At 36.1% G+C, this 144,179-nt stretch overlaps 1 protein-coding gene across 1 annotated transcript; it reads left to right on the top strand.

Annotated features, from left to right (window-relative positions):
- The first annotated feature begins 67,487 nt into the window (after nucleotides 1–67,487).
- Nucleotides 67,488–67,979, top strand: LOC141695620 (2-oxoglutarate-dependent dioxygenase 11-like). The gene is made up of 2 exons (XM_074499856.1): nucleotides 67,488–67,627; nucleotides 67,727–67,979. The coding sequence occupies exons 1-2, from the start codon at nucleotides 67,488–67,490 to the stop codon at nucleotides 67,977–67,979; spliced, it is 393 nt and encodes a 130-aa protein (XP_074355957.1).
- Nucleotides 67,980–144,179: the final 76,200 nt, after the last annotated feature.

The following is a 144,179-nucleotide window of genomic DNA, read 5'->3' as shown; positions in this document are numbered from 1 at the left end:
GGTAAATGAAGTTTTGACGACTAATAAATACGAACAGAATCCAAGGAGAAATAGAATATATACCGAGGTAGAAGGACCCTTATATGGGGATTTCTTTAATTAGATATCTCATTAGTGGATTATAAGAATAACGAGTAACTTATATAGTAATGACGACCAAATGTCTGAAATTTTAAAGTTCTAAAACAAGTTTTTGGAAAAAGATTTTCTAACAAAATTTCTAAAAGATATTTACATAAAATGGGTTTTGAAATTTTGGTTGTCAAATTACTACTTGAGTTCTTGTTGTTATAAGTATTAGATTACCTGGAAGAATGCTTGATCGAACTCAGTATTGTTAGTCCAGAGGGCCAAGTAGACCCGCTAATACGGAGAAGTTTAAAATTTTCTCGAAAGAAGAGTGCAAACCTTGTTTAATAATATCTACAATCAAATCAACGTGCGGAAAATTATTTATCAAATTTTTGGAATTATTAAAGTTAAAAATTTGTTCGTTGACCTAAAAGAAACCCGAGGATGATTGAAGAAAATAGAGGAATCTTCCAGACGATTGAAGAAAAATAATATTCCTATCGACGGAGTCGAGGTGTTGCATGATCAATGATTACGCTACGCGGCATAGAAGAAATTAGAAATTATAATTATAAATTTTGTAAGAACGCGATTATGATCAAATTATTAAAGTATCCAACATGGAAGCATGACGCTAAAAATACAAGACTTACATGGCAGGGATGAAGCAAGAAGTTATGATGACAAATCCAACGAGAAGAAAATTATGCTTAGATTGTTAAGATATTAAAGGTATTTCCAGAAGATATTTCGAACCTATCATCTGACGTGGATCTGGAATATGTTACTCGAACGAGCCCTTAAAGTATGCATAAATGAAACATAGATGGTGACCAACGGTGTCATTCTTTTCCACAACTGTATATACTCTTCTTGATTCTTGTATACGTGCGAGCTTCTTCCAGTAATAAATATATGAGACAAGAAGGAATGAAAATTTATTTTATCCCTTTCAAATTATTTCTCTTCTCAGAATATTTCTTTTTGATCGAGACAAGCAGTGTTATAATATGACGCTTTGTCGAAATGACGAAGAGTCTGGTGGGACGCCACCTAATCATGTGATGTATGCCATATAGTATGAAAGACTGGCCATCTTGAGTACAAATATGGTTGTCTCGTTCATATCTAAATCATCATTCATTCTTTCCTCTTCAGTTATGACTTATTAATTTATGGATCCTTCCGATTGTTTCTTTTTACTCTAATTCTTTACAAAAGAGTTTTCTAATCAGAATCATATACACAAATTCTCTTCTTATGTAAAGTCTACTCTTTGAGCGTTCTAAAAGATGTGAAATAACCTTGTGTAGCAGATGGAATTACTTGTTGAGTATAAAGATGATTGCAAGCCAATAAATGGTGGACATATGCAAATCATTATGCCAATAACGCGGTTGTCACGATGACATCAAATCAGAAGTGAAAATCTGTATATGTGATACGCTTCAAGTCTGAGATTTTGGGCATGAATTGGAGTAGTTAGCAAACTGTATGAGGTAAATTAACCATAGAAATAAGAAAGTAAAATTGCGTACATCAGACGAGACAAATGATTGACGGGACAACAGAAGTAGATGAAGGAATTCTTAATAATAACCCGATAGTCGATTAATACACTGTGAAGATGAAGTTTACCTCAATCATGTGGGAGATACTTGTCCTGAAGATTCAAGATCGAAGAAATTCTACTTACAAACAAATTTTGAGCGTGTTCTTCAAGGAATTATTAGGATGTTCTACTCAAGTAAGTGAGTTATGGTAAATTTGGCGCTTATAGCTGAGCCAGCGACGAAGGTTCCGTATATAAAGACATAAGTGGAAATGAAGAAATGGGGATCCAATTGCGAAATTTCTTAAGAAGTGACGCTTTGAAACTAAATGAATTCTCTCATATTATGATAATGTTGGTTGAAACCACGTGTTGGTAATCCGAAGTTAGATAAGTTAACTAATGAGAAAAAGCGTATATTCTCAAGGGTAGAGGTTTTGTTTGATCAGTTGAAAGATGCAGTATAGGTTCTTAAAAGCATCCATATACAGGTATGAGCCGTGGAAAATAAGATTAAAAGATTTCTTTAGAATAGATTTATGAACAAATTATTAATTAGAGAGCTTATTGATGAACTAGAAGAATCTTGGAATAAAGTTTTTGAGAAACAACAAAATAATTTTATATTCACTAGTGAAGTTCCGAGATATTTTGAAGTGACGCTTTGAAACTAAATGAATTCTCTCATATTATGATAATGTTGGTTGAAACCATGTGTTGGTAATCTGAAGTTAGATAAGTTAAATAATGAGAAGAAGCTTATATTCTCAAGGGTAGATGATTTGTTTGATCAGTTGAAAGATGCAGTATAGGTTCTTAAAAGCATCCATATACAGGTATGAGCCGTGGAAAATAAGATTAAAAGATGTCTTTAGAACGTATTTATGAACAAATTGTTAATTAGAGAGCTTAATGATGATCTAGATTAATATTGGAATAAAGTTTTTGAGAAACAACAGAATAATTTTATATTCACAAGTGAAGTTCCGAGATGTTTTGAAGGAATAAATGAAAGGTATGGTTATGTCCCTAATTTTATAAAAAGATGTATGCTATACTAGTCAGTAGTATATGTAGATATCAGTATGATATATTTTGAAGTATGGTGAAATGATGAGTTCATGATGGTGGATTGATTTGGATTGGTTGGTTGTTTGGTTGATTGTTGGTGTCAGCTTGAGTCCGACTGGTAGTCCATAATGTAGAGGAGATGCTGCCCAAATTTTTAGAATTACCCTACTTTTAAAGGCAAAAGTATACTTCCATGTGTTATTAATATTCATGTTGATACTCCAAATGAGTGCGATCTCGGTTCTTGAAAGAAGTGGTTGTAGCCAAATTGACTTTATATAATTGGTCTCTGATGTCATTTAGCTAGTCATCACTTGGTTTGATTGATCAATTAAAAATGTTAATTGATTAATTTTACCAACTTATGGTCAGTTAGATGGAAATCGAATCGAATTAGATTAAGTCAAATTCTGATGTGATTTTCAGATCCGAAGTAGAAGCAATGAGAAATTTGGAGGAAGTAAGGACACCAGTAGAATTTAGAAGTTAAGCGGAATTAGCGCAATGTTACTGTAAGTGTGCGAGGCTTTAATTGGATAAATATGCCTATGCAATAGATAAGAGAATTAAAATGTTATTTGCACATGCGAGTGAGAAGAATGTTTTCAAGAACTCAAGGGTCAAGATAAGAACCAAGAGAAGGAAGGAAGAAAATGAAGAAGAGAGATTGAATAAAGAAGAAATTAGAAACTACGCTAATATGGATGTTGTAGACGATTAAAGAAATTTTATCATCTATAATAAAGTTTTATCAAAGTATTTGGAGGTATATCAATATAGAATGACAATGTAATAAGAATTATTCCAACATACCGGAGAACGCGCGAATACAAGTATTTAATGTATGATATAAGCTGACAAGGTTGGCATGTGAACTAAAGAAGGAGGTGTCTTGATTATGCTGGAAAGACGATGTATAATGGGAATAGACCTCAATAATTTAAAACATATCTTCAATGTGAAGAACCATAGATGTGACAGAGAATAGTTGGAGTGGATTAAAATGAATGTTGTGCGATTAATGATTATGTGAGTAAAGCTAAGGAAATAGCTGTCAATGGATTTTGATAATTCGGTTGACAAGAATTCAAATATTTATAGAAAGCTTTCATTCCAGTGTTAATCACAGAATGGTTTAACTAATGATAAACCAAATCAATACAATTTGAAAGAAGGAATCGCTTATGTTAAGAAGAGACAATAAGTCATGAGAATGGAGAACTTGGCTAGAAAGGAAAGTGGAATCAAAATGATGATAAAGAAATTGTATAAGATTGTTCAGGATATAAGAAAGTTATGAACGACAGGATGCCAGAGATAATGTAAGGCATGGAGTGAGACACCTATATTTGGAGATAGGAAATTCATTCGAAGACTGCAATTAATTATGGAAAGTTAAACGAAGGTATTGATTGATATGGCATAAGAATGGAAATAGACGGACATATAAGTAAATGTCATATTTATTGAAGAATTAAAGCCAGCATCAGAGGGTGAACCTATTACCACAACCTTTTCAAAAATGAGTATAGCTCATTAAGGAGCAATATAGAGAATTACTTGAAAACCAGAGATAAAGTAAGCGTTATTGAAATTATTAAGGATAGGTTAATTAAACCCAACCATTCTTTTGTTAACGAATACTTTACCTGAGGAATAAGTTGATATTTCTACAATGAGATTGTGGTACGCCATCATATTCAAGTATGGATTGGAATTGATCGATAATATTACTTAATCAAATATTGTTCGACAGCAGTAAAGTGAAGAACTTGATAAAATATTTGTTAATTTAGATAGGGAATGCATCCCAGGAATACGATTAAGTACCGAGGGCTAAAAGAAATATCTTGTGACAAGACATGAAGAGAAAATGGAGGAAAGTGTTAGTTGAATCATTATTGATAGGTTATCCTAAACCTAGTCATTCTCTTTTATTAATGAACAGCTTGTCCAATAAGTGGGTTAGTTGTTGCTTGAAGAAATGGTGATACGTCATCAAATCCAGGAATTGATTGTAAATGATCAACACTATTTGATTGAAGATTTTCCATAAATATTTAGAATACGGTGAATTATGTCAAACCAGAGTAGTAAATACCAATCCTAGATGAACAAACATTAAATAAGGCAGAGCTAAAAGAGAGGAACTTGGATAAACATCGTTAACTTAAGGGATTCATATTATTCTAAGAATATGATGCAAGACATAGATGTCAAAGGAGACTTTCTGATAATATAATATAAAGAAAAGAATAGACGTTGTATGTGACCAGACGACAAGGGAGAACATTGCAGTTAGTTTCATATGAGAACTCCTTGGAACCAAAATAAATGATAATATGGGTTGGAATATGCAGGTGATGTCTCCAGGTTAGTAAATTTTCTCTACTCGATTGTGATTCAAGGGAAGTAAGGCATGATGATACGTTTGTGCGTCAATCATATCCAGTCAAGATTTTCTCGTTGATTCTTAATTAGGAAGTAATTTCAAGAATGTTAGAAATCGAATACGCCAAAGTTTCAGTATATCATTCGCAGATGGAAAAGAAGATTAAGGGAATGATGAAAGAACCTTGAATACGATTAGAAGCGATTACGAACGAAGTTAATTGAACAAAAAGACATGTGGGAATGAGATTCAACAATCAGTAAGTATTGGAAACATTCATGAGCATGAATACTAGAATTAGAAAGAAAAGAAAATTTATATGTGTTATGCTGGTCCATTTGAGACAGTAAAATAGGTAGGATAAGTGTAAGTGAGTTAGCTTCATCGCCATATGTATAGCAGAGTCATAGGGTGTTTATATGTATATATCCAGGAAGAGTAATTTGGCTCCATTATATATAAAATGGAGGTTTGGGTTGAGTTATATGAGCAACTAATAGATTATGATGTCAGCAAGAGACTGTTGAGGAATGATCGATATTGTACGATTAAAGTTATAAAAAGGTTGTAAGGTTGAAAAATTCACTTGAGAAAATGAAAGTGAGATACTTGAATGTACCAATATATGATCTTTAGTGTGATTCTGAGGGAAGAATCCTTTTAAGGGGGAAGGATGTAACATCCAGGAAATATCGTGTAATTATTTTTATCAATAAATAACTTTTATGTGAGTATTATGTGATTTTTGGTGAATTATCTTATGATTGGTGTCGATATTTGGATGTTTATATATGATAAAATGTGAGTATGTTAATTTTATGATGCCCATAATAAAATATAGATGATTGTGATATTCTTCTTGTAATTTTTGGAATGTCAAATGATTTTATAATGATTTATGAATTTTATTAAATATTTTCTGAAAATTACGAAACAATTTTATAAAGTCGGGAATCGTCCAACATCAACCGTTTTTACGTTTTTATAACCCGAAACTCTTCCGAAAACTCCTACCTAACCTAATCTGGTAATTCCGGACATTTTCCGTGTTTTAACTTTTTCGATCCGGATTATGGTTTGACCCGTGTGTGACCCGGCACAAAATTTTCGATACGATAATCATTTCAATAAATCAACAAAACCCGTATTCTCAAAAGACGGGATAATATTACATTATTTTTGTATAAAGTATTTTATAAAAAGCCCGGTTTGGATAATTATCCAATACGGGTATCAAATCGGATTGTTTTTGTAGTTACTTAGCGGCTAAGTAACTAATTTATCGATCCAATACAATCCAACACGAACCAATATTTCATAAATATAAATAGCCCTTTTCTAATTTTATTTTATTCGTATAATCATATTAAATCAGTAGAAACTGATAAAATACAGAGAAACCCCTAAAAATAGTGCGTTCTTGAAAATCAAACTCACAAATGAAGGCGTTATCAAACTCCGATTTGGGCTGTAAGCAGTCGAATCGAAGCTTGTAAAAAGTACTTTCAGAATCTACGATCAATTTCACTGCAGATTTAGCATGTATCAAATTATTAAATTTTAAAAATTATAATTATGTGATTTAAAATATGAATTTTTACAGACATGATTATCTGATTGTTTTGATGATTCCATGTTGTAGAGCATGTTTTTCTAGTCAAGTTCATATATTATACTTCAAAAATAGAGTTCAGTAACATATAGTAATTAAGGTTTGATTATCTGAAAATTCGAAATTAGGGTTCTTGGTGTTCTTGAGTTGAAATTTGGGGCTTTTTGATTGAGGAATATTTGGATGTTTGATGATAGATATAGCTTTACTTATTCATTTGCAGTTGATTTATATGATTTTTGTTGTTGTTGTTGTAGTTCGGAAAGTGCTAGGCCGAGTACTTGGTTTTAATCGTTTTTGTGTTTTGAATTTCTGGGTTTATTCTTGAGGATATGGTGTTATAATTATTGTAAATAGATTATACAGATCAGACCCTTTAATTTCATATATAAATCTGCGTATTTGGTCCAAGTTTGATCGGGTTTGTTCTTTGGCTGGAAGCGAGCTCGACGTCGCCGGTTTCCATGGCTTTTTGGCAGGAAATCGCGACACATGGCTTCTGTATAGTGGTCATTTCCGGGTCTGAGTAGCTGAACTAGTTTGCAATCAATTGGTGTCGAAAATACGGGAAAAACTGAAGTTTTGGGGGCTGGCTGATAATTGCCGGAAAACTGGGCTCACCGGCGTCGGGAAAACCCGCTGGAAAGTCTGGAAATTGCCAGACCCGGTCAGAGTTCATCCCGACCCGATGACCCGAGTCTCGACCCGATTTTCTTTAACCCCAACCCAGTTTTGATTTTGATTTTCCCAATTCCAAAAATCAAAATTTATTTTTGCCTTTGTTTATTCAAAATTAAATTTTAAAATTCAAAAATTATTTTTAAATTCCACAATTATTTTACTTAATTATTTTGAATAATTAACTAAATTATTTTCAATTTCAGAAAATTATTATTATTATTTATTATTATTATTTTTTATTATTATTACTTTCAAAAAAATCCAAATTTGATTTAATTATTTAAAATTTATTTTAATTAATTATTTATGGATTTAACTGATTGATTAATATATTTAATTAATTAATTTATCTATAAATAGTTAAATAAAATTTAATTATTTATAATTAAGTCAAATAATGATTTAAAAATCATTTTGAGCTTTTAAAAATTCTTTAGAGGTAATTAAAATTCAATTAATATTATTATTAATTGAATTATTCTTATTTTTTTCATAATAAATCAACTGTTCGTCCGTTTAATACGAAACGAACGCCTCTAGACTCAGAAAAATATTCTGCTTCTATTAAAAATATTTTCGAGACCTAAATTATTTTGTATCAAAAGGGCGTTTGTTTTATAAATCATTTTGAGTTGGTTATCGATCGATAAAATACTCTTTTTGACCCGATTTCAATTCTAAACGTATCGAGACCTATCTTTTGACGATTCAACTTATGTGCTACATGAATTATGTGATTATGTGTTATATGAATAATATGATTACATGCCTTATATGTACATGTTTTTTGAATTATGAGTCCATGTGTCTATTAAACTTTATATGATTAAAGGCGATCCTTATATGTTATTATCGGGCGGGTAGACGATAAGGATAAGCATATAAACTAGACAATTATATATTGTCAGTTAATTGAATGGTATATATTATGATATATACACATAGGGCGAGGCATTCAAAGCCAGGCGGAGATTGTAAAAGTAAAGCATGATTACGTGTAGCAATGAAATGAATGGATTCAGAATAGAGATAAACCTGAAATGGTGAATGATAAGAAATGTCAAGTGATTTGTCAATGGAAATACAGACACATCAGGACTGAGTGATATGGCAGATATTTGAGGATCATAGGATTATCAATTGAGGCAAGTATTCCTAAACTTTCTTCTAAAATACTGCAAATATTTCTTCATTCCTATTCTAAATTCAGAATAGTTAAATGTTTTTATATTTTGCTGCAATTACTCTTATTTATGCATGTGCCTTTTGATCTTGTCCCTTGATTATCGATTGAACTCTTGAGCAAATACCCATGCTTTCGGGTTATTTGCGAACCCTGAATTGGGATATTTTGAAATCAAAATGATTTGACATCAAAATACTCCATGGACTGGATGGTTATAATGAGGGCCAGTGTAACACCCCCAGATCCAGGGTCGAGGATCTGGGTCATCACGGTCTTTCTTTCCACAATATCACTTAACTTGATTAATAATAAATATCCTCATGCTGTGACCCCACACTAACACACACCACAACACGTTATAGTCTCAGAGATGAAATTGAAATAAGTACAAGTCCTTGAATCCATAATTTAAAAGTTATTACAACCCAAAATGATTACTTGATAAGTTTACAGTTAATTGCCATTATCTGCCACAAGTTATAATTATACATAATTGATTCCCAAAAGTAGAATGCCTGATCTACAAATAGATCTACCTCTGCAGCTATAGCAGCTACGATATCAACGGGAAGACGCGGGACGCTTCCCACGCGCTTGCGCTGGGTCTGCTTGAGTCTGGCCATCTTTCCTAACTGTTGTTGTGTGATGAAGAAATGAAGCAAGAGTGAGCATTACAGCTCGCAAGATAATATATAGTGTAAATAATAATGCAAGTATCTAAGTGGATAACTTACTGGAAACCTTTATCAAGTGAAAGGTAATTACTTACTGGATATAAGCTTAAGGGAAGATGAAGTTACCAATTACTTCACTATACTTATATCATTTTAGAAATCTACTTGAACTACCACTGTTCAAGGTATAATAAGTTTTCGAAGGTTCATTATATAAATAAGACTACAATATAAGACTTGACTAGATTCAATATTTGAAATATTGTTTAAAGGAAATGAAGTTACGAGATACTTCATTTGATGGAAACACCATTATAACTGTTTGACCCTGTCAATGCTTCGGCAATCACCCATCCGTAGCCTTTCGATCGAAATGCTCCGGGTAGTGTTACAGAAATATCCAACTGGATGATGAACTCATTACGGGAGTTTTCCGCGCCAGGAAGACCACTTACGATGATCAGTCGCAGTAGTGCAACCCCACCATTTTCTACATGTAGAGGAGAACAGTCGGATTTACTTGTCAACCGAACCCTGGACTCCTAAGGAATCGACCGTCTTAGCGGAACTTCCAGGCCATTTGGGACAATATAATAAGGCTGGGCCGGCGCTACTCGACCACTTACGCCACTCCTAGTTCAGATGAAATCCATGACTCTAAAACGTAAAGCTCGTCCCCCCTTCCCCAAGTAGAAACTTGTTGATACGGCTCCACCAAGAAGTCGTATCTAGTTGGAAAGGAAACTCACCGATATTTCTCAGGCGGTGCCTGTTAATGGATTAACTTGTTCCAAGAATTTTACTTCCCGAGTGTTGGGTAAGTAATCAGAAACTCTTTTATCCAAACAGCAACCTTGTTGCGAATATAAAATACACCACAGAGCCGGATCCCTCAGGTTTTGAGCGAGTATTTAAATCCCCTTCGAAAGGAGGATCTTAAATATAAAAATGATTTTTGGGATCCACCCTAACTTTTAAAATTATTTCGAAGACTCGAAAACATTTTTAAGAATGTCTGGAGTAATGTTGATTTAATGAAATAAATCAGTCCCGATATATTTAGAAAATATCTGAATATTATTATTTAAATAATATTCCATAAAGGATAATCTTTATAAAAATAATTGAAGTAGAAGTTTTTAAAACTCATACTTGAAATGAATTATAAATAACCAAAGATATACTTATATGAAAGTACGATCTTTATTTGAATAATCGAAAATAAGTTTGATTATCGAAACATTATTCTTTAATAAAATAAAGAATATTATTAATAAAAAGAGCGGAGTCATAAGCCCTCGAATGAATATTCAAATAATATTCATTAAATAAAATAAGCGGAGTCATAAGTCCTCGAATGAATATTCAAAATAATATTCATAAAATAAAATAAAGTTATCGAATAAACCTTATTCGATTAATAGTTTTGAAAACTATATCTATATATATATATATAAATATATATATATTATACTCGGGAACATCGACTCCCGGTTTAGAAAATGTTCACCTTTGGGTCCCCTATACTAAGGGTATACGCAACTACTACTTATCTCTAGCATAGGTATTATGCAACTTATAAGCATTGAATCAACAATTAGATATCAAGATTATGAAACAGGCATGCATATATACCATATCAGCATGCTCCAATATATCGCAAGATTTGCTAATAACAATCATGCACTTATCACAAGATAATGCATATACATATATACATCACAACAACAGTATAACGGGTAGAAAACTTGCCTGAGCGACTGGGGGTGATAAAAGGCCTGGGACGAGTCTGGTAACCTATAAACATAATATAAGTTGGAATTAAACCAAAGTCGCTTAAGAATCTATATTTTAACCAATTAGACCCTAACATTCGCTTTTGCGCTTAATGATTCACTTAAGTCGTTCGAGTACCCCCGGCTCCACCATTTTTTGTAAATTACCCATTAAGAGTTTTAAGGCGATTCTTTCGCTAGTACCCTACCAACTACCTAACCCACTTTACATAATTGTTTTATACTCCAATTAGTCATTTAAGGGTCTTAACCAAGGTTTTAAAGTAAGGCGAGGGGTATTGGTTCGTTCGCGAAACGCCATTACTTAAAACGGTCGTTTCTCCTAAACCGTACATCGGATTCAAGTGAACCACATATCAAAACGAAGTTCGTAACATGAACTATCTAATCATGGCAATGGTCAAAACCTAACAGTGAGTTCACGGGTCCTGATGTTAAGAACAAAAGCAGTCTAAGGTAAATCGGGCATTACGACGGCTATGTTTACGCGATTACCAAATTTGTACAACTCCAAATCAATCCACAATCAATCCCACAATCATTACTACAATCAAACTCCATCCATATTCTACTACAACAGCCCCAACATCTCAAGATTTCCAATTTATACTACTCTCAATCATGAACTAAAAGCTTATACTTAAGTTCATTAACTAATAATCAAGATTTACTACTTCAAAAACATTACAAAACCAACCCAACTCTAAAAGCTTCTTGTTGGAAATGCAAAGTCAAACTTCTCAAATTTGATTTTTGTGATATGATTATTGTTGTCTTGGTTGTTTCCTTTTGTTTTGTTTAATTAACCTTTTACCATGGTAAAAATTGTGTGGCTTATAATCAACCAACAATTCCTTCCCATTGTGTCATGCTTATATCATCCTCTTATGTCATCTTCCCACACTTGCCTTCTTCTTGTTGGTGTGATGACATCATCATCACTAACCTCTTTGATTAACTCCTAATTACTTGGCTAATGATCGCTGATTTGTTATACGGTTCACTTAACTTTTATTTTCGTTTATCGTTTGAGGGATCATACCCGGGATCTTATTACTTGGGTTCCCTTAAACTTTCTCAGTACATTATATTCCTTTTATGATCCTCTCTTATAATCCTTGAATTTAAATCCTTTTTATCCTGTTACCTTATACTCAATTCTTTCGGTATCTGGTGGATTTTCAGGAAAAATCAAAGTGTTCGAATTTGGATTCTGACAATCTTTACATACACTTATATACCATATAGAGTACTAATAAGATCTCAGAATAACAATAAAAGAACCTCTACAAAGTGTGGTATGAAAAGTTTTCTTATTCAGCATAATCAGCAAAATTACTATTCATAAGGGTTACAAAAAGTCCAAAATTTTGGGGTTATTACAGCCAGGAATGAGCTGGACCCTAAGGGTCAGAGATGGTTGGACCCTTGATTATTAGGCCATAGTTGCCTGGGTACCCCATATGTTGGTGGATCTATGCAGTTGGGTATAGATATGCACTATATCCTGACTGATCAGCAGATTATAGTGCATATGTTGGTTTCTAGTGTCCAGTCTAATTTATTGTTGATCGCCATTAACGGCATTCCTTCTTGAAAAGTTTATGATTACAAAGAGATAAATCAGTGAAATGTTCACTGTTTTTTTACAGAAAAAGGTGATTTATGATTAAAGGCCAATGAGGGCCGATGTTTTATTCGCTCAACTGTTTTAAATAAATAAAATGTTTTGAAATCTTTCAAAAAATCGTTTCCAAAAGTTTCTTTGATCTAATACTTGGAAACCATTTATGATACTTGCTGGGCATTTTTGGCTCACTCTTGCTTTGTGAAATCCCATTTCTTTCAGTATCAAATAAGGGCAAAAGTGAATAGCTTTCAATAGACTGCAAAAGTGAAGAGATTCCAGCTGAAGGGGATTTGGAGGTGTCAGAGGGATCAATACGAGGAAATTAGTAAAGAGGTAATGGAATTGTATTTTAGATATTGTAATTTTAGAAGGTTAGATTCTTGTTTCATACCATAACCTGTAAGCAATCCATTTTAATGAGGGGTTATCTGTATATTTGTTTTAGTATCCAGGTTTATATTATTTAAAGTTGTTTAGTGACACCCAATCCTGACCCCGAATTTGGGGGGTGTTACATCTTGGATGGATAGAGCACCAGGCTAACAATGCCATTAGCATCAAGCGTTAAGAAAATTTTTCTTCCTTGGTTCATGATGTCTGCTTTAAACTATAAAGTAAATGACATACATATGATAGATGGTGTATATAGATCATTAATAGGCAATTGTAAGAAAGTGTCCAAAATTCTATTTGGATCACTATCTACAAAGAATAAGGTGCGGGTGGGTCTTAAATTAACTACATTCATGTTGGAGAAATTTAGGACTTATCCCTATCCTATGCTTGACATGAGGTCCAGTACAAGTCATTCTAGTTCAGTAATTGTCCCTGAACCTGTGGAAGTATAAACACAGGAACACCAACAGTGACCTTCCAATACTGAGACCCCTTCTTCTATACCAGTAGCTGCTAGGAAGCCAACCACTTCATCCTCTCAAAAGGGTGAAGTGAGTAAAAAGAAGAGAAATTAGGCACCTTTGCCAATTATAAATAAGAGTGGTGAGGAACAAACGTAACCTGAGTCACCCTTGGTCAAAAGAATACCAAAGAAGGCTAAAAACTTATAGCTGGCCACTCAAGCCACCTCTGCATCCTCCCAAAAGGATGTGGTTGTAAAACAGGGACTCAAATAGACTCTAGAGGCATCCTCTCAATAGGGTATCTCTATTGAAAAGAGCACTCTCCCTAGTGCACCATGTAATGAGTCTGCACAACCATCACTTGAACAAATTCAAGTGTATGGAAGGAGAAATAAGGATGGCACATACAAGAAGAGCACATCCCTTAAGCTCCCTCATCTATTCAGGGGGCTGCCAACACTCAATACTGAAATTCAAAATCTTCTATCTAATATTTCTTCTTCCTACAATGAGACACTTGAATCTAATCCTCAAGTGTTGCCAACATCAACTGACTTGGTTCAAGAAACCTTGCTCACCACCCAGACACCAAATTTAGGTGGTGAGAGGCTACTAGCTGGGGTAAACCTTGATGACACCATCACAAACATGGGGAATTCATCAATTTTTACTGAAGACCCCCAGGTGGTTACTAATACACCTTGATGTGCAAATCAGCCTTCACAGGCTATTAGGTTTGAGGGTAGTACTCCTGAGGAGGAGCTATCTAAATCCTCTCCAATTCAATTGGAGGTTCCTGTTATAGGAACAACTCCCCTCAAAATCCTAGTTGAAATTGCACTAACAATTGAAGCTAGGAGTACAATTTCCAATGACCCTGCTATGGGAGAGGAAAAAACATCACATTCATGTGACAGTGCTTTGCAAAGAGCATAAGGGTTTGAGGCTGGTGCACATGATAGTAACTCAGTCAAATCCCCTCCAATTCAACTGGAGGTTCCCACAATAAGTGGAGAACACCCTGTCATAATCACAGAGCAATTAGTGAGTTAAAATGTGACTCATGTCACAGGTGGTTCTATTACCATATCTCTTTCATACCCAACCAATCAACCTTCCACATCTCAACCACAAGAACCTCACCTCATATCTCAATGGCTACAAGAAGCTGCATCTCAACCTTCCACAGTTGATGATCTCTTGGTTGACCAACTTGGTGGCCTTGCTCAAATATCTTAGCAGCTTCTCACATCTAACATGACAAATTAAGACTACCAGGCCATCATACTATCCTACCAGATAGATGTTGAAGAATAACAGGCTAAAATTGTTGATGAAGCTAGTCAAGATGCAAACTGTAATGCATGGCTGGACAAAGAATTTATAATTGAAATGGATGTTGTATTAGCCAAATTCAGGGAGGAGTAGCTAACCATCCTAGGGAGCAATGCTAGATCCTTATCTCCACAGGACGTATATGATACAGTAAATAAAGTATACAAGGCTCAAATCAAAGCTTTCTATAACTTGAGAAAAGCACTTCAAATTACTCTAACTGGGCATCAGGATAAGATTATGAAGATGGTTAGAGAAAAGATGGACCAAATCATTCCCTCACAGACAGAGATCAAGAATAAATTCACCACCTTTGCTGATCAAATGGCTAGGTATGATCTAATTGGAGTGGAATCTAGTGTCAAGAATCTAAGAATCTCATTTATAGCCTTGCACGACCAAGTTCAAAAACATATCACTCACTCCAATGACTCAAGACTGAAGATGGATCAAATGCACTATAGCAGAAACACTCCTCCAGCCTTGCTCATGGAAGAGATTAAGAGGGTTGTGCAGGATACTTTTGGGGTCTCTACTTCCTCCACATCTCAATCCTTATCCAACCTGCAGATTCAAGAACTTCAAAAGCAAGTTTCTTCTCTCCAAACCGTAAATGACTCACTTAGTGCACACGTACATGCTCTCACATCCTTGGTGCAAAGTCAACAAACATACATCAAAACTCTAGTGGACTCTCACAAGCATCTCCAAATGCAGAATTATGTGGCTTTGGGAGCCATCATGGGGAAGCTCAATATACCATTTCCCTCATTGCCTGAAGTTGTAAGGCCAGAACTACCAACTCCCCTACTCATGTCTGTTCCCAAGACTAAGGGGAAGATTGAAGCTAGGATTCAACAATCCAAGGATGATGGTAAATATAAATCTAAGGTACCTATTACATCAACCCAGAAAGGCCAAAGTTCTTCACAAACTCAATAATTCCAAAATGTGGAAAAAGACAAACTCAACAAGGCTGCAGAAGAACCAAATCAAGATCAAGAATTCAGTGAGCTTCTTACAGTCCTGATAATATCTTTTCAAAATAATTACATCACGTACAAAAGAGCATTGGCCAAGAACATCAACTCCATTAGGGCAGTGCTTGTAAAAATTCATAAGTATTTGGAGAAGAGGATTGTTGTGAATTTCAATGATGTTGTTGTGGACAGATGTCTCCAGGTGTCTCTTCTAAATCTCAGAACCTTAAGAGCATCTGAGCTAGATGTAGTGATTGACAAGGTACATGTGGTCATCACAGAGGACACCCAATTGCTTCATAAACTCAAAAAAACTCAAATAGATGCTTTTCCTGAAGCTTATCTATATCCAAGCAATGGGGTGGCCTACATCTGCTCTTAGACCTAGAAATGCAAAATCTTCAATATTCCCAAGAACTGTGTTAGAGGAAACATGAGGCTGATTATGACACTTCAATCTAATCTGAAACGCAAAAAGAACAAGAAAATTGAAGATAAAGAAATGATCGTGATCCTTGAAAGGTACCTTATGAATGCTGACACCATGTTTCCAAACTCACAATTCAATTTAAAGGATGACAAGGATGATGATGAGCAGAAGCAAAATGATCAACCACCTTCTGGCTCAAATCCAAGTCAATCCTCTAGAGCAACTGGTGGCAAAGAAGAGAAAAAGGGAGGAGATGAGAGAAGAAAGAAGAAAAAGAAAGATGGTTCAGGACCACAAAAACAATCCCTACCAATACAAATCAACCAAGATCAACCCATTAAATCTTTTAGCTCAAACACTCAACCATCTCTTACCTCAAAGCCAAAATTCTTATATAAGCCAACTGCATACTCTCTTCTCAAAATCCCAATCACTACCTTCCAGACTAGCCTAAAGAAAATCCCAAACTTACCTTCATTTAAACCACCAACCAAAATTCACTTCAAATATGTTGGGAGAAAAATAAAGAAACTGCAAGTTACTGAGAGATCTCTCTGCCACTAAATTGGTGCCTCACAGATGAAGAATATTTTCAATAGCTTGCTGAAGAAATAGTCAGAGTCTGGGTTGTATCATATAAAGAAATCAGAATCTATTATGATGATGGTTCTTTCACTTTACTTGGCAGTAACCTAATGGACACACTTTCAACCACATAATTCAAAAGACTGATCAGTTTAATGAAGGATAAGGATACAATCACAAGGTTATGGAAAGATGTATGTTGTGTATGGGTGAAATAAAGGGATGAGAAAAATGCAAGGGCAAAGGCGTAAAAGGAAGAAAAAGATAGGAAGTATGCAGAAGAACTTGCAGGAATTGAGAAAAGATCAAATGAGCTTAAAGAAAAAGGGATGTGCAGACTTTCCTAAGATGGACATTTTCTCAACATAAAGGTTGGAAGATACTCCAGATTCAAAGCTGGTTACTTAAATGGTTATTCATTAGATGAGTGGCTCAAGCTTGTGGAAGCTTAAAGAGGAACTGCAATTATAAAAGAAATGGAAGTGTTAGTAACTCTTAAGGATCTCATTAGAAAGGAGCCAGGCTACAAGGATTTCATGTAACGACTGTACTTGTTAAAAATTATGTTAGTCCCTTAACAATGTAACAAGAATTACAGAAGGGGGGTTGAATGGAATTCTTGGAACTTTTTCTTGAATAAAAATGTTCTAACTCAAATATATATATAAGTGTGAATTGATTAGCTATTTACGGAATAGTCACTTGAAATGAATCAAAACACAAGTAATTAAAAACAAGAGTCTTTAAAAACTTTCTGGTGGATTTGAATGATTCCACCAGAGATATTTAATATATATCGAGAGAACTCTGTGTGCAAAAAGATCACAGTTGCTTACAAAATGATAACAACTAAGAATGAAAGAAATGCTGAGAATATAGCTTACAAATGTTTCTCTCTTTCTATCTGAGTTTCTTAGTTCCTTAGTTACTATTCTATTTGCTGCTTCTTGGTTTATATATCACCAAGATTACAAAGTAGTAAGACAGGATAATAAAATAAAAACTATCAAGTCTAATACAATGCTACTTCATTACTCTATTCCAGCATCTTTGAATATCTTCATAATAGCATGGAAATGGCAATGCTTCTTTGTTCTCGAAAACCCAGTTGAATAGGCTACCACATACCATTTGCATACACTCGACGCATGTGACTGTGTTGTCACTGTCAACAGATATTTGAATTTTTTATCCGTCGGGTTCATGATCATCCGTCGAGTTATTGATCATCCGTCGGGTTGTTGATCATCCGTCGAATTTATTGTTGTTTATCCGTCGGGTAGCAATTAGGCACTTGACTTCATTTTATTTATGCAGAATTACAAGACATCACCTATGTACAATTAATCAACCTATTCTGCATATCTAGTTAAAGTCAACATGACTTAAGTACTACTACAGATTCTAAATAATGTGTATGCAGAATTGTGCTACAGACTTATTGTTACATAAGCTACTCACTCGATGGATAATAAATCATCATCCGTCGGGACTATATTGAGTCATCCATCAGGACTATAATACTTATCCGTCGAGTGCTACAATTTCAGTAAGTAAAATCTACCAAGGTGTTTTGTTAATGAAATCATCAAGTTCACAACATATACACAACAATCTCCCCCAATTTATGTCTACTGGAATTGTAGCCATAAATTAAGAGATACTTGATAAAAACAAAATACCCTAAAAATACACCTTTGAAAGTAGATAGATAAAACTACAAAGTGCTTCAATTAACAAAATGTACAAAGTTTAGCTCACAATCATTTTCAAGGTGCTCCTCTAGCATGAGCAGATTTATCTAGTTCCTTGAAGGTCTGGATCTCTTTCCAAGCTTTCTATTATTTTCTTCAATCTAATTTTGGAGCTGCCTGTGGAATTCCAGTTCATCAGATTCTGAGAGATTTAGCTTTTCTTGCATTTCCATGAGAGTCTCATTGCTAGAGATGCTCAATTGGTCTTCTAATCTGAAAAATCTTCTCACTCCTTTGTCATCCATGAACTCCATCAGCCAGTAGGGCCTTAGATGCACTCTTCTCCATGTGTAAGGGATGATTAGAGTCTTTGGGAGTGCATCTTTAGCTCTAACACTCCTTAGTTCTTCAATCTTCTTCAGAACCAATATTCTTGCAGTAACATTGAACCCAAAGTTCTTCTTGAAAGATGAATAAACCTTAATCAGTACAGCTTGGCTTTCTTGAAGGATCCTGTGAAGTGGCCACTGAATCTCCTTTCCTCCCTTTTACTTGAACACTAACCTTTCAGGTAGGTTTCTGTATGCATCAATTCCTCTCACTTCATCTAGTTCATCTAGATAGAGGTTTAGATCAGAAAATTCCTTGATGTCACACAAGTACATATAATCTCCTTTGATGACTTTAGATTGAGCTTTAACTATAGATTTGGATTTAAGAGGTGACAACTTCACTTTCTTGACTGCTCTTGACTTTGTTCTCTTTGGCTTGTTAAGGATTGGCAGATTGAAGTCAGGAATTGGTATGTTCTCCCATTCTATTTGCTCATCCTTAGGCACAATAGGTTCAGCATGAATGTTCCTGTAAGGATCCACTACCTTGATATCTTCAAATACCACAGAGGGTTTTGATGCTTGAGTTGTAGTTGGAGTGGATTCCTTGGGAAACTGATTCTCCAATTCCTTATCAACAATGTCCAGTTTCCTTTTGGTTCTTTTAGCTAATTCCTTGATTCTTGGAGACTTCTTCTGTTGTTCAACTTGCTTCTTTGGATCTTGAGATTCAATGATTTCAGATGGCTGAGCAGGAATTTGTTGTGATGAATTTACAGCATGTAGCTTAGCCAAGATAGCAATTTGCTCTTTCTTTTGTTTAGCCTTTTTAGCATCTAGAGCAGCTTGCTTCTTTTCCTTCTTCAATCAGGCCTTTTCTTCTCTCTTTGCTTCAGCAAATTGAGGGTGTCCAGCCACTACACAAATTTCTTTCCCATTCCTGAAAAATTTAGCAATTCTCTTTTTCAAAGCTGAATCAGTTGGATCTTTGTAGAAGGCAATTGACCTTGACAGAAGCTTCTTTTTTATCAGGCTTAAGTGTCTCATACACAGTATCCAAAGGGTTCTTCAATGATAATTTTGGATAGTTCACCCTTGGTTTCAGAATTATTTCAGCCTTTGGAGATTTGATGCAGGATGACTGTCCCCTTTCCAGATAGTTCATGCTCATCTCATTCACAGAAATTTGCTTGACTTGAGAGTGATGTAAGGCTGACTTTACTGGCTCTTTGACTAGTCCAAACTTCTTTTGTATATCCTCATCAATCTTCTCCCAGTTGATTGGCTTTAACTACTTCATTTGAGCTGCTCTAATGTTGGCTGCTACTGCATTTATCAGATCTATACTGTTTGTAACTGGTGGTTTTGAAATAGTAATTGAAGGCACAATTACTTTACTGATTTGAATTTGAAGCCTCTCCCCCTCACTTGGTCCTTTCTCTCCCTTTTTGTTATCATCAAGTTGAGTAGAGGAGGGGGTTTGAGCAGCCACCAGTTTTTAAAGTAAATCTGTCTGTTGGGCTTGATGAACATGAATGGCTGTTAAAGATGATTTTATGGCTGACATTCTTGTATCCAAGGAATCTATCTTGGTTGCAAGATCAGAATTTTTCCTTAATTGCCTCTTGATGTCAAGCATTGTAGCTTCTGGAAGCTTAGAATCCATCTTGTCTGAAATGGCCTTCTTCATCTCCTCAATATCACCTTTGATGGTGTTTACATCCCTGGCATGTTGGAAGCCTTGAATTTGTTAGAGTTGCAGATAGGCCATATGTGCCTGAAGGAGCTTCTTGGTGCTGACATTTGTAGTGGTCTGAAGAGCAGTATTTTTCTGATTGATTAGTTGGATCAGGGTTGTCTTGAAGTAGTGCTCATCACAGTGCTTTGAAAATGCCCATGATGGTATACCTGATCTTGAACTGGAACCTACTTCTCCCCCTATGTCCATTACTTCATCTTCACTATCCCCACTTTCATCACCAAAGAAATCAGCTAAACCACCAGTCTCATAATCCATATCACCAGCTGTAGAGGGCAAAGCTGTGATGGCATCCTTAGTTCTTATCATAGACTGTGTGGTATGCACCAGATTGAGCATCCTTTCTGCATTATCATTGCCCTGTTCAGCTAGAAGTTGATAAGCTGGAACAGGGTGAGTAAATGCATCAGCATCAAGGGAGGTGGAATCTACAACAGCTTTAGGTTGCTGAGATAGTCCCTCCCTGTCTGCATCCTGGACATTCATTGACTCACTAGCAATGGCATCCATCCTTATAGCTCCAGTACCTGCATTTCTCTCGTTTTCTCTCTTTTGTTGCATCAGGGTCTCACCCTGGCTCCCCACCCTCACACCCTCACCTTCACAATCTAAGGTGGGACTCCTCTCACTCTCTTTTACCAATCCAAAAGAAATGGATTGCATAATTTCACTCATTTCCTATCCTTTTTCCTGGGAGCAATCCAGACTCTCACTCAAAACACTCTTCTCTCTCAATCCTAATAGTGACTGTACAACCACTAATTCTTCTGCACTTGAAATGAGCTTTTATCCTTTTTAAGCACTGCAGTTTGTTGGGAAACTGCAGTGTGGCTAGGCTGGGAACCACTCAACTCTCCATCCTTATCCTTAGGGTTTCTTTTATGTTCACCCCTTCCCCACCTATCTTGCCCACATTCACACTCCCCTCTTTGGTTTTGGTGGATTTTGCAACTGGCATCTTTTGAGAAATACCAGAGGGGGCTTTCTTTGATTTGGGTTTTGAAATTTTTGCAGGTTTTGTAGCTTGGGTAGGCAACTGTTGGGTCATTGCCATACTAGAACTCAAAGAAATTAGTGAGGTTGGAATAGTAGTAGGGATAGATGAACTTACCTCACTTACCTGAGGTGCTTCCATTACAGGGAAATAGAACAATGGCACCTCCTTGTGATGATGGCCCTGTTCAAATCTACAATGAGCCTTCTCTCTTGAACCTAACAATCTAATTTGTTGTTAGGGTTCTCAAGCACAATACCCTCAGAGAGATGTTTAGCTAACATCATAAAGAATCTAGCATAATACACATTCTTACCTCTCTTATTTAACTCTCCTAGTTTGAAAACAAACTCAAACAAAACAAGGTCACTAAAATTATAGAACTTATCTGTAACTAGCATATAGAGCATGTTAAGCATGGAGATATTGACTGAATCAAAATTACTGACTTTACCTGAAAAGACCTTTGTCACTACATCACACATAAAACTCCATTCTTTCTTAAGGCCCAGTCTCCTAATGTTACTTAACTTAGAAGTAGAAAGATCATAGTTCATGGAATTAAGCATATTGATTATGTCAGTGTCAGTGTGTGGTGAGGTCACAGTGTTATCAGGAATCTTGAAACATGCTTTTATAACATCACTATTGATACAGAATTCCTTACCTTTAATGGTGAGTGTGATTGTCTTATCTGATGAGTTGTATGTAGCAGTGGTCCACATCTCTTCAACAACTTCACAAAAGATTGTGGGTGATTCCAGCATGGCATAGCTAAGCTTGCAATTCTTCACAAAGTCCATCATCTTGTGATAGTCACCAAATTGCTGAATACCCTTGTTTACTAGTGCAGTGAAATTTTCTTCTCATAAATAAACCCAGTTTGAGACATAATCTTGACAACTGTTATTCCCAGTGGACTAACAATGAGATTTACAGAAGGGGGGTTGAATGTAAATCTCAAAACTTTTTCAAGTTTTGAGCAGTTTCTAAGGCTAAGTGTTTTAGTGAGTAAATGTGTGTGAATTGCTTGAAGCTGATACAGACAGATATATATTCAAACACAAATGTAAAGAACACAAAGAACTTAAAAACTTTTCTGGTGGATTTGTTGTTCCACCAGAGATGTGTTATTTCAGAAAATCTATGATTCAAAGAATTAAATCACAGCTGCTTCCTAGTACAAACTAGATGATTTTCTCTCTCGATTTTTCTAAACAGCTCTTGAAAATTCACATCTAATTACTAGTTGCTACTTGGTTTATATATCACCAAGTTTACAAGTGAAGACAAAACTGTAAAATACAATTAAAAAGGCTCTTCACATGTTTCTTCTTCATTTCTCTATCCAATGCAATTTGGGTTTAGCTGTTGATCTTTGAATACTCCCTTGTTTGCACCAGAATGGAAATGTTGCATTTTCTTGATTCCTCCTAGAGGCTGCCACATTCCAGTTTGTCTCTGTCAACCCATGTGCCTCTGTCAGCTTATGAATTGTCACTATCAACTGCTATTGAACTAAGCATCCGTTGATGCCTTATCCATTGAGGCTTTATCCGTTGAAGCTTTATCCATTGATGTATTAGCAGTTGAAGTCTTATCCGTTGAAGCACTTATCCGTTGATGGATATTATCCGTTGAAGCTTTAGAGACATCCGTTGAAGCTTTGTTTCTTATCCGTTGAAGGTCTTCAATATCAGTTGATACTTCTTCACTTATACAAATTTACAAGGCATCAAATATTTACAATTAGCCCTCCTATTTGCATATCCACTAGTAGTCAACATGACTGATAATTTCCTACAATATCTAAGAATTACAACTTGAATCCAGAGAATGAAATGTGCTACGATACTAAACTTATTGCTAAGTAAAGCTACTCCTTCGACGGATAGCCAAGATGGTCTTATCCGTTGAGGCTACAAACACTAGATTTCTACTTAAGTGTTTTGTTTAACTTATCATCAAACTAATACACATATTCCTAACAACAACCGGCGCCATTGTTCGAGAATGAGAGCTTGAAGAGAGAGAGTAAGTGCTTTGAAAGAGAAAGAAGTTGGAGCAGTTGATTTGAGAATGATAAAAGAAAAGCAATTGAAATGAAATAATCTTTTATACTATCTCAAAAATAACTGCTAAAAATAATAAAGTAAAATAAAGTAACCAATGAAAATTGCCTAAAATAGTCATTTTAAAAAATAAGCTGTAAAAATTCCACCCATTATCCATCGTGTCATGCTTACAAACTGTAAGTATACTCGATGGATAATGTTCAGGATATTAACGGCTGAGATTAAGATAATTCGACGGATGAGAATAAATTGTTATCCGTCGAGTCATAAAGTATTCCAGAAAAATAATTGATTTTTATTAGCAAATTGTATACCGACGGATGATCAAACTCGATTGATAAGGATCATCCGTCGAGATGTAAATTTTGACTTAGCCAAAATTTTATCCAAGACTGAAAAATCAATTAAATTTCTGGCTGCATTTCAACTTGCAAATTATTTCATATAAATTTAAGAATAATTAAGCATACCTAACTCACTTACCAACCTTGAAAAGGTGGATTCATCCAGTGGCTTGGTAAAAATATCTGCAAGCTACTTCTCACTTGGAACAAAATGAAGTTCCACAGTACTATTCATTACATGTTCCCTTATGAAGTGGTACTTGATGTCTATGTGCTTTGTCCTTGAATGTTGCACTGGATTTTCAGTGATGGCAATTGCACTTGTGTTATCACAGAAAATAGGAATCCTTTCAACTTGCAAACCATAGTCTAGCAATTGATTTTTCATCCATAAAATCTGTGCACAGCAACCGCCAGCAACAATATATTCAGCTTCAGCTGTAGAAGTAGAAACTAAATTTTACTTTTTACTGAACCAGGACACAAGCTTGTTTCCTAGAAATTGACAGGTTCCTGTTGTACTTGTTCTATCAATTCTACAACCTGCATAATCTGCATCTGAATAATCAGTTAGATCAAAACCAGAATCTCTAGGGTACCAAATTCCAAGTTTTAGTGTTCCCTTGAGATATCTGAAAATTCTCTTAATAGCTATTAAGTGAGATTCTCTAGGATCATCCTGAAATCTAGCACATAAACATGTAGCAAACATTATATCTGGCCTACTAGCTGTTAAGTACAGAAGTGATCCAACCATGCCCCTATAACTTGAAATATCCACAAACTTTTCAGTAGTGTTTAATTCAAGCTTAGTTGTAGTAGCCATGGGAGTTTTTGCAGATGTACAATCCATTAGATCAAACTTCTTTAAAAGATCAAAAATATATTTAGTTTGACTAATGAATATTTCATCACTAACTTGCTTAACTTGCAAACCAAGAAAGTAAGTTAGTTCTCCCATCATACTCATTTCATACTTACTTTGCATGAATTTGGCAAACTTTTTGCAAAGTTTCTCATCTGTAGAGCCAAAAATAATGTCATCTACATAAATTTGAACAAGTATACTAGAGCCATTTACATTTCTAAAGAATAAAGTATTATCTACACTACCTCTTGTGAAATGATTTTCCAAAAGGAACTTTGATAAGGTGTCATACCAGGCTCTAGGTGCTTGCTTCAATCCATAAAGTGCTTTCAAAAGATAATAGACATGTTCTGGAAAATTTGGATCTTCAAAATTAGGAGGTTGACTGACATAGACTTCCTCCTCCAAATCTCCATTCAGAAAGGCACTTTTGACATCCATTTGATAGACCTTGAAATTGGCATGGGTTGCATAGGCTAAGAAGATTCTGATGGCTTCAAGTCTTGCAACAGGAGCAAATGTTTCATCAAAATTTATTCCTTCTTGTTGACAATAGCCCTTAGCAACCAATCTAGCTTTGTTCCTGACTACTATGCCATTTTCATCCATCTTGTTTCTGAATACCCATTTGATGTCTATTGGATTCTTTCCTTTAGGCTTGGGCACCAGCTTCCATACATTATTCCTTTCAAATTGGTTTAGCTCCTCCTGCATAGCTAAAATCCAATCAGGATCCAATAAAGCTTCTTCAACCTTCTTTGGTTCTTCCTTGGAAAGAAAGCTGTTGTATAGACATTCTTCTTGAGTTGCTCTCCTAGTTTGAACTCTAGAAGAAACATCACCAATTATGAGCTCAAATGGGTGATCTTTTGTCCATTTCCTTTGTTGAGGTAGATCAGCTCTAGATGAAGAGGCCTCATTGTTGTCTTGATGTGTGATTGAATTTTGATTGTTAGAAACTCCCCCTGAGTTTGTGGATCTTTGATTTGAGAAAGGGGAACTTTCTATAGGTGCTCTATCTTGACTTCCTGCTCCTTTTGATAACCCGACGGATGGTGAATTTTGAGTACCGACGGATGAAGCGGGTTGCCTTCCGACGGATAAGGCAGATTATCTCCTGATAGATGAAGCATTTTGCAATTCGACAGATGTTGAATTTTGTGCTTCATTGGTAGTTGATTTTTCTGCATTGTCCTTTGATACTGTTTCTTGATCACTTTCATCATCACTGTCATCACTAACCATCTCCACATTGTCGAATTTGAGGCTCTCATGATAATCTCCATCTTGAAGTCCTTCAATCTTTTTATCATCAAACACAACATGTATTGATTCCACAATAATGTTGGTTCTTATATTGTAGACTCTATATGCTTTACAAACAGCATATCCAACAAAAATTCCTTCATCTGTTTTAGCATCAAACTTCCCATTTTGATCAGTTTGATTTCTCAGAATATAGCATTTGCAGCCAAAGACATGAAGAAAATTTAGAGTTGGCTTCTTGTTCTTGAACAATTGATAGGGAGTAATGCATCTTGCTTGATTAACCAGGTAAATATTCTGAGTGTAGCATGCAATATTTACAGCTTCAGCCCAGAAATATGTTGGCAGTTTAGATTCTTCAAGCATTGTCCTGGCAGCTTCAATAAGTGATATGTTCTTCCTTTCCACTACTCCATTCTGTTGTGGAGTTCTTGCTGCTGAAAACTCATGCAGAATCCAATTTTCCTCACAAAATGCTCTCATGACAAAATTCTTGAACTCAGTTCCATTGTCACTCCTGATTCTTCTAACCTTGAAATCAGGATGATTATTGACTTGCCTTATGTGATTGATGATGATTTCACTAGCCTCATCTTTAGACTTTAGGAAATATGTCCAAGAGAACTTTGAGAAATCATCTACAATTACTAGGCAAAAAAAATTTTCTTGAGATGAACAACACATTGACTGGTCCAAACAAATCCATGTGTAGCAGTTGCAAAGGTTCTTCAATTATTGAATCAAGTTTCTTCCGGAATGATGCTTTAATCTGCTTCCCTTTTTGGCAGGCATCACACAATCCATCCTTAAAAAACTCCACTAGAGGAATGCCTCTAACCAGTTCTTTCTTTACTAGCTCATTCATGTTCTTGAAGTTTAAATGGGATAGCTTCTTGTGCCATAGCCAACTTTCATCCTGACTTGCTTTACTGAGAAGACAAGTAACAGATTCTGCATTAGATGAGTTGAAATCAGCTAGGTACACATTTCCTTTTCTCACACCAGTGAGAACCACTTTGTTGCTTCTTTTATTAGTCACAACACAGGCTTCTGAGTTGAAGGTTACTGAGTTGCCTTTATCACAAAGCTGGCTGATGCTCAACAAGTTGTGTTTGAGACCATCCACTAAGGCAACCTCCTCAATGATGACATTGTCCTTTGAAATCAAGCCATATCCCACAGTATAACCCTTGTTGTCATCTCCAAAAGTAATACTTAGCCCAGCTCTCTCCTTTAACTCTGTGAGCAGGGTAGAATCACCAGTCATGTGTCTTGAACAACCACTATCCAAGTACCAAAGATTCTTTCTATTTCCCTGCACACATCAAAATCAAATCAAGTTGATTTTGGTACCCAAGTTTCCTTGGGTCCTGCCTTGTTAGCTTTCTTTTTCTGTTTCTTAGGCTTTATCTCATTTGACTTGGGGATATCAGATTCATCCTTAGTCATTTGATTTGGGCCTTTGAAACCATTCATTGCAACAGAATTATCATGCATATTATAATCAACAGGGAATGGCATGCTATTAGTGAACATGTTATTCCAGTAAGGCATGCTAAATGGCATTTGTGGCATACTGAATGCAGCATAATAAGGATTAGGTGCAAATGGTATATTAGCAAACTGTGCATTCATATTCTGTGTAGACATAGCATTCATAGGCATGGGAGGTATGACATTCATGTTGGGAAAGTGAGGTGGCACAGACATGGAAGTAGGCATGGCGGATTTGTAATTAACAGACAAATGATTTACACTACCACACTTGACACAGATTTTTCTAGGAGCAAATTTATCAGGTGTGTAGTTATTGTGTTTGTTAATCCCTACTTTACCATTTCTATTATTTTTCTTTTTAGCCTCTGTTTTCACGTCAATATTTTCAAGTATGTCATTTAACTGTTTGACAGTCATGTGACCAACATTAGCCTTTTTCCCTTTCTTAACTTGACTTGATTCTCCTGGAATAAAGTTCTTGGAAACAGATCCATACTTTTCATTCAACTTAACAAGTTTGGCTTTACTGATAGGCTTGCTTACAGCCGACGGATGAGGATTTTCATCAGTCGACGGATAACCCTTTTTGTTATCCGAAGGATGACCCTCATCATCCGTCGAGTCTACATCTGTTAGCACTCCATCCACCAAATTTGGTTTTAATTTCTCCTTGTTCTTTTTCCAGGCTGCATCACAGAAGGACTCGATTCCTTGAACTTTGGTGATTTGAGCATGGACATCTCTAGATGTTTTCCATGCCTTAATCACCTCCTGTTCACGCTCGAGCTGCTTCTTCAAAATTTCTTCTTTCTTCAAGGACTCAGTTAATTCCTCCTTGGCATTCTTACACTCAATTCTTAATTTTTCAAAATCAATGAACTGAGACTCTAGCACATTATTTCTCTCACTCAAAAACAAATTATTTTCTTTGATTTTAGCATTTTCTTTAGTAAGAGACTTAAGTGTAACACGCAAATGATATAACTATGTCGACATGTCATTTATAGCATCATTACACTCAGCTTTAGATAAATGTGCAAGATTTGTAGTAATTACCTGATTACTTGAAGAACTTGTTTCCGTTTCATCAGACTTGGCCATTAGGGCTAGATTGACATAGCTGACATCTTCATCTTCATCCAGACCATCTGCTGCCCAGTCATTTTCTTGTGTAATGCAAGCCCTTTCCTTTTGTTTGAGCAGCTCAAAGTATTTTTGCTTATAATCCACAGTCTCAAACTTTTTCTTGCTGGAATCTGACTTTCTACACTCACTGGTAAAGTGCCCTGCCAAGCCACATTTGAAACATTTGAATTTAAATTTATCCACCATGTTTCTATTTAGCTTGGCTGCTTCAAAGTTCTTTTTGAACTTAAGCTTGGCAAATATTCTGGAAAGAAATGCTAAATGTTCATCAATGTCATCTTGGCTCAAAGAATCTTCACTTTCTACTGCAAGCCCCTTGCCCTTGTTTTCACAGACCCTTGAAGTTGATTCAACAACTTCCATCTTCATCTCCTTCTCCTTCTCAAACTCAGCAACTAGTGCAATGGACCCTCATTTCTTCTTTCCTCTCTCCATCCTCTCATCTTGCTCTATTTCAAGCTCATATGTTTTCAGGATGCCATACAGTCTCTCCAAAGTAAACTCCTTATAATCTTGTGAGTTTCTCAATGAGACTGTCATTGGTTTCCATTCCTTTGGAAGAGATCTAAGGAATTTCAGATTGGAGTCTTTTGTCTGATAGACCCTTCCATGCAACTTTAGAGCATTTAGCACTTTTTGAAACCTACTAAAAATGTCAGTGAGTGACTCACCTTCTTCATTATGAAAATGCTCATATTGCTGAATCAGTAGCCGCAACTTATTTTCTCTAACTTGCTTAGTGCCATCACAGATGATCTGTATTGTATCCCAAACATCCTTGGCAGTTTTGCATTTGATAATGTTGTCAAACATATCACTATCAACTTCATTAAATAAGATATTCATGGCCATTTTATTCTTCCTGACTTGTTCAATGTCAGGATCAGACCATTCATGCCTTGGCTAGGGAACAGATGGCTCATTTCCAGTTGCAGCTCTCATTGGTACATGAGGGCCTCTTTCTATGCAGTTCATATAGGCCTCATATTGAGAAAGCAAATGAAGATGCATCTTTACCTTCCAATGATGGTAATTATCTTTATCCAGAAAAGGAATCTTGACTCCAACATCCTTCTTGTTCATCTTGTTGTATTATTTTGATCTTTATACTCTTTGTTCTTCAAGAGCTTGCTCTGATACCAATTGTTAGTCCCTTAACAATGTAACAAGAAGTACAGAAGGGGGTTGAATGAAATTCTTGGAACTTTTTCTTGAATAAAAATGTTCTAACTCAAATATATATATAAGTGTGAATTGATTAGCAGAATGCGGAACAGTTACTTGGAATAAATCAAAACACATGTAATTAAAAACAAGAGTCTTTAAAAACTTTCTGGTGGATTTGAAAGATTCCACCAGAGATATATAATATATATCGAGAGAACTATGTGTGCAAAAATCTCACAGCTGCTTACAAAATGATAACAACTAAGAATGAGAGAAATGCTAAGAATACAGCTTACAAATGTTTCTCTCTTTCTATCTGAGTTTCTTAGTTCCTTAGTTACTATTCTATTTGCTGCTTCTTGGTTTATATATCACCAAGATTACAAAGTAATAAGACAGGATAATAAAACAAAAACTATCAAGTCTAATACAATGCTACTTCATTACTCTATTCTAGCATCTTTAAATATCTTCATAATAGCATGGATATGGCAATGCTTCTTTGTTCTCGAAAACCCGGTTGAATAGGCTACCACATTCCATTTGCATACACTCGACGCATGTGACTGTGTTGTCACTGTCAACATATATTTGAATTCTTTATCCGTTGGGTTCATGATCATCCGTCGAGTTATTGATCATCCGTCGGGTTGTTGATCATCCATCGAATTCATTGTTGTTTATCCGTCGGGTAGCAATCAGGGACTTGACTTCATTTTATTTATGCAGAATTACAAGACATCACCTATGTACAATTAATCAACCTATTCTGCATATCTAGTTAAAGTTAACATGACTTAAGTACTACTACAGATTCTAAATAATGTGTATGCAGAAATGTGCTACAGACTTATTGTTACATAAGCTACTCACTCGATGGATAATAAATCATCATCCGTCGGGACTATATTGAGTCATCCGTCGGGACTATAATCCTTATACGTCGAGTGCTACAATTTCACTAAGTAAAATCTACCAAGGTGTTTTGTTAATGAAATCATCAAGTTCACAACATATACACAACAAATTCTATAACCATGCAATGTTAAATGATGTATTTCTGTCAAGTTGTATGTAAAGCTTTAATTGTTCATTATAGCTTGGGGTTGGTCTTGTTATCAGGCATGAATTTGTGATAAACAATCTTCTTAAAAATTGGGGGAGATTGTTGTGCAAGATTTTCCTGTACAATAACAAGGCTAAGTCAAATTGACAGTCCTAAATAAGTTGTATGTTAATCTAAGTTTCCATTTTGTATTATATCACTTAAGTCTGTAAAAGTGTAAATAGATTATACTGGAGTATTTTTCTGTAAATAGTCTCAAGCCTAAGAATAAACTTTGGAAGAAGATCATGAAGATCATGCCTCAGAGACAATGTGAAGAAGCTTGGAGTTGAATAAATCTATTTTGGGAAAAACATTCTAAGCAAGAAATCTACAAGCCACAGATTAAGTCTTATAGAGAAGTCATTCGAAAACTCTAGAATGACTTATTGAGAAGTTAAGAAAAGCTTATAGAGAAGTCTCAGAGATATCGACAAGCCAAATTGAAGACATGAAGATTGGAGATATCGATAAGTCATTTCTTCACTAGAGAACTCTGAGATATCGATAAGTCAAAATATCACTAGAGATCTCTGAGATATCGATAAGTCAAAATATCACTAGAGATCTCTGAGATATCGATAAGTCATTTCTTCACTAAAGAACTCAGAGATATCGATAAGCCAAAATGAAGACATGAAGATTGGAGACCTCGACAAGCCTAATTCTCTTATAGAGAACTCAGATACTTTGATAAGTCAAAACAACTATAGAGTAATAAGAGATCTCGATAAGCCATTATACTTATCAAGATGTTGAGTTCTCTATATAACAAACTGGAGATCTCGATGTAAAACTCAAGTACAGAATGCAGATCAGTTAAATATCCAAGATTATCGATCAACAAACAAATCAATCACTGATTTGAAAAGTCTACAAAAAGCAGCTTGAAGAGTGCAAGATCAAAGGCCAAGATTAACTAACAAAGTAAAGTCACAGACATGCACAATTTGGAAAGATATACTAAGCCGGAAATAGAAAGTTTTAGTTAACTTAAAGTGGGGTTTTATACATGTTATTGCATGCTGTGTAAAACTAGTGTTTACTGTTCTATAGAGTAAACACTGGATGTTATGTTTTAGTTGTAAAAAATTAGATCTAGAAAAATCTTGTAACTCTCAAGAGAGAAGCTGAGTTCTTTATCAACAAAGAACCCATAAATTTGTAGCAAGACATAATAGATTTTAATATAAAATTAAGTGAGTTTTGAAAGATATTGTGTTCTTGTGCATGGTTTATTATTCCTGTTAAAACATATTATCTCTACAAGACATATTACTTTGTTCACCATTCATAACAATTTAAAAATTTGAAAAATAACCTGAAACACATTCACCCCCTGTGTTGTATTTATTACCCAACACTCCGTATTGTAAATGAGTGTATGTAAAGGTCGTCAGAATTCGAATTCGAACACTTTGATTTTTCCCAAATATCCACCAGATACCAAAGGAATTACGTATAAGGTAACATGATTAAAAGAAATTCAATTCAAAGATTTTAACAGAGGATCATTAAAGGAATATACGATATTCAGAAAAGTTCTAGGAAACGCAAGTAATAAGATCTCGGATATGATCCCTCAAATGATCAACGAGAACGAGAGCGAAGCGAATCGTAGAACAAATAAGCAACCAAGAAACAAGCTTGCACAAGAAGCAAGAGGGATTGAATAAGTGGACTAGAATCAAGGTGACCTCATCAAGCCATAGGGAGGAGACAAGTGTCTCCCTAGTGATGTAAGCAAGTGATACATGCATGATTAAGTAGATATTTTGCAAGATTCAACCACAATAAAGTGATTTAATCAACCAATTAACCAAGCTTAAAGCCATAACCAAGTAATTCATCACAATTACCAAGGCAAGCAATAAAGCATTTCATTTCTCCCCCCACCACTTTACTCTCAGCCAAAACAGAGACAACTTAAAACTGCTCTATCTCCTTCGATTCTCACTCAAATATTATGTTATATATCTCTTTGGAAAGGTATTGAGATGGCCTACAACTCCGGTTCAAAAGCCTTGTCCAAATAAGCATGTTAAGACCCTCATTTTTCCATTTCTTTCAAGTGTACTAATAGTAACTCCGAAGGTTCTAACTTATTTCTTGAACTCTTTTGCAAGTTTGAACATGATAAACATATATCAAGGCTTTCTTAAGGATTACAAGCTCTTTTTAGTATGTTTAATGATCCAAGAAAGGTATAATCATCTATCACTCTTAGTTTAGCTTGATTTTTATTATTGGGTTTGATGATAGTTATATTTTAGTACATGTATGCTTAGATCTATTAGCTCGAACCATGATTAAGCATGTTTTAATGGTGGAAACCTTGAGTTCATAAAAATTAAGTATTAGATGATGTTCTTAAGATAGTTTTGAAGATAAACTAGAGTTGATGATTCTTGGGTTGTTATTTGAATGGGTGACAAAGATTGAAAATCTTGGAATCATAGTAAACATAAAGTTATAATGTTTGATTTTTCAATCCCCTGTTTTGTGAGTAACATTCCGACTCAAAACCCCAATTTTTAAATCTTACCACTGCAATTCTTGGCTATATTAAGCTTTAAGCTTCTTTTTGATATATGGATCGCTTTAATCCGATTTACGGTTTAGGAGAAATGACCGTTTTGAGTAACGGCATTTCATGAGCAAACCCCGACCCCTCAAGTAACTTTGTGACAATGTTTAAGGCTCCTAAAAGACTTAACGGAACACGAAACAATTATGTAAAGTCACTTAGGCAGTTATTAAGGTCCTCACAAAGGAGTCTCCTTAAAATTTTTAACGGTCAATTTATTAAAAATAATAGAGCCGAGGGTATGCGAGCGACTTATGTAAATCTTTAAGTGTAGAAGCGAGCGTTAGGGTATAAATGAATAAAGTCCAGTTTCTTAAGTGATTGGGGAGAAATTATCTTGTTGTTCATAGGTTACCGGACCCACTCTAAGCTTAAATCTACCCCAGATCGCTCATGAAAGTTTTCTACCGTATAACTATTGTTGTGATGTTATATATATATATATATGTATGTATTATCTTGATATAAGTGCATGATTAGCAGATCTTACGATATATTGAAGCATGTTGATATGATATATATATGCAGGCCTATTTTGATATCTTGATATTTTATTGTTAATTTAATTGCTTATAAACTGCATAATACATATGCTAGTGTTAGTCCCAACGTATCGTAGAAGGGGGGTTGAATACGATACCTACAATCTTTTTTGATTCATTTACAAGTTCTTCGTTATAAGTACGGAATCAAAATAGACACGAAACAATTCGAGGAATATATTGTTTAATTAATATAATCCTTGAGGTTGCTACAATCTAATCAATGAATTTATTAGCTACAATAAATTTAGCAGCACAACACTATGTTTACAAGCTTAATAAATGAGGTTCTTTAATGGAGCTCCCGTAAACACTTTCTGTTGAAAACTGAAGAAGATAACCAAATGAATACAGATTCATTATGCTGCTTTGTAGTCTTCAAATTCATTTGGACAGGTGGCTTAATTTGGGCCACTTGTTTAATTTGAATTTGCTTCAGTTTAATTCTAAAAATCCTCCAAGTGCTAATTGGCGACTGTCTTCTGTAAGTTGCGACCATATGGTTAACTTGCAACTATATGATTTAATGGATAACATGTGACCACTAAATCAACTTGCGACCATAGATTACCACTGTCACAACTTGCGACTGCAAAACCCTACTTGCTACTTATATCACAACTTGTGACCATACACTCAACTTGCGACCATATGCTTAACTTGCGACCATATGTCCAACTTGCGACCATATGTCCAACTTGCGACAACAGAGAGGTGCTAATTTTCCTTAAGAATATTTTTGTAAAATTCGAACTTGCGACCTTCAAAATATTGAGTTTTGCCTTGATTTATTTTCTAGTCTCAAATAGCTGTAATCAAAGAACCACTTCTTCTGTGTTATTAAATCAAATATTTTATGTGATGTTGATGTTTAGTGCACTGGTCTGGTTCACAAACAACTAACATAAACTGATTTAATTTAATTTCTTTTGAACTGGATAGTTAATACATCTTGGATGGTTATTTCTAGCTTCAACCACTGAACCCCTGATCTTTAAAACTTCAAACCAAACCATGTATCTGATACTAGAAGTCTTTTTATGTCTTATTTTTCATGGATACTTGAACATGTTAATGCACTTCTTCTCATGACTTGAGTGTGGACTTAGAGAGTTATTTGCATCTTTTGAATTTTTGTATGTATCATGTCTTCATCTTTAGGGTTCTTTTGCTTCACAATTTCATACTGTTTATATGTTTCTGTTTCATGTTGAGTTATAATTCCTCGATTACATATATTACATTATACTTTACAATCTCCCTTATTTGTTTGTTAGAGTTCGACAAGCAAATCCTTAAGGATAACTCAACAGACAATAAGAAAAAGTATAACCTCAAAACAGATAAGGATATTAAATACATTCTAGATTACATATTCAATTCCAGATTTCTTAAATTATAAGTTACAAAGAAGCCTGAACAAATTATCTAGGTCTTCTTTGTGTTTATCTTCTTGGGCTTCTTTCCTTGACTGCCTTCTCCTTCTTGAGTGGACTGAGTCTGAACATACTTTCTCTTGGGATCTTTCTTTTTAGATCTTTTGATTTTGTTGATTCTGGGAGAGATAATCCTTTGCTTCTATTCTGAAGGACATCTAGTCTAGCTTGGACCAAATCACGAGCTTCTATTTCTAGTGTATTAACGGGAGGTGGATTATTCAGCTCATTAAGCATCATCTGAAGATATTTGAATTTGGAGCACTTAGGAACAAAAGCAAAGAACATTGTAGATCTTTTTGACATTACGAAGACTGTTATCCTTTTAGGATCTCCTCGTACTCTCTTGGTGTCATTGATTGATTCTTCCTCCATCACCTCATCAAGTATCTTTATGATTGGGATCAAGGCAATCTTGTCCTTCTTATATGTGGAGAGTTTGATGTCCATTAAGGCTTGACGTATTGCTTCTGACCCGCTTGTTCTGAAATCATTGATCTTAATCTTTGCTTGATTAATCTGAAAGACTAGTTCCCTTTCACTGTAAGTGCTGATGATAGGTTCACTATCTTTTAGAAGATTAATTTATGGCTTTCCATTCATTAAAACTATCTCATGATAAGCTCTGTTGAGTTTCTTCATGTCCTTTTTCTGAATCCCTGATCATTTTGTCATTGAGCCTATAAGCATATAGAACTTCAGCAGCTTTAAAGTCTGCTTCTGATCTTTTAACTCCTGGTGCCTCCATTTTTGCTCTTTTGCTCCTAAGTTAACTTTCCAGGAAAGTGAGTTGTAGATATCGAATGGATCTCAGATTTTGATCAGACATAGTGATATTTTGCATCCTACTATCTGCAAATACTTTGATCACAAATGGATGAAGAAATGCTTAAGGATTTACATTGTAATATCCGGGATATATCGTGTAATTATTTTGCTATTAAATAATTATTATGTGTGTTCAGTATCTATTCTGTGAGTTAATTGTTAAATGTTATCTGTACTTGGATATTCAAAAATAATATTAATTGAGTATTTTAATTTTTATATGTCCAAAATAAAACATAGATAATTGTCATATCTTCCTAATTATTTTTATGTTGATTTATGGATTTATAAGGATCATATAAAATTTATAAAATCTTTTTCCGAGTATTTAAAATCTATTTTATAAAAACGGGAACCAATCGACGTCATCCGTTGTTACGTTTTTGGAACCCGAAACTCTTCCGAGAACTCCTTCCTAACCTAATTGTAATATTCTGAGCATATCCCATGTTTCGACTTTTTCGATCCGGCGTACGGTTTGTTTTGCGCGGGTCCCGGCGCAACATTTTCGATACAATATTCGTTTCGGTAAATCAATAAAACCCGTATTTTCGATAAATGGGAGCTTTTTATAAAACTATCCCAATTATCACTTCGTAGTACGTGTAACCAGGCGCTGAGACCAAGACCGCAGTACAAATTGTACTGATTTGGATAATTATCCCGAACACCGATACCGTTTGGATCAGTTTTTATAAATAAACGTACCGTTTTATATCCGGAATGATCTAACGGGAAACTAATTTTCCGTAATTATAAATAGCCTTTTTCCGTATTATATTTCGTATCAAAATCATTTGCAGATAGTTAATTCTATAATTTTCAGAGAAAAACCCAATTACATAAACTGTTCTAAGAATCAAACAGCAAAATGAAGGCGTTACCGATCTCTGTTTTCAAAGCTTGAGTAACCAAAACGAAGGATTTTAAGTGTTCTATCAGATTCTGAGCTTTGTTTCACTGCAGAATCAAAGGTTTATTTTCTGGAAATTTATTTATTTTCGAATTAAATTTATTAAAAATATGAATTTTTGTTCGGATGATTGTTTGTATGATTTGATGATGGCATGTTGTAGAGCTTGTTTTCCTGATGATTTTGATATATTATACGTCTGATTTGGAGTTCAATAACATGTTCAAATTTGAGTTTGATTTTCGAATTTTAAAATTAGGGTTTATAACCCGTATGAATGTTCTTAATTGAAATTTGGGGGTTTATTATTCTGAAATAGATTGATGTTGTGGTATAGTGTATTGTATTCTCTGTGAAATTTGCAATCTAGTCATACAAGTTTCATGAATCAACGAGGTCTGTAGAGAAGGGAGTTGTGTTTTGAAGTTTACGTCGAACCCGCCGGAAACCGGCGAGTTTCTTGATCAAATTCCGGCCAAGTCTGGGGTTATTGATGGATTTTGATTGCAAATATAGGTTCCTGGTGTTGTGTAGTTTAATTCTGGAGGTGATGGTGGTGGGAGGATGTCGGAGGTGAGTTCTCCGGCCACCCCCCGACTTTTCCAGCGACTGGAACTGTAAAATTGCAATTTGGTCCCTGTACTTTTGAAAACGATGAAGTTTGGTCCTCCAGGTTTCCAGACTTTGCAAAATTTGGATTCATGTTTTAAAAATGTTTAAAAATCATATTTCCTATTTATTTTTATTATAAAAATTCGTTTTTAATTTCTGAAAATTCTAAAAATTAGTATTTTAATTCCGAAAATTATTTTTAATTCAGAAATAAATCTGAATTAATTAGTTCATTAATTTCAGTTAATTTTTAATCGATTAATTGGTTAATTAATTTGGAAATTAATTGATTAATTGATTTAATTAATTATTAATTGATTTTAATTAATTATTTAATTAGATATAATTACTTAAAAATGATTTAAAAATTCCGAAAAATAGTTTCGAGCTTTAAAATATTATTCTAAATTATTTCCAAGGCTCAATAATTAGTATAAAATTGTTTCGGAGCTAGAATTGGCCAACCGAACCCTGTTTATTAACCCGAAATTTGATCCAACGACCCGTTTTAATTCCGAAAAATGTTTTAAATATCATTTTAAATACCCGAAAACCTATTTATGACCCCAGACTTCTTTATAAATAATATATCATTGATTACGTGATGTATTATGTGCTATATGTGACTTGTTGATTGACTATAAGTCTATATATTCGGTGTTTACTTGATTATTACATAACTTTCAATCCGTTAATCGGATTTGGGTAAAATGAAGGGTAGATAGAAGTATGTGTTGAATAGAACTCTACGAGTCGATTATTGATAGATGTTTATGATATGTGAGCAGAAGAGGCAAGGCGTAGGAAAGGGAAACAGGTAGTTGAGGAGTAAGACGATTGTGAATAGAAGCGAGTGCAGAATAGTAAGCTAGTACCAGGCAAGTGTTCTGAACTTTCTCGAAATATTGTAGTACTTGATAATCCTGTGATATTGCAAGTGCTTTGAAGCACAGAAACCTAAACCCTGATTCCAGTTATTGATCTTGAGCCGTAACCTGATTCTTTCTAGACCATTGATTGTTGAATACCCAAACACGAACCACGAATCTACGATACTACTCCACAAATACATACAAACTAAATACCAAACGCTGAATTGAATTACTTATATACTCAATCCATGATATCTTATGCTTTGAAAGACCAAATCCTTGAAACCCTGAAACATTGATTCCTTTGTTATCCAATTCTTTCATTACCCAGCATCCAAGCTTTGAAATTACCTTATTGATCCTTACAAGGATTGAAACCCTTTCATTGTTAAACACTCATTATTGTTAATGATTCTGGTTATTGTTTATTATTGCTTATTATGTTATTATGTTAGAATTGGATTGTTTTTATAAAATTGTGGACCGGATTCGTGGTCAGACCATATAATGGTCAAGTTAGGCCAATGTGTGCCTTGGATCCAGTAGTTAGAGCAATGTTGTGTGCCTTGCTCGGGGTTAGTGCGTGACTGATCAGCATCCTAACCTTGGTTTTTAAATTAAAAGTATAATATCCAATTCTAAATCATAATCCATTGCTCACTTGATTTCATAATCATGTTCTATTGATGATCATTATTCTCAGTTTTGTCATTGTGACTTGCTGAGCTAGTTAGCTCATTTGTGCGATGTTGTTTATAATTTTTCCAGTTAAAAAGGAACCAGTTGGTAACGAGGATCCCCAGTCCAGCGCGAGAGCTAGGGGTTCAGGTTGAGAAAGCTGAGCTAGTAGGCTTCTTTTGGAATAATTTAAGTCTGTAAAAGTTTGTAATAAAGTTTAATACTCAGTTTGAGTTTGAATGATTGGGATTTGAACGGTATGTAATATAAGTAGATGTGTGGCTTGTGTGCATACTTTAACCTGTTGTGATCCGTGGTACTTGGTAAATAGGGTCACTGCATATTATTGTTATATTTATTATTGTTATAAGCAGGTTATAAATAAGGTGTGTGTGTGTGTGTGGACCCCAAACTTCTGACCCGGGTTTGGAGGGCGCCACAGGTTTGGTATCAGAGCTACAGGTTATAAGTCACTGACACAAGCCTAGGTTGACGGGAATGGGTAGAGGGTTAGGATTAGAAGTAAGGAATAGAAAGATAGAACGTCGACAGGTTGAGTGCTTCGGTATATCAGGTATTAGTGTAATTCGCGTTATGTGTTGAGATTCTGATATTGCGATATGATTTCTGATAGCAGCGATGGCCGACTCTTTTATTCCCGTATTAGCTGATCACTCAGAGCCTTCAGTTGGAGTGCCGTCTTAGGATCCACGTCTTGTTCTTTCACCAGTGTTGGTTATACTACCTCCACCTGTGTTGCAGCCCGTACCATTGCAGGCTATTCCACCTCCAGGCATGAGGCCACCTGTCAGAGGATCCCCACCTGCTGATTCAGGCTTTACTAGTCATTCAGTCACAGGAGTACCTTTTCAGTTCTCTTCATATCCTGTCCCATATCATCAGTTTGAGGCTTGCCTTATGGAGCAGCGATTCCTACAGGGTCAGATCCAAGAGTTATTGCATATCATGCGTACCAGAGAGATGGGGAGTGGTGAGAGGCGACTTAGGGAGAGGCTCCAGGTGTTTCGTAGAGCAGCTGCTGTGAGGATTGCTGAGGCTACACATGAAGACATCACTCCTGATTTCTTAGTGGAGTGGGCTAAGTGGGTTCTAGAGGAGCTTGGGGAGATTGGAGGTCCAGATTTGCCATGAGCCAGAGATTTAGAGATGGAGATGCTGAGCAGTGTTGTTATGGTTATGTAGTATGTACAGTAGTGTGTAGTGTGTATCAGTAGACTTTTGAGTTATCTTTATAGACTAGCTATGATGACTAGTGAGTAGGTTGTTGTACCCTTTTGCTTTTACTTCTGAAGCGTCTTTACGCTTGTATTACCTAAAACTTTTGATCTATATATATCAGTACCTTTTTCCTTTCCAGCATTGTCATTTACCTTATTGCACCAGTTATACCCCTGTGATACCATGTATGTAAGAACCCTGATTTTTGTAATATTTTAAAACTTCTGTGAATAGTAACTTGAGCTAATTAAGTAATACGTATGGGGATCATCATAAAATGAATAGTGGAATTTTGAGAATCCGAGATCATATTCTTGTTTATCGAGGAAAATAAGTGAATGTAAAAGCCGACGGAATTCGAAGATTCACAATTATACTACGTGTTTTCGTATCCATAAAGAATGGCGTAGAACCGGGAATACTACGTGAAATAAATAATATATCAAGGTGTTTCTATGATCAAGAGAAGGAATGGAATTGGTTATAGGATTATAAGCGATAAAAGAAATCGCTACGAAACAAGTCGTTATACGTGGAAACTATCGGAATGGAACGACGATTGCGTTTACGATAAATAAACGAATGAGAAATTAAATCCCATGCAAGTTGGCCATGCATAACCAAGTCCTAACTAGTAGTTAGGAGTGTAACTAGATGATTAGAAGCTAACTAGAATAGTTAGTAGAATAGTGTTGAATAGTGATGGGAGACAAACAAGTACACAAGCCATACTTCTCCCTTTTCTCACTTCACCACACAATCAAACCAACCCATACCTTTGCCAAATTATTGTCAAATCTGCTGCATACATCCCATATATTCATTATACACTCCCACACTTTAGCCACAAAAGAAAACAACCCCTTTTCCCTCACTTAAAGCTCTCCCATTTTTCATTCCAGCAGTTCGGATTTTCTGAGCAAGGGAGAAAGAAAAATTCATAACTCAAAATATACTCATTCAAATATCATGAAATTTTTACCATATCTTCTCTATATCATGGGTAAGCTTCGTACCAAATTTCAGCCTCAAATTATTTTTTTTCAATTTTATAAAAATGTTTGAATGAGGTGCTGAAATGTAACTCCGAAATTCTAACTTGTTTCTTGGTTTTGTTTCTTAAGGAGCTAGCCCTTCTAAGTGTTTTCTAAGCAAACCAAGCCTCAATAATCCTAGCACTACCTTTTCTAGTGTCCAAGAAGGTATAAGTTTCAACCCTTTAAGGTTTTATGGTTGGATTTAAGAGTTATGTTTGTTGTAGTGTTAAGATCCAAAGGATTGTGTTTGTTTGAGTTTGTATTGATTATGTTCTTGCTAAAGGCTTGAGATGTTGAGTTGTAATCCATGTATGTGGTACTATATAGAGCATATAAGGTGTATGTGGGTGGATCTTGAGAAGTACTTGTGTTTATGATGGTTATAGGTAGTGATTGTGTTAAGATCAAGTAGTAGAAATTGAGTTTGGGCATTCTTGCACTTTATCTGTTTTCTGCAGGACATTCGGCCATGAAAATGGTTAAAATTTGAACACCACTGGCCATAACCAGATAGATCTTGTTTTGTAGTTTCTATACATGTGTAGATCATCATGAGGAGATTTACGGTTTAGGAGTTATGGTCGTTTTAGTGTAAAACATTTCTGCGATTAGCCAACTGCACTTAAGTCCACTTGCATGGTGATTTTGAAGGACTTAAAATAATTTCGAGATTCTGGAAAAATTATAAAAAATGGATATGACAGTAGAGAAGACTTTCCAAAAAGAATTTTGAGAAAATATTAATTTTTCGATTTTATAAAAATATTTTGGTAAAGCGAGCGCAAGCGAGAAACGCATAAAAACCAAGTTTTGACGCGCGTTTTCTCACGTTCGAGCTTAAAACTCGAAATGAATTTTCTAAAGCGAACGATCGATTTCAAAACTCGACCATGTTATAAAGTGAGAATATAAGTGTTGAGAATGTGACGATCGGAGATTCGTTATACTTGAGTAGTTGCGAAAGTTGCTTAATAAAAGCGAGACGTTAATCGCGTACTAACTTAGACTGTTGGTTCTTGTTTATAGATCGCCAACCAAACACTAGATACCATACCACTTCGATTACTCGAGGCAAGTTTTCGAAACCCTATCTCATACTATCCATGCTATATATTTATATACTGTTGTGATATTGATGGCATGATTTACAGTTCAAATATATATGCTTGTCTATGATATCAATGCATACGAATTATGCGATTGTTTACGAAAACAAATTTCGTTTTACACGAGTATGAGAAATTGAAACGTATTTCAAATATAATATAGGATAATGGGAGTCGGAAATATTTTAATAACGATTTAATTCCGGAGAGAGCCGAACGCGAAAGATTTCTATTTCGATAAACAAAGTACGTTCGCGTAATATATATATCAAGCGAACGATTGAGATTTTGACTTAAACTTCGAGAAATATTGGTTTATTCATTTAAGGGACACCCTTACTTGATTGATTATTTTATAAAGCGATACTTAAGGGATTATTAAATATAAAGAAAGTATTTAAAAATATACTGAATAGTTTATAAATCATTTCACGTTATTTAATAAAGATTTAACTATTCAAAGAGCAATTATAGGATACCAAATCCTGTTTTGATTATTTGATTAAGGTGTCTCCATTCGTTGGACCTTATTCAGAAATATTTTGTATTTAAGGTTTTTTATTAATTCATTGAACCTTAATTAGAAATACTTTGTACTTAAGATTTTATCAATTCATTGAACCTTATACAGAGATGTTTTATTTATAAGATTTTATCAATTCATTAAATCCCTCTTAGATTATTATGAGACCTTAGATATTTAATGTCTTCGGACTTCTAAAAACTTATTTAAAAATAGACATATTTCCCAAAGGTACTTTCTAAATTATTCAAAACTCTTGAAAGAGATTAATCATTTGAAACGTATCAAAACCTTAGGGAACTTAGTCTAGAAGCATAAGAGTTTTGCTTCCTCGTTCAATAAAGAACAAGTGAGTAATATATGTGTCACCCTACTACAGATAGGGATTTGAAAATGATTTTAAATTCAAAACTCCGACAACTCCCAAAGATCAATTGAGTTAAAAGTAATGAATAAAACATCTTATTTACAGGTCAACTTTTAACGACCTATTCCTTCGAAAAAGGATTTTGAGCAAAAGATATAAATGTTTTGGGACTGGAATGTGGCCTGCCCGGCACGGAGTGGTATCGGGCAGTGACCAGGCGCGGAGTGGCGCATTATGCAAGCGCGGAGTGGCGCATTGTACGGTTATATGGTCTATGTGACCATTGACTTTCGGACTTGCACGGCAATGGGCAACCACCGTGTAGTGTCTTGATGAGCCCAAAGGCGGCTAGGTTTGTATTCCTTCTACTAGTAGAGAAAATTTCGTATTCGGCTGATCACCGATACGTGGTTTATTCCAGTATAGTCCCTTTCTTCCATTTTGGAAAAACTGTTGTGAAATATACAACAGAGAGCCGATAAGGCTGAGTTTTAAATAAGGATATTGATGAATATATATCAAATCCATTTGAGAAATCTGCCGATAAGACTGAGTTTAAATAAGGATGTTGATGATTATATATCAAATCCATTTGAGAAATCTGCCGATAAGGCTGAGTTTTAAATTGGGATGTTGACGAATATATATCACACCCATATGAGAATCTTGGTTCGAGTAACATCTTGAGATTTTGAAATAAAATGAGTACGAGTATAAAATGATTTTGAGAAGGAGATGAATACAAGTATTCAGTGGATATACTATTGTAGTTGATTTTGAGAATTTTATAAATTTGATAAGCATATAAACTTTCAGAACGCTTTGGAGATACAAAGTATAATTATTGGTTTTATTTATCCTTACATACTTAATTATGGGGATATATACCTTGCTGAGCTTTAATGCTCACCCTTGCTTTTATATATCATATCACAACAGACTACCAGCATGGATCAGACCAGGACTGTTGTCCTTAGGCGGGTAAGGAACGCTCGTGAGTTCCGTAGGCTTTTTGTGCGCCAGCCCCGTCAGGTAGATAAGTGGAAATGATTTATTTAATAATGTTTCCAAGCATATAACCTGTGTGTGTGTGAGTCTGAATAAAAGGTCGAGTAATATTGTGAAAAGAGAATTATTTAATTAATAAGTGATCGTAACAACCCGAATTCACGACCTTGGATTTGGGGGGTGTTACAATGTACCCTATTTTCCATGACTGTTTATATTCTGTAAAGAAGCATGTAATTTACTTAGTTACAACTGTTTTCAAAAAGAGATACCTCTGTTTTACAAAACTTTTCTTTTATACAAAGATTTGATTCAAAAGCTGAATAAGTTGTTTGATTCTTTACAGAAAATGCCTCCCAGAAGAAATACCCGCACCAACACCCAGAATGAAGAAACCAACAACAATAACAACCAAGATGATACAAACCCAAATGTGAACCCAGGACCCATAGACCCAGCAATAGCCCAGATTCTTCAAATCTTGGCCCAACAAACAGTTCACCTGGCTCAACAACAACAAAGGCAGACCAATCCCCAGGTAACTTTCAAAACTTTTCAGGCAGTAAACCCACCAGAATTCAAGGGTTCCTTAGAGCCAATTGAAGCAAATGTGTGGTTAAAGGAAATAGAGAAGGCATTTGCCTTAGTGAAAGTAAAGGAGGAACAGAAGGTTGAGTTTGCAAGTTACTATCTGAAGAATGAAGCCACCTATTGGTGGGAGATGGTGAAGACATTGGAAGGTACAGATGTTATTACTTGGGAAAGGTTTAAGGAATTGTTTTTAGAAAAGAATTTTCCTCAGTTTGTTCAGGATCAAATGGAGCTGAAGTTTTTAGAATTAAAGCAAGGGAACATGTCGGTAACAGATTATGAGGGTAAATTTGAGGAATTGTCAAGGTATGTACCGTCGTATGTGGATACTGACAGGAAGGAGGCTAAAAGATTCCGGCAAGGTTTGAAACCCTGGATCATAGGGAAGGTAGCCATTTTTGAATTGGATACCCATGCAGGAGTAGTACAAAAGGCTATGATTACAGAGACAGAGAGTGAGATGTTCCAGAAGGAGAAAGAAAGCAAGAAAAGGAAAGTTGAGGGAAGTGAGGGTCAGTCACAACCAGGGAAGTTTCCAAATTTTAAGAAGGGCAAGTTTCAGCCAAGGAGAAATTTTTATTTCAGGAAAAAGAATGCAGGAGACGGAGGCCAGAGCAACCGTCCAGTTAATACAAATCAGTCAAATCAGTTGAGACTAACTTTTCCAGATTGTCAAGTATGTGGAAAGAAGCATGTAGGAGTTTGTAATAAGTTGAATGTGGTATGTTTCAAATGCAACCAGAAAGGGCACTATTCGAGGTAGTGCCGAAATCAGCCAGCAAGAGAACCAGCAAGTAAGGATCAGCCTATCCGGAATCCAGCAGTAAAGGTTCCAGTCATTGGATTTACGTGCTTTAAATGTGGAAAGCCAGGACATATGGCCTGGGATTGCAAGACATCAGCCCCAGTCAGTAATGCATTAAGGATTATAGGATCTACCCCAGCAGTGAATGAGACTCCAAGGGCTAGAGTTTTTGACATGTCGGTGAAGGATGCGATCCAAGATACGGATGTCGTGGCAGGTACGCTTAATGTGAATTCTTTATGTGCCAAAGTGTTAATAGATTCGGGAGCAACTCGATCGTTTGTTTCACAAGATTTTGTTAGTAAGTTAAATTGTCCAGTTGAGTGTTTAAATGAAATAATGACTATGGAATTAGCAAATCAAGAACGTGTATCTGTTAATCAAGTTTGTGGGAATTATGAGATTGAGATTTCTGGTAGTAAGTTTTGTGTAGATTTGATACCATTTAAGTTAGGAGAATTTGACGTTATATTAGGGATGGATTGGTTATCTAAGTACGATGCCCAGATAGATTGTCGAAATAAGAAGGTAATGGTGAAGACGCCTGACGAAAGGATAATGTTCAAGGGTCAAAAACAAGTAAAGAAGTTTTTAACGATGATTCAAGCCAAGAAGTTACTACGACAAGGATGTGAGCATTTCATGGCATATGTGATTGACAGAAGTCAAGAACCAACAAAACTTGAAGATATTCCAGTTGTGAATGAATTTCCAGACGTATTTCCCGACGAGTTACCAGGACTTCCTCCAGATAGAGAAATTGAATTTGCGATCGACTTAGCACCTGGAACAGAACCAGTATCCAAGGCCCCGTACAGAATGGGACATGTTGAGATGAAAGAGCTAGCGAAGCAATTGCAAGAGCTGTTAGAGAAAGGAGTAATCAGACCCAGTGTATCCCCGTGGGGAGCCCCGGTATTATTTGTCAAGAAGAAAGATGGAAGCATGAGACTGTGTATTGACTATAGGGAGCTCAACAAGCTGACAATCAAGAACAAGTATTCGTTACCCAGAATTGACGATTTGTTCGACCAGTTGAAGGGAGCCAAGTATTTCTCCAAAATTGATTTAAGATCAGGATATCATCAACTAAAGATCAAGCCGGAAGATATACCAAAGACAGCTTTCAGAACAAGGTATGGACATTACGAGTTTTTAGTGATGTCTTTTGGGTTGACCAATGCCCTGACAGCGTTTATGGACCTGATGAACAGAATTTTCAAGGAGTATTTGGATAAGTTTGTTATTGTGTTTATAGACGATATTTTAATCTCTTCAAAGACGGAAGAGGATCATGCGGAACATGTGAGAACGGCTTTGGAGATTTTAAGGAAAAAGAAGTTATATGCTAAATTCTCGAAGTGTGAGTTTTGGCTACAGGAAGTTCAGTTCTTAGGGCACATAGTTAGTAATGAAGGGATCAAAGTGGACCCGGCAAAGATAGAGGCAATTACGAATTGGGAGAGACCGAAAACACCCACCGAGGTAAGAAGTTTCTTAGGATTGGCGGGATATTATCGTTGATTTGTTCAAAATTTCTCGAGGATTGCCACACCATTAACAAAGCTTACACGAAAAAATGAGAAGTTTATATGGAACGACAAATGCGAGGAAAGTTTTCAGGAGTTGAAGCGACGATTGATCACGACACCTATTTTGTCACTTCCAGATGATCAAGGGAATTTCGTAATTTATAGTGATGCTTCTCACAAAGGATTAGGATGTGTTCTAATGCAGCACGAAAAGGTGATTGCGTATGCGTCAAGGCAATTGAAACCACACGAACAGAAGTATCCTACTCATGATTTGGAGCTAGCAGCCATAGTTTTCGCTTTGAAGATTTGGAGACATTATTTGTATGGAGAAAAGTGCGAGATTTTCACGGATCACAAAAGCTTAAAGTACATATTCACACAGAAGGAACTTAATATGAGACAAAGGAGATGGTTAGAGTTGATCAAAGACTATGATTGCTCGATTAATTATCATCCCGGTAAAGCGAACGTGGTAGCAGATGCATTGAGTCGGAAGGAAAGGTTGAATGTGTTATCAGTACCTGAAGACATATATAAGGAATTTCAGAAATTGGAATTGGAGATTAAAGTTTGCAAGTCTGAGGAAACGAAAGTATACAGTATGACTTTCCAACCAGAATTATTTGAGAAAATAAAGAAATGTCAGGAAGATGTAATGGATCAAGATATAAATCGTTTGGTAGGTGAAGAGTTATGCACGCAAAAGGATGATCAAGGTATTCTGAGGTTTTCATCTAGAATTTGGATTCCACCAGTGACGGAGCTGAAAAATGAAATTTTACAGGAGGCACATAATTCAAGGTATTCCATCCATCCAGGGAGTACCAAAATGTACAGAGATTTAAAAAGAATTATTGGTGGCCAGACATGAAGAGGGAAATTACGGAATGGATTAACAAATGTTATACCTGTCAGAGAGTTAAAGCAGAGCATCAGAGACCAAGTGGATTGTTACAGCCATTGGAGATTCCAGAGTGGAAATGGGAACATATTGCAATGGATTTCATAGTTGGATTACCAAGGACAAGGGCTAATTATGATGCCATTTGGGTTATAGTGGATAGACTTACCAAGTCAGCTCATTTTCTGCCTATAAATGAAAGATTTTCGCTCGACAAGTTGGTCCATATGTACCTGAAGGAAATTGTAGCTCGTCATGGAGTTCCTGTGTCTATTGTATCTGATCGAGATCCAAGGTTTAATTCAAGATTTTGGAAGAGTTTTCAAGAATGTTAGGGAACAAGACTGAATATGAGTACGGCCTATCACCCCCAGACGGATGGCCAAAGTGAAAGAACGATCCAGACAATCGAGGACATATTACGTGTTTATGCTATTGATTTCAAAGGAAGTTGGGACGAGCATTTACCCCTGGTAGAGTTTGCTTATAACAACAGTTATCATGCCAGCATTGGGATGCCACCCTATGAAGCCCTTTATGGAGGCAAATGTAGATCTCCAATATATTGGGATGAAGTAGGAGATCGCAAGATACTTGGACCTGAACTAGTACAGCAGACAAAGGAAATTATTGAAATTATCCATAAGAGATTGATAGCCGCACAAGATCGTCAGAGGAAATATGCAGATCAGTCAAGGAAAGACATGGAAATTGAAGAAGGAAGCTTAGTATTATTGAAAGTATCACCATGGAAAGGACTAACGAGGTTTGGAAAGAAAGGGAAGCTAAGCCCAAGATATGTCGAACCTTTTGAGATTTTAAAGCGTGTTGGCAAAGTAGCTTATGAGTTGGCGTTACCACCGCACATGGAGCACATTCACAATGTTTTTCACGTATCGATGCTCAAGAAATATAATCCAGACTCCAGGCATGTAATAGAATATGAGCCAATAGAGCTTCAGGCAGATTTGTCATATGTAGAGAGTCCGATAGAGATTCTAGAGGAGAGAGAGAAAGTATTGAGAAATAAAGTGGTAAAGTTAGTAAGAGTATTGTGGAGAAACCCAAAGGTTGAAGAGTCAACCTGGGAGTTAGAAAGTGATATGAGAGAAAAGTACCCTCATTTGTTTTCTTAGGAGATTCTGAGGACAGAATCCTTTTAAGGGGGGAAGGATGTAATATCCGGGATATATCGTGTAATTATTTTGCTATTAAATAATTATTATGTGTGTTCAGTATCTATTCTGTGAGTTAATTGTTAAATGTTATTCAACTTTGATATTCAAAAATAATATTAATTGAGTATTTTAATTTTTATATGTCCAAAATAAAACATAGATAATTGTCATATCTTCCTAATTATTTTTATGTTGATTTATAGATTTATAAGGATCATATGAAATTTTTAAAATCTTTTTCCGAGTATTTAAAATCTATTTTATAAAAACGGGAACCAATCAACGTCATCCGTTGTTACGTTTTTGGAACCCGAAACTCTTCTGAGAACTCCTTCCTAACCTAATTGTAATATTTCGAGCATATCCCATGTTTCAACTTTTTCGATCCGGCGTACAATTTGTTCTGCGCGGGTCCCGGCGCAACATTTTCGATACAATATTTGTTTCGGTAAATCAATAAAACCCGTATTTTCGATAAACGGGAGCTTTTTATTAAACTATCCCAATTATCACTTCGTAGTACGTGTAACCAGGCGCTGAGACCAAGACCGCAGTACAAATTGTACTGATTTGGATAATTATCCCGAAAACCGATACCGTTTGGATCAGTTTTTATAAATAAACGTACCGTTTTATATCCGGAATGATCCAACGGGATACTAATTTTCCGTAATTATAAATAGCCTTTTTCCGTATTTTATTTCGTATCAAAATCATTTGCAGATAGTTAATTCTATAATTTTCAGAGAAAAACCCTAATTACATAAACTGTTCTAAGAATCAAACAGCAAAACGAAGGCGTTACCGATCTCTGTTTTCAAAGCTTGAGTAACCAAAATGAAGGATTTGAAGTGTTCTATCAGATTCTGAGCTTTGTTTCACTGCAGAATCAAAGGTTTATTTTCTGGAAATTTATTTATTTTCGAATTAAATTTATTAAAAATATGAATTTTTGTTCGGATGATTGTTTGTATGATTTGATGATGGCATGTTGTAGAGCTTGTTTTCCTGATGATTTTGATATATTATACGTCTGATTTGGAGTTCAATAACATGTTCAAATTTGAGTTTGATTTTCGAATTTTAAAATTAGGGTTTATAACCCGTATGAATGTTCTTAATTGAAATTTGGGGGTTTATTATTCTGAAATAGATTGATGTTGTGGTATAGTGTATTGTATTCTCTGTGAAATTTGCAATCTAGTCGTACAAGTTTCATGAATCAACGAGGTCTATAGAGAAGGGAGTTGTGTTTTGAAGTTTACGTCGAACCCGCCGGAAACCGGCGAGTTTCTTGATCAAATTTCGGCCAAGTCTGGGGTTATTGATGAATTTTGATTGCAGATATAGGTTCCTGGTGTTGTGTAGTTTAATTTTGGAGGTGATGGTGGTGGGAGGATGCCGGAGGTGAGTTCTCCGGCCACCCCCGACTTTTCCGGCGACTGGAACTGCAAAATTGCAGTTTGGTCCCTGTACTTTTGAAAATGATGAAGTTTGGTCCCCCAGGTTTCCAGACTTTGCAAATATTGGATTCATGTTTAAAAAATGTTTAAAAATCATATTTCCTATTTATTTTTATAATAAAAATTCGTTTTTTATTTCTGAAAATTCAAAAAATTAGTATTTTAATTCCGAAAATTATTTTTAATTCAGAAATAAATCTGAATTAATTAGTTAATTAATTTCAGTTAATTTTTAATCGATTAATTGGTCAATTAATTTGGAAATTAATTGATTAATTTATTTAATTAATTATTAATTGATTTTAATTAATTATTTAATTAGATATAATTACTTAAAAATGATTTAAAAATTCCGAAAAATAGTTTTGAGCTTTCAAATAGTATTCTAAATTATTTCCAAGGCTCGATAATTAGTATAAAATTGTTTCGGAGCCAGAATTGGCCAACCGAACCCTGTTTATTAACCCGAAATTTGATCCAACGACCCGTTTTAATTCCGAAAAATGTTTTAAAAATTATTTTAAATACCAGAAAACCTATTTATGACCCGAGACTTCTTTATAAATAATATATCATTGATTACGTGATGTATTATGTGCTATATGTGACTTGTTGATTGACTATCATTCTATATATTCGGTTTTTACTTGATTATTACATAACTTTCAATCCGTTAATCGGATTTGGGTAAAACGAAGGGTAGATAGAAGTATGTGTTGAATAGAACTCTAGGAGTCGATTATTGATAGATGTTTATGATATGTGAGCAGAAGAGGCAAGGCGTAGGAAAGGGAAACAAGTAGTTGAGGAGTAAGACGATTGTGATTGGAAGCGAGTGCAGAATAGTAAGCTAGTACCAGGTAAGTGTCCTGAACTTTCTCGAAATAATGTAGTACTTGATAATCCTGTGATATTGCAAGTGCTTTGAAGCACAGAAACCTAAACCCTGATTCCAGTTATTGATCTTGAGCCGTAACCTGATTCTTTCTAGACCATTGATTGTTGAATATCCAAACACGAACCACAAATCTGCGATACTACTCCACAAATACATACAAACTATATACCAAACGCTGAATTGAATTACTTATATACTCAATCCATGATATCTTATGCTTTGAAAGACCAAATCCTTGAAACCCTGAAACATTGATTCCTTTGTTATCCAATTCTTTCATTACCCAGCATCCAAGCTTTGAAATTACCTTATTGATCCTTACAAGGATTGAAACCCTTTCATTGTTAAACACTCATTGTTGTTAACGATTCTGGTTATTGTTTATTATTGCTTATTCTGTTATTATGTTAGAATTGGATTGTTTTTATAAAATTGTGGACCAGATTCGTGGTAAGACCATATAATGGTCAAGTTAGGCCAATGTGTGCCTTGGATCCAGTAGTTAGAGCAATGTTGTGTGCCTTGCTCGGGGTTAGTGCGTGACTGATCAGCAGCCTAACCTTGGTTTTTAAATTAAAAGTATAATATCCAATTCTAAATCATAATCCATTGCTCACTAAATATCATAATCATGTTCTATTGATGATCATTATTCTCAGTTTTGTCATTGTGACTTGCTGAGCTAGTTAGCACATTTGTGCGATGTTGTTTATATTCTTTTTAGTTAAAAAGGAACCAGTTGGTAACGAGGATCCCCAGTCCAGCGCGAGAGCTAGGGGTTCAGGTTGAGATAGCTGAGCTAGTAGGCTTCTTTTGGAATAATTTAAGTCTGTAAAAGTTTGTAATAAAGTTTAATACTCAGTTTGAGTTTGAATGATTGGGATTTGAACGGTATGTAATATATGTAGATGTGTGGCTTGTGTGCATACTTTAACCTATTGCGATCCGTGGTAGTTGGTAAATAGGGTCACTACATATTATTGTTATCTTTATTATTGTTATAAGCAGGTTATAAATAAGGTGTGTGTGTGTGTGTGGACCCCAAACTTCTGACCCGGGTTTGGAGGGCGCCACATACATCCATCATCATCTTCTGAAGCTTGTCTTTTAAGTATTCATTCTCATTCGATTTCAACCAAGGGATTTTTGATGTTAGGACAAAATATTCAGCTTCTTCAGCATACTAATAGAGATCTTCATTTGGAGTCCATCTCTGTGGTTGACAGTAATCTTCCATCCATTCGTTAGCATATTCACAGTGATGACAGTTATTATCCTATTGAACTAAGAATAGAACTCATGAATATTTGGATAATCCACTCTGTACTTCTCTACAGTGTTTAGAAGATTCCTGTTGCCAGGGTCTAGTTTGTGATAGCTTTCTGGTTTGTCCTATTTCCTTTTGATCTCATACCATTCACTTCATCTCCTGTTAGTTCGAAGATAAGATTCTCCTGCTTCTCTAGCTTCCCTTCTTTGTATTGCTCTCTGTACTATGGCTCTTGATCTCTCAATATCTTCTTGAATTTCTTGATATTATCGATTGAGCTTTTCTGACAATTCATAGTACAAACAGTCATCTGAGAAAGCATCTTCATCTTCAAATTCTCCGTCCTCAGATATGATGTTTCTTTCTTCAGCAATCACTGCTTCAACTCTGGGTTCAAAACCCTCAGGAATATCACTTTCATCTATTTCTCCTTCCTCCATCTCATACTCTGAGAATAGGGGCTTTGGAGCATATATCTCTGATAGAAGATCCCTTTGAGTCGTAATGACTTTGCTTAGGAGATCTTGTTTTAAAGTTAATTGCTCCCCCTGAGTTGAAGAACTTTTCTTAGCAGCATGTCTTGCTTTTAACAACACTCTTTCATCCATCTTTTTTCTTCCTGAACCTCATCTCCAAAATCATCATAACACGAGTCAGCTGTTTGAAAAACATCCTGATTTAAGTTCACAACTTCAGCTACTTTTACTTGCTCCACCCATTTCTCCCCCTCAGTTGTGCTATCCTTCAGATTTGGCATTGATTGACAGGAAAGATCAAGATGGGGATCTCTTAAGAAGATGGTTCTGAAATAGACACTTGCTTGCTGATTGAGGTCTTTGGCCCAGTATTGGTAAGAGCTATTTCAGTGGAGACAGGAATTGGTGCTTGCTTGCTAACGGAGATCTTTGGCTCAGTATTGGCAATTGCCTTTCCCTTTCCAAAATGACAGAGATATTGATCCATGAATTCTCATAAACTAGCAAATGATGCTTGTTGAAGTTCAAGTTGTTCGGAAAGACGGGCAATCTGATGATCCCTTAGAGACAGTTCATTCTTGATATATTGGTCCTTGAGAGCTAGTTGTTCTTTGAGATAGCTATCTTTAAATGCTAACTGCTGTTCAAGGTAAGATTTTGTTACATACTGTGACATGTCTATAGGTGTTGTTTGGGAGGTAGTTGTCTCACAAGCTTCTTGTTAGTCGCTAAACACGCACTAATATTACACGCAAGTATACGAGTTCGCAAGTAGTATAAGATATAAATCAGATTCGATCCCACATAGACTGTATTGGTTAACTATCTAAATTACGCACCTAAGCAACAATGTATGGTTATTATTCAATGCTGAGATGATAACAAATTGAGAGTGTTTATAACTAAGAATTAAGCTAACTATTATAACTACGAGAATAAGCTTGACTGAGTTAATATATATGACAGACATGGGATTCTAACTTCATTAAATACTTCATTCAATAGCCTTATTATTCTAAACCTTAGCATGCAATGGTGATGACACTAATCAGACAACACGAAACTGATAAATGCCAACTTTTGTTGCATGAGTACCAAATCAACTAGACATCCACAAAAGAGATAGAAGCTGAATAGGCACCAATTATATTGAGACCCAATATGTCTATAAAATTTGACAACATAGTGGTTTAAGCACAAGTTATCTATCTTGATTATATAGGGCAAGTAAGTTGGTTAAAATTACCTATGAATCATGCATATAAATACATGAACCTATGTTAGCATGGCAAGTTCTAAATCCTTAAATTTACTTTCACTTCATTAAGAATTAACACACTATCTTATAAGTTCACGACACTCACAAGACGAATACGCACAACCATAACTAGGATATCATACAATCACCACACACTAGGGCATCAAACAATCTAACTAAAGAAATCCATAAATAAATCTGCTAGAACCCCACGATAACGATTAGCCCATAATCGAACTCATCGCCAATGTGGGTTCCAATGAAAACATGATATAGCAAATGTAGTATTTATACGAATAAATAACCAAAGTACAATCAAGAATATAAGTTCAGCAAAACAAGAAACAAGCATCCAAATTACAATTCAAAACAAAGATTCACAAGAATAAACTAGTTCATCTTCGCCTTTGTTAAATTGTGCCAAAAGGTCTCTTGTCGTCTTCTTCCTCCTTGATGTCTTGATATCTCTGAATATCTCCTGAAAAATGACCTAAATTATGTTTATATAGCAGTCCATACATCCTAGGAGTCCAATAATTTGAATTATAAAAGAATCAGGATTTTAATATCCCGACCCAGCGCGGCCGCGCGCTTCACCAGCGCGGGCGCACTGCCTTTCTGTACTCCCGGCACGGCCGCGTGTTGCACGCGGCCGCGCCTTCCTTCTTCCAAAAACTCTTTTTCCTTCTTCTTTATTCCTTACAGCTTCGAGCCAATCTTTCAAGCTTTTATTTCAACACATCCTAAACACCATATTAGCATCAAAACAATGCTAATTCACCTGATTCATGAAATAAAGCCTGAAATGCAAAAACACTTGAAAACACGTTAATATACAAATAACTTGAGTACAAATACACCAACTCAAAGCTTATTATAGCATAAATAAGTGTCATAAATGCCACATAACACTTCTCGCAGTGTATCACTCAATGCTCTATCACTCGGTTTAGGGACTTGTATTTCACTCACCCTCACGGATACACTCCACTTATAGCTTCGAGATCAAAAAGATGTACCTGCAGAATACACTGGAGCCATCCTTGAGGAGGTCAGCAGTGGTGCAATGAGAATTCGTGAGTCCCAATCCTTGTTCAAGATAAGTTACATGTCATCATGAGATGACTGGGCCAGAGCTGGAATCTCTGGAAGGATCACTGAGGCCGTCATATGTGGCATCTATTCCTCAGCTTCCTCTAGTGTCGGTGAAGACACTTTCCCCTTAGGCTCACCAGTTGAATCTGGTTTATAGCCAATGGGTTGCCGATCCGCACCTATATCGGATCCCCTATCCGCAGATGCATCCAGGTTTATTAGTCCTGGGGAGGTAAGTGTTGTGCTAGATTTGGCATTGATTACAGCATTTATCCTAACAGCTGTGAAGGCAGTTGATCCATTGAAGGACCTTGAACAGGATATTATAACCGTAATATGGTTGAATGCCCTATTTCCGTCAATACTTCCTCACCAAATAGAGCTCTTCTAATGGACTCATTTAAAGCTTCAAGAGCTTGAATATTTGAGAGTGTGTTTGACTCATTACAGGATGATGTGGTCGATGGGCGAATTTCAATAGACCCACCTTATTGAGAAGATGGATCCAGTAACTGTTTATGTGCCATTTCAACAATTGTATCCTTTAGGGAAGATACATGGGATGTTACAGTTGTCTCAGTGTGGATATTTATTTGCTTCGTTGGAGATAGAGCTGTGGGTTCACTAAATGTACCTTCCTTATTTGCTGCATCGTGTGCAGTTTCTCCCTCTATATCCATAGGATCCTTATACTCCAGGGTTTTGACTATAAGAGTTTGAGATGTGTGTATTGGCTCTAGAGGGTGGTTATGAATTTACGGGAAAATAAACTCACTGCCTCCTGATAGTAATTGCTCTTGAGCAAGTTGTGTGTGAAATTCAGCAAGATTGAGTGAATCTATATCAATTAAATCATCAAAAGTATTGCTCATGGAAGATTCATTCATACCTACGAAGTCTGGCCTGTAAACATTAGTTTCTGATTTATTTGGCTCAGCTTCTGCTTGATGTTCGGCAGCTTCAGGTTGGGAAACCTTTTCTGGCTGTTCAACAACTATAGGTTCTTGATCAACATTCATTGGTTGAGCATCAGGAGTAGGCTGAGGATCTGCTTCTTCTTCAGCCTCTGCTCCTTCAGCATCCTCATTCACAGCATCAGGGGCTTTATTCTCAGGGACTTGAGCTTCTTCAGACTCAAAGGGAGGTGCTTCAGCAATGGAGTCAAATAATTCTTGCATGAAGTTCATCACATATATGTCGTTGTTGTTAGAATAAGGATTCTTTCTTATCAGGGTAGCCACTAGTTTGAAGGATAACTCTGCAGGGGGTTCCATGTTTTGACTGAGAACGGCTTCTTTTTGAGCTTTTGTGAGCTTAACATTGAGAACAATCTGGAAAAACCTGACATAAAGAATGTGATCTTTATGTTGAGCTTGGTTCTGTAGAATTTCTCTCATGAACATCCGACCAAAATTGATTCGAAGATTACTAGCAACAGCTACGCCAACTTCCCTCATAAATTGGGTAATTCCATGAAATCCACTAGTCTTAAGAGCCAGACAGTATAATAGAATATTAATAAATAAGTGCCAGGGTTTTGTGAGATGGCTCTTGTTGAAGTGTTTGGAAAAATTGTCATTTTGTAGGGTGATGTAGATGTCTCTGAAGAAGGTAAGTATTTCCTCTCTATCTGGTGAAGGATCAAAATTATCCCGAGGAAGTTGTAGATATTTATTAAAGTCATCCTCAGTGATTTGTACTATTTCATCACCAATGAGATAGGAGAATCCAAGCCTGTTGTCATATGTTATAGCTTGAGCTGTACCGTGAACGTGTCTGAGGAGGTCAACATTTAGTTGGACATTAGTAACTAAGGCATAATGCAAAATCGAATGCTCGTTTAGAAAATGTATCTATTTTTCAAAATCACTTAACTGAGTTGGATCACGTTTTATAATCGACACAAAATTTATTTTCATAATTTTAACATTATCTCCCATTTTTTTTAGAAAAAATGAGAAGAAAATTTCGATTACGAAATAAATTGATTGTGCACGAAAATTAAAGCAAATAACTAATATCGAACACACAAGATATTGAGTAATAAAATATTACTAACAAACCCTAGAAATCTAATAACTTAGTTAATCAAGAGATTAAAGAGTAAACCAAACAAAGCCTTAGTCAATATTCGCACAATCGTGGATCTCTCTTTCTAACCGGTGAAAAAGCTAGTTTTTACAATCAATAGAAAGACCAGGAATGGGCAACAATAATCTGTGTTTCAAGTACAATTTGGGAAGAGTTTCGGTACAATTTTAATCAATAAAAATCCGAGTCACTTTCTTTCCTCTTCGAACTGCTGTGTGTATGTGTTCTAACTTGCGAAGAGGATTTATATGTACATACAGACTGTAAAACAACACAAATAAAAACAAAATAAAACTAAACTGCCAACTTGCGACTAAGGGGTAAGGTCGCAAGTTAGAGAGGGGTATATTCCATGATCTAACTTGCGACTAGTAAATAAGGTTGCAAGTTAGAAGAGGGAATATTCCAGCTTTCCAACTTGCGACCAGTAACTAAGTCACAAGTTAGGAGATTAGGGAATTTGTTTCTTGCCAACTTGTGACCAGTAACTACGTTGCAAATTAGGAGATAAGCAAATTTGTTTCTTGCCAACTTGCAACCAGTAAGTACGTCGCAAGTTAGGAGATAATAAAAGTCCTTCTTTCCAACTTGCGACCAACAATCACGTCGCAAGTTAAGAGTTAGATAATTTTAAGATCCACTGTCTTCCCCTTTTTTGTTTTCACAAATAATAATGTTTAATATTCTATTAAAATTCTTCTTTTTAGAAAAGTATTAATAAAATTAAACCAAGAAAAGTTGTGTTGCAATACAAACTATCAACTAAATGAATTCTTTTAAATATATAATTATTTAGAATTTATTTCATTGATCATTCAAAATTTTATTCATAATTATAAAATTGTTATCATTTACTTGATAATCTTGTATTTTATGAAATAAATTATGCTACTATAATTAACTTAATTTCAATGAACCCCTTGAAATATTAAATTATTTAGAGATAACCAAAATCAATAAATCACAAATTTGATTTATTACTTATTGAATCTTTTATCATTAAATTGATAAAGTCTCAGTTATTTAAATCAAAATTATACTGTAATATTTTACTCATAACTTAACAATTAATGATTAAATTATTTTCAAACAATTTATCAATATATGAGTGTGTTAAAATATTTATCAATTAGATACAATCACACAAAAATTTGAAATACAAGAAGTAAATAATAACACATCAATCCACATGTCCTTAGAATATTGACATTTAATAACAAGTGGATTTAGTTGAGACGAATTGTATTTATTGATTCCTAATTTGTTAATTAGAAAGATTTAACATCCCAAGTTCACTAACCAACTTAGAGAGAGTATTTTCATCAAGTTGTTTTGTGAAGATGTCTGCAATTTGATCCTCTGAGGGTACAAAATATAATTCCACAGTGCCATTTGTGACATGCTCTCTAATAAAGTGATACCTGATATCAATGTGCTTAGTTCATGAGTGCTGAACTGGGTTGTTTGAGATTGCTATGGCACTTGTATTGTCACATAATATTGGAATCTTTGATAACAACATACCATAATCCCGGAGTTGGTTCCTCATCCACAAGATTTGAGCTTAATAGCTTTCAGCAGCTATGTATTCAACTTCAGCAGTTGATGTGGATACTGAGTGCTACTTCTTGCTATGCCAGGATACCAACCTTCTTCCAAGAAACTGACAGCTTTCTGAGGTACTTTTTTGGTCAATCTTACAACCTGCAAAATCTGATTCAGTATAGCCAACTAGGTTAAACCATGTACCTTTAGGGTACCAAATACCAAGATTTGGAGTCCCCTTAAGATACCTAAATATCCTCTTAACATCTATAAGATGAGACTCTTTTGGGTCAGCTTGAAATCTAGCACATAAGAATATTGTAAACATAATATCTGGCCTACTTGCTGTAAGATAAAGTAATGAGACTATCATACCTCTGTAGCTTGTGATGTCAACTTTCTTACCAGTTTTGTCCTGATCAAGCTTAGTGGCAGTTGTCATTGGAGTCTTTGCCGGAGTTGAATCTTCCATATTGTACTTCTTGAGAAGTTCTCTGATATACTTGGATTGATAGATGAATATACCATCTTTCCTTTGACTCACTTGTAATATAAGAAAGTAGTTCAACTCTCCTATCATGCTCATTTCATACTTACTCTACATTAGCTTAGAAAATCTCTTGCAAAGATCATCATTTGTAAAACCAAATATAATGTCATCAACATATACTTGAACTAATATCATATCAGATTTATGTATTTTGTGAAACACAGTTTTATCTATAACACCTAGAGTAAAATCATTTTCAAGTAAAATCTCATAGAGAGTGTCATACCATGTCATTGGAGCTTGCTTAGAACCATAGAGAGATTTGAATAGAAAGTATACAAAATTAGCCAGATTTGGATCTTCAAAACCTGGATGTTGTTCCACATACACTTCTTCTTCTAGCTCCCCATTCAGAATGCACTCTTCACATCCATTTGATAAACCTTGAAATCTGAATATGCTGTGAATGCCAGAAACATCCTGATTGCCTCAAGCCTAGCTACTGGTGCATAGATTTCATCGTAATCTATACCCTCTTCTTGAGAGTAACCTTTAGCTACCAGTCTGGACTTGTTTCTCGTTATAGTGCCATCTTCATCTAATTTATTTCTGAATACCCATTTAGTGCCTATTACTGACTTGTCCTTTGGTCGGGGTACCAGCTTCCATACCTTCTACCTCTAAAACTGATTGAGTTCCTCTTGCATGGAAATAACCCAATCTGGATCTTCAAGTGCCTCATCCACTTTCTTAGGTTCCATTTCTGAAAGAAACCCTGAAAAGTGACATTCATTCTGAGTGGCATGTCTAGTTCTCACTCCTGTATCAGGATCACCAATGATCAATTCAAATGGATGGTCTCTGTTCCAAACTCGTTTTCGAGGTAGATAAGATCTTGATGTTTCCCCTTGTTCAGCATGATGTTGAGTGGAACTGTAGATCCTCTTCTTGCTCCCCCCTGAGTTGCTTCCACCATGACTTGATGATTCTGATCTTTGAGTAGTAGTTCTTGAAGGTGTTCCTGTATGATTATCATAAACATTATTTCCACCATTACTACCACCTGATCCAGAATCAGCATTGCCATGTACTGTAGGTATTGCTCTAGCAATCTCAGGTTCTTCTATATCCAAAGGATCATCTGACAGATTCTCAAATTCCAGAGATTCATAATCATTCTCTCTTTGCAGGCTTGCCAACTTGGTGTCATCGAATATTATATTAAGGCTTTCAATTACCTTCTGATCAGTAATAATATAAACCTTGTAAGCTTTAGATTCCAGAGAATAGCCTAGAAATATGCCTTCTTCCGCTTTAGCATCAAACTTTCCCAGATGCTCATTTCCTTCTTATAGCACAAAACATTTAGCTCCAAACACATGAAAGTATTTTAGTGTTGGTTTCTTGTCAGCCATAATCTCATAAGGAGTCTTGTCATGATCTTTATTAATCAGGGTACGATTTTGAGTGTAACATGTTGTGTTGATAGCTTCAGCCCAGAAGTAGGTAGGAAGTCTTGATTCACTTAGTATAGTCCTTGCTGCTTCAACTAAGGTTCGATACTTCCTCTCTACTACTCCATTTTATTGTGGAGTTCTTGGGTCCGAGTACTGTCTCGAAATACCTTTCTTTGTACAGAATTCATTTAGAAATGCATTCTTGAATTATGTCCCATTGTCTAATCTGATTTTTCTGACAGGTAATTTTGCTTCCATCTCAATCTTCTTTATATGATCCACTATTAACTGAGGTGCTTCATCCTTAGATTGTAAAAACAACACCCATGTGTACTTGGAGTAATCATCGACTATCACTAAAGCATATATTTTCCTTGATAGTGACAGCACATCCACTGGTCCAAATAAATCCATATGAATTAACTGAAGAGGTTCAGTTATGTTTATCATTTCCTTGCTTCTGTGTGATGCTTTCTTTGATTTCCCTTTTTCACATGTTTCACAGAGTCCTTCTTGACAGAATTCCATCTATGGTAGTCATCTCACTAATTCTCTCTTAACCAGAGAGTTCATTGTCTTGAAGTTCAAGTGTGTGAGCTTCTTGTGCCATAACCAACTTTGTTTTGATGAAGCTTTGATGTAGAAACATCTCATTACTCCAACACAGGTAGACTTCAAGTCAGCTACGCATAAATTATTTTCCTTACTCCCTATAAAGCAAGCTTCTCATCTTTCCTGTGAGTGATCAAACATCTTTCTGGCCTAAAATCAACATTGTATCATTTGTCACAAAACTGACTGACGGTCAAAAGAATATGCTTCAATCCTTCCATAAGAGAGATGTTTTCAATGATGACATTCCCAATTTCCAAATTGCCATATCCCTTAGTGAATCCTTTGTTGTCATCTAAAAAGGTAACTGTAGGGCCAGCTTTCTCAACCACGCCTGTGAGCAAGGACTTTTCTCCTGTTATGTGCTTAGAACAACCACTGTCCAGAATCCACATGATCTTTTCCTTTCTCACCTTACCCTGCAAACACAGATTGATTAAGAAGACTTTGGTACCCAACCTTTCTTGGGTCCTGAAGGTTTAGGAGTAGAAACAGAATCAACAAATGAAACCTTAACAGGCTTAGCTCTCACTTTGACTGACTCCTTCTCAGTGCTAGTCTCAATAGAGTTGTCAGACTTAGAGATAGAAGGTACTATAGTCTTGGTCTGTATGTGCTCATTACTCATGCTTATCTTAATGTCACTGTAAGTGCTAGCATTTATATAAAAAGCTTTGAAATATTCATACATGGTAACAAATGCACATGGTATACAACCAACTATGCCACAGGGCTTATAAAAACTAGGCACGTTAGGCATGTCAGGCACATTAGAGGTTGCAACAGATTCTACTTTAGCTTTTGTGCATGCACGTGTAAGGTTTGCAGCAGAATTGCAATTATTACATAACTTTCAAGATGCAGATTAGGAAGATGAAAAATCAGATTTCTTATTTACACCTACCTTGCCATTCCTGTGTTTCTTAGCCTTAACCTTAGCACTTTCACTAGTCTTAGAGTTAGCTATTGGGTCTAGTTTGCTAAGTGTGTCAGGTTCTTTCCTATCCACCTTATTACCTAGGTCAGCTATGGATTTATCTTTACTAGCTGGAGCCTTAGGAGTCTTAGGGGATTCCACTACCTTCTCCTTCTCTCCGTCTTCAGCAATCAATTCCTCATTGATTAGTATTAGGATAACGCGCTAAAATTACACGCAAGTATACGCGTTCGGAAGTAATATAGAATACTTTCTAGTTCGTTCCTACAAAGACTGGTTTAGGTTAAATTCAATTTATGCACTTAGGCAACAATGTATGGTTATCGCTCAATGCTAAGATAAATAACAAATTGGGTTTTGATTACACTAAGAGATTATACTAAATAGCATTAACTAAGAGAATTGAGGTTGAATTACTTATATGAGACAAACATGGGATTTTAACTTCATTAAATACTTCATTCAAAGTCATTGTTCTTAACCTTAGTATGCAATGGTGATAACAACTAATCAGATAACACGAAACTAGTAAACGCCAACTTTCATTGTACGAATACCCTACTACCAGACATCCATAAAAGAGATAGAAGCTAAATAGACACCAATTATGTTGAGACCCTATATGTCTATAAAATTTGACAACATAAAGGTTTAATGCACAAGTTATCTATCTTGATTACATGGGGCAAGTAAGATGGTTAAAATTACCTATGAATCATCCATGACAAATACATGAACCTATGCTAGCATGGCAAGTTCTAAATTTCTATCTTCACCGTCACTTCAATAGAGATTAACACGCTATCTTATATGTCCGTGACGCACATAAGATGAATAAGCATAAATACTAGGATATCATACAATCATCACACACTTAGGTATCAAAGCAGTTGACTATAGAAATCCATAAGTAAATCCGTTAGAAGCCCATGATAATAATTAGTTCATAACCGAACTCATCATCACCATGGGTTCCGATGAAAGTATGGTAAATAAACTAAGATAAACGCGGTCTTTAGAAACTGTATAAATATCAAAGTACGTTAACAAGAGTATTAGGTTCAAACAAATAGAGAAAAAAAGCATCCAAGATTACAACTTAAGCAAAGAATCACAATTAAAAACTAGATCTTCTTCTCCTTCGTTGCTTTGTGATATTAGGTCTTCTCCTGCTCTCTCCTTGCTCTTCGTTATGAAAAACATCTTCAAAAAGTCTTTAAATACCATCCCATATGAATCAGAAGCCCATCCATTTAATCTTCTATTAGAAACAGGATTCTTTAAAATTGACCTAGCGCGGCCGCCCTGAGATCCCGTACGGCCGCTCCCAAGTGTAGCGCGGCCGCGCTGAGCTACTGGAAAAACTGGTTCTTTTCTTATTTCTTGACTGCAAATGTTGGTTTCTTTTGTGCACCCCCGGACTTGAATCGATGTTTGTCCTCAAGCATAACAGACTCAAAAATAAGAATTAAAAATGCATGAATGCAACAAACATGAATGCAGTGATCCCCTCGAAATAACTAAACCAACCAATAAGCAACATCCCAATGAATGCAATTATTCGCACAAAGTTCAATCAAATCGCACAAATCAACTCACAAGCCAGAAACGTGCGTGTGTGCAATTGCTTAACCGTTATACTCTTGCAACTAGATCAATAATCATAACTCACCTCTCATCAAGACAATCATAAGGTTATAAACAGAATAAACGATAAACTCAAAATGACTGACACTTCAATTTTATCAGAGTTATACAAGGATTCATGCTTTTATCACTACACCATATATGACCTATTGCAACGCCCTCCCTAAAGAATGTTACCTAATATGTTACCCTAGATATGCTACACATGAGCTAATTTAACATTGTGTTTTTTGTGTTACCTTAGCAAAAAATGTGGTGTTACATTAGGTGAAAAGTGTTGCAGCTTGCAATATTCTTATTAAAATGTTACCTTAGAGTATTCATACATAAATATAATATTTTTAAGAATAAATATTAATTTAAATATAATATTTTTAAGAATCTAAGGTGATATACACGATTTTTTTACATAACAAAATTAAAAAAAAATCATTTAATGATTTTTGAAAGTAAAAAAATTGAAAAGTTTAAATTAGGAATTTTAAGTAATAAAAGTCAAAAGTGTAAAAAAAAATTTGTCTTAATATGAGAACTAATATAAAAATATTTTAAATAAAAAATATTAGAGATGTAATATACGAATTTTTTAAAGTGATAAAGTAAATATTTTTTCCTAAAAAATATTTTAGTTTTATTTTTTTCTAAATAATAAAAAATACTTCAGTGCTACACTCAAACCGGGGAAACTTTTGGGCTACGGCGGGCAAATTTTGGGCTTCAGCCGCCCAAATTTTCAGACAATTTCAAATATTTCGGACCCCTTACTGGAATTTTTCTCACGCAATTCATTCACTCACCCATTTTACCTCTTTGGCTATTCTCTCTGTATAATCTCTTTGGCTAATCTCTCATTAATCTCTCACTACAACTTCCATTCTCTGGCCACCACTTTCAATCTTTAGCACGTTATTATGTATTTTAATTTTTATTTAGGGCTCAATTGATTGGCATCTCATAATTGGGCTCAATCGATTTGATAAGTGGAGACTTTTGTTCTTCAAATTTGGATTACTGTTCTTCATTTTTTATATTTACGTTCCTTTAAACCTCATTTAATCTCTCACTTTTCTCATTTAATTTCAGGTGTTCTTCAATTAAGGCTTCCAATGGATTTAAGGTAATTTTTATTTTAGGGCTTCGTTTTTTTGGTTATGTTCTTCATTTTTATGTTTATTTGGTGGAATTTCTACTATAGCTTTGATTCATTTAGTTTTACATTTTCTTATTTTTATGTTCTTCACTATATGTTTTGTAATTTACTCTGGTTTTGTTTTTTATTATTTAGTATGACATTGTTTTTAATTTAAAATTTAGAGTATAACACTAGTATATAGTTTGTCGCTTGCATCGAAGATGAAGCTTTTTCTTTTTCATGAGAAAATGCTTTGTCAACATTATAGTATTTGTAAATTTTTTTGTCTTTTATATGTGTACTGCAATTGTAATATGAAAATATGGTGTAGTGTGGAATTCCATTTTTTGATTTCTCTCATAATGATGTACGGGATGTAGCAGATTATTGGATAGGGGTTATCATAGCTCACTATGATGTATAGAATAAATACCATTGTTGTTATTGAATGGAAGGAACCATTGTTGTTATTGAATTCCCTGGTCACTAGTAGAGAAAGATACGCCTCTTGCACTTTACAAGTTATTTTCTGGCTTTACTCTTTGTTGATTAGTGATCTAAAGTAACGATACCTAACACAAAGAGAACCGATTAGGGTGCGAGTTTCCATTGGCTTGGTAGCTACTGGAACAACTAGTTAGCCTTCCAATCTATAATTAATAACGATAATTATAGAGTGACTTTATTTGGCGTTATCGATGTATTAATTTATTACATTTCAGCTGATGCAAGGACCGTGGTTCAACAAGCAAGAAATGAAGCTGCTGAATTTTGGCATAAATATGGATATGAGATGCCAGCTGATACACTTGCTAGATGGTACGAAAATATATTACTCGTAGAATGCAGGTTGTAGTTTGTTAATTTGCTCGGGCCTATGGCGCATTTTGTTTTGGATCTTCAATACTTTTGATTTCGTTAGTTTTTAAAAATAACTTGAGTAGCTGTCAATTAAATCTGGCCATGTAATCTAGTGATGATGTCATAACAACTGTTAACTTAGCATTATTGATAAATCTGGATATGCATAAAAGTGTAAATATTTTCTGCAATGAGCCTACAACTTTTCTTTTGCGACTTAAATGTCATGTATTAATAACATATCACTATGATGTATGCTATCTATTCACCAGTGGTGCGACACTAAATTTTAAATATGCATCATGAGATGCTCTTTTGATCTAATTTTATATATACTTTTGAGACGGGTGGAAATATGCATTTGATCTAATTTTATGTATACTTTTGACCTAATATGCATCTTGGTGGTTATGATAGACCTTACCCTGTCACTGAAGATCAGATGGTTGACTGGTCAGATTCACTAATGTTTCGGCTCTTCCCAGTCCTGGCTAGGAAGCTTAAGTTATGGCCAAACAAACCAGCAGAACTCAAGTATGTTCTTGTATCCACCATGCTACTATTTCAACGTTTCCATATTTTCTCTATAATAATAATTTATAATACTTTTAAGTTGAAATGTTATCTGTGCAGAGTGGTTGTTGAAGCATACTCTGTTAAAATTGGAAATGTTAGCAGAAGACTCCTTGGTTCCTTATCCTTGATAATGGGGATGGACAGTAATGATCTTCCTGACCTATACAAGGAAATGCAAATATCTATGCGAGTAAATTACTATCATGTCTGCTGTGAGCCTGAAAAAGTAATGGGAATGAGTCCACACTCTGATGCAACCACCATAACTATACTTTTACAGGATAACAACATTAACTATACTCTTACATGATAAATGTGCCTTAATAATCAGTTTAATAATCTGCAATTTCTGTATCAGCTGCTCCTTTTTTCTTATTGCATATTTTTTATGTTCCACTTCTAGATAGCCAAAGTAGCGTGTAGATGTCGGTGATTTCTGAGTACACCTGTATGATCTTGCTTGAGGCAGAGAAGGGAATTAAAGGCAAGATAAACTCGGCAGAAAAAGGTAAGGGAAAGAAAGGCGCGTCACACTCATCTGAAAAGAAAGAGGTATGTGCTTCATAGTATGAACATAGTTGTATGCATGCATTCAGTAATGTAGCATGTGCACCCGTCTTATATTGGAAATTTAAGTAAGATTAGAAAACACAATAGTTTGAATATAAATGTTTGATTCACAAAACATTAAGATGCATGAAGCCGCATAAATAATCTCATGGTTATACAGCACAGGGATTGGTTTTTATGCAGAGTTCATCCCTTCTCTAGGTAATACTCCAGTACTTAATAATTTCAGGAGCCCAACAAGTTCATAAAACAGGTGTTACTGACCTAACTTCTAATGGCAGAATAAGAGAAAGCTTCTTTGGGTACTTGGACAAATTATGACATGCCTTGATCTTGAAGTCGAGGAGAAAGTGAAGCAAATCCAAGCAGAAGTCCGAGAGCAGTGGCTTGTAGTATTAATTTTTTTATATATAGTTTACATTCTTTCTTTTTTAAAGTTTATAATCTTTAGCAGTTGGTAACCTGTTTAGATTTTGGATGAGCGGATGTTTGATTTGTGTAAATGGAATTATTGTGGTAATGAATTGGTATTTCGGGATTGTATATATTATAATAGAAATTTTTAATTTTTTTTGTCAAAGTGTTACAATAGCTTTATAAAGTGTTACAGTGGCCCCTTGTGGGCCCCAATATGGGTCCCACTTTTTTAAAAACATTTTAGAACTCTAAGGTAACATAAAAAACAAGTTACATCTGATCTCTCTTTTTATTGCATTAGCAAGCTAAGGCAACATATAAACAAGTTAAAAGTACGATGTTGCCTTAGGCACCAAAGATGTTACCTTAGACCCCTAAGGCAACATGGAAAAACCTATGTTTAAGAAAATGTTACCTTAGCTTAAAAGTGGGGCAAGAGCAACATATTTACCCCCTAATGCAACGTTTTTTTGGTGTTACAGTAGGCATTTTATGGTGTAGTGTATTGATAACACATACACAACATAAACATGCTTATTTGTTCGTGCAATGAGTGAGGTCCACAAAAGACTTATGCAATAATACCCATATAACGAGCGTTAGGTTAGCGGATCCCAGACTATAAAAGCCTTAGGTCACTAGGCACAAAGTCCCCTAGAACTTAATAACTCGAGTATTAAAGAGCCCACTTGTGATCATTTATGCACTACACATATTTTTTTCTTTTTCTTTTTTTTTCATTTTTTTTCAATAATTTCTGAACGAGTGTGTTTCGCTCCATCTCGCTCAACCCTAGACTACTCATATAAATATGAGCCGGCTACTAGCCATTTGACGCCTAGCCATAACTAGCATTGATATCCAATATTTTTCTCCAATTTAAAAAAAAATCCATGTTATTTCGTCACTAAGAGAATATCATAAATTCTAGATATAAACAAGTGATTAAACCTCGACAAATAAACAAGTCATGATCATGATCTAGCACTCAAGCAACTTATAAGACTTAGTGAAAATTTTCTTGTTTCTAGCATGCAAGTCAATTCGTTAGGACTTAACATTCCTCTATACGACATCACTACACTTGAATCAACATCACAAATCAACCAGAAAAGCAACCTAAGGGATCATGATATAATGCTAATACAACTATATGCAACATAATATAATGACAATAAATAAATAAAACAAAAAAACTACATGACAAATATGCAAACTATATGAACTAAACTATCATGAATATGCATCTAAATGGACTCACACATAAATATTCCTTAATTACCACCCCCAAACTTAAAAATTTCACTATCCTCAGTGAACGTAATAGCAAGCAATCAAGTCATACATACTCGGAATCAGCATGGTCATCACCCTCCACGGGGGGAGTGTCAGGAGGCGGGTACACAGTATCCTCTCCAAAAATTGGCCATTATATTTCAACCCCCGTGCCTCTAAAAGCTGTACCTAATGCCTGAGTAAGATCGTGCAAATCTTCTCTGAATATCATACATCGCATCCATCCTCCTTGTCAAACGCCTATACTGCGTCGAGCCTAAACCAGCACAGTCCTCTGCCTCCTGATGCTGCTGCTGCTCCTGCTACTGTGAAGAACTGGCCTAACCCATCTGATGTCTCCACGCTGCTCTGCGTGCCTGAGTTGAACCACCAGCATACGTCTGATCGGCTGGCTAACCGGCCCTCCGGCAAATGGTCATATGTGTACCCAAGTTCCTTCTCATCATCCTACTCACCAAACCACTCCTGCATCACTACAATCGTAGAACTGTCGATGGGGGCGCTCGGTAACTAAAGATGCTTGTGTGCGGGCCAATGAACTCCCACCGCAACATAAAGCTTGGTCATAATCGAGGTATAAGAAATAGACCCCGTAGTGCTTCCACGCAAGAACCTCAAAATACCCTGATAAATAATGGAACCGAGATTCACATAATCTCCCTGCAAAATTCTCCATAACAACTTTGCACGATCCACAGTCACATCATGCACATGAGAAGATGGCATGATATTCGCACAAATAAAAGCATTCCAAGCACGGGCGGACCTGTTCATGCAAGAAGTAGGGAAATTGACATACTCGTTTGATCCCCTCTTGAACTTCCAATGTGTATTTGGGATACAAAGTGTAACCACAATCAAGTCTAAATCAAAATCCTCCCCCATCTTATTTACCCAATCCTCCTGAGTTAGCTGTCTCTCGGGTTGGTTGATAACCCTACGAATAGCCTCAGGGCTGTATTCCACCATCAACCCACGCACCACAGTAAACCCATTCTTATCAGCCTTCATATTCGCATAGAACTCACGAACAATACTTATAGGCACAGTAGCGGGTGTCTCACAAAATGAAACCCATCCCATCTCCAAGATCATATCAAGAAGCTTATCATCCTTACCCGAAGGTAGAAAGCCCCTCTCCGTTGCTATCTGCTTAGTCAATAACCTAGTGTACTCCGATTCAGCCTCTGGAGTAACAAATTGTGGTCTAGTACCCCCAATACTCAAAACATCGGTAGTGGTGGGGTTAGTGTTGCTGCTAACTTGAGTACGTGCTCTCTTTGGTGCCATTGGATTTGATAAATTGAGAAAAGAGAGGTGTGTAGAGAGATTTAGGTTTTGAGAATATGTAAAGTGATGGAGATGATTGTATGGAGGTGTAAGTATATATATAAGTAGAATTAGGTTTAGAATAGAAGTGGGATATGATTATGGGTTAGTAGGGATAATGGGTAATATTTAGAATTGATTAGGAGAAGAAATTAGGGTAGTGAAAGGAGGGAAATTTGGCTGGGGTATTATAATTTTTTGAAATTTTCAGATTTTCTCTTCTTCTTTTTTTCTCGAAGGGATCAGCGCGGCCTCCCCGCCTGGGAGTGCGGGCACGCCGTGTTTCTGTTCTTTTAGGTTTCAGCGCGGCCGCCCGTTTCCCAGCGCGGGCATGTCGTGCTTCTGAAAAAAAACCCTGTTTTCTGATTTTCTGATTTTTTTTGTATTTTTCTTCTATTTTTTTCCTCTATTCTTCCTAGTAATTTAAACAAGCTTGGGTTTGCTCCCAAAAAACACTTCGTTTACGTCGCTAGCTTGACGTAGAATTCCGAGATCAAGTGGACAATAAAACGGCACTAACCACCTCACGATTTGCCGTATCTCCATAGTAATGCTTCAAACGCTACCATTTACCTTAAATGCTTGGCATGGATCATTCTCAAAAATTTCCACCGCTCCATGTGGAAACACAGTTTTGACAACAAACGGTCATGACCATCTTGACTTCAGTTTTCCAGGAAAAAGACGGAGACGAGAGTTGAAGAAAAGAACTTGTTGACCCGACACAAATGATTTGAGCACTAGACCCCTATCGTGACACCTCTTGACTTTCTCCTTATACATTTTTTTGTTCTCATACGCTTGAAGTCAAAACTCATCAAGTTCATTCAATTGAAACATCCTTTTATTACCAGCTGCGTCCATATCAAGGTTCAATTTCTTCAAAGCCCAATATGCCTTGTGCTCTAACTCTACAGGCAAATGACATCATTTACCATAAACCAATTGAAATGGTGACATGCCTAGCGGAGTCTTGAATGTCGTTCGATAATCCCAAACAACTTCATCTAGCTTCAAAGACCAATCCTTTCTCGATGGACATACAACTTTCTCCAGAATTCACTAAATCTCTCTGTTAGACACTTCAGCTTGACCATTAGTCTGAGGATGGTAGGCTGTAGCAATGCGATGATTCATATTATATCTCTGCATCATAGCAGTGAACTTGCGATTGCAGAAATGCGATCCCTTGTCACTGATTATGACATTTTGAGTCCCAAATCTTGTGAATATCTGTTTGTGAAGAAAATTGAGCACTACCTTCACATCATTCATTGGAAAAGCCTTAACATCGATCCATTTTGAGACATAATCCACTGCCAACAAGATATACTGATTATTGGAAGATAAGACAAATGGCCCCATGAAGTCAATTCCCCAAACATCGAAGACCTCAACCTTGAGAAGCACATTAAGAGGCATCACATCCTTCTTTGACATATTACCAACACGTTGACAGCGATCACACTTCAAAACGAACTGATGCGTATCCTTAAACAATATAGGCCAGAAGAATCCTGCTTGAAGGATACAAGCTACTATCTTTTCTCCATCATAGTGGCCTCCATAGACAGTTGAATGGCAGTCTCGCAAGATACCCTCCATCTCGCTGTACAGAATACATCTCCTGATGATTTGGTCAGCTCCTTGCCGAAACAAAAATGGCTCATCCCACATGTACCACTTCACCTCGTGAAGAAACTTCTTCCTTTGAGCACTAGATAAGTCCAGAGGCATAATGTTTCTCACAAGGTAGTTCACAATGTCTGCGAACCACGGTTCTTCTTCTTGCACCCCAAATAACTGCTCATCGGGAAAAGACTCATTTATCAAAATCTTATCCTGTTAAGCTGTACTTGGATCTTCTAAATGAGAGAGATGATCAACAACTTGATTCTCAATACCTTTTCTATCCTTGATCTCCAACTCAAACTCCTGAAGTGAAAGGCATATGTCATAGCCTATTTGTTTATTCGAAGATTTAACTCAACTCAAATAAGGATGTAACAAGTAAATAGTGGTTCTATCGTCAAAGAGATCTCACTAAGTAACATATGTCAAAGGATTAAGTAACACTGTTCATCTACAGACTTGAGGACTTAATTCACTGGAAGAAGCTCAAGAAATTGATCAAGCCTCAGTGGTATAAATCAAGATTGTGGATTTAATCAATTGACAGAGATCTCGTCAGGGTATCAAATATTTACAGGGATTTTATCTGAAGAAAATTAAGTTATTAAAGTCAAGACATGAAGATACGTCACGGAAGTTAGTCACTCATGAACCAGACAGTACATCGAGTGTCAACATTGAAGTGTGGAATTGATTCATAATTATCAGAAGATTTTCAGAAGAATAGTTATTGTTCAAGAGTAGTACTAATTCTCTATTAATTAATTAAGTCGTATAATTATTTAAGAAAATAAATTATATCTGCAAAGATTAATTTATTAATTAATTGGATTAATTGATTAATTAATTCTGAATTAATATTATGCATTTTCAGAATTGATTTTGAATTTAAATTCAAAATTAATTCAGCAAGACAATCTTTTGTATTAGTATGACAATCGGTATGACAATCAATAGTCATACCGAAAGTCATGCCAGTTCATTTGATTGTCTTACTGGAAGTTCTACCAGCTGTTGGGATTGTCTTGCTAGTTCATTCATTTGTCATACCGATAGTTCTACCAGCTGTTGGTATTGTCTTGCTAGCTCAACGGATTGTCTTGCCAATTCAGTGAATTTCTGTTGAATGCATATAAAAGGAAAACTCAGACAGAAGCTAATTGATTACAGAACAACAACAACCTGAAGAAAAAAATAGAAGCATTTCATCTCTCAACTGCATTTCGAGCCTATTAATTTCTAGTCATTAATGTTAAATTAAAACCACTAGAAATCATTATCTTGTTGTTGTGTAACTATCTAGCGGATCAAAATCCCTAGAACTTAATCTCAAATTGCTTTTAGCATTTGATCTTTTTATTTCAAAAATAGAAAAAGTTCATGTCAAATTTATTCTAGATATGGAATAAGTTATTTGAGATTAATCCCTTGTAAACGATACCGTTGTTGTAACACCTTCAAGTTTAATAATAGTTTTATTTAACTTGAATTTTGTTTCACTTTTTTATTCCGCATTTTATTTGATTAAACGGTATAGTTTGTATTCAACCCCCCTTCTACAAACATATTGGGACCTAACAATTGGTATCAGAGCCTTCTGATTAACGAACAAATCAAGATCCTAGACTTTTGTGATTCTTCCACTCCTTGAATTTTTATTTACTCAAAAAATTCATAATGACTACACAAAAAGTTGGAACCGTTAAAATTCCACTGTTCGATAAAGAAAATTACATTATGTGGAAGAAGAAGATGCTCTTGTTTTTACAAGTTGCAGATCCCAAATATCTGGACGTGTTAAAGAAGGGTCCAAAAATTCCGATGGTTATTGAACTAGAGGTTATAGAAGATGATGTTGTAATTACCAAAGCTAGAACCTATGTAAAAGATCCTGAGGATTTTTCTCTTGCTGAAAAAGAAGAAGCCTCCTTGGATGCCAGCCTTCAATTAATTTTAGTTGATTCCCTTGATCCCTTGACGAACAGACATGTGATGAACTGTAAAAATTCCAAACACATCTGGGAAACTATTAAAGTGATTAATGAAGGCACAGAGGAAGTTCGGGAGAACAAGTTAGAGATCCTAACCTCTGAGTATGAACATTTTAAATCCAATCCAGGAGAAGGAATCACTGAAGTGTTTGAGAGGTACAATGCATTGATCAACAACCTGAACATAAATGGAAAATATTATTCAATCAGGGAGGTCAACAAAAAGTTCATTTTAACACTGCCAACTCATCTTGAACATAGAATCACTGCCATAAGAGAAGCGAGAGATCTGAATGAGATTTCTTTGGAAAGGCTCTATAGTGTGCTAAAAACCTATGAGTTGGAGCAGATTTAGCAGAAGGAAGTCTACGGGAAAGGAAGAGTGGTCAGCACGTCTACTGCTCTAGTAGCTGAAGAACAACAACAACAACAACAACAACAATCTCAACAGTCAGAGAGAATGGTACAGTCTTCCAAGGCTGAAGAAAATGTGATAGTAGCAGAATTTGATCCTCCTATTACAAATCAATCAGGAGATGATTTTTACTCCTTGGAAGAACTGGAGCAATTGGAAGATGAGTCAATGGCACTGATTATCAAGTGATTCTCCAATGTCAGATTCAAGAGGAACCCCAAGTTCAAGTACAAGTCCAACTACAACAGATTCCAGAAAGGTGGATCTTCATCCTCTAATACCAGTAGTGGTGGATACAAAATAGGGATGGTTGATCGGAGCACTATTCGATGCTTTAACTGCAATGAGTTGGGACACTTTGCCACAGAATGCAGGAAGCCAAAGCAAGTAAGGAAGAACTCTTATGATTCTAATCAGAAGAGTAAATCTGAAAGGGCTTACCTAGCAAAGGGAAGGAGTTGGGATGATACTGACAGTGAAGATGAAGAAGTTAGGAATCTTGCTCTTATGGCTATTGATGCAAACACCTCATCGTCAAGAAAAGAGGTAAAATTTACCGATGCTGAATTAGTTTATCATCTAGGAGGCTCCTTAGATTGTGCTCGTCGTGATAATGAAATGTTAACTCAACAAATCAAAGACCTTGAGAAAGAGGTTAATGAATTAAGACTTGTGCACATTAATCAAGACAAATTAAAAGAACAAGTATCTTTTCTAGAGAATAGAGTTGACTATTATAGACAACTCGAAACTATTCTCAAAGACAAGATCACCGGTCTTGAGATTAAGGTCAAAGCTTACTTTAATTCTTTCTCTAAGGCAAAAGAGTTCTACAATAAGTAAGCTATTAATCAAACATCTGGAGTAGGTTATGATTACAATCTTGCTATTGGAGAATTAGGCATAAACTCCCCTCATCATGTTTGTGCTAAAGGTAGGGAAGTACCACATGTGCTTAAGGGTGTTGATAAACCCCTCTATAAAGAATCAATTTCGGAACCATTTGATAAGACCTCCTTTATTATTCAAGAAGAAATACGTGCTGAAGATCTTGCTAATGAGAAGGTTGTTTCCAAGTCAAGTGTGTCGAAAGTTCCAGTCAAAGTTGTGAAAGCAACTAAGACTAACTCAGACACACCTGATTTGGATAACAAAAATACCATGCATACCATGCATAATTTGCCTGTTGTTAATTCCTCTCATAAAGTATGTGGTGTTTCTAATTGCATGTCTTGTGCTTTTAATTTGATGGTTGCTTATTTTAATGGTAAGCACGTTTCTAGTGATAAGACTACTCCTCGTCAGCATGTGAATAATAAGAAGCATAATAGGTATAAGACTGCTAGTCCTCCTAAAGCTAGAAAGGAGACATTTGTGCCTAAGCCTAAACAGAAATTTGTCAAGGCTGTTTACAAGGTCAAATGTCCAGTCGTTGAGAAAGTTGAGAACATAAAAGTTAAGAATGTTGTTTTTCCTGATAAAGGCCAATTCTACAAGTATGACGGACCCAACCAAGTTTGGGTTCTGAAGCAGGTCTAATCCATTTGTATTGCAGGGCATTAAACAGGTGGAACCGGTAGTGTGGATTCTTGACAGCGGATCGTCGAGACATATGACCGGAGATAGAGCCCTGCTATCAAATGTGGTTGAGAAAGCTGGCCCAGTGGTTACCTTTGGAGATAACAGCAAAGGTCTAACTGAGGGATATGGTTGTTTATAAGCTGGTAATGTTATCATTGAAAATGTGTATGTTGTGCAAGGACTTGAACATAATCTTCTTAGTATTATTCAGTTCTGTGATAACGGCTACAATGTTTTATTCGACAAGCTGAAGTGTCAGATTCTGCACAAGAAAAGTGAAAAACCCTCCTTGATGGGAATCCGGAAAGGAAATCTGTTTGTAGCTGACATGAACTCTGGAAGCAATCCTGAAGTCAATTGTTTCTATACAAAGGCATCTTCAGATGAGAGTTGGCTATGGCACAAGAGACTTTCCCATCTCAATTTCAAATCAATGAATTCTCTTGTCAAGAGAGAACTGGTCAGAGGTCTGCCTCAGCTGGAATTCTCCCCAGAAGGACTGTGTGAGGCTTGCCAGAAAGGAAAGTCAAAGAAAGCAAGTCACAAAGGCACTGATAAATTCTCCATAACTGGTGTTCTTCAATTATTGCATATGGATTTGTTTGGACCAGTTAATGCTCTTTCGATGTCAAAGAAGTGTTACTATCTTGTGATAGTTGATGACTATTCCAAGTATACGTGGGTTTTATTCCTTCACTCTAAGGATGAAACACCACAAGTTGTGATTGATCATATCAAGTTGATCGAGTTAGATTCTAATGTCCCTGTTAGAGCAATAAGGTCAGGTAATGGAACATAATTCAAGAATTCACTTCTCAATGGATTCTGTACAGACAAAGGGATTACCAGACAATTTTCAGCTCCTAGAACCCCTCAGCAAAATGGAGTGGTAGAAAGGAAGAATTGTACATTGATTGAAGCTGCAAGAACTATGTTATGTGAATCAGGTCTTCCAATGTACTTTTGGGCTGAAGCTATCAATACTGCTTGTTATACTCAGAATCGAACTCTAATCAACAAAGACTTCATGAAAACTCCTTATGAGATTATGAATGAATAGAAACCTTCTATCAAATACTTTCATGTATTTGGTGCCAGATGCTTCGTGCTCAAGGATGGAGATGATCGCCGTGGTAAATTCGAGGCAAAGGCATATTAGGGTATTTTTGTTGGATATGGAAGAAGATCATATAGGGTGTATATCATTGATCAACACAAAGTAACTGAAAGTGTCAATGTTACATTTGATGACACTAAACTCCCTAGTATCCAAACTAAAGATCCTTCTGAGAAACTGAAGTTTGATGATATGTCAGATTCAGAATCTAAACATGATCAAGTACCTGAGGTTATTGCTGGTAAAGAACCTGTTAATCATGATGATACTCAAGGTAATGGTGATGGAAACATTGACAACAATGGAGATACCACTACTACTGACGAAGAATCATCAAGTCAACCTAACAACAACTCAGGGGGAGATGCTGAAGGATCAACTAGTAGGACACAACATCCCAATGAATTTCAAGGCGAATCATCAAAATCAAATCTTCCAAGACAGACTGTCTGGAATAAAGCTCATCCTTTTGAATTGATTATTGGTGATCCAGATGTTGGAGTCAGAACTAGACGTGCTACTCAAAATGAATGTTTGTTCTCGGGATTTCTTTCTGAGATGGAACCTAAGAAGATTGAAGAAGCATTGACTGATCCAGATTGGGTGATTGCTATGCAAGATGAACTCAATCAGTTTGAACATCAACAAGTCTGGAAACTGGTACCTAGACCTACACACAAGAAAGCTGTTGGTACTCGGTGGGTATTCAGGAATAAACTAGATAAAGATGGTGTGGTTACAAGAAACAAAGCAAGACTGGTAGCTAAAGGGTATTCTCAAGCTGAAGGCATTGATTATGATGAAACCTATGCTCCAGTAGCTAGACTAGAGGCCATCAGGATATTTCTGGCATTCGCAGCATTCTCGAACTTTAAAGTTTATCAAATGGATGTCAAGAGTGCCTTTCTGAATGGAAAGCTGGATAAAGAGGTGTATGTAGAGCAACCTCCTGGTTTTGAAAATCCAGATCATTTGGATTTTGTCTACTTTCTTTTCAAGTCTATCTATGGTCTCAAACAGTCTCCGAGAAAATGGTATGACACTCTCTCTGAATTTTTTATTGAAAATAGCTTTATTAGTGGTGTCATAGACAAAACTCTCTTTTCTAAAAAGCATAAGAATGATACTATATTAGTCCAAGTCTATGTGGATGATATAATATTTGGATCTACTAATGATAATCTCTGTAAGAGATTTGCTAAGTAAATGCACGGCAAATTTGAAATGAGCATGATGGGAGAGCTGAAGTTCTTTCTTGGATTATAAGTAAATCAAAGGTTAGATGGAACTTTTATTTGTCAATCCAAGTATCTCAAGGAACTCCTCAAAAAGTACAATCTAGAGGATTCTGCATCAGCAAGGACTCCGTCAACTACAGCTATCAAGCTTGGACCAGGTGAAAACTCCATTAAGGTAGATGTCACAAGCTATAGAGGTATGATTGGCTCGTTACTCTATCTTACTGCAAGTAGACCAGATATTATGTATGCTACATTGTTGTGAATATGTTGTGTACTTGATGATCACTTAAACAAAACATCTAAGTAGATTTTACTTAGTGAAATAATGTAGCACTCGACGAATAAGAATTATAGTCCCGACGGATAACTCATTATAGTCCCGACGGATGATTAATTTATTATTCATCGAGTGAGTAGCTTATGTAATAATAAGTTTGTAGCACAGTAATGTATGCACCTTTGTATAGAATCTGTAGTAGTATATAAGTCATATTGACTTTAACTAGATATGCAGAATAGGTTGATTAATTGTACATAAGTAATGTCTTGTAATTCTGTATAAGTGAAATGAAGTCAAGTGCCAAAATAGCTACCGACGGATGATTAACAAAGCCTTTGACGGATGATCAAATGACTATCAACGGATGTATAAAATAGCAGTTGACGGATGATTAATTAAGTCATCGACGGATGATCTGAAAGTCGACGGATGATCATATCAAGAATTCAAACATCAGTTGAACAGTGAAAGCTGACACACAGCCGTCGAGTTGTATGCAAACACATTGTGGAAGCCCATTAACTGGGTAATAGAGGACGAAAAGCAACAAAGATTAAGACTGTTAGATTTTATATTTGTTCAGTCTTTTTGACTTTGTAATCTTGGTATTATATAAACCAAGAGAGTAGCAAATAGAAAAATAACTGAGATAACTAAGAAAAATATAAAAACAGAGAAATCTTTGTAAGCATAATCTTTAGCATTTCCTGTATTCTCAGCAGTTCCATTTGTAAGCAGCTGTGAGCATTTCTGCACACAGAGTCCTCTCAATATATTATATATATCTCTGGTGGAATTGTTTAAATCCACCAGAAAGTTTTTAAAGACTCTTGTTTTTAATTACTTATGTTTTGATTCATTTAAGTTTACATTCCGCATTGTGCTAATCAAAACAAATATATCTATAATCGAGTTAAACATTTTTATTTCAAGAAAAAGGTCCAAGAATTCCATTCAACCCCCCTTCTGTAATTCTTGCTATATTGTTAAGGGACTAACAATTGGTATCAGAGCAAGCTCTTAATCTACAAAGAGTTTAAAGATCAAAACAATTCAGCAAGATGAACAAGAAAGATATTGGAGTCAAGATTTCTTTTCTTGATAAAGATAATTACCATCATTGGAAGGTAAAGATGCATCTTCATATGCTTTCTCAAGATGAGGCCTATGTGGACTGCATAGAAAGAGGCCCTCATGTTCCAATGAGAGCTGCTACAGGAAATGAGCCATTTGTTCCAAAACCAAGGCATGAATGGTCTGATCCTGATATTGAACAAGTCAGGAAAGATAAAAAGGCCATGAACATTCTATTCAATGGTGTTGATGCAGACATATTTGATAACATCATCAACTGCAAAACTGCCAAGGAAGTTTGGGACACAATACAGATAATTTGTGATGGCACTGAGCAAGTTAGAGAAAATAAAATGAAGCTCCTGATTCAGCAATATGAGCATTTTCACAATGAAGAAAGTGAGTCACTCACTGACATTTTTAGTAGATTCCAAAAACTACTAAATGCTCTTAAGTTGCATGGAAGAGTCTATCAGACTAAAGACTCCAATCTGAAATTTCTCAGATCTCTTCCAAAGGAAACCAATGACAGTCTCATTGAGAAACTCACAAGATTATAAGGAGTTTACTTTGGAGAGACTGTATGGCATTCTGAAGACCTATGAGCTTGAGATAGAGCAGGATGAAAGAATGGAGAGAGGAAAGAAGAAAGGAGGATCCATTGCACTAGTTGCTGATCTGGAAAAGGAGAAGGAAGTGAAGATGGAAGCTGTAAAATTAACTTCAAAGGTCTGTGAGAATAAGGGTAAGGGGCTAGCTGCAGAAAGTGAAGAATCATTGAGCCAAGATGACATGGAGGACATTGATGAGCACCTAGCATTTCTTTCAAGGAGATTTGCCAAGCTCAAGTTCAAAAAGAACTTTGGAGCAGCCAAGACAAATAGAAACATGGTGGATAAGTCAAAATTCAAATGTTTCAAATGTGGCTTGGCAGGGCATTTTGCAAATGAGTGTAGAAAGTCAGACTCCAGTAAGAAAAGGTTTGAGTCTGTAGATTACAAGCAAAAATACTTTGATCTACTCAAACAAAAGGAAAGGGCTTTTATTACACAAGAGAATGACTGGGCAGCTGATGGTTTGGATGAAAATGAAGATGTCAGCTATGTCAATCTAGCCCTTATGGCCAAGTCTGATGAAACAGAGACAAGTTCCTCAAGCAATCAGGTAATCACTACAAACCTTGCACATTTATCTAAAGCTGAGTGTAATGATGCATTAAATGACATGTCTACAGAATTGTATCATTTGCGTGTTACACTTAAGTCTCTCACTAAAGAAAATGCTAAAATCAAAGAAAACAACTTGTTTTTAAGTGAAAGGAATAATGTGCTTGAGTCTCAATATGTTGAGTTTGAGAAATTAAAAATTGAGTGTAAGATTGCCAAGGAGGAATTAACTGAGTCCTTGAAAAAGGAAGAAATTTTGAAGAAGCAGCTCGATCATGAACAAGAGGTGATTAAAGCATGGAAAACATCCAGAGATGTTTATGCTCAAATCACTAAGGTTCAAGGAATTGAGTCTTTTTGTGATGAAGCCTGGAAAAAGAATAAGGAGAAACTAGAACCTATTTTGGTAGATGGGTTGCTGACGGATGTAGACTCGACGGATGATGAGGACTATCCGTCGGATAACAAAAAGTGTTATCCGTCGAATGATAAAAATCCTCATCCGTCGGCTGTAAGCAAACCCATTAGCAAAGCCAAATTAATCAAGCTAAATGAAAAGTATGGGTCTGTTTCCAAGAACTTTGTTTCAGGAGAGTCAAGTCAAGCTAAGAAAGGGAAAAAGGCTAATGTTGGTCACATGACTGTCAAACAGTTAAGTGACAGACTTGAGAAGATAGAGGTAAAAATAGAGACTAAAAAGAAAAACAATAGGAATGGTAAAGTAGGGATTAACAAACACAATAACTACACACCTGATAAATATGCCCCCAGAAAAATCTGTGTCAAGTGTGGTAGTGTAAATCATTTGTCTGTCAGTTGCAAATCTGCCATGCCTACTCCCATGTCTGTTCAGCCTCAATTTCCTAACATGAATGTCATGCCTCCCATGCCTGTTAATGCTATGCCTACACAGAATATGAATGCACAGTTTGCTAATATGCCATTTGCACTTAATCCATACTATGCTGCATACAATATGCCTCAAATGCCATTTAGCATGTCTTACTGGAATAACATGTTTACACCAAGCATGCCATTTCCTGTTAGCCATAACATGCATGATAATTCTGTTTCATTTAGTGGTTTCAAAGGTACAACCCAATTGACTAAGGAAGAATCTGAAATTCCTAAGTCAAATGAGATAAGACCTAAGAAACAGAAGAAGAAAGCTAACAAGGCAGGACCCAAGGAAACTTGGGTACCAAAATCAACTTGATTTGATTTTGATGTGTGCAGGGAAACAGAAAGAATCTTTGGTACTTGGATAGTGGTTGTTCAAGACACATGACTGGTGATTCTACCCTGCTCACAGAGTTTAAGGAGAGAGCTGGCCCAAGTATTACTTTTGGAGATGACAGCAAAGGTTATACTATGGGATATGGCTTGATTTCAAAGGACAATGTCATCATTGAAGAGGTTGCCTTAGTGGATGGTCTCAAACATAATCTTTGAGTATCAGCCAGCTTTGTGACAAAGGCAACTCAGTAGCCTTCAACAAAGAAGCCTGTGTTGTGACTAACAATCAAAACAACAAAGTGGTTCTCACTGGTGTGAGAAGAGGAAATGTGTATCTAGCTGACTTCAACTCAACTAAAGCAGAATCTGTAACTTGTCTTCTCAGTAAAGCAAGTCAAGATGAAAGTTGGCTATGGCACAAGAAGTTATCCCATTTAAACATCAAGACCATGAATGAGCTGGTAAAGAAAGAGCTAGTTAGAGGCATTCCTCTAGTGGAGTTTACAAAGGATGGACTGTGTGATGCCTGCAAAAAAGGGAAGCAGATCAAAGCATCATTCAGGAAGAAACTTGATTCAGCAATTGAAGAGCCTCTGCAACTGCTTCACATGGATTTGTTTGGACCAGTCAATGTATTGTCAATTTCAAAGAAAAGATTTTGCCTAGTAATTGTAGATGATTTCTCAAAGTTCTCTTGGACATATTTCCTAAAGTCTAAAGATGAGGCTAGTGAAATCATCATCAATCACATAAGGCAAGTTAACAATCATCCTGATTTCAAAGTAAGAAGAATCAGGAGTGACAATGGAACTGAGTTCAAGAACCATGTCATGAGAGCATTTTGTGAAGAAAATGGGATCTTGCATGAGTTTTCAGCAGCAAGGACTCCACAACAGAATGGAGTAGTGGAAAGAAAGAACAGATCTCTTATTGAAGCTGCAAGGACAATGCTTGAAGAATCAAAATTACCAACATATTTCTGGGCTGAAGCTATAAACACTGCATGCTACACTCAGAACATCTCTCTGATTAATCAAGCAAGATGCATGACTCCTTATCAATTGTTCAAGAACAAGAAGCCAACTCTAAACTTTCTTCATGTCTTTGGCTGTAAATGCTATATTCTGAGAAATCAAACTGATCAAAATGGGAAGTTTGATGCTAAAGCAGATGAAGGAATTTTTGTTGGATATGTTGTTGGTAAAGCATATAGAGTCTATAATCTAAGAACCAACATTGTTGTCAAATCTATACATGTTGTGTTTGATGATAAAAAGATTGAAGGACTAAAAGATGGAGATTACCATGAGAGCCTCAAATTCGACAATGTTGAGATGGTCAGTGATGAAAGTGATGATGAGAGTGATCAAGAAACAGTGTCTAAGGATAATGCAGACAAATCTACCACCAATGAAGCACATAACTCAACATCCATCAAGTTACATAATGCTTCATCCGTCGGAAGGCAATCTGTGTTATCTGTTGGAAGACAACCTGCCTCATCCGTCGGTACTCTAAATTCACCATCCATCGGATTATCTAAAGGAGCAGGAAATCAAGGAAGGTCACCCATAGAAAGTACCCCTTTCTCAAATCAAAGATCCACAAACTCAGGGGGAGTTTCTAGCAATCATAACTCAATCACACATCAAGACAACATTGAGGTCTCTTCATCTAGAGCTAATCTACCTCAACCAAGGAAATGGACAAAAGATCACCCCTTTGAACTGATTATTGGTGATGTTTCTTCTAGAGTTCAAACCAGGAAAACAACTCAAGAAGAATGTTTATACATCAGCTTTCTGTCAAAGGAAGAACCAAAGAAGTTAGAAGAAGCCCTGTTAGATCCTGATTGGATTTTAGCTATGCAGGAGGAGCTAAACCAATTTGAAAGGAATAAAGTCTGGAAGCTGGTACCCAAGCCTAAAGGAAAGAATCCAATAGATACCAACTGGGTATTCAGAAACAGTGTAACACCCCCAAATCCGGGGTCGGGGATCCGGGTTGTCACGAGTTCCATTTCCCTTAATAACACCCAATCTTAATAATTACTCAACTACTCTGTACTGTGACCCCATAATAAACACACACCACACGTTATAGTCTCAGAGATGAACATCCAAAAATAACCACAAGTCATTTATTCCACAATTATCTATCCATACACCTTAAAAGGTTTTCTGAATAAATTTACATTTTCTTTGCCATTATTACAATTCATAAATATACATAAATCTGGTACATCAAAAGTTGAAAGCCTAGCCTATTGGTAGGTCCTACCTCAGCCATGGCGGCATCAACGCTTCTAAAAACTGCGGAACGTCTCCTAATCGCTTGCGAATCGGGAGCTTGGTCCTGTTCATCTTATCTATCTGATGTTGTGTGATGAAAGAAGAAAGCAAGGGTGAGCAGCAAGCCCACCAAAATAATATGTATAATGATTAACAATATATGAGCCTACTCATAATACTCTTGAAAGTCTTGGTCAAAAGAAATGAACCAAGTTGATATCTTAATGCGATGAAGTCGCAAAATATTCAGTATATATATATACATATATACTTTTCAAAATATTGGAAGTCCTCTTCCAAGCATAATATACACAAAGTCCCAGTGTATAACTGTATAAAAATATCGTTGCAAGGTGATCTCATATATCTAACCTTGTCTCAACGTTTTTCTGAAAATCTTTGTCATTCATAAGACAATTATTAACTAGATATAAGTTTAAAAGATGGAGTTACCAAATACTTCACTACACTTATATCATTTATAAAGCTACTTGAACTACCACTGTTCAAAGTATAATGAGCTTTCAACAGTTCATCACATAGATGAGACTACGAGACCAGATTTGAATAGATTCAATCTTTGAAATATTATTAAAGGAAATGAAGTTATGATATACTTCATTAAGTTCTGATATATATATATTCATATATCTCCCATACATTTCCTGAAAACCTCTGTCATGTAAAGTATGAACAGACTTGCAATATCCAATAAATTTGGAAAGGAAAAGAATTTTGGCATAAACCAGATATCTTGCTGATCAGGCAAAGATACCCATAAGTAACCTTTTCTACTAGTAGATGGATGAATTCCCCACTGGTCATCACCCTGGTCGCAATAGGACCTTATGCTGGACTGCCACACAGCCATTTATGCATTTGATGGACTCCCACTAAGCCACTTACACTATCATGGACGCCCACTGAGCCCATGTTGCTTATGCCGACTCAATAGATGGACTTACTTCCCGAACCTTGGGTAAGTAATCAATTCATTAACCAAAACTGCAACCTTGTTGCGAATATAAAATACACCATAGAGCCGGATCCCTTAGATTTTTGAGCGAGTATTCAAGTCCCCTTAAAATAGAAGATCTTAAATATAAAAATGAGTTTTGGGATCCGCTCTAACTTTTAAAATCATTTGAAGACTCGAAAATACTTTAAAGAGGTTTGGAGTAAAGCTGATTTAATGAAGTAAATCAGTCCCCAGAATATTTAGAAAATGTCTGAATATTATTATTTAAATAATATTCCCATAAAGAATAATCTTTATAAAAATAATTGAAGTAGAAGTATTAAAACTTACTTGAAACGAGTATTAAATAAGAAAAGATATACTTATATGAAAGTACTATCTTTATTTGAATAATCGAAAATAAGTTTGATTATTGACACCTTATTCTTTAATAAAATAAAGAATAAACTCAGCAAATAATCGGAGTCATAGATCCTCAAATTAATATTCAAATAATATTCATTAAATAATATAAACTGAGTCATAAACCCTCAAATGAATATTCAAATTAATATTCATTTAATATAAAGGAGTCATAAACCCTCGAATGAATATTCAAAATAATATTCATTTAATATAAAGGAGTCATAAGCCCTCGAATGAATATTCAAATAATATTCAATAAATAATATAAAAGAGTCATAAGCCCTCGAATGAATATTCAAATAATATTCATAAATAATATAAAAGAGTCATAAGCCTTCGAATAATATTCGAAATAATATTCAATAATAAAATAAGGTTAAAGTTATCGAATAAACCTTATTCGATTAATAGTTTTGAAAACTATAACCATATATATAATCGATATATATATATATCCATATATACAAAATGTCTACTCGATCCTCGACTCCCGGTTTTAGAAAATATTTTCCACCTTTGGGTCCCTATATAATGCCGTCTAGCATAGGTTATCAACATCGAATCAACCAGATATATATAGCCAGAATACGGGAACAGGCATGCCAGTATATACCCTAATAACATGCTATATATATCGCAAGAATTTGCTATAACAAATATGCATTTAACCGCAAGATCATGGCAATATACACCAATACATCACAAACAAACGTTAGAACGCATAGAAAACTTGGCTCTGAGCGACTTGGGGGTTACGAATGGCTCTGGACGAGTCTGTGAACCTATAAGCAACAATTAAGTTGGAATTAAACCAAAGTCACTTGTAAATCTATACTTTAACTAACTTAGACTCTAACGCTTGTTTGCGCTTACTGACCTCGCTAAGTCACCGAGTACCCCTCGGCTCCACCATTTTTAATAATTTAACCTTTACGAGTTTTAAAGCGATTCCTTCGCGAGTGTCTACCAACTGCCTAACACACTTACCATAATGTTTCATACATTAATTAACCCTTTTTGGTCTTTAACCTATGTTTCAAAGTAAGGCGAGGGGAAAAGTTTCGTTCGCGAAACGCCGTTACTTGAAACGGTCGTTTCTCCTAAACGTGCATCGGAATCGAACGAACTACATATCAAAACGAAGCTCGTAACACGAGCTATCTAGACATGGCAATGGTCATAATCTAGAAGGGGGTTCTCGGGTCCTAATGTTAGCATAAGAACAGTCTAAAGAAAATCGGACGTTACGAGCGGCTATGTTACGCGATTTCCCAATTTAAAACCATTCAAAACCAACCATTAACCTCAAATCCAACATACAACCAACATCCATCCTTATCACATCATAACAACCCAACCAATTCAATTTTAATATTCATACTTATGCCTAAGCTTGAATTTAACTATACTACATTCTTTTAACCAAAACAACAAGATTTTACCAATTCGATTCAATACCATTTCAATCCCAAACTCTAACTCACAAAACATCAAGCTACAATATCACCCTACTAATCAAAATCATCTATAATACATAGGAATCTAGGGTTTGGAGATGATATATCTTCCTTGAAGAGTGGAGAATCAAGAGAATGGCTTGGAATCACCCTTAAAGTCCTTATCCAAGCTTAATCTAAACAAAACTTCAAGAACACAAATTTATTTCTTGAAAAACACTATTCACCATCTTCTTCCATGATTTATAGAAAAAGATTAGCTTGGAATTAGAAGCTTAAACTTATAGTAAGTATGTAACTATCCATGGGGAAGCTTAGATAAATTACCTTGCTAAATAGTAAGTGGTGGAGCTTGGATCTTCAATTTCTAAGAAAAGAAGCCGAGAGCATGAAGAAGAAGAAGAGAGATTTTTGTGTTTTGCACTTGTTTTGCTTTGGTTGGTTGATTTTTGTTGTTTGATTAGTTATACCTGTTCCCCTTGATTTTGTGTGGTAGAAAGCACCACATCTCCTTCCTTCCCATGTCATGCCATGTCATTGGTGATGTCATCTTTCCCTCCTTGTCCTCTTCTCATTGGTTGGGTGACATCACTCTCTCTAATCTCTTTGATTAACTTCCTAATGTTTGCCTAATGACCGCTGATTGTTATACGGTTCGCTTAACTGTTCGTTTCGTTTATCGTTTGAAGGTCCATACCCGGGATCTTATTACTTAGGTTCCCTAACCTTTTCAATACATTGTATTCCTTTTATGATCCTCTATTATAATCCTTTAATTTAAATCCTTTTTATCCTGCTACCTTATACTCAATTCTTTCCGTATCTATTGGATTTCCGGGAAAAATCAAAGGTGTCGGATTTGATGCTGACGATCTTTACATACACTTATATCCCATATAAAGTACTAATAAAATCTCAGAATATCCATATCAGAACCCCTACATAGTGTGGCATGAAAAGTTTTCTCATTCCGCAAAACACTATTCATAAGGTTTCAAAATTTCCCAAAATTGGGGTTTATACAGTCCTCTCCCCTTACTTAAAGGATTCCGTCCCAGAATCAGATAGAAAATGAATAGGGATACCTCTCTTAGCATTGCACTTTCTAACTCTCAAGTAATTTTCCCCATATTGTGGTTCTGCCACCAAACTCTGGCCTAGTTGATAATCCTTCCCCTAAGCACTTGTTCCTTTTCACTCTATAACCCTTCCTGGTGCTCCATATAGGTTACGTCGGGTTGCATGTCTATGCGATCTATGCCCCTATTGTCTAGCATTCCGAATTACACTTTCTTAACATTGATACGTGAAACCACGCTATGACTTGCTACATGTTCTGGGGTAAGCTAGCTCATATGCTAACTTCCCAATACTTCTTAACTATCCAAGGGGCCGACACCTTGTGGACTTTAGCTTTCCTTTCTTCGCGAATCTCATCCATCCTTCTGAGGGAATACCTATAACAGCACTAGGTCCCTACTTCCCATTCCTTGTCCTTTCGTGTCAAATCAACATACTTTTTATGTCCATCTTGGGCTACTACCAGCCATTCTCTGATTAGATCTGTTATATCCTTGGTCCTTTGGACCACTACTGGTATGAGCATCTTGCGCTCTACAACTTCATCCTAACATAAGGGGATCGACATTGTCTTCCCTCAAGGATCTCATAAGGCGATACCTCAATACTGACATATGATCTATTGTCGTAAGAAACTCAACCCGTGTTAAGTGATCATTCCAAATTCTTTCAAGTCTATTGCACAGACTCTCATTATAGCTTTTAGCATTTGAGCTTTTGCTTCTCAATACCCATTCTTTTCCAGTTCGTAATCGCTACTGCCCTCCGTTCCTAATATTATACTGGTTACACTTTTGCTCACTAGCGTTCTATAACCTTTTAATAACCTCGTCAACCTTAGTATCACGAATGTGTTTCCATTCCGCATACCACCACAACTTTACTACTCCTTTTTCAGCTGCTTCTATCTTCGAAAGCTTAGTCCTTCATGTAGAAGTAAAAGAATTTATTTGAGAGATCACTATGATCATGAACACTTGTTATATCGCATAGTTAGTACAGAAGGTGGCCAGCCTTTAGTACTTGACAAGCAATTAAACAATAGATGGTATCCTACTAGGCTTCTATCACACAGATAGATAGTCATTCGGCAATACCTCCCCTTCTGGAAGGGTTGTTCTTCTCAGCTTACATGAAATGAAAAGAAGAGAAAAGAACGAATTGAAGAGAATTGTATATGTGAAAAAAAATATACTGCCACCAAATATCTGGCTTGGAACCTACCTCTGAACTATAGAGGTTTGATATAGGAGAACAAACATATGTGGTATATATCAACATCAAGTATTATCGCATCGCATTTCACATGCTTAAATATTTTTGCTATCCCGTCCATCATTCTATGGACCCACACTCTTCCTCGAGCTTACACAATCACCTTTGAAACTCCCTCGACATCGAAAATCGAATCTGGGATCTCATTCTATACATCATCGTTACTAGAATTCTATGCTTGCACCGCAACCTTCCTCGTATAATATACGACTCTCTATTGATAAGAAAGAATAATTATTCACTAGGTAGATACTCTACTTAATTAGTCTATCAATGATAACTTATACACTACCACGACCCGATTAGTGGTACTCAATCTCAACACCCATTCCAATACAACTCTCACGGTTGTAATCAGCTCAATACTTGCAGAATCATTGCTGCCTTACTATGGTCCACCACTGACCTATTGTAGTCATTCATTTTCCATGAAGTCTTAATATCCAACCATACGGAGTCCATACATGTCGTATCAAATCCTTCTAAGGAGGTAACATAATCACCATTTCTGATTCATGAAGAACACTCCTGATCCTGACATACATACATGATATGAAGCAGATAAAATTGCAGAAGAGTTTCGCTCAAAGCAACGATAGCAGGTTAATACCATTCTTAATCATATGCCTTCAATAGAAGACTCAACTCAAAGGTTTGTTTAGTCCTTTTTGAAATATGGTCCTGGCTTATCTCAAGATAGGACCTTCTAAGATAGATAGCCCGTTCATGGCGATTACACGAATTAAACCTTTACCAACTACTATTACGGTTGGGTATTGCACATTCATCAGAAGGAATGTCAATCTTCCAAACCATAATACAACCTTCATAGCTTTAACCATCATCACTGTATTTCTTTGGCACAAGCGCCTATAATTATCCTCTTACCTTTAAAGTGTCGGACACCTCTTTGGCCTTTCCTGATAGTAAAATTTCCTTACAGTCAATGTCATTTTAACCACCTTCAAATAAATTTTCTACCTCATTTCAATCACAGCTTATGTGAAGATGTTTTCCTTAAAATATGATGAGTAAAAAAAAAATATCACCATTTTTCCATAAGTTATTGCCTCAGTCTTTAGAGGTTAATCACTGTCACGACTGACTCTCAATCATACTTAGAACATCTTTTATCTTAAGTCCTAATTGCCCTGAACAATTTCAACCATTACTGGTTCGATCCATACTTTCTCGTGGTGTAACACGTGCCCCACTTGGCATCATTATAATTACATCACATTCCTTTTATCAACATTTTTATTCTTGAGGAATTTGAATATTACCTATCTCCATGCAAAACCTCTAAGGTTATCTTTCAATAGTTCCTCATGTATTCCCTAGATACAGGGCATATCGAAATACCATTTACTATTACTAGAACCATTGTCTATATACTTCTGAAAAATTTCTCCACTGATTCTTAAAGGTTGTTATTACCTTAATCCTTTCCAATTCATATTGTCAAAACTCATACTATCCCTATTAAGGGTAAAATGCCAACCTTTATGCATTCCCCTAGGATTCGTTTTAAGTTACTGATGTTTTATCCTTAATTCCACCTTTAAAAAGGTACTTGCATCCTTCCATGGATAAATCAAGTCTTATATCCTTGATAGATTATCTTAATCAATCATTCCCACCTTGATAGTTTATACCAATTTCACGATAGCATCCTTATTCAAACTGAGGTCAACCCAAATGGCCTTCAAAAGATAACAATGGTTACCCGCTTTTCTTGCCTAAATTTGGTAATGATAACAAGGATGTTCTGGAAGATATTGGTCATGTTCAACATGAACTTCTTCTTAATAATTCCTTATTTACTTTTGTTGTTTATCCCAACAGTCATCTCAATGTTGGGATATCTCCCATACCTGGCGTCTCCCTTTCTGGGTATCATGCCACCGGTCTTACACTTCACCTTCTTGAAGGTCACTTCCTTCATTCAATTTTTCCTAATTTCTTACTCCCTTGTCTCCTCAGTCTATCCGCATTTTATTTTTCATCCTTCGAACTATCTCAAGGTTTCCTCGGATCCTTCCAACTTACAGGAAATAAAATATATGTATCTCTTATGCCTTCCACCATCAATTTAACTCATGGTGAATCACCCTCATCCTGACGATTACATACTTTTCTATTTCTATTGCTACGAGTCTTTAGGGTTTCCCTATACCCAACTCCCTTATCATTCCTGAAACTCTATTGCCGTTATATTCCTTTCCACTTCAATTTCTTTTAATTTTCCTTTCTCTTATCATTATTTCATGAACCAACACAACATAAACATTGATTTCAAACATCCCGTCATTCTGGATTCGTGTCCTCTGAACGAATCTTGATAACTTTTACAAATTAGATTCATAATTCATCATACTCGTCTGCCTTTGTTCTGGCTCTAAAGCTTTTACACTATCTCCTTATCTTTGGGAATTACTTTCCCGAAAACAATTGACTGAACTTAAATCAGTTTATTATAATCTCTTGCTTCGTGCCTTCCTTGGCCTTTCACCAGCGGGTGGTCTCTTTCTTAGGAGGGTAAGTGACAAAACAGTCTTTTGTGATTCGTCAATCATTTAGAATCTCAAATGATTCCTCTATTTCCTTTAGCCAGGCTTTTGCCTCGACTGGGTCAGCTTGTTCCTTTGAACTCTGAGAGCTTAGCGACTTAAAGGTCCTGAAAGAATTTCTCACCGCACTATCTCCTCAGGGTGGTGGTTGGGGATAATAGTCTAAGTTCTTTTTAGACAGGTCCATGAATTGCCGTATAGGAGTGCCGTCTCGGGTCTCCTTTCCTTACTCGACTTTCTGTTTCCTTAGTATGAAATGTTTCATCCTTCTCCCATACTTGGGGTTATCTTATACATTTTAAATCCTCATTTTTCCACTTCATTATGTTATGGGTTCATTCTATCTTGATGGCGACCTCCCTGACTATCAGGTTCAGGGTTTGCTCTAAATCTTATTCCTCAACCTAGCTTTCATCTAAGATTTCATCTTTAGGCTCTTGAACATTTGGAATCCAAATTCTGTAGGAATACCTCATTATTCCCTTATCATCTTTCTCGGTATTAATCTTTTATCTAATTGTTGGCTCTCTGCCTTCATTCATAACTTTTTCTGGCATAATATGTTCTTTTCCGATCATTCGGTCTGTATTACAATCTCAAACAGCTTTTCGGTACCGGCTCCGGTTACCTTCACTACTATTTCCATTTTCTCGAAATCTCTTATCAATTCTCCCAAAGACATTATCATCTTGAGTCTCTCCTTTTTACTAAGGGCATCAGCCACCACATTGGCTTTCCCCGAATGATACAGAATCTCCCAATCATAATTCTTGATTAGCTCTGACCGCCTCCTCGGGAGTATGTTGAGCTCTTTCTACGTAAAAATGTACTAGAGCTCCTATGGTTTGTGAATCTCACACTTCTCTCCATACAAGTAGGGCCTCAAATCTTTAGGGCAAAACTATTGCCATGAGCCCAAGCTCATAGGTGGGGATATCGAATTTTATATTCCCTTAATTATCTTGACGCGTACGCGATTACCTTGCTGTGTTATATAAGAAGCACCCTAATTCCTTATGCGAAGCGTCACTTACAAATCATAAAATCTCCTTTTTCCCTCCGGCAACGCCAACATAGGGGTCGTCACCAACCTTTGCTTCAGTTCTTGAAAGCTGTTCTCGCATTTCTCTGTCCATTCGAACTTCTCAGTCTTACGAGTAAGCCACGTTAAAGGGGCTACTATCTTTACAAACTTGAACGAACCTCCGGTAGTGATCGACCAATCCTACCTCTGGTAGTCGACCTAACCATGGTCATCAATTCATCAGTGGTCCTTTATTCATTCTTGTCAGGATCCTCCATGGGATCCTCCTCAACAACTATCCCTTCTAGGACAACATCCTCAACCGCTACATCCTCAATATCAACATCATCCGGTCCTGCATTAGGACACTCTATCGGATCCACAATCCGATCTCCAATTAGTAATAAAACATCATCGCGCTGTTGCTCCTCAACCTCAGGGTTCGGAGTCCCGCTACCATGTACGATAACGAACTACGCTACTATCACGATATTTATAGGGGTTCCCATAAGGGTTTTAACTGTCAGTACTACGTTAGGTAGTCCGACTATGAACTTCGCAAGAGTTCTTATTATCTTAGTGAACTTATTATCTTAACGTCCCATCATCTCTGAGGTTTATAACGCTTAGCTCTGATACCATTTCTGTAACACCCCCAAATCCGGGGTCGGGGATCCGGGTTGTCACGAGTTCCATTTCCCTTAATAACACCCAATCTTAATAATTACTCAACTACTCTGTACTGTGACCCCATAATAAACACACACACCACACGTTATAGTCTCAGAGATGAACATCCAAAAATAACCACAAATCATTTATTCCACAATTATCTGTCCATACACCTTAAAAGGTTTTCTGAATAAATTTACATTTTCTTTGCCATTATTACAATTCATAAATATACATAAATCTGGTACATCAAAAGTTGAAAGCCTAGCCTATTGGTAGCTCCTACCTCAACCATGGCGGCATCAACGCTTCTAGAAAACTGCGGAACGTCTCCTAATCGCTTGCGAATCGGGAGCTTGGTCCTGTTCATCTTATCTATCTGATGTTGTGTGATGAAAGAAGAAAGCAAGGGTGAGCAGCAAGCCCACCAAAATAATATGTATAATGATTAACAATATATGAGCCTACTCATAATACTCTTGAAAGTCTTGGTCAAAAGAAATGAACCAAGTTGATATCTTAATGCGATGAAGTCGCAAAATATTCAGTATATATATATATATACATATATACTTTTCAAAATATTGGAAGTCCTCTTCCATGCATAATATACACAAAGTCCCAGTGTATAACTGTATAAAAATATCGTTGCAAGGTGATCTCATATATCTAACCTTGTCTCAACGTTTTTCTGAAAATCTTTGTCATTCATAAGACAATTATTAACTAGATATAAGTTTAAAAGATGGAGTTACCAAATACTTCACTACACTTATATCATTTATAAAGCTACTTGAACTACCACTGTTCAAAGTATAATGAGCTTTCAACAGTTCATCACATAGATGAGACTACGAGACCAGATTTGAATAGATTCAATCTTTGAAATATTATTAAAGGAAATGAAGTTATGATATACTTCATTAAGTTCTGATATATATATATATATATATATATATATATATATTCATATATATCTCCCATACATTTCCTGAAAACCTCTGTCATGTAAAGTATGAACAGACTTGCAATATCCAATAAATTTGGAAAGGAAAAGAATTTTGGCATAAACCAGATATCTTGCTGATCAGGCAAAGATACCCATAAGTAACCTTTTCTACTAGTAGATGGACGAATTCCCCACTGGTCATCACCCTGGTCGCAATAGGACCTTATGCTGGACTGCCACTCAGCCATTTATGCATTTGATGGACTCCCACTGAACCACTTACACTATCATGGACGCCCACTGAGCCCATGTTGCTTATGCCGACTCAATAGATGGACTTACTTCCCGAACCTTGGGTAAGTAATCAATTCATTAACCAAAACTGCAACCTTGTTGCGAATATAAAATACACCATAGAGCCGGATCCCTTAGATTTTTGAGCGAGTATTCAAGTCCCCTTAAAATGGAAGATCTTAAATATAAAAATGAGTTTTGGGATCCGCTCTAACTTTTAAAAATCATTTTGAAGACTCGAAAACACTTTAAAGAGTGTTTGGAGTAAAGCTGATTTAATGAAGTAAATCAGTCCCCAGAATATTTAGAAAATGTCTGAATATTATTATTTAAATAATATTCCCATAAAGAATAATCTTTATAAAAATAATTGAAGTAGAAGTATTAAAACTTATACTTGAAACGAGTATTAAATAAGCAAAGATATACTTATATGAAAGTACTATCTTTATTTGAATAATCGAAAATAAGTTTGATTATTGACACCTTATTCTTTAATAAAATAAAGAATATAACTCAGCAAATAATCGGAGTCATAGATCCTCAAATTAATATTCAAATAATATTCATTAAATATATAAACTGAGTCATAAACCCTCAAATGAATATTCAAATGAATATTCATTTAATATAAAGGAGTCATAAGCCCTCGAATGAATATTCAAAATAATATTCATTTAATATAAAGGAGTCATAAGCCCTCGAATGAATATTCAAATAATATTCAATAAATAATATAAAAGAGTCATAAGCCCTCGAATGAATATTCAAATAATATTCAATAAATAATATAAAAGAGTCATAAGCCTTCGAATAATATTCGAAATAATATTCAATAATAAAATAAGGTTAAAGTTATCGAATAAACCTTATTCGATTAATAGTTTTGAAAACTATGACCATATATATATATATATAAGTATATATATACATATATATCCATATATACAAAATCTACTCGGGATCCTCGACTCCCGGTTTTAGAAAATATTTTCACCTTTGGGTCCCTATATAATCCTCTAGCATAGGTATTATCAACTGAATCAACAGATATATATAGCCAGAATACGAAACAGGCATGCATATATACCATATAACATGCTACAATATATCGCAAGAATTTGCTATAACAAATATGCATTTAACGCAAGATCATGCATATACACCAATAAATCACAATAACAGTTATAACGGATAGAAAACTTGCCTGAGCGACTTGGGGGTTACGAATGGCTTTGGACGAGTCTGGTAACCTATAAGCAACAAGTAAGTTGGAATTAAACCAAAGTCACTTGTAAATCTATACTTTAACTAACTTAGACTCTAACGCTTGTTTTGCGCTTACTGACTCGCTTAAGTCACTCGAGTACCCTCGGCTCCACCATTTTTAATAATTTAACCTTTACGAGTTTTAAAGCGATTCCTTCGCGAGTGTCTTACAACTGCCTAACACACTTACCATAATGTTTTATACATTAATTAACCCTTTTTGCTCTTTAACCTATGTTTCAAAGTAATGCGAGGGGAAAAGTTTCGTTCGCGAAATGCCGTTACTTGAAACGGTCGTTTCTCCTAAACCGTGCATCAGAATCGAACGAACTACATATCAAAATGAAGCTCGTAACACGAGCTATCTAGACATGGAAATGGTCATAATCTAGCAGGGGGTTCTCGGGTCCTAATGTTATGCACAAAAACAGTCTAAAGAAAATCGGACGTTACGACGGCTATGTTTACGCGATTTCCCAATTTAAAACCATTCAAAACCAACCCAATTCAACCTCAAATCCAACATACAACCAACATCCATCCTTATCACATCATAACAACCGCAACCAATTCAATTTTAACATTCATACTTATGCCTAAGCTTGAATTTAACTATACTACATTCTTTTAACCAAAACAACAAGATTTACCAATTCGATTCAATACCATTTCAATCCCAAACTCTAACTCACAAACATCAAGCTACAATATCACCCTACTAATCAAAATCATCTTATAATACATAGGAATCTAGGGTTTGGAGATGATATACCTTCCTTGAAGAGTGGAGAATCAAGAGAATGGCTTGGAATCACCCTTAAAGTCCTTATCCAAGCTTAATCTAAACAAAACTTCAAGAACACAAATTTTATTTCTTGAAAAACACTATTCACCATCTTCTTCCATGATTTATAGAAAAAGATTGGCTTGGAATTAGAAGCTTAAACTTATAGGAAGTATGTAACTATCCATGGGGAAGCTTAGATAATTACCTTGCTAAATAGTAAGTGGTGGAGCTTGGATCTTCAATTTCTAAGAAAAGAAGCCGAGAGCATGAAGAAGAAGAAGAGAGATTTTTGTGTTTTGCCTTGTTTTGCTTTTGGTTGGTTGATTTTTGTTGTTTGATTTAGTTAATTACCTTGTTGCCCTTGATTTTGTGTGGTTAGAAAGCCACCACATCTCCTTCCTTCCCATGTCATGCCCATGTCATGTGGTGATGTCATCTTTCCCTCCTTGTCCTCTTCTCATTGGTTGGGTGACATCACTCTCTCTAATCCCTTTGATTAACTTCCTAATTGTTTGCCTAATGACCGCTGATCTGTTATACGGTTCGCTTAACTTTCGTTTTCGTTTATCGTTTGAAGGATCATACCCGGGATCTTATTACTTAGGTTCCCTTAACCTTTCTCAATACATTATATTCCTTTTTATGATCCTCTATTATAATCCTTTAATTTAAATCCTTTTTATCCTGCTACCTTATACTCAATTCTTTCCGTATCTATTGGATTTCCGGGAAAAATCAAAGTGTTCGGATTTGGATTCTGACGATCTTTACATACACTTATATCCCATATAAAGTACTAATAAAATCTCAGAATATCCATATCAGAACCCCTACATAGTGTGGCATGAAAAGTTTTCTCATTCAGCAAAAACACTATTCATAAGGGTTTCAAAATTTCCCAAAAATTGGGGTTATTACAAACAGGTTGGATGAAAATGGCATAGTAGTAAGGAACAAAGCCAGATTGGTTGCTAAAGGCTATTGCCAGCAAGAAGGAATAGATTTTGATGAAACATTTGCTCCTGTTGCAAGACTAGAAGCCATCAGAATCTTCTTAGCCTATGTAGCCCATGCCAATTTCAAGGTCTATCAAATGGATGTCAAAAGTGCCTTTCTGAATGGAGATTTGGAGGAAGAAGTGTATGTTAGTCAACCTCCTGGCTTTGAAGATCCAAATTTTCCAGAGTATGTCTATTATCTACTGAAAGCACTTTATGGACTGAAGCAAGCACCTAGAGCCTGGTATGACACTTTATGAAAGTTCCTTTTGGAAAATCACTTCACAAGAGGTACTGTAGATAAAACTTTATTTTTCAGAAATATTAATGGCTCTAGCATACTTGTTCAAATTTATGTAGATGATATTATTTTTGGCTCTACAGATGAGAAACTTTGTAAAAAGTTTGCCAAACTGATGCAAAGTAAGTATGAAATGAGTATGATGGGAGAACTAACTTACTTTCTTGGCTTACAAGTTAAGCAAGTTAGTGATGGAATATTCATTAGTCAAACTAAATATATTTTTGATCTTTTAAAGAAGTTTGATCTAATGGATTGCACATCTGCAAAAACTCCCATGGCCACTGCAACTAAGCTTGAACTAAACACTACTGAAAAGTCTGTGGATATTTCAAGCTATAGAGGCATGGTTGGCTCACTTCTGTACTTAACAGCTAGTAGGCCAGATATAATGTTTGCTACATGTTTATGTGCTAGATTTCAGGCTGATCCTAGAGAGTCTCACTTGATAGCTATTAAGAGAATTTTCAGATATCTCAAGGGAACACCTAAACTTGGCATTTGGTATCCTAGAGATTCTGGTTTTGATCTAACTGGTTATTCAGATGCAGACTATGCAGGTTGCAGAATTGACAGAAAAAGCACAACAGGAACTTGTCAATTTCTAGGAAACAAGCTTGTGTCCTGGTTCAGTAAAAAACAAAATTTAGTTTCTACCTCTACAGCTGAAGCTAAATATATTGTTGCTGGCAGTTGCTGTGCACATATTTTATGGATGAAAAATCAATTGCTAGACTATGGTTTGCAAGTTGAGAGGATTCCTATTTTCTGTGATAACACAAGTGCAATTTCCATCACTGAGAATCCAGTGCAACATTCAAGGACAAAGCACATAGACATCAAGTACCATTTCATAAGGGAACATGTAATGAATGGTACTGTAGAGTTACATTTTGTTCCAAGTGAGAAGCAACTTGCAGATATATTTACCAAGCCACTGGATGAATCCACCTTTTCTAGGTTGGTAAGTGAGTTAGGTATGCTTAATTACTCTTGAATCTATCTGAGTTATTTTGTAAGTTGAAATGCAGCCAGAAATTTAACTGATTTTTTTTTGTCATGGATGAAATTTTGGCTAAGTCAAAATTTGCATCTCGATGGATGACCATTATCCATCGAGTTAAGTCATCCGTCGATATACAATGTGCAAATAAAAGTCAATTACTTTTCTGGAATCTTTTAAAACTCGACGGATAACAGTTTATCCTCATCCATTGAATTGTCTAAATCTTAACCGTTAATTCCCTGAACATTATCCATCGAGTATACTTACAGTTTGTAAGTATTACACGACGGATAATGGGTGGAATTTTTACAGTTTATTTTTAAACGGCTATTTTAGGCAATTTCTATTGGGTAATTTACTTTTCTTTATTATTTTCATCCGTTGTTTTTGAGGGAGTATAAAAGCTTATTTCATTCCAATTATTTTCTTTTATCATTCTCAAATTCAACTTCTTTTATTTTATTCTCTCTCAAGCAAATATCCTCTTTCTCTTCAAGCTTTCATTCTCTAACAATGACACCTGTAGTAAAGATCATGTCTCAGACTGGGTTCATTTATGAGAAGAACAACTTCACTGCTTTGATCAATAAGGGTATTCAACAATCAGAAGACTATCACAAGATGATGGACTTCGTGAAGAACTGCAAGTTAAGTTATGCCATGCTTGAATCACCCACAGTTTACAGTGAAGTTGTTGAAGAGATGTGGACCACTGCAAACTACAACTCTACTGACAAAACCATCACTCTAACTATCAAAGGTAATGAGTTCTGTATCAATAGTGATGTGATAAAAGCATGTTTCAAAATTCCTGATGATAATGTAACTTCACCACACACTGACACTGATATTATCAATATGCTTAATTCCATGTATTATGCACTTCCTACTAATAAGCTGAGTGAGATTAAAAGATTAGGTCTTAGGAAGGAATGGAGTTTCATGTGTGATGTTGTGACTAAAGTTTTCTCTGGAAAAGTCAGTAATTTTGATTCTGTGAACATTTCCATGCTTAACATGCTATACATGCTAGTTACAGATAAATTTTACAATTTCAGTGACCTTGTCTTGTATGAGTTAGGTTTTAAACTAGGTGAGTTAGCCAAAAGGGGAAAGAATGTATATTATGCTAGATTTTTCATGATATTGGCTAACCATCTTTGTCAAGAGATTGTACTTGAGAACCCAAACAACAAATTAGCTTGTTGGGTTCAAGAGAGAAGAATCATTACAGATTTGAACAGAGCCAACCATCATAGGGATGTGCCAATGTTCTACTTTCCTGTAATGCAGACACCTCAGGTAAGTGAGGTAAGTTCATCCATACCCTCAACTATTCCAATCTCCTCAATTTCTTTGAGTTCAGGAGTAGCTATGGCAACTGTGACAATGACGAAACAGTTGCCTACCAAAGCTGCCAAATCAACTACAATTTCTAAATCCAAGTCAAAGAAAACCCCCTCTGGTATCTCTGAAAAGGTACCAGTTGAAAAATCTACCAAAGCCAAAGAGGGGAGTGTGAATGAGTGTAACACCCCCAGATCCGGGGTCGGGGATCCGAGTCGTCACGGTCTTTCATTCCACAATACCACTTCACTTACTTAATAAAAATAACCTTATGCTGTGACCCCACACTAACACACACCACAACCCGTTATAGTCTCAGAGATGAACATCAAAAAAAATATAACCACAAGTAATTATATTCCACAATTATCTGCCAATACACCTTAAAAGGTTTTCTGAATAGATTTACATTTTATTTGCCATTATTACAATTCATATTATACATAAGTCTGGTACATCAAAAGTTGAAAGCCTAGCCTATTGGTAGTTCCTACCTCAGCTACAGCAGCATCAACGCTTCCAGAAGACTGCCGAACGTTTTCTAACCTCTTGCGAATCGGGAGCTTGGTCCGGTTCATCTTGTCTATCTGATGTTGTGTGATGAAAGAAGAAAGCAAGGGTGAGCAGCAAGCCCACCAAAATAATATGCATAATTATTTACAGTATATGAGTCTACTCATAATACTCATGAAAGTCTTGGTCAAAAGAAATGAACCAAGTTGATAACTTAATGCGATGAAGTCGCAAAATATTCAGTATATATATATACATATATACTTTTCAAAATATTGGAAGTCCTCTTCCATGCATAATATACACAAAGTCCCAGTGTATAACTGTATATAAAAAAATATCGTTGCAAGGTGATCTCATATATCTAACCTTGTCTCAACGTTTTTCTGAAAATCTTTGTCATTCATAAGACAATTATTAATTAGATATAAGTTTAAAAGATGAAGTTACCAAATACTTCACTACACTTATATCATTCCCAAATACTACTTGAACTACCACCGTTCAAGTTATAATCAATTTCAAAAGTTCATCCCACTGATGAGACCACAAGATAAGACTTGAATAGATTCAATCTTTGAAATATTATTGAATGAAAAAGTTATGAGATACTTTATTTAGTCCCGATATATATATCCACATATATATATCCCTTTAAACATTTCCTGGAACCTCTGTTATGCAAAGTATGAACAGAGTTTGAAACATCCAATGAATTTTGGAAAGGAAAAGAATTTTGGCATAAACCCGATATCTTGCTGATCAGGCAAAGATACCAATAAGTAACCTTTTCTACTGTAGATGGATGAATTCCTCACCGGTCATCACCCTGGCCGCATTAGGACCTCGCGCTCGACCGTACCCCGGTCCCTCACGCGTTGATGGACTGCCACCCAGCCACTTACACAATAATAGACCGTACCCCGGCCTGTCGCTTATGCCGACTCAATGAGATGGGCTTACTTCCCGAACGTTGGGCAAGTAATCAATTCATTTACCAAATCTGCAACCTCGTTGCGAATATAAAATACACCACAAAGCCGGATTCCCCAGGTTTTGAGCGAGTATTTAAATCCCCTTTAAAAGGAAGATCTTAAATATAAAAAAATGAGTTTTGGGATCCGCTCTGACTTTTAAAAATCATTTTGAAGACTCGAAAACACTTTAAAGAGTGTTTGGAGTAAGGCTGATTTAATGAAGTAAATCAGTCCCCAGAATATTTAGAAAATGACTGAATATTATTATTCAAATAATATTCCCATAAGGAATAATCTTTATAAAAATAATTGAAGTAGAAGTATTAAAACTTATACTTGAAATAAACATTAAATAACCAAAGATATACTTATATGAAAGTATTATCTTTATTTGAATAATCGAAAATAAGTTTGATTATTAACACCTTATTCTTTAATAGAATAAAGAATATAATTCAGCACATAATCGGAGTCATAGATCCTCAAATGAATATTCAAATAATATTCATAATAATATAAAAGAGTCATAAGTCCTCGAATGAATATTCAAATAATATTCAGATAAATAAATAAAAGAGTCATAAGCCCTCGAATAATATTCGAAATAATATTCAATAATAAAATAAAGTTTCAAGTTATCGAATAAACCTTATTCGATTAATAGTTTGGAAAACTATAACCATATATATATATAAATATAAATATATATATATATATATATCCATATCCATATAAAATCTACTCGGGATCCTCGACTCCCGGTTTTAGAAAATATTTTCACCTTTGGGTCCCTATACTAAGGGTATATGCAAGATACAACTATCCTCTAGCATAGGTATTATCAAATGAACCAACAGATATATATTTCAAGAATATGAAACAGGCATGCATATATACCATATTAGCATACTCCAATATATTGCAAAATTTGCTAATAACAATCATGCAATATCACAAGATAATGCATATACATATATTTACATCACAACAACAGTATAACGGGTAGAAAACTTGCCTGAGCGACTGGGGGTTACGAATGGCTCAGGACGAGTCTGGTAACCTATAAACAACAAGTAAGTTGGAATTAAACCAAAGTCACTTGTGAATCTATACTTTAACTAACTTAGACTCTAACGCTTGTTTTGCGCTCACTGATTCGCTTAAGTCACTCGGGTACCCTCGGCTCCACCATTTTTAATAATTTAACCTTTACGAGTTTTAAAGCGATTCCTTCGCGAGTGACTTACCAACTGCCTAAAACACTTACCATAAATGTTTCATGCATTAATTAACCCTTTTTGGTCTTTAACCTACATTTCAAAGTAAGGCGAGGGAAAAAGTTTCATTCGCGAAACGCCGTTACTTGAAACGGTCGTTTCTCCTAAACCGTAAATCGGAATCGAACGAACTACATATCAAAACGAAGCTCGTAACATGAGCTATCTAAACATGGCAGTGGTCACAATCTAGCAGGGGGTTCTCGGGTCCTAATGCTATGCACAAAAACAGTCCAAAGAAAATCGGACATTACGACGGCTATGTTTACGCGATTACCAATATTTATACCACTCCAATTCTTTACCAATTCACTACAAACCACCCAACCATCATCAATACATCAAACACAACTTATATCAAGGCAAAGTCAGTCCATAATCTCAAGGTTTTCCAACTTATTCAACCACAAACATGATCTACTAATCCATAACTTAAGATTCATTAACCATTAACCAAGATTCATATCCAAAATCACCACAAATCCAACCCAACTATCTAACATACATGGATCTTGCTATACATACATGGATATTTCTATATAGACATTAATCCATCCATAAACTCATCAAAACTCAAAGTTCAAACTATAAGTTAAAGGTGAAAGTTGTTTATACCTCCTTGAAGCTTCCTAACACAACCCAAGAGCTTTGAATGCCTAAAAGAACCTTGATCCTTGCTTGTATAACCTTAATCTTTCATAAAAATCCAAGAAAACTAAAGTTATTTCTTGAAGGTTACTATTCACCATCTTCTTCCTTGATTTATAGAAAAAGATTGGCTTGGAATTAGAAGCTTAAACTTATAGGAAGTATGTAACTTAACTAGGAGAAGCTAGGATAATTACCTTGCTAAATAATAAGTGGTGGAGCTTGGATCTTCAAATTTTAAGAAATGGGCCGAGAGCTAGCTTGGGAAGAATGATATTTTTGTGTTTTGTTTGATGAAAATGAAATGATTTGCTTGGTTGGTTGATTTTTGTGTTGTTTTTGGTTAATGACTTAATTAACCTTTTATTTGTGTGGTTATAAACCAACCACACCTCCTCCTTCCCTATGTCATGCTTGTGTCACCTTGCACATGTCATTATGCTCCCACTTGTCCACACCTTGTGGTTTGATGATGTCACAATCCATGGCTTCTTGTACAAGCTTGTCTCTTGGTCACTTATTTGTTTTACGGTTCGCTTATCTTTCGTTCTCGTTTATCGTTTGAGGGATCATACCCGGGATCTTATTACTTAGGTTCCCTTAACCTTTCTCAATATATTATATTCCTTTTATGATCCTCTCTTATAATCCTTTAATTTAAATCCTTTTTATCCTGTTACCTTATACTCAATTCTCTCCGTATATTGTGGATTTCCGGGAAAAATCAAAGTGTTCGGAATTGGATTCTGACGATCTTTACATACACTTATATACCACATAGAGTACTAATAATATCCCATAAGATCAATAACAGAACCCCTACATAGCGTGGCATGAAAAGTTTTCTCATTCAGCAAAAACACTATTCATAAGGGTTTCAAAAATTCCCAAAAATTGGGGTTATTACAGTCTCCCCTCCTTAAAAGGATTCCGTCCCGGAATCAGATAGAAAATGAATAGGGATACCTTCCTAGCATTGCACCTTCTAACTCTTAAGTAAATTTTCCCACATTGTGGTCCTACCACCAAACTCTGCCTAGTTTAATAATCCTTCTCCTAAGCACTTGTTCTTTTTCACTCTATAACCCTTCCTGGTTGCTCCATATAGGTTACGTCGGGTTGCATATCTATGCGCTCATATGCCTCTATTTATCTGGCATCTAAATTACACTTCCTTAACATTGATACGTGAAACACGTTACGACCTGCTACATGTTCGGGGTTAGGGCTAGCTCATATGCTAACTTCCCAAACGTCTTAACATATCCAAGGGTCCAATAAATTGTAGACTTAGCTTTCCTTTCTTTCCGAACCTCATCAATCCTTTTCAAGGGTTTCCAAGGGGATACCTATAACATTACTAGGCCCCCTATTTCATACTCTTTGTCCTTTTTTGAGTCAAATCAGCATACCTCTTATGTCCATCTTGGGTTACTACCAGCCGTCCTCTGATTAGATCTATTATATCCCTGGTCCTTTGGACTACTGCGGGTCCGAGCATCTTGCGCTCTACAACTTCATCCTAACATAAGGGAGATCGACATTATCTTCCCTCAAGGATCTCATAAGGTGACACCTCGATAATGACATATGATCTATTGTCGTGATATAACTAAATCCGCGTTAAGTGATCATTCCAAATTCTTTCAAGTCTATTGCACAGACTCTCATTATAGCGTTTAGCATTAGAGCTTTTGCTTCTTAATACCCATTCTTTTCTAGTTCGTAATCGCTACAACCTTCCGTTCCTAATATTATACTAGTTATACTTTTGCTCGCTAGCGTTCTATAACCTTTTAATAACCACGTCAACCTCAGTATCACGAATGTGTTCCCATTCCGCATACTACCACCACTTTATTACTCCTTTTTCAGTTGTTTCTATTTTCCAAAATTTGATCAATCAAATAGAAGTAAGGGAATTTGTTGAGAGATCACTATGATCATGAACACTTGTTATATCGCATAGTTAGTACAGAAGGTGGCCAGCCTTTAGTACTTGACAAGCAATTAAACAATAGATGGTATCCTACTAGGCTTCTATCACACAGATAGATAGTCATTCGGCAATACCTCCCCTTCTGGAAGGGTTGTCCTTCTCAGATTACATGAAATGAAAAGAAGAGAAAAGAACGAATTGAAGAGAATTGTATATTCATAAAAATTTTATTGCCATAAAATATCTGGCTTGGAATCTACCTCTGAACTATAGAGGTTTGTCATAGAAGAACAAAACATATATGTATTTATATCCGCATCAAGTATTATAGCATCGCATTTCACGTGCCTAAATATTTTCGCTATCCCGTCCATCATTCTATGGACCCATGCTCTTCCTCGAGCTTATACACAATTACCTTTGAAACTCCCTCGACATCGAAAATCGAATCTGGGATCTCATTCTAGACATCATCGTTACTAGAATTCTATGCTTGCACCGCAACCTTCCTCGTATAATAATACGACTCCCTATTGATAAGAAAGAATAATAATTCACTAGGTAGACACTCTACTTAATTAGTCTATCAATGATAACTTATACACTACCACGACCCGATTAGGGGTACTCAATCTCGACACCTATTCCAATACAACTCTCACGGTTGTAATCAGCTCGATACTCGCAGAATCATTGCTGCCTTACTATGGTCCACCACTGACCTACTGTAGTCATTCATTTTCCATGAAGTCTTAATATCTAACCATACGGAGTCCATACATGTCGTATCAAATACTTCTAAGGAGTTAACATAATCACCAATCATAATTCATGAAGAACACTCCAAACTCTGGTGTACTTTCATGACATGAAGTAGATAAAATTGCAGAAGAGTTTCAATCAAAGTAACGATAGCAGGTTAATACCATTCTTAATCATATGCCTTAAATAGAAGACTTAACTCAAAGGTTCGTCTAGTCCTTTTGGAAATATGGTCCTGGCTTATCCCAAGATAGGACCTCCTAAGATAGATAGCCCGCTTATGGCGATTACACGAATTAAACTTTTACCAACTACTATTACGGTTGGGTATTGCACAGTCATCAGAAGGAATGTCAATCTTCCAAACCATAATACAACCTTCACAGTTTTAACCATCATCACTGTATTCCTCTGGCACAAGCGCCTATAATTATCCTCTTACCTTTAAAGTGTCGGCCACCTCTTTGGCCTTTCCTGATAGTAAAATTTCCTTACAGTCAATGTCATTTTAACCACCTCCAAATAAATTTTCTACCTTATTTCAATCACTGCTTTTGTGAAGATGTATTCCTTAAAATCTGATGAGTAAAAAAAAATATCACCATTTTTCCATAAGTTATTGCCTCAGTCGTTAGAGGTTAATCACTGTCACGACTGACTCTCAATCATACTTAGAACATCTTTTATCTTAAGTCTTAATTGCCCTGAATAATTTCGACCTTTACTGGTTCGATCCATACTTTCTCGTGGTTTAACACGTGCCCCACTTGGCATCATTATAATTATGTCATATTTCCTTTATCAACATTTTTATTCTTGAGAATTTCGAATATTTCCTTTCTCCTTGTAAAACCTTTAAGGTTATCCTTCAATCGTTCCTCCTGTATTCCCTATATACAGGGCATATCAAAATACCATTTACTGATACTAGAACCATTGTCTATATACTTCTGAAAAATTTCTCCACTGATCCTTAAAGGTTATTATTACCTTAATCCTTTCCAATTCATACTGTCAAAACTCATACTATCCCTATTAAGGGTGAAATGCCAACCTTTATGCATTCTCCTAGGATTCGTTTTAAGTTACCGATGTTCTATCCTTAATTCCACCTTTAAAAAGGTACAAGCATCCTTCCATGGATAAATAAAGTCATATATCCCTGATAAGGGTATCTTATTCAATCATTTCCACCTCGATAGTCTATACCGAATTTCACAATAGCATCCTTATTCAAGTTAAGGTCAATCCACATGGCCTCCAAAAGATAAAAATGGTTATCCGCTTTTCTTTCCTGATTTGGTAATGATCACATGGATGATCTGGAAGATATTGGTCGTGTTCAACGTGAACTTCTTCTTAATAAATCCTTATTTACTTTTGTTATTTATCTCAACAGTCACCTCAATGTTGGGATATCTTTCATACCTGGCGTCTCCCTTTCTGGGTATCATGCCACCGGTCTTACATTTCTCATTCTTGAAGGTCACTTCCTTCATCCTATTTTCCTAGTTTCTTACTTCCTTGTCTCCTCAGTCTATCCGCGTCTCATTGTTTATCCTTCGAACTATCTCAATGTTTCCTCGAATCCTCCCAACTTAAAGGGGATAAAATATATGCATCTCTTATGCCTTCAACCATCAATTTTAACTCATGGTGAATCACCCTCATCCTGACGATTACATACTCTTCTATTTCTATTCCTACGAGTCTTTAGGGTTTCCTCATGCCCAACTCCCTTATCATTCCTCAAACTCTCTTGCCTTTATATTCCTTTCTCTTATCGTTATTTCATGAACCAACACAACATAAGCATTGATTTCAAACATCCCGTCATTCTGGATTCGTGTCCTCAGAACGAATCTTGACAACTTTTACAACTTAAATTCACCATTCATCATACTCGTATGCCTTTGTTCTGGCTCTAAAGCTTTTACACTCTCTCTATAACCTTGGGAATTACTTTCCCAAAAACAATTGGCTGAACTTTAATCAGTTTATCATAACCTCTGGCTCCGTGCCTTTCTTGGTCTTTCACCAGCGGGTGGCCTCTCTCTTAGGAGGGTAAGTGACAAAAACAGTCATTTGTGGTTCGTCAATCATTTAGAATCTCAAATGATTCCTATATTTCCTTTAGCCGGGCTCTTGCCTCGACTAGGTCAACTTGTTCCTTGGAACTCTGAGAGCTTAACGCTTTAAAGGTCATGAAAGAATTTCCTGCCGCATTGTCCCCTCAGGGTGGTGGTTGGGGATAATAGTCTAAGTTCTCTTTAGACAGGTCCATGAATTGTCGTATTGGAGTACCGTCTCGGGTCTCCTTTCCTTACTCGACTTTCCGTTTCCTTAGTATGGAATGTTTCATCCTTCTCCCATACTTGGGGTTATCTTGTACGTTAAAATCCTCATTTTCCACTTCATTATGTTATGGGTTCCTTCTATCTTGATGGCGTCCTCCCTGACTATCACATTCAGGGTTTGCTCTAACTCTTATTCCTCAAACTAGCTTTCATCTAAGATTTCATCTTTAAGCTCTTAAACATTTGGAACCCAAATTCTATAGGAATACCTCATTATTCCCTTATCATCTTTCTCGATATTAATCTTTTATCTAATTGTTGGCTCCCTGCCTTCATTCATAACTTTTTCTGGCACAATATGATCTTTTCCAATAATTCGGGCTGTATTGCAATCTCAAACAGCTTTTCGGTACCGGTTCCGGTTACCTTCACTTCTATTTCCATTTTCTCAAAATCTCTTATAAACTCTCCAAAAGACATTATCATCTTGAGTCTCTCCTTTTTACTAAGGGCATCAGCCACCATATTGGCTTTCCCCGAATGATAAAGAATCTCCCAATCATTATTCTTGATTAGCTCTAACTGCCTCCTCTGGCATATGTTGAGCTCTTTCTACGTGAAAATGTACTAGAGTACTTATGGCTTAGGTAAATCTCGCACTTCTCTCCATACAAGTAGTGCCTCCAATCTTTAGGGCAAAACTATTGCCACGAGCCCAAGCTCATGGGTGGGGATATCGAATTTTAAATTCCCTTAATTGTCTTGACGCATACGCGATTATCTTGCTGTGCTATATAAGAAGCACCCTAATTCCTTATGCGAAGTGTCACTTACAAATCACAAAATCTCCTTTTTCCCTCCGGTAACGCCAACATAGGGGCCGTCACCAACCTTTGCTTCAGTTCTTAAAAGCTGCTCTCGCATTTCTCTGCCTATTCGAACTTCTCAGTCTTATGAGTAAGCCGCGTTAAAGGGGCTACTATCTTTACAAACTTGAACGAACCTCTGGTAGTGACCGACCAATCCTACCTCTGGTAGTCGACCTAACCATGGTCATCAATTCATCAGTGGTCCTTTATTCATTCTTGTCAGGATCCTCCATGGGATCCTTCTCAGCAACTATCCCTTCTAGGACAACATCCTCAACCGTTACATTCTCAATATCAACATCATCCGGTCCTGCATTAGGACACTCTATCGGATCCACAATCCGATCTCCAATTAGTAATAAACATCATCGCGCTGTTGCTCCTCAACCTCAGGGTTCGGAGTCCCGCTACCATCTACGATAACGAACTACGCTTCTATCACGATATTTATAAGGGTTCCCATAAGGGTTTTAACTGTCAGTGCTACGTTAGGTAGCCCGACTATGAACTTGGCAAGAGTTCTTATTATCTTAGTTACCTTATTATCTTAACGTCCCATCATCTCTGAGGTTTATAACGCTTAGCTCTGATACCATTTCTGTAACACCCCCAGATCCGGGGTCGGGGATCCGAGTCGTCACGGTCTTTCATTCCACAATACCACTTCACTTACTTAATAAAAATAACCTTATGCTGTGACCCCACACTAACACACACCACAACCCGTTATAGTCTCAGAGATGAACATCAAAAAAAATATAACCACAAGTAATTATATTCCACAATTATCTGCCAATACACCTTAAAAGGTTTTCTGAATAGATTTACATTTTATTTGCCATTATTACAATTCATATTATACATAAGTCTGGTACATCAAAAGTTGAAAGCCTAGCCTATTGGTAGTTCCTACCTCAGCTACAGCAGCATCAACGCTTCCAGAAGACTGCCGAACGTTTTCTAACCTCTTGCGAATCGGGAGCTTGGTCCGGTTCATCTTGTCTATCTGATGTTGTGTGATGAAAGAAGAAAGCAAGGGTGAGCAGCAAGCCCACCAAAATAATATGCATAATTATTTACAGTATATGAGTCTACTCATAATACTCATGAAAGTCTTGGTCAAAAGAAATGAACCAAGTTGATAACTTAATGCGATGAAGTCGCAAAATATTCAGTATATATATATACATATATACTTTTCAAAATATTGGAAGTCCTCTTCCATGCATAATATACACAAAGTCCCAGTGTATAACTGTATATAAAAAAATATCGTTGCAAGGTGATCTCATATATCTAACCTTGTCTCAACGTTTTTCTGAAAATCTTTGTCATTCATAAGACAATTATTAATTAGATATAAGTTTAAAAGATGAAGTTACCAAATACTTCACTACACTTATATCATTCCCAAATACTACTTGAACTACCACCGTTCAAGTTATAATCAATTTCAAAAGTTCATCCCACTGATGAGACCACAAGATAAGACTTGAATAGATTCAATCTTTGAAATATTATTGAATGAAAAAGTTATGAGATACTTTATTTAGTCCCGATATATATATATCCACATATATATATCCCTTTAAACATTTCCTGGAACCTCTGTTATGCAAAGTATGAACAGAGTTTGAAACATCCAATGAATTTTGGAAAGGAAAAGAATTTTGGCATAAACCCGATATCTTGCTGATCAGGCAAAGATACCAATAAGTAACCTTTTCTACTGTAGATGGATGAATTCCTCACCGGTCATCACCCTGGCCGCATTAGGACCTCGCGCTCGACCGTACCCCGGTCCCTCACGCGTTGATGGACTGCCACCCAGCCACTTACACAATAATAGACCGTACCCCGGCCTGTCGCTTATGCCGACTCAATGAGATGGGCTTACTTCCCGAACGTTGGGCAAGTAATCAATTCATTTACCAAATCTGCAACCTCGTTGCGAATATAAAATACACCACAGAGCCGGATTCCCCAGGTTTTGAGCGAGTATTTAAATCCCCTTTAAAAGGAAGATCTTAAATATAAAAAAATGAGTTTTGGGATCCGCTCTGACTTTTAAAAATCATTTTGAAGACTCGAAAACACTTTAAAGAGTGTTTGGAGTAAGGCTGATTTAATGAAGTAAATCAGTCCCCAGAATATTTAGAAAATGACTGAATATTATTATTCAAATAATATTCCCATAAGGAATAATCTTTATAAAAATAATTGAAGTAGAAGTATTAAAACTTATACTTGAAATAAACATTAAATAACCAAAGATATACTTATATGAAAGTATTATCTTTATTTGAATAATCGAAAATAAGTTTGATTATTAACACCTTATTCTTTAATAGAATAAAGAATATAATTCAGCACATAATCGGAGTCATAGATCCTCAAATGAATATTCAAATAATATTCATAATAATATAAAAGAGTCATAAGTCCTCGAATGAATATTCAAATAATATTCAGATAAATAAATAAAAGAGTCATAAGCCCTCGAATAATATTCGAAATAATATTCAATAATAAAATAAAGTTTCAAGTTATCGAATAAACCTTATTCGATTAATAGTTTGGAAAACTATAACCATATATATATATAAATATAAATATATATATATATATATCCATATCCATATAAAATCTACTCGGGATCCTCGACTCCCGGTTTTAGAAAATATTTTCACCTTTGGGTCCCTATACTAAGGGTATATGCAAGATACAACTATCCTCTAGCATAGGTATTATCAAATGAACCAACAGATATATATTTCAAGAATATGAAACAGGCATGCATATATACCATATTAGCATACTCCAATATATTGCAAAATTTGCTAATAACAATCATGCAATATCACAAGATAATGCATATACATATATTTACATCACAACAACAGTATAACGGGTAGAAAACTTGCCTGAGCGACTGGGGGTTACGAATGGCTCAGGACGAGTCTGGTAACCTATAAACAACAAGTAAGTTGGAATTAAACCAAAGTCACTTGTGAATCTATACTTTAACTAACTTAGACTCTAACGCTTGTTTTGCGCTCACTGATTCGCTTAAGTCACTCGGGTACCCTCGGCTCCACCATTTTTAATAATTTAACCTTTACGAGTTTTAAAGCGATTCCTTCGCGAGTGACTTACCAACTGCCTAAAACACTTACCATAAATGTTTCATGCATTAATTAACCCTTTTTGGTCTTTAACCTACATTTCAAAGTAAGGCGAGGGAAAAAGTTTCATTCGCGAAACGCCGTTACTTGAAACGGTCGTTTCTCCTAAACCGTAAATCGGAATCGAACGAACTACATATCAAAACGAAGCTCGTAACATGAGCTATCTAAACATGGCAGTGGTCACAATCTAGCAGGGGGTTCTCGGGTCCTAATGCTATGCACAAAAACAGTCCAAAGAAAATCGGACATTACGACGGCTATGTTTACGCGATTACCAATATTTATACCACTCCAATTCTTTACCAATTCACTACAAACCACCCAACCATCATCAATACATCAAACACAACTTATATCAAGGCAAAGTCAGTCCATAATCTCAAGGTTTTCCAACTTATTCAACCACAAACATGATCTACTAATCCATAACTTAAGATTCATTAACCATTAACCAAGATTCATATCCAAAATCACCACAAATCCAACCCAACTATCTAACATACATGGATCTTGCTATACATACATGGATATTTCTATATAGACATTAATCCATCCATAAACTCATCAAAACTCAAAGTTCAAACTATAAGTTAAAGGTGAAAGTTGTTTATACCTCCTTGAAGCTTCCTAACACAACCCAAGAGCTTTGAATGCCTAAAAGAACCTTGATCCTTGCTTGTATAACCTTAATCTTTCATAAAAATCCAAGAAAACTAAAGTTATTTCTTGAAGGTTACTATTCACCATCTTCTTCCTTGATTTATAGAAAAAGATTGGCTTGGAATTAGAAGCTTAAACTTATAGGAAGTATGTAACTTAACTAGGAGAAGCTAGGATAATTACCTTGCTAAATAATAAGTGGTGGAGCTTGGATCTTCAAATTTTAAGAAATGGGCCGAGAGCTAGCTTGGGAAGAATGATATTTTTGTGTTTTGTTTGATGAAAATGAAATGATTTTCTTGGTTGGTTGATTTTTGTGTTGTTTTTGGTTAATGACTTAATTAACCTTTTATTTGTGTGGTTATAAACCAACCACACCTCCTCCTTCCCTATGTCATGCTTGTGTCACCTTGCACATGTCATTATGCTCCCACTTGTCCACACCTTGTGGTTTGATGATGTCACAATCCATGGCTTCTTGTACAAGCTTGTCTCTTGGTCACTTATTTGTTTTACGGTTCGCTTATCTTTCGTTCTCGTTTATCGTTTGAGGGATCATACCCGGGATCTTATTACTTAGGTTCCCTTAACCTTTCTCAATATATTATATTCCTTTTATGATCCTCTCTTATAATCCTTTAATTTAAATCCTTTTTATCCTGTTACCTTATACTCAATTCTCTCCGTATATTGTGGATTTCCGGGAAAAATCAAAGTGTTCGGAATTGGATTCTGACGATCTTTACATACACTTATATACCACATAGAGTACTAATAATATCCCATAAGATCAATAACAGAACCCCTACATAGCGTGGCATGAAAAGTTTTCTCATTCAGCAAAAACACTATTCATAAGGGTTTCAAAAATTCCCAAAAATTGGGGTTATTACAGTCTCCCCTCCTTAAAAGGATTCCGTCCCGGAATCAGATAGAAAATGAATAGGGATACCTTCCTAGCATTGCACCTTCTAACTCTTAAGTAAATTTTCCCACATTGTGGTCCTACCACCAAACTCTGCCTAGTTTAATAATCCTTCTCCTAAGCACTTGTTCTTTTTCACTCTATAACCCTTCCTGGTTGCTCCATATAGGTTACGTCGGGTTGCATATCTATGCGCTCATATGCCTCTATTTATCTGGCATCTAAATTACACTTCCTTAACATTGATACGTGAAACACGTTACGACCTGCTACATGTTCGGGGTTAGGGCTAGCTCATATGCTAACTTCCCAAACGTCTTAACATATCCAAGGGTCCAATAAATTGTAGACTTAGCTTTCCTTTCTTTCCGAACCTCATCAATCCTTTTCAAGGGTTTCCAAGGGGATACCTATAACATTACTAGGCCCCCTATTTCATACTCTTTGTCCTTTTTTGAGTCAAATCAGCATACCTCTTATGTCCATCTTGGGTTACTACCAGCCGTCCTCTGATTAGATCTATTATATCCCTGGTCCTTTGGACTACTGCGGGTCCGAGCATCTTGCGCTCTACAACTTCATCCTAACATAAGGGAGATCGACATTATCTTCCCTCAAGGATCTCATAAGGTGACACCTCGATAATGACATATGATCTATTGTCGTGATATAACTAAATCCGCGTTAAGTGATCATTCCAAATTCTTTCAAGTCTATTGCACAGACTCTCATTATAGCGTTTAGCATTAGAGCTTTTGCTTCTTAATACCCATTCTTTTCTAGTTCGTAATCGCTACAACCTTCCGTTCCTAATATTATACTAGTTATACTTTTGCTCGCTAGCGTTCTATAACCTTTTAATAACCACGTCAACCTCAGTATCACGAATGTGTTCCCATTCCGCATACTACCACCACTTTATTACTCCTTTTTCAGTTGTTTCTATTTTCCAAAATTTGATCAATCAAATAGAAGTAAGGGAATTTGTTGAGAGATCACTATGATCATGAACACTTGTTATATCGCATAGTTAGTACAGAAGGTGGCCAGCCTTTAGTACTTGACAAGCAATTAAACAATAGATGGTATCCTACTAGGCTTCTATCACACAGATAGATAGTCATTCGGCAATACCTCCCCTTCTGGAAGGGTTGTCCTTCTCAGATTACATGAAATGAAAAGAAGAGAAAAGAACGAATTGAAGAGAATTGTATATTCATAAAAATTTTATTGCCATAAAATATCTGGCTTGGAATCTACCTCTGAACTATAGAGGTTTGTCATAGAAGAACAAAACATATATGTATTTATATCCGCATCAAGTATTATAGCATCGCATTTCACGTGCCTAAATATTTTCGCTATCCCGTCCATCATTCTATGGACCCATGCTCTTCCTCGAGCTTATACACAATTACCTTTGAAACTCCCTCGACATCGAAAATCGAATCTGGGATCTCATTCTAGACATCATCGTTACTAGAATTCTATGCTTGCACCGCAACCTTCCTCGTATAATAATACGACTCCCTATTGATAAGAAAGAATAATAATTCACTAGGTAGACACTCTACTTAATTAGTCTATCAATGATAACTTATACACTACCACGACCCGATTAGGGGTACTCAATCTCGACACCTATTCCAATACAACTCTCACGGTTGTAATCAGCTCGATACTCGCAGAATCATTGCTGCCTTACTATGGTCCACCACTGACCTACTGTAGTCATTCATTTTCCATGAAGTCTTAATATCTAACCATACGGAGTCCATACATGTCGTATCAAATACTTCTAAGGAGTTAACATAATCACCAATCATAATTCATGAAGAACACTCCAAACTCTGGTGTACTTTCATGACATGAAGTAGATAAAATTGCAGAAGAGTTTCAATCAAAGTAACGATAGCAGGTTAATACCATTCTTAATCATATGCCTTAAATAGAAGACTTAACTCAAAGGTTCGTCTAGTCCTTTTGGAAATATGGTCCTGGCTTATCCCAAGATAGGACCTCCTAAGATAGATAGCCCGCTTATGGCGATTACACGAATTAAACTTTTACCAACTACTATTACGGTTGGGTATTGCACAGTCATCAGAAGGAATGTCAATCTTCCAAACCATAATACAACCTTCACAGTTTTAACCATCATCACTGTATTCCTCTGGCACAAGCGCCTATAATTATCCTCTTACCTTTAAAGTGTCGGCCACCTCTTTGGCCTTTCCTGATAGTAAAATTTCCTTACAGTCAATGTCATTTTAACCACCTCCAAATAAATTTTCTACCTTATTTCAATCACTGCTTTTGTGAAGATGTATTCCTTAAAATCTGATGAGTAAAAAAAAATATCACCATTTTTCCATAAGTTATTGCCTCAGTCGTTAGAGGTTAATCACTGTCACGACTGACTCTCAATCATACTTAGAACATCTTTTATCTTAAGTCTTAATTGCCCTGAATAATTTCGACCTTTACTGGTTCGATCCATACTTTCTCGTGGTTTAACACGTGCCCCACTTGGCATCATTATAATTATGTCATATTTCCTTTATCAACATTTTTATTCTTGAGAATTTCGAATATTTCCTTTCTCCTTGTAAAACCTTTAAGGTTATCCTTCAATCGTTCCTCCTGTATTCCCTATATACAGGGCATATCAAAATACCATTTACTGATACTAGAACCATTGTCTATATACTTCTGAAAAATTTCTCCACTGATCCTTAAAGGTTATTATTACCTTAATCCTTTCCAATTCATACTGTCAAAACTCATACTATCCCTATTAAGGGTGAAATGCCAACCTTTATGCATTCTCCTAGGATTCGTTTTAAGTTACCGATGTTCTATCCTTAATTCCACCTTTAAAAAGGTACAAGCATCCTTCCATGGATAAATAAAGTCATATATCCCTGATAAGGGTATCTTATTCAATCATTTCCACCTCGATAGTCTATACCGAATTTCACAATAGCATCCTTATTCAAGTTAAGGTCAATCCACATGGCCTCCAAAAGATAAAAATGGTTATCCGCTTTTCTTTCCTGATTTGGTAATGATCACATGGATGATCTGGAAGATATTGGTCGTGTTCAACGTGAACTTCTTCTTAATAAATCCTTATTTACTTTTGTTATTTATCTCAACAGTCACCTCAATGTTGGGATATCTTTCATACCTGGCGTCTCCCTTTCTGGGTATCATGCCACCGGTCTTACATTTCTCATTCTTGAAGGTCACTTCCTTCATCCTATTTTCCTAGTTTCTTACTTCCTTGTCTCCTCAGTCTATCCGCGTCTCATTGTTTATCCTTCGAACTATCTCAATGTTTCCTCGAATCCTCCCAACTTAAAGGGGATAAAATATATGCATCTCTTATGCCTTCAACCATCAATTTTAACTCATGGTGAATCACCCTCATCCTGACGATTACATACTCTTCTATTTCTATTCCTACGAGTCTTTAGGGTTTCCTCATGCCCAACTCCCTTATCATTCCTCAAACTCTCTTGCCTTTATATTCCTTTCTCTTATCGTTATTTCATGAACCAACACAACATAAGCATTGATTTCAAACATCCCGTCATTCTGGATTCGTGTCCTCAGAACGAATCTTGACAACTTTTACAACTTAAATTCACCATTCATCATACTCGTATGCCTTTGTTCTGGCTCTAAAGCTTTTACACTCTCTCTATAACCTTGGGAATTACTTTCCCAAAAACAATTGGCTGAACTTTAATCAGTTTATCATAACCTCTGGCTCCGTGCCTTTCTTGGTCTTTCACCAGCGGGTGGCCTCTCTCTTAGGAGGGTAAGTGACAAAAACAGTCATTTGTGGTTCGTCAATCATTTAGAATCTCAAATGATTCCTATATTTCCTTTAGCCGGGCTCTTGCCTCGACTAGGTCAACTTGTTCCTTGGAACTCTGAGAGCTTAACGCTTTAAAGGTCATGAAAGAATTTCCTGCCGCATTGTCCCCTCAGGGTGGTGGTTGGGGATAATAGTCTAAGTTCTCTTTAGACAGGTCCATGAATTGCCGTATTGGAGTACCGTCTCGGGTCTCCTTTCCTTACTCGACTTTCCGTTTCCTTAGTATGGAATGTTTCATCCTTCTCCCATACTTGGGGTTATCTTGTACGTTAAAATCCTCATTTTCCACTTCATTATGTTATGGGTTCCTTCTATCTTGATGGCGTCCTCCCTGACTATCACATTCAGGGTTTGCTCTAACTCTTATTCCTCAAACTAGCTTTCATCTAAGATTTCATCTTTAAGCTCTTAAACATTTGGAACCCAAATTCTATAGGAATACCTCATTATTCCCTTATCATCTTTCTCGATATTAATCTTTTATCTAATTGTTGGCTCCCTGCCTTCATTCATAACTTTTTCTGGCACAATATGATCTTTTCCAATAATTCGGGCTGTATTGCAATCTCAAACAGCTTTTCGGTACCGGTTCCGGTTACCTTCACTTCTATTTCCATTTTCTCAAAATCTCTTATAAACTCTCCAAAAGACATTATCATCTTGAGTCTCTCCTTTTTACTAAGGGCATCAGCCACCATATTGGCTTTCCCCGAATGATAAAGAATCTCCCAATCATTATTCTTGATTAGCTCTAACTGCCTCCTCTGGCATATGTTGAGCTCTTTCTACGTGAAAATGTACTAGAGTACTTATGGCTTAGGTAAATCTCGCACTTCTCTCCATACAAGTAGTGCCTCCAATCTTTAGGGCAAAACTATTGCCACGAGCCCAAGCTCATGGGTGGGGATATCGAATTTTAAATTCCCTTAATTGTCTTGACGCATACGCGATTATCTTGCTGTGCTATATAAGAAGCACCCTAATTCCTTATGCGAAGTGTCACTTACAAATCACAAAATCTCCTTTTTCCCTCCGGTAACGCCAACATAGGGGCCGTCACCAACCTTTGCTTCAGTTCTTAAAAGCTGCTCTCGCATTTCTCTGCCTATTCGAACTTCTCAGTCTTATGAGTAAGCCGCGTTAAAGGGGCTACTATCTTTACAAACTTGAACGAACCTCTGGTAGTGACCGACCAATCCTACCTCTGGTAGTCGACCTAACCATGGTCATCAATTCATCAGTGGTCCTTTATTCATTCTTGTCAGGATCCTCCATGGGATCCTTCTCAGCAACTATCCCTTCTAGGACAACATCCTCAACCGTTACATTCTCAATATCAACATCATCCGGTCCTGCATTAGGACACTCTATCGGATCCACAATCCGATCTCCAATTAGTAATAAACATCATCGCGCTGTTGCTCCTCAACCTCAGGGTTCGGAGTCCCGCTACCATCTACGATAACGAACTACGCTTCTATCACGATATTTATAAGGGTTCCCATAAGGGTTTTAACTGTCAGTGCTACGTTAGGTAGCCCGACTATGAACTTGGCAAGAGTTCTTATTATCTTAGTTACCTTATTATCTTAACGTCCCATCATCTCTGAGGTTTATAACGCTTAGCTCTGATACCATTTCTGTAACACCCCCAGATCCGGGGTCGGGGATCCGAGTCGTCACGGTCTTTCATTCCACAATACCACTTCACTTACTTAATAAAAATAACCTTATGCTGTGACCCCACACTAACACACACCACAACCCGTTATAGTCTCAGAGATGAACATCAAAAAAAATATAACCACAAGTAATTATATTCCACAATTATCTGCCAATACACCTTAAAAGGTTTTCTGAATAGATTTACATTTTATTTGCCATTATTACAATTCATATTATACATAAGTCTGGTACATCAAAAGTTGAAAGCCTAGCCTATTGGTAGTTCCTACCTCAGCTACAGCAGCATCAACGCTTCCAGAAGACTGCCGAACGTTTTCTAACCTCTTGCGAATCGGGAGCTTGGTCCGGTTCATCTTGTCTATCTGATGTTGTGTGATGAAAGAAGAAAGCAAGGGTGAGCAGCAAGCCCACCAAAATAATATGCATAATTATTTACAGTATATGAGTCTACTCATAATACTCATGAAAGTCTTGGTCAAAAGAAATGAACCAAGTTGATAACTTAATGCGATGAAGTCGCAAAATATTCAGTATATATATATACATATATACTTTTCAAAATATTGGAAGTCCTCTTCCATGCATAATATACACAAAGTCCCAGTGTATAACTGTATATAAAAAAATATCGTTGCAAGGTGATCTCATATATCTAACCTTGTCTCAACGTTTTTCTGAAAATCTTTGTCATTCATAAGACAATTATTAATTAGATATAAGTTTAAAAGATGAAGTTACCAAATACTTCACTACACTTATATCATTCCCAAATACTACTTGAACTACCACCGTTCAAGTTATAATCAATTTCAAAAGTTCATCCCACTGATGAGACCACAAGATAAGACTTGAATAGATTCAATCTTTGAAATATTATTGAATGAAAAAGTTATGAGATACTTTATTTAGTCCCGATATATATATATCCACATATATATATCCCTTTAAACATTTCCTGGAACCTCTGTTATGCAAAGTATGAACAGAGTTTGAAACATCCAATGAATTTTGGAAAGGAAAAGAATTTTGGCATAAACCCGATATCTTGCTGATCAGGCAAAGATACCAATAAGTAACCTTTTCTACTGTAGATGGATGAATTCCTCACCGGTCATCACCCTGGCCGCATTAGGACCTCGCGCTCGACCGTACCCCGGTCCCTCACGCGTTGATGGACTGCCACCCAGCCACTTACACAATAATAGACCGTACCCCGGCCTGTCGCTTATGCCGACTCAATGAGATGGGCTTACTTCCCGAACGTTGGGCAAGTAATCAATTCATTTACCAAATCTGCAACCTCGTTGCGAATATAAAATACACCACAGAGCCGGATTCCCCAGGTTTTGAGCGAGTATTTAAATCCCCTTTAAAAGGAAGATCTTAAATATAAAAAAATGAGTTTTGGGATCCGCTCTGACTTTTAAAAATCATTTTGAAGACTCGAAAACACTTTAAAGAGTGTTTGGAGTAAGGCTGATTTAATGAAGTAAATCAGTCCCCAGAATATTTAGAAAATGACTGAATATTATTATTCAAATAATATTCCCATAAGGAATAATCTTTATAAAAATAATTGAAGTAGAAGTATTAAAACTTATACTTGAAATAAACATTAAATAACCAAAGATATACTTATATGAAAGTATTATCTTTATTTGAATAATCGAAAATAAGTTTGATTATTAACACCTTATTCTTTAATAGAATAAAGAATATAATTCAGCACATAATCGGAGTCATAGATCCTCAAATGAATATTCAAATAATATTCATAATAATATAAAAGAGTCATAAGTCCTCGAATGAATATTCAAATAATATTCAGATAAATAAATAAAAGAGTCATAAGCCCTCGAATAATATTCGAAATAATATTCAATAATAAAATAAAGTTTCAAGTTATCGAATAAACCTTATTCGATTAATAGTTTGGAAAACTATAACCATATATATATATAAATATAAATATATATATATATATATCCATATCCATATAAAATCTACTCGGGATCCTCGACTCCCGGTTTTAGAAAATATTTTCACCTTTGGGTCCCTATACTAAGGGTATATGCAAGATACAACTATCCTCTAGCATAGGTATTATCAAATGAACCAACAGATATATATTTCAAGAATATGAAACAGGCATGCATATATACCATATTAGCATACTCCAATATATTGCAAAATTTGCTAATAACAATCATGCAATATCACAAGATAATGCATATACATATATTTACATCACAACAACAGTATAACGGGTAGAAAACTTGCCTGAGCGACTGGGGGTTACGAATGGCTCAGGACGAGTCTGGTAACCTATAAACAACAAGTAAGTTGGAATTAAACCAAAGTCACTTGTGAATCTATACTTTAACTAACTTAGACTCTAACGCTTGTTTTGCGCTCACTGATTCGCTTAAGTCACTCGGGTACCCTCGGCTCCACCATTTTTAATAATTTAACCTTTACGAGTTTTAAAGCGATTCCTTCGCGAGTGACTTACCAACTGCCTAAAACACTTACCATAAATGTTTCATGCATTAATTAACCCTTTTTGGTCTTTAACCTACATTTCAAAGTAAGGCGAGGGAAAAAGTTTCATTCGCGAAACGCCGTTACTTGAAACGGTCGTTTCTCCTAAACCGTAAATCGGAATCGAACGAACTACATATCAAAACGAAGCTCGTAACATGAGCTATCTAAACATGGCAGTGGTCACAATCTAGCAGGGGGTTCTCGGGTCCTAATGCTATGCACAAAAACAGTCCAAAGAAAATCGGACATTACGACGGCTATGTTTACGCGATTACCAATATTTATACCACTCCAATTCTTTACCAATTCACTACAAACCACCCAACCATCATCAATACATCAAACACAACTTATATCAAGGCAAAGTCAGTCCATAATCTCAAGGTTTTCCAACTTATTCAACCACAAACATGATCTACTAATCCATAACTTAAGATTCATTAACCATTAACCAAGATTCATATCCAAAATCACCACAAATCCAACCCAACTATCTAACATACATGGATCTTGCTATACATATATGGATATTTCTATATAGACATTAATCCATCCATAAACTCATCAAAACTCAAAGTTCAAACTATAAGTTAAAGGTGAAAGTTGTTTATACCTCCTTGAAGCTTCCTAACACAACCCAAGAGCTTTGAATGCCTAAAAGAACCTTGATCCTTGCTTGTATAACCTTAATCTTTCATAAAAATCCAAGAAAACTAAAGTTATTTCTTGAAGGTTACTATTCACCATCTTCTTCCTTGATTTATAGAAAAAGATTGGCTTGGAATTAGAGGCTTAAACTTATAGGAAGTATGTAACTTAACTAGGAGAAGCTAGGATAATTACCTTGCTAAATAATAAGTGGTGGAGCTTGGATCTTCAAATTTTAAGAAATGGGCCGAGAGCTAGCTTGGGAAGAATGATATTTTTGTGTTTTGTTTGATGAAAATGAAATGATTTGCTTGGTTGGTTGATTTTTGTGTTGTTTTTGGTTAATGACTTAATTAACCTTTTATTTGTGTGGTTATAAACCAACCACACCTCCTCCTTCCCTATGTCATGCTTGTGTCACCTTGCACATGTCATTATGCTCCCACTTGTCCACACCTTGTGGTTTGATGATGTCACAATCCATGGCTTCTTGTACAAGCTTGTATCTTGGTCACTTATTTGTTTTACGGTTCGCTTATCTTTCGTTCTCGTTTATCGTTTGAGGGATCATACCCGGGATCTTATTACTTAGGTTCCCTTAACCTTTCTCAATATATTATATTCCTTTTATGATCCTCTCTTATAATCCTTTAATTTAAATCCTTTTTATCCTGTTACCTTATACTCAATTCTCTCCGTATATTGTGGATTTCCGGAAAAATCAAAGTGTTCGGAATTGGATTCTGACGATCTTTACATACACTTATATACCACATAGAGTACTAATAATATCCCATAAGATCAATAACAGAACCCCTACATAGCGTGGCATGAAAAGTTTTCTCATTCAGCAAAAACACTATTCATAAGGGTTTCAAAAATTCCCAAAAATTGGGGTTATTACAATGAGGGTCAGTTAGGTGAGGGAAGGGGTGAACATCAAAGAAATCCCAAGGATAAGGTTGGAGAGTTGAGTGAATCCCAGCCTAGCCACACTGCAGTTTCCCAACAAACTGCAGTGCTTAAAAAGGACAGAAGCTCACATCTAGCTGCATCCTCCCAAAAGGATGTGGCTATTGAACAAAGCTCTCAGCCAAGAGCACATGACAAAAGGGTTAGGGACACAAGCTCACCCCAAACTTACACAAGAAAGAAGAAAGCCAAAACAACTGGGGATGCACAGGGCACACACACAGTGCAAACTGGTGCTAAAGACACAGTCCCTGCACTTTCTCAAATTCAGATTGATGTGGCTCCAATAAATGTGGAGTCATAGCCAAAATCTCTTATAATAGAAGCCACTGAAACACCATACTCACCAACTAACTCACTGGAAGTGGATATGATAAACACTTCAATTCCTGATTCCCCTTCTTTAACTCTGTTGGGGAAGCCAAAATCTAGTGCAAGTGAGCATCATCTTTTAGATGATTTGTTGGCTCACTTGCCAATTCTTTCAGATACTATTGTGACATCTGTGCCTCAAATAACTTCAATCAACACAGAGTCAACAATAGTTTCTCTTCCCACCTCATTCATTTCTACTCTCTCAATGGATATTGCTCATCCATCGAGTAGTGATTGTATCCCGGCGGATAAGCTTAACAGCAGTTATCCGTCGGATAGCTTTACCACTCACCCGACGGATATCACTTATCCGTCGAGTATTTCTGCACAACTTCAAACTTCAATTATTTCAAGTGCAGAAGATTTAGTGGTAATACAGTCACTCTTAGGACTGAGAGAGGAGAGTGCATCGAGTGAGAGGCTGGGTTGCTGACAGGCAAAAGGAGAGGAAAATAGTGAATCTCAGCAATCTATTTCTTCAGGATTGGGAAAAGTGAGTGAGAGGAGTCCCACCTTAGTAGGTGAAGGTGAGGGTGTGAGGGTGGGGAGCCAGGGTGAGACCCTGATACAACAAAAGAGAGTATATGAGAGAAAGGCAGGTACAGGAGAAATAATGGTGAATCCAGCCATTGCTAATGAGTTAATGACTGTAGATGATGCTGAAAAGGAAAGACAATTTCAGCAACATTACAAAGCTGAAATTGATAACATTTCCTTGGATGCTGACACTTTTACTCATCCTGTGTCAGCCTATCAATTGTTGGTTGCTCAGGGCAATATGGAGGTAGAGCAGACTTTGAATTTAGTGCACACCACATAATCTCTTCAAAGAGATAAAGTTGTTGTTAACAGAATGCCTTCTCAAGCTGGAGAGCCATCTGAAGAATTTGGAGTAAATTCTAATGATGATGACTCAGGTTCTTTGGATGGAAGCATGAACTTAGGGGGAGCTAAAGGCCCAAGTTCTGCTTTAAGTTTACCTGAATGGGCATGGGCAAAGGAATCTACACCAGGACAATTTGAGGTATCTTTGGTCAAACAAGTAATGGCTATTGAACAGGCCCTTCAGGAAACTTCAGATGCTGGAACCAAGGCTGTTCTTCAAGCTCACCTAGACTCTCTACATCTAATGAAGATCTAGCACTTAAGACATAATCTCAGTGTGGATGAATTGAAAAGAGATATAGCTGACTTGAAGACCTATAACTCTGAGAAGCTGGATTCAGTAATGCCATATGGTACCATGCAAGATCTACTACTAAGATTGAGGAGAGAATCAGACTCTGAAAAGAAGCTAGCCAAGATGGAAAACAGATTTCAAGTTATTGAAGATTCAGTGGCTATTCTACTTCAAAATCAACAGACTCAGACAAATCTTCTCATGCAACTGGCTAAAGCACAAGGCCTAACTCCTCAACTTGATGATAACAAAAAGGGGGAGAGAGAATCAAGTAAGGGGGAGAAAGGACCAACAGAGGGGGAGAAACTTCAAGTACAAATCAGCAAAGTAATTGTACCTTCAATTACTATCTCCAAGCCACCAGTTGTAGATGGTATAGATCTAATTGAAGCAGCAGCAAATTTGAAAGTTGCTGAAAAAGGAAAGTTGAGTTTAATCAAGTGGGAAAAGATTGATGAGGAAATTCAGAGAAAGTTTAAACTAGTCAAGGAGTCAGTTAAGTCAGCCATCCATCACTCTCATGTCAAGCCAATCAGTGTGAAGGAGATGAGCATGAACTATCTGGAGAAAGGACAATCTTCCTGCATCAAATCACAAAAGGCTGAAATAATTCTCAAACCAAGGGCAAATTATCCAAAGTCATCTTTGAAGAATCCCTTGGACACTGTGTATGAGACACCCAAGCCTGATGAAAAGAAGCTTCTGTCAAGATCCATTGTCTTCTATAAAGATCCAGCTGATTCAGCCTCAAAAAGGAGAATTGCTAAGATATTCAGAAATGGAAAGGAAATTTGTGTGGTAGCTGGACATCCACAATTTGCTCAAGCAAAGAAAGAAGAGAAAGCAAGATTAAAGAAGGAAAAGAGGTAAGCTCCTCTAGATGCAAAGAAATCTAAACAAAAGAAAGAGCAGATTGTCATCTTGGCCAAGCTACAGGCTGTAAACTCTTCTCAACAAATTCCCTCTCAACCATCTGAAGCTGCTGAATCAAAGAAGAAGATTCAAGAACAGAAGAAATCCCCAAGAAAGAAAGAATTGGCTAGAAGAACAAAAAGGAAACTGGATGTTGTTGACAAGGAATTGGAAGATCAATTTACTAAGGAATCCACACCAGCTAAAACTCAAGCATCAAAGCCCTCTGTGGTATTTGAAGACATAAGGGTGGTGGACCCCTACAGGAACATACATGGAGAGCCTATTGTGCCAAAGGATGAGCCAATAGAGTGGGATAAATTACCAATTCCTGAATTCAACTTGCCAATCCTTACCAAGCCAAAAAGGACAAATGAAGGGCAGTCAAGAAAGTGAAGCTGTCACCTCTCAAATCCAAGTCAGTAGTTAAAGCTCAACCCAAGGTCAACAGGGGAGACTACTTGTACTTGTGTGATATCAAAGAATTCTCAGATCTAAACCTTTATCTGGATGAACTGGATGAAGTAAGGGCAATTGATGCATACAGAAACCTACCTGAAAGGTTGGTGTTCAAGTACAAAGGAGGAAGGGAGATTCAGTGGCCTCTTCACAAGATACTTTAAGAAAGCCAAGCTGTGTTGATCAAAGTCTATTCATCCTTCAAGAAAAACTTTGGGTTCAATGTAACTGCAAGAAGACTAGTATTGAAGAGGATTGAAGAGCTGAGGAGTGTTAGAGCTAAAGATGCACTCCCAAAGACTCTAATCATCCCATACACAGGGAGAAGAGTGCATCTAAGGCCCTACTGGCTGATGGAATTCATGGATGACAAGGGTGTGAGAAGATTCTTCAGACTAGAAGACCAATTGAGTATCTCTAGCAATGAGACTCTCTTGGAGATGCAAGAAATGCTAGATCTCTCAGAATCTGATGAACTAGAATTCCACAGGCAGCTCCAGAATCAAATTGAAGAAAACAACAGAAAGCTTGGAAAAAGATCCAGACCTTCAAGGAACTAGAAAAACCTGCTCAGGCTAGAGGAGCATCTTGAACTGACTGTGAGCCAAACCTTGTACATTTTGTTTAATTGAAGCACTTTCAGTTTTATGTACTTATCTTTAAAGATATATGTTTAGGATGTTTTGTTATCATCAAGCATCTCTTAATTTTTGGCTACAATTCCAGTAGACATAAATTGGGGGAGATTGTTGTGAATATGTTGTGTACTTGATGATCACTTAAACAAAATATCTAAGTAGATTTTACTTAGTGAAATAATGTAGCACTCGACGGATAAGAATTATAGTCCCGATGAATAACTCATTATAGTCTCGACGGATGATTAACTTATTATCCATCGAGTTTGTAGCTTATGTAACAATAAGTTTGTAGCACAGTGATGTATGCACCTTTGTATAGAATCTGTAGTAGCATATAAGTCATGTTGACTTTAACTAGATATGCAGAATAGGTTGATTAATTGTACATAAGTAATGTCTTGTAATTCTGTATAAGTGAAATGAAGTCAAGTGCCAAAATAGCTACCGACGGATGATTAACAAAGCCTTCGACGGATGATCAAATGACTATCAACGGATGTTTAACATAGCAGTCGACGGATGATCAATTAAGTCATCGACGGATGATCTGAAAGTCGACGGATGATCATATCAAGAATTCAAACATCAGTTGAACAGTGAAAGCTGACACACAGTCATCGAGTTGTATACAAACACATTGTGGAAGCCCATTAACTGGGTAATAGAGGACGAAAAGCAACAAAGATTAAGACTGTTAGATTTTATATTTGTTCAGTCTTTTTGACTTTGTAATCTTGGTATTATATAAACCAAGAGAGTAGCAAATAGAAAAATAACTGAGATAACTGAGAGAAACACAAAAACAGAGGAATCTTTGTAAGCAGAATCTTTAGCATTTCCTGTAAACTCAGTAGTTCATTTGTAAGCAGCTGTGAGCATTCTTGCACATAGAGTCCTCTCGATATATTATATATATCTCTGGTGGAATTGTTTAAATCCACCAGAAAGTTTTTAAAGACTCTTGTTTTTAATTACTTATGTTTTGATTCATTATATTTCTATTCCGCATTGTGCCAATCAAAACATTATATCTATATTCGAGTTGAACATTTTTATTTCAAGAAAAAGGTTAAAGAATTCCATTCAACCCCCCTTTCTGTAATTCTTGCTATATTGTTAAGGGACTAACAATCAGCATTTGAAGCATCAGAACTGACAGAATCAACATCTTCTGATAAAACAACACTATGAGAAGCAATTGAGGCTTCAGCATCATCCTCTAAGTGCTGATATGTTTCCAAGTTCTGATCAACAGCCATATCCTGATGCTCACCTATATTCTGATCATCAACATCTAGATGCTGCGAAGGTGTTGTAGACAATTCTGGAGTTTGAGTAGCATCAGTAAAAGGTGTTTTTGATGGATTAATTATTGTTGGAGCTTCTAAGTAGAGAACCTCAGGCACAACCAGGTTGTGAATATCAATTTCGGCACTTGTGCCTGGGTCTACAGGAGATACATTTTCATGTACAGGAGACACAGATGGTGTAGTTGCCTTGTCTGTAGCAGCTTCCTGAGTTGGGGACAATGGAGAGGGAGATGCAGTAGCTTCAGCAAATTCTGGTTCTTTTGAGATCAGAGATTTCTGATCTCCTTCCTTAGCTGCTGCTTCCTCATCATCTGAAGCTGGCCTTTTAGCTCTCTGTTTCTTGTATCTCTTTGAAGGTGGGGATTCCTTGGGAGGTTCAGCATAAGTCATTCTTCTAAGCCTTTTGAGAAGCTTAGATCCCCCAATTCCAGAATCCTTCTGAAAAGAGACCTTCTCAGCTTCTTTAACAACAGGTTCTAATGCAGAAACCTGTTCCTCACTATCAGACTCATCTCTCAGAACAATCCTCCTTCTCTTCTGTGGTGTCTGAGGAACAGTCCTTGTCCTCCTGGGCTTGGAAGATGAAGGCTTCACAGTAGGTGCTGAGGATGAAGGTTGAGCTGTCTGTGAAGGTGTGAGATAAGTTTTGAGATATGTTCTGAGAGAGGGTTGAGGTATAGATGTATGTGTGGTATGTTCTGATGTTTGGTGTGGTGTTTGGGATGTGGTGGTAGTTTGAACATCAGGATAAACAGATCTATAGGTTTGAGGATCAGCATTTACCAGGATCTGTTTTACAGACTGAGGAATCTGTAAAGTTCTAACCACCGTTTTCTTAAGGTCAGCATTTACCAAGTCATTAAAAGCCCATTTTGCAAGTTCAAAGGGTGGAAATAAAGAACTGGTTAGTTGAGGGTCATCAGCACAGCAAAAGGTATATATAAGCTGACAGAATCTAGCAAAGTAAACTACATTTCTATCCTCTGTCATCCTATCCCCAATAAAACCTAGCACAATACTTGCAAAATCAAAATGAGTGTGGTTAATAATAGCATACCCGATGTGCTGACTCATTATTGGAATGGCATCAAAGTTGGAACACTTATTCTCGAAGGCTTTAGTGATGTCAGTCGAAGAAAAAGCTCCATTCCTTTCTGATATGTGCTCATTTCAACTGTCCAAGCTTAGCCAAACTCTGCTCATACCCCAAATTGGCCATGAGCTGCTGTAGAGCTGGTTCCTCCGGTGTTGAGAAAATGCAAGCCTTCCGGTAAATGTAAAGCTTTACGAACTGTTCCAGGAGTTACCACATGTTCAACATCATTGACTTCAAAAACAATGTTGGGAGTACCAGTAGCACCACCATTATCAAAATGCCCAGTCCGCCAAAACGTCAGAACTTGTTGGCTTGAAAGGACTGAAGGCTGGGTCAATGCATACCCAATTTCACTGTGTGCAAGAAGATCTTGCATAAAATGCAATTCAGATGGAGCTTCATCATGATTTAGGATTGCAGCATAGTTGTTGGGAATGAACTTTGCTCCATCTTTGATCAAATCCTTAGGTGCCATGAGAAAAAGTTGAGAATTAAGGTTGCCTGTAAGGTATTTGATAAAATGTCTGTATGAAAACCAACGTCAGGAGATGAGAGAGAGTAAAAGTAAAGAAAGAGAGATAAAGTGTAAAAGTAAATAAAAGATTGTATAATCTTCTCTCTCTCTCTTACTTATACATGGTTAAAAAAAAATAACCGTTGGACACCTGTCAGACATGAAGCAATAATGAATAGTTAATGGGCACGGGAAAACAATAATCATTACTTATCACATGCAGTTTTTCAAGGAAAAAAACCATTCCACTTACCGAATAATCCCATTAATTGAGGTAAGTCAGTTTTAATTCAAAATTTAAACTGTTCCCACTTATTTAATCATTTTCACTGCAAAACCAATATTCTGGAAAAATAATCAAGTATGAGAATGACAAAAAAAAATCAAGTAAACAAGTACTGACATTTCAGAATCAGAACTTACAAAATATCTCAGACACAAAATCTTGCAAAATTATAAACTTCCATTAATATATTAAGAGAATACATTCATGAAATTGAAATTTATATCAGAACATTACAAGACTGTCCTAAGCTACTAAACCTAACATCAACAGCTTTTGTCCTTGGCTAAAAAGCCGGACAAAACTGACGATGAAGAAAAACAGGAAGAAGAAAACAAATTATTTCTTCTTCCGAATCTCTACAAAAAGAATAGCGAGTCGAACTGATTCGCTCTTGTTGGCGGAAAGCTTCCAGCCTTTCTTCTTCCAATCGCTCTAGATGGCGATGGTAGTCCATGTAAAAGAACAGGAGATGTGTGAGAACCTCCTGGGGAACCGAGTCCCAAATCTCATCAGGAATGACTGTTACGTGCCATTCCTGCTTCCAGTCCTCACAGCTCAACTCCATGTTGAAGGTCTCATGGTTTAAAAACATATTGTAGTTAACCATGATTATGTGGGTATGAAGGAAAAGAGAGTGAGTATGTGAGAAAAGAAATGATGTGTAGGCTGATGTGAGGTGATGGTTTATATAGGCAATAGAATGCCAGGAGACGCGAGGATAATTTAATGCGGACAGGTAGAAATAATTCTACCTCGTCTCCCTAGACTGGGAAGAAGAAAAACAGTCATTGGAAATATAAAACAGGGTTTAATGCGCACAAGAAACAAGTAAAAATTACTGTGCATGTACGTGTTCCACTAACCCTAATTATATTGACTGTTAATATTCCATCCAAACATATTCTGAATTAAAATAAGACTGTTTCAGATTTTAACCACAAATAAGTCAAGTAGAGGATCAGAATTTAATATCAGCACTTAGACTTATATCAGAACTTAACAGTCATCAAAACATGATTTCTTAACTCGAAAAATGAATGCCTATCTTTGTGATTCTTCACACAAATTCTGATTTCGGTTCTTCAGAACTTATTTATCAGAACTTCCATCAGAACTTGTCCTCAGAATTTATGCAATCTGACAAATAAACTGTTCATCTAAAACAACATTGAACACCACAGTAATTTTCATCATTCATATGGAGTGTAAGTGTGTGCATTAAGCAAAATATCAGACAAAGAGTAAAGTCTGATTCACTTCAGTACATCTTAGAAACAAGGCATAACTTAGAACTTTACTTAAAATCTGTCATTATTCTGAAGCCTACTTTGAATGAGTTCATGCATGAGTCCACCTCAACTGTTGTTGTGCTTATTTTATACATATTTTGAAATTCCATTTTACAGTGGCTTCTCAGTGTAAGTGAGTTACGACTGCTTATCAGAATTTATGCTATTATCAGAGTATTTCTCCAGTAATCATAGAGTGTGAAAAGTCACCAAGAAAAATTATTATTTTTGCTTTTTCTAATGCATATTACTTAATACCAGCAATGCACTTGGGTCGTCCCTTCCACATTTTTATTCTAGATCTCAAAGGAGTACCTGATTTTTATTCCTTGTTTCTTTTGATAAGTGAGGTTTATCAGCACTTAGTACATTCAACAGATTTACTAACATCAGAACTTAACAGATGAGAAGCATTATTCTAGTTTTTGACTTAGTAATAAGATAGACAAAGTAAACTTGACTAAGCTCAATATCAGAATTTGCTTGTGTCAATAGATTTCCACATAAATAATTACTTCTAACGTGGGATCTCTAGTATATTAAAGTCTACTAGGTCAGCATCTAGCATAGTTATCCTCATAGGATGGAATAGTCACATAAACAATCATATCACTATCAGAGTTTAGAAATTCACATCAGACAACAATCAGTACTTAAACAATTTTTAATCAAGCACAAAATACAAAGAGAGTAATTTCTGTAAATACTGATCATAAAGTCTGATGCATCAGAATAAGAGCTAAGCAGATTTAGAGAAAGAACCTGAAACCATTCCAAGTTCATTTACCAATCTTGTAAAAGTAGCTTCACGTAGTGGTTTTGTGAAGATATCTGTTAGTTGTTGATCTGTGGGAACAAAGTGCAATTCCACTGTACCTTCATCCACATGTTCCCTTATGAAGTGGTACCTAATGCTGATGTGCTTTGTCATTGAGTGTTGAACTGGATTACCTGTCATAGCAATAGCACTTTGATTATCACAGTAAATAGGGATTTTAAAATATGTTAACCCGTAATCCAGTAACTGATTCTTCATCCAAAGAATCTGTGCACAACAGCTTCCTGTAGTAATGTACTCTGCTTCTACAGTTGATGTGGAAATTGACTTTTGTTTCTTGCTAAACCAAGAAACCAATCTGCCTCCAAGAAATTGGCAGCTTCCACTTGTGCTTTTCCTGTCAATTTTGCAACCTGCAAATCTGCATCTGAGTAACCTATTAGTTTAAAATCTGATTCTCTGGGATACCATAATCCCAGATCAGCTTTTCCTTTAAGATACTTGAAAATTCTTTTCACAGCTGTTAAGTGAGGTTCTCTTGGATCTGCTTGAAATCTTGCACAAAGACAGGTATCATATATGATATCAGGTCTACTAGCAGTTAGATAGAGTAGAGAGCCAATCATACCTCTATAATCAGTAATATCTACTGATTTACCAGTATCCTTATCCAGTTTTGTTGCAGTGGCAATAGGAGTGGATGCACTTGAACAATCTTACATTCTAATTTTTTTCAAGAAATTTCTGGTGTACTTGGTTTGACAAATAAAAGTGCCTTCTTCATTCTGCTTGACTTGAAGGCCCAGAAAATAGCTAAGTTCCCCCATCATACTCATTTGATATCTTGACTGCATCAGTTTGGCAAACTTCTTGCAAAGTCTGTCATTTGTAGAACCAAAGATGATATCATCAACATATATCTGAACCTAGAAGTAAGTCCTTCCCATGGTTGAGGTAGAACATTGTTTTGTCTATAGTTCCTCTGGTAAATCCACTTTCCAGAAGAAACTGAGCTAATGTCTCATACCATGCTCTTGGAGCTTGCTTAAGGCCATAAAGTGCTTTATCAAGCCTGTAGACATGATTAGGATATTTGGGATCTACAAAGCCTGGAAATTGTTCAACATATACTTACTCCTCCAATTCTCCATTGAGAAAAGCACTTTTCACATCCGTTTGAAAGATAGTAAACTTTTTATGAGCAGCATAAGCCAGAAATATCCTTATGGCTTCCAATCTAGCAACTGGTGCAAATGTTTCATCATAATCAATTCCCTCCTGCTGAGAATATTCTTTTGCAACCAACCTTGCCTTATTTCTTGTAATTATGCCATCACTATCAGTTTTGTTTCTGAATACCCACTTTGTACCAACAACAGATCTGTTATTTGGTCTTGGGACTAGGGTCCAGATTTTGTTTCTTTCAAATTCATTTAACTCTTCCTGCATTGCTTGCACCCAATCAGCATCTTGAAGAGCTTCTTCCACTTTCTTTGGTTCAGTATAAGAAAGAAAAGAATTGTAAAGACATTCACTTGAAGTAGCTGTTCTAGTTCTGACACCTGCATCAGGATTTCCAATTATTAAGTCAGGTGTATGTGATTTAGTCCACTTCCTTGCAGATGGAAGGTTTTCTCTAGAACTGGATGCTCCCCCATGATCCATGCTATCTTCATCAACATTGTCTGATGCTCCCCCTGAAACTATGCTCTCTGAGTTGGATTCTTCAGAATTTAAGTTTTCAGAATTATCAGAATTTGGCTTATCAGAACTTGACGAGTCAGAACTTGAAGAGCCAGATGTATGTTCTGATGCTTCTTGAGATGTGGTTGTATCTTGAGTATGCTACCCCTGCATAGGTGCATCTTCCTTTGGCGTAGTCGCCACAGTTTCAATAACATCAGAGTTTATTCCATCAGAGTTTGCAGTATCAGGATTTAGACTGTCAGGATTTTCAGTATCAGAATTTAAGTCTTCATTTTCAAATCTCAGCTGATCATGATCATTGAAATCTTCATGTCCAGTAATCTTCTTATCATCAAAAGAGACATTGATAGATTCCATGACCACTCTTGTTCTCAAGTTATAGACTCTGAAGGCTTTTGTGGAAAGTGGATATCCAAGAAAGATTCATTCATCATCTTTTAGATCAAATTTGGATAGCTGTTTAGGGTGAGTCTTAAGAACGAAGCATTTGCATCCAAATACATGAAAATACTTCAGATTTGGCTTCTTTTTCTTCACCATCTCATATGGTATCTTCCCTTGCTTGTTAATAAGCGTTGCATTCTGAGTAAAACAAGCAATCTGCACAGCTTCAGCCTATAAATAGGTTGGAAGCTTTGCTTCATCAAGCATTGTACGTGCAACTTCAATAAGAGTTCTATTCTTTCTTTCAACAACTCCATTTTGCTGTGTAGTTCCAGGAGCAGAAAATTCCTACTTGATTCCGTGGTTTTGCAGAACTCTTCCATTATCAAATTCTTGAACTCAGTACCATTATCACTTCTTATTATCTTCACAGAATCTTTGACCAATTTATCCAGTTGTCCTGACATGATCAATCAAGATAGATGCAGTTTCACTTTTTATGTGCAAGAAATACACCCATGTGTATCTGGTGAACTCATCCACTATTACTATAGCATATTTCTTCTTTGCAATAGACATGACATTTACTGGACCAAATAGATCAACATGTAGTAGGTGATAAGGCTCAAGAATTGATGATTCAGTCTTGCTCTTGAATGAGGATTTCCTTTGTTTAGCCTTCTGACAAGAGTCACAAAGACCATCAGGAGCAAATTCTGACTTTGGCAGTCCTCTCACAATAACTTTCTTGACTAATTCATTTATATTGTTGAAATTTAAATGAGAGAGTTTCTTGTGCCAATTCCAGCTTTCTTCAATTGATGCTCTACTCATCAGACAGATTGCAGAACCATCAGTACTTGTTGAAAGCTTGGCTTCATAGATGTTACCACGCCTGTATCCTTTCAGAACAACTTTGCCTGTAGATTTACTTACAACTTCACAGTGTTCTTCAAAGAAATCCACATGATAACCTCTGTCATAGATTTGACTGACACTCAGCAGATTGTGTTTAAGTCCTGAGACCAGAGCTACTTCTTTAATGATGACATTCTCAAGATTGATATTGCCATATCCCAATGTTTTTCCAATGTTCCCATCTCCATAAGAAACACTTGGGCCAGCCTTCTCCACAAAGTCTGATAGCAGGGCTTTATTTCCAGTCATATGTCCTGAACATCCACTGTCCAGAACTAGGATGTTTTTCCTGTTGCCCTGCAATCACAAAGACCACTAATGATTAGTTTTAAGGACCCAGACTTGCTTGGATCCTTTGGCCTTATTAAGTTTGTTAACATTTGCAGCGGAATTTAGCATCAGAGTTTATGTTAACATTTTTCTTATCAGAATTTACACTATCAGACTTTGAATCAGAACTTACACTAGAAGGAACAATGCTAACTTTCTTTAAAGAAGGTTTTATTTGATAATAATCATAGTACAAACTATGATATTCCTTACAAGTATAAATGGAATGCCATAAACTACCACAATGAAAACAAGGATTTTGTGGCTTATATCTAACAGACTGACTCTTAACTCCTGACTTTGAAGGTAAGGAGTTTATATTCTTATTCTTCCTGCAAAAAGAAGCCAGATGGTTAGAACTTCCACAATTATGACAATTTTTTCTAGGAGCATCAGTAACATGCTTATAATCATTGCTTTTATTCACACCTTCCTTTCCATTCCTATTTTTCCTAGGTGATTTTACCTTGTTTGCATTCTTAACATCTTTCAGCTTATGCTTAAGCTGCTTCTTTGTCATTAAGCCTACGTTTACTTCAGTTGTCTTTTCCTGTTTTAGTTTGTCAGAAGTTAATTCCTTTTTAACTTCTGATTTCTCAATATCAGACTTTACAGCTACAAACTTAACAGTTTTTAACTTTGGCTTTTGTTTAACAACTATAGGCTCAAAAATCTACAGTTCTTTTATCATTCTTTTCCTCTCCATAACCTAAGCCCTCTTTACAGTTTTCACTACTTAACAAATTCTGAGTTGTTCTGCCAGAGTTAGTCTAAATCCTGATAATCTCTCTTTCCTTTTCTAACTCAGTTTTAAGAGATTCATCCATTTTAAGTAATTCATCCCTAACATAGAAAGCATCATTTTTATCTTTCTGAGTTTGATAGAACATGACTAACTCGTTTTCTAAATAATCATCCCTCTTTTTGCAAGCAAGATTTTCAGAAGTTAATCTTTCACATGTTAAAGTTTGATCTCTATAGCTAATGAACATGGTTTTAAGATATCTTCTAACCTCATTAATATCATCAGTATGTAAGGCATAAGTAGTTTGAGGTACCTTTAGCTCAGCAGCTTCAGAACTGCTTTCAGCACTTGCCATATCAGCATTTGCCATCAAGGCATAATTCTCCTCACTTTAAGAATTTGAGGTATCTGTCCAGCTTTTGTTCTTTGTGACAAGAGCCTTGCTTTTGTCACTCTTCACTTTCTTGCAATCAAGAGATATGTGGCCTTTCTCACCACAGTTGTAGCATTTGACATTTGTATAATCTCCTCTGTCAGACTTTCCGCCTTTGCCCTCAGATTTTCTGAAATTCTTCTTATCAGAACTTGCACCTTTCCTGGAAAACTTCTTTCCCTTCCTGAACTTCCTGTATGCAATCTTTGTGATTCCTTTCACCATAAGGGCACACAACTTCATCATCTCTTCATCATCATTCATCTCAGGCAAGCTTTCAGATTCTGAGTCATCATCACTATCAGAACTTGATGACTCAGTATCAGACTTTGTGAAGAGAGCTTTACCCTTGCCTTTCCTTGAGGTAGCTGCCTTGGGGGATTCTTCTTCAGCCTTAAGAGCAACTGTTCTTGACTTTCCTCCTTTCCTCTTTCTTCTTTGTTCCATCTCAAGTTCATGAGTCTTGAGCATCCCATAAATTTCATCGAGAGTTGTTTCATCAAGATTATAGTTGTCTCTTATTGTTGTTGCCTTCAAATCCCAACTTTCAGGAAGAGCCAACAGGAATTTAAGGTTTGAATCTTCAAGATCATACTCCTTATCAACCAGTGACAAATCATTCAAGAGTTTGACAAATCTATCATATAAATCAGTCAATGACTCATTAGCCTTTGAGTCAAAGTGTTCATACTCTTGAGTGAGTACTGTCTTCCTATTTTTCTTAATCGTATCAGTTCCCTGACATCTTGTTTCCAAGGCATCCCATATCTCCTTTACAGTCTTGCAGTTTATTACCCTGTTTGACATTACATTATCAATGGCACTATGCAGTAAGTGTCGTACCTTAGCATCCTTAGCAATTGATGCGATATCTTCAGCAGTGTAGTCACTCTTCTCCTTTGGTACTGATTTTGCTGCTTCACCTGCAACTGCAACATCAAGCTTGGTTGGTTTGTGAGGCCCTTCCTTGATTCTATCAAGATATTCTGGATCTATAGCTTCCAGAAACATGGTCATCCTCACCTTCCATATGGGATATTCAGATGGTCTCAATATGGGAACTCTAATAGCCTCATATCGGCTATGGATTTGTGTCTTTGGAGGTTCTTCAGTTTTGGTGGGCTTAGTTGGAGTTTCTACTTCAGACATGATTGTTTTTGGATCTTAAACTGTTTGTGTGTTAACAGATAGGCTCTGCTACCACTTGTTAGGTCACACACACTGTAGGGTGGGGGGTGAATACAGTGTATAACACAATCAAATCGAACTCTAATAACTCAAGTAACAGAAAATAAACTTTATTCAAAATAATAAACTCTGTTACAGTATGGAACTGTCCTCTCTCAGTGATGAACAAATATCACGAAAGCTACTAGGGTTACAATGAATAATCTTCTCGATAATGATAACACTTATAGTGTAAACCCTATGTCTGTGTTTATATACTACACAGTTACAAGATAATCGCTAATTGATATGGAATATAATTCTGCTTCCTAAAATATATCAATCAGATATCTTTTCTTCCAAGTATTCCATTCTTTACGAAATTCCTTCTTCATACATATCTCTTCTTATATTTTTCTAGATCTTCTCTTCCTGTAAATCAACTGCCTTCCTTATCTGAATATTTCCTTTAAGTCCTGATATTAACTTCTGATAAATATCTCCTGAACCTTAAGTACTGATGACTTAAGTTCTGATTTCAGTATAAGTGCTGATTTCAGTTAAGTACTGATTTGTACTGTTTAAGTAAGATCTGAAAAACTAAACATAAATCATATTAGACATGACGTTATCAAATATATCTAACACCAAATATGATATCAACATATATCTGTACCAATAGTAAGTCCTTTTCATGGTTGAGGTAGAATAGTGTTTTATCAATTGTACCTCTGTGAAATCCACTTTCCAGAATGAATTGAGCTAAAGTCTCATACCATGCTCTTGGAGCTTGCTTAAGGCCATAAAGTGCTTTATCAAGCCTGTAGACATGATTTGGAAATTTTGAATTTACAAAGCCTGGAGGTTGTTCAACATATACCTCTTCTTCCAATACTCCATTGAGAAAAACACTTTTCACAACCATTTGAAAGACTTTAAACATTTTGTGAGCAGCATAAGCCAAAAATATTCTTATGGCTTCCAATCTAGCAACTGGTGCAAATGTTTCATCATAATCAATACCCTCCTGTTGAGCGTAGCCTTTAGTAACCAGCCTTGCTTTGTTTGTTGTAATTATGCCATCACTGTCAGTTTTTTTTCTAAACACCCATTTTGTGCCAACAATTGATCTGTTCTTTGGTCTTGGAACTAGGGTCCAGACTTTATTTATTTCAAATTCATTTAACTCTTCCTGCATTGCTTACACCCAATCAGCATCTTAAAGAGCTTCTTCCACTTTCTTTGGTTCAGTCTGAGATAGAAAAGAATGATAGAGACATTCATTTCATGTTGCAGTTGTAGTTCTGATACCTGCTTCAGGATCTCCAATTATTAAGTCAGGTGTATGTGACTTAGTCCACTTCCTTGCAGATGGAAGTTGTTCTCTAGAATTGGATCCTCCCCCATGATCCATGTTGTCTCCATCAGCATTTTCTGATGCTCCCCCTGTTGTTATGCTCTCTGAGACTTCAGAATTTGAGTTAAAACCTTCAGGATTTGAAGAATCAGAGTTTTTAGAATTATCAGAATTTGGCTCATCAGAACTTGATGAATCAGAACTTGAAGAGCCAGTGACAGGTTCTGATATTTCTTGAGAGTCTTGAGTTATGGTAGGATCTTCAGCTTGCTCCCCATGGACAGGTGCATTTTCCCTTGGAGTAGTTACCACAGTTTCAATGACATCAGAACTTAACCCGTTAGAACTTACAGGATCAGGATTTAGGTCATCATAATTTAAATCTTCATTTTCAAATCTCAGCTGATCATGATCATTGAAATCTTCAAGTCCAGTAATCTTCTTATCATCAAAAGATACATTGATAGATTCCATGACAACCCTTGTTCTTAAATTATAGACTCTGAAGGCTATTGTGGAAAGTGGATATCCAACAAAAATTCCTTCATCAGCTTTTAAATCAAATTTTGACAGCTGTTCAGCATGAGTCTTAAGAACAAAACACTTACATCCAAATACATGAAAGTATTTCAGATTTGGCATCTTTTTCTTCACCATCTCATATGGTATTTTTCCATGCTTGTTTATTAGTGTGGCATTCTGTGTAAAACAAGCAGTCTGCACAACTTCAGCCCAAAAGTAGGTTGGTAGCTTTGCTTCATCAAGCATAGTTCGTGCAGCTTCAATGAGAGTCCTGTTCTTTCTTTCTACAACTCTATTTTGCTGTGGAGTTCCAGGTGCAGAAAATTCGTGTTTGATTCCATGCTCTTTGCAAAACTCTTCCATGATTGAGTTCTTGAACTCAGTGCCATTATCACTTCTTATTATTTTAATAGAATCTTTGACCAATTTATCCAGCTGTTTGACATGATCAGTTAGATTAGATGCAGTTTCATTCTTCTTGGGCAAGAAATACACCCAAGTGTATCTTGTGAACTCATCCACTATAACCATAGCATATTTCTTCTTTGCAATAGACATGACATTGACTGGACCAAATAGATCAACATGCCGTAGGTGATAAGGCTAAAAAATTGATGACTTAGTTTTGCTCTTGAAAGAAGATTTTCTAGAGCTACTTTTTCAATGATCAACATATTTTACTAACACTCAGCAGATTATGTTTAAGTCCTGAGACTAGAGCTACTTTTTCAATGATGACATTCCCAAGATTGATATTTCCATATCCTAGAGTTTTTCCCATGTTGACATCTCCATAAGAAACTCCTGGGCCATCTTTCTCCACAAAGTCTGATAGCAGGGCTTTATTTCCAGTCATATGTCATGAACATCCACTGTCCAGCACTAGGATATTTTTCCTGTTGCCCTCTAATCACAAAGACCACTATTGGTTAGTTTTAAGGACCCAGACTTGCTTGGATCCTTTCGCCTTTTTAAGTATGTTATCATTTGCAGCGGATTTGATTTTAGAGTTTATGCTAACATGCTATTTATCAGAATTTATATCAGACTTTGCATCAGACTTTACACTAGAAGGAATAATACTAACTTTCTTTAAAGAAGGTTTTATTTGATAATAATCATAGTATAGACTATGATATTCCTTACAAGTATAAATGGAATGCCATAAACTACCACAATGAAAATAAGGATTTTGTGGTTTAAACCTAACAGACTGACTCTTAACTCTTGATTTAGGAGGTAAAGAGTTTATATCTTTATTTTTCCTGTAAAAAGAAGCAAGATGGTTAGAGTTTCCACAGTTATAATATTTCTTTCTAGGAGCATTAGGAACAGGAATATAATTATTGCTTTTATTCACACCTTCCTTTACATTCCTATTTTTCCTAGCTTTTTTTACCTTGTTCACATTTCTAATCTCTTTCAGCTTATGCTTAAGCTGCTTCTTTGTCATTAAGCCTATGTTTACTTCAGCTGGTTTATCCTGTTTTAATTTTTCAGAAGTTGACTTTTCTTTGACTTAAGTCCTAGACTCTTTCATCTTTTCAGAATCAGACTTTACAGTTTTTGCTACAAACTTAACAGGATTTACCTTTGGCTTAGCAGTCTGTTTAACAACAGTTGGCTCAATTTATACAGTTCCTTTCTCACTTTTATCATCTCCATAACCTAAGCCCTCTTTCCAGTTTCCACTACTTAGTAAATTCGGAGTTGTTCTGCCAGAGTTAGTCCAAGTTCTGATAATCTATTTTTCCTTTTCTAAGTCAGCTTTTAGAGATTCATTCAATTTTAACACTTCATCTCTATCATACAAAACATCATCTCTTTCTTTCTCAGTTTGATGAAGAAAAACTAACTCCTTTTCTAAATAGTCATTTCTTTTTTTAAAAGCAAGATTTTGAGATGTTAGTCTTTCACATGTTAAAGTCTGATCTCTATAGCTAATGAACATGGTTTTAAGATATAATCTCAACTCAGTAATATCATCAGTATGAAAAGCATAAGTTGTTTCAGGTACCTTCAATTCAGCAGTTTCAGGACTGCTTTCAGCATTTGCCATCAAGGCATAGTTCACCTCTTTTTCAGAATCTGAAGTGTCTGTCCATCTTTTCTTCTATGTGATAAGTGCCTTGCCTTTGTCACTTTTTCCTTTCTTACAGTAAGGAGATATGTGGCCTCTTTCACAACAATTGTAGCATTTGACATTTGAGTTGTCTCCTCTGTCAGACTTTCCTCCTTTGCCTTCAGACTTTCTGAACCCTTTCTTA

Source organism: Apium graveolens, chromosome 2, assembly GCF_009905375.1.
Source record: "Apium graveolens cultivar Ventura chromosome 2, ASM990537v1, whole genome shotgun sequence".
Classification (NCBI taxonomy): Eukaryota; Viridiplantae; Streptophyta; class Magnoliopsida; order Apiales; family Apiaceae; genus Apium; species Apium graveolens.
Note: the sequence above shows the minus strand (reverse complement) of the source record. Positions and strands in the feature narration are given on the sequence as shown.

Bases quoted from the DNA above. Each gene is read 5' to 3' on its own strand.
- LOC141695620 (XM_074499856.1), top strand. From the start codon at position 67,488: ATGCATCTTGGTGGTTATGATAGACCTTACCCTGTCACTGAAGATCAG. The intron at 67,628-67,726 runs GTATGTTCTTGT...TTATCTGTGCAG, and splicing joins AACAAACCAGCAGAACTCAA to AGTGGTTGTTGAAGCATACT.